The sequence below is a fragment of the Syzygium oleosum genome, unplaced genomic scaffold (assembly GCF_021117445.2).
Source record: "Syzygium oleosum isolate NSW1041296 unplaced genomic scaffold, Sole_v2.1 Sole_v2.09, whole genome shotgun sequence".
Classification (NCBI taxonomy): domain Eukaryota; kingdom Viridiplantae; phylum Streptophyta; class Magnoliopsida; order Myrtales; family Myrtaceae; genus Syzygium; species Syzygium oleosum.
In genome coordinates this window covers 10,095,906-10,236,166 of record NW_026607493.1, presented here as the reverse complement: position 1 = coordinate 10,236,166, position 140,261 = coordinate 10,095,906, and the positions used below count along the sequence as shown (strand labels likewise).

Here is a 140,261-nt window from a genome sequence, read left to right as displayed (position 1 = left end):
TGATCCTCAACTTTTTACTGTCTTGAAAGTCTAACTCCAAATTGCTGGAGCTCCTTAGGTAGCAAATTTTGTTGTTGTTACCTTGCACTATCAAATAGTGTATAGGGTTCAAAACCATGCCATAAACCTTTCTCTTCCGACATCAGAAGAAGCCTTAATGATCTCTATGGACAACAATCATGCAACATCTTATGTTCACGTTCCTAGACAAATTTTCAGAGATGAGTTAGTTAAACTCCTTCCAGAAACCTGGGTAACCAACTATGAAAAACTCCACAAGGATGTTCATCCAGTCCAATCCACCAAACCAAAGTTTACCAAGAGAAAGGATGGCTGTATGGTCATTAAAATTGACTGCATGGAATAGAAGACAAAAGCATTTAGCTCTATCTTCTCTACTCTTCTTATGGTCCAACCTGGTCAGGACGACCAAGAAGATGGGGAAGATAGACCTAGCCACAAACTCCAGACAGGTCTTCCGGTGCACTCATTTAATCCCCCATGCAACCGTTAATTATTTTTTGTGCGGGCAGAATTTGTTAGAAAATGTATTGACTTTCAACAAAAATTTGTGAGGACTCATATATCTTTGTTGACTGTGGCATCAGAATTGCTGCCATGACTCAGATAACTTTATGAGATGATTGTGAATGCAAATGGTGTTGTCAAGTAATAGTGCTTGTATATGCAAAACAAAGTTATTCGACAAACCTGAAATCACGTTCTGACGAGTAATCCGAATGTCGACGAATGATCCGAGCCCAACGAATTCACGTTGTGTCCTTAAGACAATTTGTCCCCTCTACCGGTACTCAAGGTTGTTGAACAATTGTCTCCCAGGATAGAACGGATCGCCTTTCCAAAGAAGCGGTACTTTTTCAAAGGAAATGTCCGAACGCAACTTCGCAGAATAATCACACAAATGACAATGATGAAGAAACGGAAAAAAAAATGAAAAAATGTCTAGAGTGCGTCGGGAAAAAATGCCACGAAGAGTCACACTACTGAACAGAAGAGTTCGGTTATATATAGCGAAAATGAAGAGTTGCTTGAACCGAAGCAGTTTTCGTTTGGGCCGTGAACAGTCGCGACTTGAACCGATGCGGTTTTTTGTTCGGGCGAACCAAACTTCATGAACAGACATGTTTGTTTGTCCAAAATAAATAAAAATAAAAACCGATGGAATGGACCCGGGCTCGGCCGGACGGCGGTGTGCGTGCGGGGGGGAACCGACCTAGCTTGGCGTAGGTCCTCTCCCTTCCACAAAAGTGGGGTACCCCTTGGGGCCCAAACCTATTTGAGAGGCTCATCTAAATAAATCATCTCCCATTACAACTTCTATCCAATGTGGGACTATTTCCATCCACACTTCTCATTCACAATTTATGGATTTTGGATACTAAAATCCCAACAAGTGGAAGGTACATTTCTTTCTCCCTTCTAATCTTCAATTTGGCTTCTTTTCTGGTTTTCTTCTCTTTGGTTCAAGCCATTTTGCTGCTTGTATTTTCAGTCCAACATTTGTTCGCAACCTCGGCCGTGGTCTCTTGCGTGACTTAGCACATTGAAGCAATTGTTGTTTTAAGGTGACAGCATAGGCACTCACTAGTCACTACCAGCGATTCGGGCGTATTGAGAATTAATTTCGCGAGTATTTATTATTTTTCATTTACAGAAGCCGTTATGAAGTCTCTGAGGTGAGGATCAAATGGCGTTTGTGTCAGGTTTTGGCGTTGGAAGGCTAGTTTAGATAGCTCTTCCTATTCCCACAATGAATACTCATATTAGATTAAGTGCAAGTAATAATAACACAAATCATCCTTGACATTTGGCCTAATGTGCAATTTTTGGATCCATAAAACTTTAATATATTTAATGTGGTTTCTGAAATTTAGCGCAATGTGCAATGTGGTCTCTTAAATTTTAATTTATTCAATATGGTCCATGGATTTTTCTTTCCTAAAAGGGCCATAAAAACTTTATTTTTCAGTACATTATATTCACACCTTTGACAAAATTTTATTTTGATTTTGGGGTTGTTTACGTTAGTCTTATAGTTTAACGATTTTGGGGTGATTTTATGGGACTCCCTTTGGATCCAAAAAATCTAGCTACACAATTTACTCCAAAATGATAAGATTTTGAGAGAAAATCATTTATAAAATCAAACAATTAGCAGCATATGATCACCAGAACCTGGATCCAAAGTAAGTTAGACTTCTGTGTCTTTACAGTGAGGGTGGAAAAATGATTATTTGCCGACTAACATTGTTGTTCCGACAGAAGCCAACTTCACCAGTAAAAATTGCAGATGCAAAACCTTGATTCACAGAATACTTCATAAAGAAAATAAGTATCAAGAGATCAACTAAAGAAGAGCTATTGATTAAGTCCATTCTCAATCCTTGAAAACAAGATCAGAAAATAAAGAAAATAAGATTGAAAAGCTTGTATACTGACAATCACTAAGATGAGCTTCAGCGCCAATGAAGCAAAGCAAGAGACTTCAACATCTAAAAGGAAGAACATTTGAGATTAATAAACAAGGCCTGAAGCTTATGACTTGCGCTTCAGTCCGTCTTTTTTTTTTTCTTTTTTGTTAGCATCTACTGCCTATCTCAATAACAGTCCTAGAAGCTGTCGCAGAAATAAAAAATGACACAACATCTTTGGAGAAAGAAGAGTGTATACAGAGAAGTGGACGAATATGCACAATATATGAAGTTCCGTGCATGCAAGCAGGTGCAGAAGTTCATGTGGCTTAAATTCTCAAAAGCTTCATGTATATGCTCAATCAACATAGCAAGAAGAGGTGAAGCTTTGACCAACCGTAGGAATCAGCGAGTGAGCACCAATCAACATTATCACATTGTGACTAGATTAGGAGGCCTGACTCTTTAGAAGAAACATAAATACAAACTACCCTTGAATTGATTTTTCTAATGTGAAGTTCGAATTCTGTAGAGATACTATCAAATTTGAAGTTCCCTTTTAAATTGGCAAAAAGCAAAAAGAAAATAAAAATGTATATGAAGTGTGAGTTCAGTCAAGATCCATTTGAGCTAGTGGACAATAACAAACCTTCTTTTCTCCCTCAGAAAGCCTTATAAGAATGCCATAATCAGATACGCTTGACATTGATTCCAAGTATGTTAAAGCTTTAACACGATATGGCTAGAGTTTTGAAGGAACATCTTGCATTAAAGAACGGAACTGATGAAGGAAATATGGCCAAGAAAGTATTCAAGCACTTCAATTTTCCAATGACGTCTATTTCTATTCGATAGAGAAGCAGGGACCCTTGAACGTTCATTCCCATGAATTGACTATAACTTGGGACAAGTTCTCGGGTCAGAATACGTATGTTGTATGGAAATAACTGAAGCCCAATCCGATAGAACCATACTCTTGAGTACTACAAATATAGCAGCGACTTCAGCTCACAAGACAAGGAAGCACGTAATTCTTTTCCTCCTTTCCGCTTATCAAGTTTGACTTCGAAAGAACATGAGATTGCACTCGGATAAGACCATAATATAGGACAAACATGCAGCCGGCGACACAACGACTATCCAGTGAAACATGCGAAACTGTTAGAAATTAAACCAAATTTGCTGGTACTTGTTTTTTTTTTTTGAGTATGTTCGTATTTCTATATTTTGATTTTTCGTGTTTTTAGGTGAAATAATTGTTTTTTCAGATATATTGTGAGCTATTAAGAGATATGGTTAGATATTAAGAGATAAGATGAGATATTGTGAGATATTCTTTCTAGTTATATTTTAGGAAAGATAAGGGTCACGTAACTTTTCTTTAAATAGGGGAGTCTTGTAATTTTTTATAAGAGGGAAATCTGAGTGAAATATATTGAGTCAGAGCATTCTATCTATCCTCTTCTTTTCTTTGCGCGAGTTGCGATTATTTCACCTTCAAAAATTTCTTCCATCAAATCAAGTTGTTGCAGCGTCTCTGACGCTCAACAAATTGGTATCAGAGCTTACGGTTCATGATCATGGCCTCAACGAACAATCAGCTTCCTCTTCAATACCCTCGTCTTACCAAAGAAAATTATGGTAACTGGGCTGTTAGAATGAAAGCTCTACTCGGCGCCTACAGTGTGTGGGAACTTATTAACACTGGCTATGATGAGCCAGAAGATGAAGCCACGTTGAACCAGAACCAGAGGAATGCCTTGGAGAAGGTTCAAACGAAAGATCAATATGCCCTGTCGATCATCTATCAAGGGTTAGATGATTCCATAGTTCGAAAAAGTTTCGAACGCCACTACCACTAAAGAGGCATGGGAGATTCTTCAAAACACACATCAAGGAGTTCAGAAAGTTCGGAAGATTCGCTTTTAAACCCTGAGAGGCGAATTCGAGGTAATTCATATGAAAGAATCTGAATCGATTGCTGATTATTTCACGAGAATTTTGGCAATTGTTAATTAGATGAAAAGAAACGGAGAAGACGTTTCCGATGTTCGTGTTGTTGAGAAAATACTTCGGTCCTTAGACAAGAAGTATGATCATATTGTGGCTGCAATTGAAGAATCCAAAGACTTGGATGCCATGATGGTCGATGAACTTATGGGTTCTTGACAAGCCCATGAAGAAAGGTTAGAAAGAAAAAGATTGAACCGGTAGAGGAAGTTCTCTAAACGCAATTGACCATTCGAGATGAGAAAGAGCAAAGAAGAGATCCCGTACAAAATCGTGGGACAAATCAAGATCGTGATCGAGGTCATGGTCAAGGTCACTTTCGAGGAAGAGGTCGTGGACGAAGTAGAGGAGATCCTACTCGAAGTGATGGAGGATACCAGTACCAAAGAGGTGTTCGTGGAAGAGGAAAGAACTCGACAAGCCAATGATATGATAAATCTAAAATCCGATGTTATCATTGCAATAAACTTGGCCATTATGCTTCTAACTGCTGGAACAAAGAAAGTAGCAGAGCAGACGAAAAGGCGAACTTGGTGAATGATGTTGATCAAGTTCTCTTATTGGCATTCAAAGAATATGAAGAAGGTCAAAGTGATACGTGGTATTTGGATACCGGCGCGAGCAATCACATGTGCGGGAGAAAGGAGATGTTTGCCAAGTTAGATGAGACAATTAAAGGGACTGTCTCGTTCAGTGATAAACTCTAAAATTATTGTTGAAGGGAAAGGTACAATTTTGATTCGCTTAAAGAATGGTGTACGTCAGTTTATTACCAATGTTTATTATGTTCCAAAAATGTCAAGCAATATCTTGAGTTTGGGATAACTTCTAGAGAAAGGATGTACTGTTCATATGAGAGATTTTAATCTTTTGTTGAGAGATCGAAATAATAAACTGATTGCAAATGTGAAGATGTCGAAGAACAGGATGTTTATTCTTAATATAAAGAGTGAGATGTCTCGATGTCTAAAGGCGTGCGTAGATGATCCTTCATGGTTGTGGCATTTGAGGTTCGGCCATCTCAATTTTGGCGGACTCAATTTGCTTTCTCGCAAGAAGATGGTTTATGGCTTACCACATATTATGACATTCTGAAATTTGACCCACTTGGAATTTATGAAATGAATGATTTTATAGACGTGCTTGTAGTTAGATCTCGCCCGGAACTGATCATTCCTGGGATGCTAACCGTTAGGGAATGGCTAATTAGGGATTTAAATTCGCGCGACCAAATAAACTCGATCGTGAACCGACTTTCGACCATAAAAATTATCGAGGTGACATTTTGAGCCAATGTAGGCCGATCCAAGGATAGTTAGGGATGAATTCGCCGCTGTCATACGAGTGGATCGCAGGTGATTCTGCTTGACCACGAGATGAGCTGACGAATGACTCTAAACCTATACCAAACGATCGCGCCCGTCGGAACTAGCGATCGATCCTCGCGATTACGTGACCACCGAGATCGTCACGATCCGAGTGAACTTAAACTTGGCTTGATTCAGTATCAACTACGGGTCGAATATGCGAATTTCCCGAAAGCCACCCGTTAGTTAGAGATACGCTCAAGTTACGTTATTTAAATTTAATCATTAATTAGAGACCAAGTTTGGGCATTGGAAATTTCGAAAGTCACGACAGGATAATTGGACGATGTTGTTATTAGCTTAGCCAGCCTCAAATTTGTTTGGATTCTTCAGAAAATTCGAATTTTGGCAAGAAATGAAAAATGACCATTTTACCCCTGGGACTTTGTTAAGGCCAAGTATAATGTGAGAAGGGCATTTTGGTCATTTCACACCAACATTAGAGATAAAAAATTTTGGACAATTTTGCCTTTGGACTTTTTGTGAAATTTCAATTTTACCCTTAGATATTTTTGGTAAGAGTCGATCTTGACCGTTGATCTCAAAATAAGATTGAATCATGGCCGTTGATTTGAAAGTAGAGAGGAGGGTAGGATAGTCATTTTGCAAGGGGGTTAGACACCAACTATTGGTGTAAATAGCCTTATTTCTTCTCATTTTCTCTCTCTCACCCTCTCATTCTCTCTCTCTCGCCAATCTCTCTCCCCCTCACTCCCTTTCGGCCGAGCCTCCCCCTCCCACCATGACCGTGGCTGACCGGCCAAGCTAGCCGTCGCCGCCGTTCCGTCGAGCCACCGTTCGCCCCTCCGTCTCGCCACATCACCGCCACCACTGTCCCTCTCTCTCTCTCCTGTTTTTTCTCTTCACCGAAACACCACCACCAGCCTTCAATTGGTCTAGCCCAGCCGAGGAAGACCAGCCGCTCGTCCGGCCACCGTTCGCCGTCCAGCCGCTGCCGCCGCCGCCCGTTCACCGTGTCGCCGCCGGCTTGCCGTCCTCTCTTTCTGCCCGAGCTAGCCTAGGACTTCAAGTAAGTGGCATCCTAAACTTTACTTAGGATATCGGGTACTAACGGACTTGATTAGGGGCTAAATCGGGTTGATTAGTAGTTGTTTAAGGGTTAATTAGTGGCTGTTTAGGGATTATTTTGGTAGGCTGAGTTGGGGGTTGATCTTGGCTGAATTGTAGGTGAAATTGTGATGGTTTCCGGGCTGATTTGTTGCTGAATTGATTGCTGGAAATCGTGGTTTGAAATGATGAGTGTATGGTTCGATTTGGGGACTAAACGTGTCAGTTTGATACGTGATACCATGGCTGGTTTGTGTGGTTATTGTAACTTGAAATCGACATGAATATATCGATTTGATGCTCATAATAGTGGCTGTGATTGTGGGTCTAATGGCGACCTTGCATGCTCGTCGAATTGTGGAATAATTGGTTGAAATGTGAACCCATTTATGTGCGTGCATGGGTTGAATTGGATTGGCTGGAAATTGGCATGTTTGTGTGTCAATTCAACATGTGAAATGCGTGGGGTTCGATGCGTGCATGGGCTGAATTGGATTGGCTGGAAATTGGCATGTTTGTGTGTCAATTAAGCATGTTCGTATGATGTTCGAGCGTGTGAATGAGTGAAAAATTTATGTGATATGTTGTGCGTGTGGTCACGAAAGTCCCCGAGGCGTGTAATGTAACGCGGGGAATTGAGCCGTCCTGAAGCGTGTACTTTAACACGGGACGATGCCCGGTATTACCAAAAGACCGCCAACCTGAGACGTGATCGTTTACGCGGGTTGTGCCGTAGGTGGAGGATGTTGAGCCTGAGGCGTGTACTGTAACGCAGGCAAGAGACATAGCCTGAGGTGTGTATTGTAATGCGGGCAAAGGAGTGTTGTGAATTTGAGACGGTCGTATGTGAACCGTGGATTTAAAATGGACCTGAGGCGTAATTACGCGGATTGTAGGCAAGTTTAATGAAAATAGTGTGGTGATGCATGAACAAGTGTGTGAAATGCGGAATTGGAAATGCCATATGTTCGACTTGTGTTTTGGGCATGAAATTAATTTAGAATGTGCATGTGGATGGAAGTTGTGTAATTGAGACTAACGTACTTATTGTACGCATTAAAAGCCCAGGTAAGTGCAATTGTGTGCCTGTTATGTGGTTGTTGAGTGTTATTGTGTTTGGACTTGTCTGGAGGTACGTGTTAGCTTAGGTGGGGTTTATGGTGTTTACTTGCTGAGACGTGTCTCATGATTGTTTAACCAAACCATTTCAGAACCCCGGCCTGGACCATGAATCTTCCACCGCTACCGCCTCAGCATTTTGGCATACCGATGCACACCGACTATGCAGTGGTAGAGTATCCCGTAGGTGATGATATGGCTTGGATCAAGCACACCACCGTAGTTTGGGTAGATATAGGACAACCCCTTTGGCAAGCCCACACTTATACCGCATGGTGTTTTCGGGATGGTATGGACGAGTTCGGTCCCGTTCGAGGTTTTGATGTTGCTTTTGACGGAGTGGGAGATTGGGACCCATCGGCTATATTCCCTCCTGATGGTGAGATGACTAGCCTGGACACTAGCCTCGCACAGTCAGGACATCAGCCTGTACCTGCAGCACCCGAACCCACAGTGGCTGAGCCTGATTCGGAACCGGAGGAGTCACAAGCAGGGTTCGACCCGATTGATGTGGATTTAAGTGTAGTGCTAGAGGAAGAACCCGAAGAAGAGCCTGAGGAGGAACCAGAGGCCGAACTAGAAGAAGAGCAAGAGGAAGAACCAGATGAGGAGTCTGAAAAAGAGGAGCGAATTGAGATTCCGTTAGAGTCGGGGGATGAAGACAACCCGATTGAGATCGAGGCAGATTCGGGGTCATTAGAGGAGCAGGTGGCTCAGGGGGAATCGGATTCGGGTTCTGGGGAAACCGACTCGGAGTTGACACCGTCTAGAGGGCGTAGGGGTTAGTTTAGGGGTAGGGTAAACCCTTTTTCAAGTGTCCCATTTTTGGAGTAAAGCATACCCAGACTACTAGTCCTTTTTGTTATCGGTGGTGTAAACTTTAGAAGCCGGTGTGCATGTATATTATGTGTATTGTAAATGGTGTGTATTGTATAAGTTTGACTTGATAATGAAGGTATATTCTCCCTATTATTCCTTTCTAAATATTATCTGGGTATTTGTTGCTGCCGCTAGTGCTTCATCTCTGAATGTATGGGGTCGGCGATATCCTGGGACGTCGCGATATTCGACCATAGAAGTATGTCGCGAGCTCGATGGGGTTCGGGGCGTGACACATATTGATCATCCTGATCAATTATGTGAAGGGTGTATTATCGGCAAGCATTCCAGAACTAGCTTTCCGAAAGAGGTGACTTATTGAGCGAAGAAGCCGCTTGAGTTGATTCATTCTAATTTGTGTGGCCCGATCAATCCTCACTCATATGGTAATCATCGATATTTTGTTACTTTTATTGATGATTTTACTCGGAAAATTTAGGTGTATTTTTTGAAAGAAAAGATAGAAGTGTTTGATACTTTCAAACAATTCAAGAACTTGGCTGAAAAGGAAAGCGGCTATTTTATCATGGCTTTGAGGACTGATCGTGGTGGAGAATTCACCTCAGCCATATTCAACAAATTCTGTGAAAATCATGGTATTTGGCGTTTCTTGACGGCCCCGTATTCTCCTCAACAAAACGGTGTGGCTGAATGGAAAAATAGAACCATTCTTGATATGGTTCGAAGCATGTTGAAGAGCAAAAATTTGTCCAAGGAACTTTGAGTTGAAGCTGTTTCGTGTGCCGTCTATCTTCAAAATAGATGTCCCACATATGGACTTGAAGGCGTAACTCCACAAGAGGCATGGATCGGGAGAACACCAAGTATTTCGCACTTGAGAATTTTCGGGAGCATTGCCTATGCTCATGTCCCGGACAAAAAAAGATCGAAACTTGAAGACAAGAACAAAAATCTCATCTTTATTGGGTATGACTCATCATCCAAAGCTTATCGATTATTTGACCATAACACTTTGAAAGTGTATGTAAGTAGAGATGTCAAGTTCGATGAAGATGGAATGTGGGAAGAAAATCTAAAAGAAGAAGCGAATGTTCGTGATGATTCCGATCAAACGGAGTTGAATGATCAACCTTCACCTTCTTTTCCAACATCTTCTTCAAGTTCATCAACACCATCCTCTTCAAATAGTGTCGATGAACCGCTAGTGCCAAGATCGAGAAGATTGTCTGAAATTTACGAAACTACCGAAGAGCTTCATCTTATATGTCTTCTTGCAGATTATGAACCACTTGCTTATGATGATGCGGCCAAAGAAGAAAAATGGAAAAAAGCCTTGAACAAAGAAATTGAAGCCATCGAGAAAAATCAAACATGGGAGCTTGCTAATCTTCCGAAGGACAAGAAATCGATTGGTGTTAAATGGGTGTATAAGGCCAAGAAGAATGAGAAAGGTGAAGTGACAAGGTACAAAGCTAGATTAGTCGAGAAGGGGTACAAGCAAAAAGCCGGAATCGACTATGATGAAGTTTTTGCCCTTGTCATTCGCACGGAAATGATTAGATTGATTATTTCTATTGCTGCTCAAAATAATTGGCGGATTTATCAAATGAATGTCAAATCAACATTCTTGAATGGCATCCTTGAAGAAGAAATTTATGTCGAACAACCCAAGGGGTTTGTTGTAAAAGGTCATGAAGACAAAGTGCTGAGGTTGAAGAAAGCTCTATATGGGCTTAAACAAGCACCGAGAGCATGGAATCCCAAAATTGATGCATATTTCAAGGCGAATGAATTCTCTCAATGTCCATACGAGCATGCACTCTATTTGAAGCAAGAAAAAGGTGATATTCTACTCGCCTGTTTATATATTGATGGTCTTGTTTTTACAGGAAATAATTCGGTGATGATTGATGCTTTTAAGGCATCGATGGTGAAAGAATTTGAGATAATCGATAATGGTCTCACGAATTATTTCCTTGGTATCGAAGTGAAGCAAAGTGCCGATGGGATTTTTATTTCTCAAAAAGGATATGCAGAAAATATCCTTGAAAAATTCAACATGAAGAACTGTATGCCGGTCAATACACCAATGGAGTGCGAAACCAAGCTTTCGAAGTTTGATGATGGTGCCGATGTTGATTCGACATATTATAGAAACTTGATTGGGAGTTTGAGATATTTGATATGCACGAGACCGAATATTATGTATAGTGTTGGAATTGTGAGTCGATACATGGAGAAGCCAAAATCATCTCATCTTAAAGCTGCAAAGAGAATACTTAGGTACATCAAAGGTACTATTTCTCATGGCTTACACTATTATTGCTCTGAATCTTTCGAACTTAGAGCTTTTTCGGATAGTGATTATGGTGGAGATATCGACGATCGAAAAAGCACCACGGGATTTGTATTTTTCTTGTGCGACACTGCTTTCACGTGGTCATCAAAGAAGCAACCAAGTGTTACTCTGTCAACATGTGAAGCTGAATATGTAGATGCATCTTCATGTGTTTGTCATGCAATATGGTTGAGAAGGCTACTCACACATATTCTTATGGAGCAGAAGAAAGCAACGGAGATTTTTGTTGATAATGTTTCTGCTATTGCTTTGGCGAAAAATCCAGTTTTTCATAAACGAAGTAAACATATCGATGTTCAATACCACTTCATTCGAGAATAGGTCAAAGAGAATGAAGTTGAAGTATTGCATGTGAAGACCGGAGATCAAGTAGCAGATATTTTTACTAAACCTCTTAAGATCGATGCTTTTCGAAAGTTGAAGAGCTTACTTGGAATGATCAATGGAAGAGAATTTGGTTTAAGGGGGAGTGTTAGAAATTAAACTAAATTTGTTGGTACTAGAAATTAAACTAAATTTGTTGGTACTTGTTTTTTTTTTTTGAGTCTGTTCATATTTTCATATTTTGATTTTTTGTGTTTTTAGGTGAAATAATTGTTTTTTCAGATATATGGTGAGATATTAAGAGATATGGTTAGATATTAAGAGATAAGATGAGATATTATGAGATATTATTTCTAGTTATATTTTAGGAAAGATAAGGGTCAAGTAACTTTTCTTTAAATAGGGGAGTCTTGTAATTTTTTATAAGAGTGAAATCTGAGTGAAATATATTGAGTCAGAAAATTCTGTCTATCCTTTTCTTTTCTTTGCGCGAGTTGCGATTATTTCATCTTCAAAAATTTCTTTCATCAAATCAAGTTGTTACCGCGTCTCTGACGCTCAACAGAAACCACAGGCGAATGTATTTGAGTTCATTCAAAATAGGCCACTGCTTGATGCTTCTTCCCTAGCCTTGCATTTTCTCAGCGAGCCAACAGAGCCCCTAGTTATTAAAACCCAACCAAAACCCTCACATTGGCCTGTGACTCGTGAATTTTAAACAGCATTGGACCTTCGAACGTCAGACAAAGTCCGCGGGTCTGACCTCATTCACTCACGGGACAGAGACGTGATCTAACAAAAGAATAAATCAACCACTAGTTATGAGAGAGCGAGGCAGGGATGAAAGCGAACTACCGATGACGATGATGCACTTGTCGAGCTTAGTGCAGCACTTCATACGACGGAGAAGCTCATTCATGAGATCGACGGAAGGCACACCTTCCAGATTCACCGCACTCGTGCTCGCCATTCTCGCAATAGTTTCTCGCACGCGGGATTCGGTTACTCCACTTCTCGAAGAAGAAACCACGAGTAGAGAAAGAGAGAGAGAGAGAATGAACATATACTCTTTTCCTGTTAAGGAGAGTCGTAGAAAAGCTAGAAACGAAAACGACAGGAATCTTCGATCCTCTCCCAAAAGCCATCGACCATACCGAACAACCTATCCATGGAAGTCCACTTCCCGCTTCTGCCCTTGATTTAGAACTGACCATGCAAGTACGGGAAAAGGAGATAACTGCACTATTGTTTTACGAACAAACTCATGAAGATAATAACAATAAGTCTCTCCGTTGGGAGTTCCTGAAACACTCAAAATCAGCAAATGGCTTATGAATTTACTCAAATTCATATCGGGGCTTGGCATTCGGGGGGAGTCTGAGGATGTCTAGTCTTATCCGTACAATAGTCGTAATCCAAGTACTCCCGCTTCGCATTTTGGTGTTGCGCTATTTGAGCTGTGTTTAGGGTCTGATTTTGCGCCCATGCATCTCCGTGAGTGTAGTTGCATTTCCCTGGATTCGAAGGGTCGGACACGACGCACCCATCAATGTCAAAGCCTTGGTATTGGGCTTTGAACGGGCCCTTGGACCAATCGATCTTCCCGGCCCACCCCTCGGCGTGCCATATCGTCGCTTCCACTAGCATCCCTTGTGTTGGGTAGTTCGCTTCGTTCCCCAAGTTCTTGAACACTCTGAGCGGTATGTCGTCCACAAAAAACCTACCATAATAACAAATATCAAAATGGATTTGCGACGCCGCATTTCGACAAAAGAATCACATATCGGGAGCTTAAGATCTTTAGTTCGTACTCGGACGACATAATGATAACACCTTCGTAGCATCGCATTTTCATTGTTTTCGGTTTATGTCCTCATCTAGTTATATCTTCATCAACTTATGTTTAGCCATTACCAAATAGATGGTTTCTCATTTCAAACAGACACGTAGAGAAAGAGAGAGACTTACACTACTTGATATTGGTTCCAAAGAATCGTATAGGAATGGAAATCGGTAGACGGATCAAACCAAAGACGAAATTTTTGCTCCCGGTTCCCAACTCCTTTTGTGAATACGTTGGTACTCAATTCATAAGGTGGTCCGTTGGAACCAATGAACTCAAAGTCAATCTCATCGTGTTGGGCTTCCTTTGAAGTTAGCTACGAGCCAAATTTCAAAAGCGTCACACATCGAAATCCCCGAAAGAAAATATGATGGTAATAATAAACAAGTGTAGCTAAACTCTTATGGGCATGTTATGGCAAGAGTGCATAGTAGATGTATTCAAGAAGGCCCAGATGAAAAGAAAAAGCTCACTCACATAGAAGGAGGTAACAACTCCTGGTGATTTACTATTTGCACTTTTGATCCTCATGTTGAATAATCCAGATAGAAGACGTGATTTAGATTGAAAGCCAGCCCCTGAAAATTTGAGTTTGAATGACAAAAATACAACTTAAAGACATTGCCGTAAAAACGAAATAAAAAAGAAATATAGATAAGTAAGATCTACCATAAAATGATGAGACATAACTAAAATGAAACAAATCACGAAACATCTTGATCACCTGAACTTTGATCCAATGTAAGTTGGACTTCAGTATCGCCGTTGAGGCTGGAAAAATGATCATTTCCCCAAATGATATTGTAGTTCTGAGAGAAGGTAACTTGTCCTCTTCCACATGCAAATAACATAGTCACCATCACAAAGCCGAGGAAGCCCGAAAGCAGATAAGATTCCATGGATCCTCTTTCAAACTCTTGAGTTTCACTGAGTCCTGTGTTAATTTTCACCAACTCATCAATCCGACACTTTATATAGAAATATATTCAAAGCCTCGCCGCTTGCGGTGTGTAGAAGTACAAACGTCACATACGAGAACGTGGAATGCAATTTGAGAAGCATTATGAAGATGATATACTTTATGTTGCTTTAAACAAATGCCTTGTGAATGGCGTTATTCTCCAGGGGACCGTAGAATCTTGCATTTCAGTTTACTCTCCCGTGGCATGTAAACCTACTTTGCATTCATTTGGTCAATTCTACTTGCCATAAACTCAACACAATTTGCACGAATCAATCATAACCACGAAAGAGCAGCAGGAAACTGCTTTTTTGCAATAGTCACGAGATCTAAGGAAAACGTCATGCAAATAGTCTTGCTAATCGAAATGACAAGAAGAAACTTAGTTGGAAACGGAGCCAATACAGATGAATAAACTCACAGTGATAAAATAAACCCTCAAATGAAGGATATCGCAAGATTTGAGGTAACTACAATCGTTTTACACGTGATTTACTCGCAATATATAGGCGACCCAAGATGAGTAATTGATTAAGTCCATTCTCACTCTTTGAAGAAAGATTGGATCTGTCCCAGAATACTATGAAATCCACAATAAAAGAGTTCTACGTTGGCATATCTCATCTAGCTATTGGACTTCTTTTTGTTTCCTAAGAAAAGAGGGCAAAATTCTACTGTTACGTCATTACTTTCCTAACAAAACTTGATCCGATTTGATCTCTCCGTGGTATATTTAATGCCAGAGTGTCATTTACATCACATGATTTAAATACCCATTTTGCTAACTTACACGAGTTTCCTTTTAAAAAATTTTGTGCAATTTTGACCTATTGGAAATACTCTAATAGTTTTCTGATCTGAGAAAGCATAATATCAAGAGTGTCATTTACATTAAAGGATTGAAATACCTGATTTAAGGCAAAAGAACACTACAAGTGCCATAACTTGTGTACGGCGCTCACTTTAGTGCCATAACTTTTTTTTGGATCACTTTAGTGCTAAAATTTTTGAAAAACGATCACTTAAGTGTTAAAATTTTTGAAAAACGATCACTTAAGTGCCAACTCCGGTGCTGTACACAATTTTTCGTCGGAAATCTGACGTGGCATTTTTTTTATTAATTTCTGAAGCTGACGTGGCTCGCCGGAGTCTCGCCGGAGATTGGCACTTAAGTGATCGTTTTTAAAAAATTTTAGCACTTAAATTATCGTTTTTCAAAAAATTTAGCACTTAAGTGATCATTTTTCAAAAATTTTAGCACTGAAGTGATCCAAAAAAAAGTTATGACACTTAAGTGATCGTTTTTCCTCCGACTTGGCACCAAAGTGATCCGAAAAAAAGTTATGGCACTAAAGTGAGCGCCGTACACAAGTTATGGCACTTATAGCGTCCTTTTGCCCCTGATTTACTAATCAATATGCACACGAGTTTCCTTTTCTAACAATATGTCCAATTTTGACCTATGGAAAATACTCTCTCTCTCTCTCTCTCTCTCTCTCTCTCTCTCTCTCTCTCTCTCTCTCTCTCTCTCTCTCTCTCTCTCTCTCCGAATTCTTGTCCGGTATTAGGGATCTTAGAATAGTGAGATAACGCCTTATCCTAGTAATGAGGCCAAAAGACCTTATGCTCATAATAAGAACTAAGAGTCGGTCCCGACATGTAAGAATTTAGCTAGATGCTAAAGTCGGTCCCCAATAAGAATTTATTTGGATGCTAAAAGTCGGTCCCAACAGGGTAAGACCTATAAAGGCACTACAAGGGACTGAATACTTGCATCTGCTCACTTCTGTTCTACGCATAGACAACTTTTTGATATCAGAGCCCCGGATTATGTGACGTAGTATCATTCTAAGATTCATAATGCCACATAGTTTGAAGGGAAGGTATCAATAACAATGAGTGAAACCACCCCATCCGAAACAATTTCACAAGATGTTTCAGACCTTAACTCCATCAAACTCTTTTCGTAGATCCGAAACCTCTAAGATCGATTGGCTTTATGAAGTTTCCTACCTCAATGAAGTTGAGAAGATCTCATCTACTACTCTTCCTCTTGTAAATCACTATGCTGCTTTTGCGAAACACACATCCTCCTTTTCTCCCATCCGCTTTATAAGGTAGTTAATCCGTCACACTCCAAAAGAGGTGAAGGAATATATACAATCTACCCGATTTGATCAACATCCTATTCCCATTATCCAGCAGTAATGGTTTGTTACTCTTCAAATTCCTTTTGAATTCTTTTGACAGTGGATCTAGCAAGGGTACACTCATTTGCACTATGGTGCAATTTCTCTTGCTTTATCATTCCATGGTCGAAAATGTCTTCCTGTTGCTGCTCGTACGGCTCTTCTCAATACAAGGTTTCTTGACTACCAACATGCCTGTATTGGGACATTCGAGACTACCCTGAATGTTGGAACAATGTTTGTCACCCTTTTCCAAATCTCAATATGGCACTTTACGATCCTCAACTTTTTACTGTCTTGAAAGTCTAACTCCAAATTGCTGGAGCTCCTTAGGTAGCAAATTTTGTTGTTGTTACCTTGCAATATCAAATAGTGTATAGGGTTCAAAACCATGCCATAAACCTTTCTCTTCCGACATCAGAAGAAGCCTTAATGATCTCTATGGACAACAATCATGCAACATCTTATGTTCACGTTCCCAGACAAATTTTCAGAGATGAGTTGGTTAAACTCCTTCCAGAAACCTGGGTAACCAACTATGAAAAACTCCACAAGGATGTTCATCCAGTCCAATTCACCAAACCAAAGTTTACCAAGGAAAAGGATGGCTGTATGGTTATTAAAATTGACTGCATGGAATAGAAGACAAAAGCATTTAGCTCTATCTTCTCTACTCTTCTTATGGTCCAACCTGGTCAGGACGACCAAGAAGATGGGGAAGATAGACCTAGCCACAAACTCCAGACAGGTCTTCCGGTGCACTCATTTAATCCCCCATGCAACCGTTAATTATTTTTTGTGTGGGCAGAATTTGTTAGAAAATGTATTGACTTTCAACAAAAATTTGTGAGGACTCATATATCTTTGTTGACTGCGGCATCAGAATTGCTGCCATGACTCAGATAACTTTATGAGATGATTGTGAATGCAAGTGGTGTTGTCAAGTAATAGTGCTTGTATATGCAAAACAAAGTTATTCGACTAACCTGAAATCACGTTCTGACGAGTAATCCAAATGTCAACGAATGATCCGAGCCCAACGAATTCACGTTGTGTCCTTAAGACAATTTGTCTCATCTACCGGTACCCAAGGTTGTTGAACAATTGTCTCCCAGGATAGAACGGATTGCCTTTCCAAAGAAGTGGTTCTTCTTCAAAGGAAATGTTCGAACGCAACTTCGCAGAATAATCGCACAAGTGACAATGATGAAGAAACGGAAAAAAAATGAAAAAATATCTAGAGTGCGTCGGGAAAAAGTCTCGCGGGAAAAAAATGCCACGAAGAGTCACACTACCGAACACAACAGTTCGGTTATATATAGCGAAAATGAAGAGTAGCTTGAATCGAAGCGGTTTTCGTTCGGGCCATGAACAGTCGCGACTTGAACCGATGCGGTTTTTCGTTCGGGCGAACCAAACCTCATGAACAGACATGTTTATTTGTCCAAAATAAATAAAAATAAAAACCGATGGAATGGACCCGAGCTCAGCCCGGCCAGACGGCGGCGGTGCACGCGTGGGGGGGAACCGACCTAGCTTGGCGTAGGTCCTCTCCCTTCCAACAAAGTGGGGTACTCCTTCGGGCCCAAACCCATTTGAGAGGTTCATCTAAATAAACCATCTCCCATTACAACTTCTATCCAATGTGGGACTATTTCCATCCACACTTCTCATTCACAATTTATGGATTTTGGATACTAAAATCCCAACAAGTGGAAGGTACATTTCTTTCTCCCTTCTAATCTTCAATTTGGCTTCTTTTCTGGTTTTCTTCTCTTTGGTTCAAGCCATTTTGCTGCTTGTATTTTCGGTCCAACATTTGTTCGCAACCTTGGCCGTGGTCTCTTGCGTGACTTAGCGCATTGAAGCAATTGTTGTTTTAAGGAGACAGCATAGGCACTCACTAGTCACTACCAGCGATTCGGGCGTATTGAGAATTAATTTCGCGAGTATTTATTATTTTTCATTTACAAAAGCCTTGATGAAGTCTCTAAGGTGAGGATCAAATGGCGTTTGTGTTAGGTTTTGGTGTTGGAAGGCTAGTTTAGATAGCTCTTCCTATTCCCACAATGAATACTCATATTAGATTAAGTGCAAGTAATAATAACACAAATCGTCCTTGACATTTGGCCTAATATGCAATTTTTGGATCCATAAAACTTTAATATATTTAATGTGGTTTCTAAAATTTAGCCCAATGTGCAATATGGTCTCTTAAATTTTAATTTATTCAATATGGTCAATGGATTTTTCTTTCCTAAACGGGCCATAAAAACTTTATCTTTCAGTATATTATATTCACACCTTTGACAAAATTATATTTTGATTTTGGGGTTGTTTTTTTTTTAATCGAAATTTCGGGATTGTTTACGTTAGTCTTATAGTTGTTGAGGAAAACTCCTATTGATTTTGAAGTTGACAAAATATTCCATGTTATTATAAATCTGATACTTATTCTAAACTATTTTATTCCAGGTATGTATATATATTATGGAAGCTCAGAATGAAGTTTTTCAGACTTTACAAGCTGGCAAAATAAGAAGTTTATATCTTATTGAAGACCCACATAATCTTAGTTCTGAGAAACAGACGCAGAAGTTATTCAGATGCAGACACAGACGCAGAAATTATTCAGACGCTGACACAGGTACAGAAATTATTCAGACGCAGATGCAGACACAGAATTTCTTCAGACGCAGAATTTAGAACGAATCATAACAGCTAGTGATCTGGCATGGATTTCACAGAAGGAAAGTTCTGATTGTCTCAATCTCAATCAAATTGATTGACAATCAAACATTACGACAAGAATGCATTACAACGGATAAAGCTCTACTTATGGAAACCAAGATTCTGATTGTATGGGCGACCAGAATCAGCGGGATTCAGAATCTGTCATCCAACGGCTACTCAATCTTTTTTTATACAAATCTGTCCAAGGTGAAGATTGGAAGATGATCCTCTAAAAGCTGTCGAACGGCTAGTTTGGAAGTAGAGGAGTATTTAAGGAGATCAACGAGCAGCAGAAGGAAGTACAGAATCAAGAATCAACAATTCCAAAGTCTAAGCATACTCCGATCATTTGTCTTGTCTTTCTGAGCCAAAAATTAAGATCTTGAGGGATACTTTGTAAGAGTGATTGTGTGAGATAGAGAGTCTTATCATACACAAAAGTACTGTCACTCAGAATCTGTAAATTCCTCTTGATTACATAGTGAAATCCAGCCGGTAGGTTGTTAGCGTGGGAGAGTAGACGTATGCTTACTATAAACCGAACCACTATAAACTTATTTGCAGTTTTTCTATCCCTTATCTCTTAATTTACATACTGCACATCAAGAGCACCGTCTATATAATTTATCTTGAATCTGAAGTTTATTCAGACTTAACTGTATTTTTTCATTTCCGCATAATTTGACAAAAATTGTGTAAGATCACCTATTCACCCCCCTCTAGGTGATCCTTGCCAGCTATATCAATTGGTATCAGAGCAGGTTGCTCATTTATTGAAGTGTTTTACTTCTGAGTTAACGATCTATATGGCTAGCTTGAGTGCTCCAGGGCTCATTGAAGGACAAAGCAACAACAAACCACCATATTTCGATGGCAAGGAATATAGTGTCTGGAAGAATAAGATGAAGGCATTCATAAAGTCAATTGATCACATGCAATGGGATGTCATCATCAGAGGAGTCAATCCAAAATCTTCTGATTCAAAAGAAAAGGCAGATGCAAGCAAAGCAGCAGATCCTCCATTATCTCAAACTGAGATATCCAAAAGAGAATCCTTAGATTCCAAAGCAATTTATTCTTTCTATTGTGCCTTATCACCTATTGAATATAAAAAAATTGCTGCTTATGAATCAGTTAAAGAAATCGGGGATACTCTCCACATTACTTATGAAGGAACAGATCGAGCCAAGGAAATTCAAATCAATCTTTTGCTTGGTCAATATGAATCCTTCAAAATGAAGCCTGGAGAATCAATTGCTGATTTGTATGACAGGTTTACTGACATAGTAAACGGTCTTGCATATCAAGGATAACCAGTCCCAGATGCAATGAAAGTCAACAAACTACTGAGAGGACTGACAAAGCAATGGGATAATATCAAAACATCTCTTCGAGAGATACAAAGGATCAAGCCTCTATCAGTGAATGAGTTAATTGGAACTCTTCAATCATATGAGACTGAGCAACGGAATGAGGAGAATGAATCCAGAGGTAATAAGTCAATTGCATTAAAAACTAACATTGATTCTGATGCAGATTCTAAAGATGAAGATGTTGACGATGAAGAACTAGCTCTCTTTATAAAGAAGTATAAGAAGATGAAGATTAAAGGAAGAAACCTCAAAGGGAAGAAGCCTTTTGAGAAGAAGAAGTCTTTCGATGAAATAGAGAGATCAAAGGATGTTATATGCTTTCACCGTAAGAAACGTGGACATATCAAGCCAAATTGTCCACTTTTGAAAAAGAAGACCAAGTTTGAGAAAGCAAAGAAAGCCTTAAAAGCAGAAACCTGGAGTGATACAGAGTGCGAAGACAGTGATGAAGATATCTCAAATTTCTGTCTAATGGCTAAGTCAGACTCAGACTCAGATTCAGATTCTGATCCCAAAGTGGAAATTGAGGTAAAGCATTGTGATATACCTATTGAAGTATCAAATTACATTGATGAATTATGCTTTGAATTTAAGACTGCTCTTAAAAGAATCTCTTCTTTGAAAAAGGAAAATTCATCACTGAGGCAATAGGATGTTTCACAAAAAGAAAAAATCGATTTCCTTCAAAAAGAATTTCATCAAGTCAAGGAAAGTCGAGATTTTCTTTCCAAAGAAAATGCTGTTTTGAAAAAGGAAGTTTCAGAAATTACTTCCAAGTTTTCAAAAGGTTCAGAAACCTTGAAGCATATCCTTTCTATCCAAATTCCTTACTACAACAAATCCGGTCTCAGATTTGTGAAGGAAAGTGATAGCTTAATTGATTTTCCAAAGGTCAAGGAGAGATTAAGACAAAGACCTCATCGACAAGCTTATAAAAATCATTTCAAAAGGAATTTTGTCAAACCTGTTGGCCGAAGTGCTCTTAAGTGCTCAAAATGTGGAGATTCACACCATTTTTAGAATGAATGTCCTAAGGTCTGGAGACCTGTTCGAAGAGACTTTGGTAAGACAGCCTATATTAATCCTCAAGGACCCAAACAAATTTGGGTACCAAAGAAAACTTGAGATGTTGTAATTTTTGTAGGTTACCACGTAGAGAAAAAGAAAGTGGTACCTAGACAGTGGATGTTCTAGACACATGACAGGAGATCCAAGCATATTCGTTGAACTACAAAACCTGAATGGTGGAAAAGTTTCCTTTGAAGGAAATAACAAAGGAAAAATAGTTGGCAAAGGAACGGTTGAAATTGGAGGAATCACAATCAATGATGTTTCATTGGTAAAGGGACTCAACTACAACTTGATAAGCATAAGCCAACTATGTGATACAGGTTTTAGAATCAACTTTCAAGAAGATACATGCTCAGGAACAAGTAAAGATTCTTCTCAAACATTCACAGGAAGAAGACATGACAATATTTATCTTCTAGATGTTAATCCAAACTCCACTCATTACTTGATCTCAATCAAAGAGGATGAAGACCTATGGCGTAGAAGATTGGGGCATATCAATATGAAACAAATCTCAAAGATCTCAAACAAAAAATTGGTTCGAGGTATGCCAGATTTGAAATACAAGAAAACAGAGTTATGCAATGCCTGCACTCTAGGAAAACAAGTAAGAAGCTCTTTTAAATCTATACATCATGTTTCCACTAATCGTGCTTTGCAGCTTCTTCATATGGATTTATTTGGACCAACCAGAACACAAAGTATTGGTGGTAAGAAGTATTATTTAGTTATTATTGATGACTTCACAAGATTTACTTGGGTGTTCTTCCTTGCTCATAAAAATGAAGCATTTTCATATTTTTCAAAATTTGCAAAAAGAGTTCAGAATGAAAAGGGCTATACCATTTCCTGATCATGGGGGAGAATTTGAAAATTAAAGTTTTTCAGATTTCTATGAGGAAAATGGCTTTCAACACAATTTTTCTACTCCTTATACACCAGAACAAAATGGTGTTGTGGAGAGAAAAAATCGTTCTTTGCAAGAAATGGCAAGAACTCTATTGATTGAAAGCAGGATTCCTTTTCATTTCTGGGCAGATGTAGTTTTTACAGCATGTTATATCATTAACAGAGTTTTTCTTAGATCCATTCTTGAGAAAACCCCCTATGAGCTTTACAAAGGTAGAAAGCCCAGGAGCTCATATTTTCGTGTGTTTGGTTGTAAATGGTTTATTCTCAAAAATCCAAATGATCTCCCTAATAAGTTTGATGAGAAAACAGATGAAGGATTTTTCCTTGGATATTCTACTACAAGTAAGGCATACAGAGTCTTCAACAAGAACTCTCAGACTGTGGAAGAAACAATAAATGTAAGGTTTGAAGAAAATATTCAGACTCACAAAGATGAATCTGAATTATCTCCCAACATTCAAGAGTTATGAGAAGTTCAACAAAAATCTCCAAAAATCGTAGAATCTGTAGAAGAAGGAAAAAAAGATACAATACAGACTCAACCAGAACCTTCAGAGTCTGAAGATATTCAGAAGGAAAGATATGATAGAAGCTGGAAACATAAATCCAGTCATCCGAAGAACCTCATCATTGGAGAAATAGAAGATGGCATCAAGACAAGATCTAAACACAAAGAGAACATTAGCAACTTGGCATTAATATCATAAATAGAACCAAAAGAAGTTGGTGAAGCATTATCAGATGAAAGCTGGATCGAAGCTATGCAGGAGGAACTTCAGCAGTTCATAATCAATAAAGTATGGGAGCTTGTGCCAAGACCCAAAAATCATCCAGTAATTGGAACAAAATGGGTATTCAGAAACAAACTGGATGACAAAGGGAAAGTCACAAGAAACAAAGCAAGACTGGTAGCAAAATGCTATTCTAAAAAAGAAGGCATAGATTATGATGAAACATATGCACCGGTTGCAAAGTTAGAAGCCATTAGGCTACTATTAGCCTATGCTTGTTTCCATAACTTTAAATTGTTTTAGATGGACGTGAAAAGTGCCTTCCTGAATGGATATATCAAAGAAGAAGTATATGTGGAACAACCACCTGGCTTCGAAGAACCAAGGAAGACTGATTATGTCTATAAACTCAAAAAGGCTCTTTATGGTCTGAAACAAGCACCCCGTGCTAGGTATGAGAGGTTAAGTAACTTCCTTTTGCAAAATGACTTCACAAAAGGTAAGGTTGATATAACTTTATTTATTAAGAGAAAAGGTAAGGATTTTTTACTTGTTCAAATTTATGTTGATGACATTATCTTTAGATCCTCTAACAAACTACTTTGCAAAGAATTTTCAAAGAATATGCAGCATGGGTTCGAGATGAGTATGATGGGCGAGTTAACATTCTTTCTTGGCCTACAAGTGAAACAAACCAAAGATGGTATATTCATTTACCAAGAGAAGTATGCAAAGGAGATTGTCAAGAAGTTTGGATTGCAGAATTGCAAGAAAACAGACATTCCCATGTCTCATTCATCCAAACTCGACAAAGATGAAAATGGTAAAAAGGTTGATCAGAAGGTATGTAGAAGCATGATAGGTTTATTATTGTATCTTACTGCATCTAGACCCGACATACTATTTAGTGTCTGTACGTGTGCAAGATTTCAATCAGACCCAAAGGAATCACATTTTTCTGCAGTATATAGGATAATCAAATACATTAGAACTTATCCAATGTTAGGTCTTTGGTATTCCAAAGATTCAGATTTTACTCTTACTGGTTATTCTGATGCTGATCTAGCTGGATGTAAAGTGGACAGGAAAAGTACTACAGGAACATGTCAACTACTTGGAAACATGTTGGTATCCTGGTACTCAAAGAAGCAAAACACAGTTGTACTTTCTACGGCAGAAGCAGAATATGTAGCTTTGGGAAGTTGCTGTGCACAGATTCTGTGGATGAAGCAGCAGTTGCGAGACTTTGCTATTGAAGAATCAAGTATTGCAATCAAATGTGACAACACAAGTGCTATTAATCTGACCAAGAATCCAATTCTTCATTCTCATGCTAAGCATATTGAAATCAAGCATCATTTCATTCGAGATCATGTTCAAAATAGTGATGTGAATATTCAATTCATTGATTCTAAGAATCAATTAGCTGATATATTCACAAAACCTCTTGATAAGTCTTCATTTGAGTATATTAGAAACAAACTGTGCATTACTTATCCATTTTCTTGAAGTGTTTGATAGACAGGAATTTTTCAGACTCAAATGTTCTCAGTCTGAATATCCTTTTCAGACTCACAAAGAAAGGTACGTCCTTAATTCAAATTTTGGCGAGTATATTTTTGGCATCTCTGGCAGGATATTTTCATATTTGTTACTTTCGGAAGGAAATCGGGTACGTATTTTAATTTATCTGATTAATTGTGCTGAATATATTGTTATGATATTATCGTGATTGTTTGTGCTTCAAAAAGTATATTTCTTTCCTATATATTTGGATTCACTTATCATATTTTCTAAAAGTGATTTTTCCTTCCAAAATCGGTCTTCCTCTTTTATAAACCTGTCCTTCACTTTTCCGAAACCGTATTAGTACGAACTTTTTCTGTCCCGACCTTTTAGATATTCAGAGACTACTCCTCTTTCTTCTCCAAGATCGAATCTTTCTGCTCCAGAAGTGATCAAAATGCCTTCCAAGAGAAGATCTTCGCGTATTCTCAACCAAGATTGCAAGTCTACAGCACCAGCAGAGTTCGTGGAAATTTTTGAAACAGAATCGGACCAATATCAAGACCCTTCAGAAGCGACACCACCACAACGATCGTCACAACGATCGTCACCACCTAAAACCACCGGTAAAACTGATTTTCGCTTTAGTAGCATCAAACTTGTGTGGAATGCTTATCAAAGGTTGAAAAGAAGTAATGCTTCTGCTTCGGTCCTTCGTGAATGTCTGAAAGACAACGGTTTTATTTCTCAAGCAAGTCTTATAAAGAGCTATTCTCAGTTTTGCACTAAAACTTATCACGATCAGGCCAGCACTACCCCAAAAGAGCCTTCTTCCAGAAAGGGCAAGGAGAAAGTCGGAGAATCATCCACTCCTTCTGAAAAGAAATTCGTTCAAATATTCCTTAAGTCCACAAGTGCCTCCAAATTTGTTATTCCTAATGATGATGCTCGATTCTTTAATATTTTTGAAATGAAGGTGGGAATTGCATCTGGTGTGCAAAGAACAGGAGGATTATTCAGAAGCACTGAGCACGGCATCTATTATAAGTTGTTACTTGCTCGAGGGGTCATGAACCATAGGACTGTTGATTTTGACTACCTTGAAAAGGTTGGCATCTTAGTGAAGCATCTGTTTGAGAAGTTGGGGATTTATGAATTTTATCTTCAATCTGCCAATGTATATGCTGAATTGACTGCCTACTTTTATTCTAATCTTTCCATTTTGTCACCCAACTGGCTTCAGTTCACTGTTGGTGACAAAAAGTTCGATTTAAAAGCGGAAGAGTTGGCGTTGATAATTGGAGCAAAACATTCCAAGTTTACTCCATTGGAAGTTAGCCTAGACGATGCTTCCAAGGTGGCTTCAGAGAATCCAAACTTTGCTCAAGGTTCTAAAAGACATCTTTCCTATTATGATTTGTCCAGAAGATCTGTGATCTTACATAAGATGATCATCAACTGCTTGAAGCCTAAAGCAGCCTCTAAAACTGACTTATCCAAGTCAGAAATCAAGCTTATTTGGGCAATTTTGAAAGGTCAATCATTCTCTCTTCCTCATATCATAATTTTCCACATGTACAGAACATTGCAGAAGGACAAGGGTCAACTTCCATATGGTGCTCTCATCTCCAGAATTTTTATGTTCTTAAAAATTTCTATTCCTGCTAAGATGAGCAAAAACCTTGTTCCTTGTATGTTTGTGGGAGAAAGAATGCTTTCCAAGATGAAATAGTTTGATGATATAAGAGAAAGAGTAAGCTCAGCAAGAGGAAAGGATGCTCAATCGTTAGTGGCACAATCTATTGGGAAGACAAGTGATAAAGAGAAAGGGCAAAGGAAAAGAACAGAACCAGCAAGCAAATAGACTGACTCTCCCACCCCACTCAAGGTGTACAGCAAGAAACGAAAAATTCTTCTGCAGGGTGAAAGTGATGAAGTAGAGCATTTTGAAACAGGACATACTGATGGTCCAGAATATGTTTTTGAACCAACTTGAAAAGTTTCAGAACCAATTCCTAAAGATCATATTTCTGCAGACCATGCACCTGTTCAGGGGGAGATTCCACCAGAAGTAGCAACTAGGTTCGATCAGTCTGAACAAGCCAATGAACAGCAACAGCCCTCAGAAAATCAGACCATTCTCTCTCTTCTGCTCGAGATCAAAGATAAGCAAGCTACACTTGAACAAGATATGAAGAATCTACATCAAATTGTTGAGGAAAACAACAAGAATCAACATCTTCAGGCCGCAAAGGATAAACCAGAACTTGAGGAAGCTATTGCTCTATGCTCAACCAACATGGACAAAGCTATTGGTCAATGGTCTTCGAAGATTGAGGAAGCTGTCTCTATATTGGAAAATTTTCAACTCATTCGTACCCCTTCCAAAAAATAGCCTGCTTTTTAACATTTTTCTCAAAACCATCTCTTACTCAATTGGTCTGTAATATTCTCCTTGTTAGACAGTTTGATTAATTTATATCAATGCTTTAATCTCTCTATCATTCTTTTTGCTGATGACAAAAAGGGGGAGAAATTATATGCAGATTTGCCATACTAACATTAATATGCAGATCATATGCAGGTTATATACAAAGGAAGAAAAAGATACAGATATCAACAGAGTTTGCTCTTTCAATTTCAATCTATGCTTCATGCGCTTAATATGCTTATTTATTTCAAATTAATTTCAAATTTGATTCAATCTGCTAGGAAGTTTTGTCACCATAAAAAATGGGGAGATTGTTGAGGAAAACTCCTATTGATTTTGAAATTGACAAAATATTCCATGTTATTGTAAATCTGATACTTATTCTGAACTATTTTATTCTAGGTATGTATATATATTCTGGAAGCTCAGAAGGAAGTTTTTCAGACTTTACAAGCTGACAAAATAAGAAGTTCATATCTTATTGAAGACCCACATAATCTTAGTTATGAGAAGCAGACGCAGAAGTTATTCAGATGCAGACACAGACGCAGAAATTATTCAGATGCAGACACAGGCGCAGAAATTATTCAGACGCAGAAATTCAGAACGAATCATAACAGCTAGTGATCTGGCATGGATTTCACAGAAGGAAAGTTTTGATTGTCTCAATCTCAATCAAATTGATTGACAATCAAACATTATGACAAGTATGCATTACAACGGATAAAGCTCTACTTATGGAAACCAAGATTCTGATTGTATGGGCGACCAGAATCAGCGGGATTCAGAATCTGTCATCCAACGGCTACTCAATCTTTTTTTATACAAATCTGTCCAAGGTGAAGATTGGAAGATGATCCTCTAAAAGCTGTCGAACGGCTAGTTTGGAAGTAGAGGAGTATTTAAAGAGATCAACGAGCAGCAGAAGGAAGTACAGAATCAAGAATCAACAAGTCCAAAGTCTGAGCATACTCCGATCATTTGTCTTGTCTTTCTGAGCCAAAAATTAAGATCTTGAGGGATACTTTGTAAGAGTGATTGTGTGAGATAGAAAGTCCTATCATACACAAGAATGCTGTCACTCAGAATCTGTAAATTCCTCTTGATTACATAGTGAAATCCAGCCGGTAGGCTGTCAGCGTGGGAGAGTGGACGTAGGCTTACTATAAGCCGAACCACTATAAACTTGTGTGCAGTTTTTCTATCACTTATCTCTTAATTTACATACTGCACATCAAGAGCACCGTCTATATAATCTGTCTTGAATCTGAAGTTTATTCAGACTCAACTGTATTTTTTCATTTCCACATAATTTAACAAAAATTGTGTAAGATCACCTATTCACCCCCCCTCTAGGTGATCCTTGCTAGCTACATCAATAGTTACCGATTTTGGGGTGATTTTATGGGACTCCCTTTGGATCCAAAAAATTCTAGCTACACAATTTACTCCAAAATGATAAGATTTTGAGAGAAAATCATTTATAAAATCAAACAATTAGCAGCATATGATCACCAGAACCTGGATCCAAAATAAGTTAGACTTCTGTGTCTTTACAGTGAGGGTAGAAAAATGATTATTTGCCGACTAACATTGTTGTTCCGACAGAAGCCAACTTCACCAGTAAAAATTGCAGATGCAAAACCTTGATTCACAGAATACTTCATAAATAAAATAAGTATCAAGAGATCAACTAAAGAAGAGCTATTGATTAAGTCCATTCTCAATCCTTGAAAACAAGATCAGAAAATAAAGAAAATAAGATTGAAAAGCTTGTATACTGACAATCACTAAGATGAGCTTCAGCGCCAATGAAGCAAAGCAAGAGACTTCAACATCTAAAAGGAAGAACATTTGAGATTAATAAACAAGGCCCGAAGCTTATGACTTGCGCTTCAGTCCGTCTTTTCTTTTTCTTTTTTGTTAGCATCTACTGCCTATCTCAATAGCAGTCCTCGAAGCTATCGCAGAAATAAAAAATGACACAACATCTTTGGAGAAAGAAGAGTGTATACAGAGAAGTGGACGAATATGCACAATATATGAAGTTCCGTGCATGCAAGCAGGTGCAGAAGTTCATGTGGCTTAAATTCTCAAAAGCTCCATGTATATGCTCAATCAACATAGCAAGAAGAGGTGAAGCTTTGACCAACCGTAGGAATCAGCGAGTGAGCACCAATCAACATTATCACATTGTGACTAGATTAGGAGGCCTGACTCTTTAGAAGAAACAGAAATACAAACTACCCTTGAATTGATTTTTCTAACGTGAAGTTCGAATTCTGTAGAGATACTATCAAATTTGAAGTTCCCTTTTAAATTGGTAAAAAGCAAAAAGAAAATAAAATGTATATGAAGTGTGAGTTCAGTCAAGATCCATTTGAGCTAGTGGACAATAACAAACCTTCTTTTCTCCCACAGAAAGCCTTATAAGAATGCCATAATCAAATACGCTTGACATTGATTCCAAGTATGTTAAAGCTTTAACACGATATGGCTAGAGTTTTGAAGGAACATCTTGCATTAAAGAACGGAACTGATGAAGGAAATATGGCCAAGAAAGTATTCAAGCACATCAATTTTCCAATGACGTCTGTTTCTATTCGATAGAGAAGCAAGGACCCTTGAACGTTCATTCCCATGAATTGACTATAACTTGGGACAAGTTCTCGGGTCAGAATATGTATGCTGTGGGGAAATAACTGAAGCTCAATCCGATAGAACCATATTCTTGAGTACTACAAATATAGCAGCGACTTCAGCTCACAAGACAAGGAAGCACGTAATTCTTTTCCTCCTTTTCGCTTATCAAGTTTGACTTCAAAAGAACATGAGATTGCACTCGGATAAGACCATAATATAGGACAAACATGCAGCCGGCGACACGATGACTATCCAGTGAAACATGCGAAACTGGTAGAAATTAAACTAAATTTGTTGGTACTTGTTTTTTTTTTATAGTCTATTCGTATTTTCATATTTTGATTTTTCATGTTTTTAGGTGAAATAATTGTTTTTTCAGATATATTGTGAGATATTAAGAGATATGGTTAGATATTAAGAGATAAGATGAAATATTGTGAGATATTCTTTCTAGTTATATTTTAGGAAAGATAAAGGTCACGTAACTTTTCTTTAAATAGGGGAGTCTTGTAATTTTTTATAAGAGTGAAATTTGAGTGAAATATATTGAGTCAGAACATTCTACCTATCCTCTTCTTTTCTTTGCGCGAGTTGCGATTGTTTCACCTTCAAAAATTTCTTCCATCAAATCAAGTTGTTGCCGCGTCTCTGACGCTCAACAAATTGGTATCAAAGCTTACGGTTCGTGATCATGGCCTCAACGAACAATCAGCTTCCTCTTCAATACCCTCATCTTACCAAAGAAAATTATGGTAATTGGGCTGTTAGAATGAAAGCTCTACTCAGCGCCTACGGTGTGTGGGAACTTGTTAACACTAGCTATGATGAGCCAGAGGATGAAGCCACGTTGAACCAGAACCAGAGGAATGCCTTGGAGAAGATTCGAACGAAAGATCAATATGCCCTGTCGATCATCTATCAAGCGTTAGATGATTCCATAGTTCGAAAAAGTTTCGAACGCCACTCTCACTAAAGAGGCATGGGAGATTCTTCAAAACACACATCAAGGAGTTCAGAAGATTCGCTTTCAAACCTTGAGAGGCGAATTTGAGGTAATTCATATGAAAGAATCTAAATCGATTGCTAATTATTTCACGAGAATTTTGGCAATTGTTAATTAGATGAAAAGAAACGAAGAAGACGTTTCCGATGTTTGTGTTGTTGAGAAAATACTTCGGTCCTTAGACAAGAAGTATGATCATATTGTGGTTGCAATTGAAGAATCCAAAGACTTGGATGCCATGAGGGTCGATGAACTTATGGGTTCATTACAAGCCCATGAAGAAAGGTTTAGAAAGAAAAAGATTGAACCGGTGGAGGAAGTTCTCTAAACGCAATTGACCATTCGAGATGAGAAGGAGCAAAGAAGAGATCCCGTACAAAATCGCGGGACAAATCAAGATCGTGATCGAGGTCATGGTCGAGGTCACTTTCGAGGAAGAGGTCATGGACGAAGCAGACGAGATCCTACTCGAAGTGATGGAGGATACCAGTACCAAAGAGGTATTCGTGGAAGAGGAAGGAACTCGACAAGCCTATGCTATGATAAATCTAAAATCCGATGTTATCATTGCAATAAACTTAGCCATTATGCTTCTAACTGCTGGAACAAAGAAAGTAGTAGAGCAGACGAAAAGGCGAACTTGGTGAATGATGCTGATCAAGTTCTATTATTGGCATTCAAAGAATATGAAGAAGGTCAAAGCGATACGTGGTATTTGGATACCGGCGCAAACAATCGCATGTGCGGGAGAAAGGAGATGTTTGCCGAGTTAGATGAGACAATTAAAGGGACTGTCTCATTCAGTAATAACTCTAAAATTCTTGTTGAAGGGAAAGGTACAATTTTGATTCGCTTAAAGAATGATGTACGTCAGTTTATTACCAATGTTTATTATGTTCCAAAAATGTCAAGCAATATCTTGAGTTTGGGACAACTTCTGGAGAAAGGTTATACTGTTCATATGAGAGATCTTAATCTTATGTTGAGAGATCGAAATAATAAACTGATTGCAAATGTGAAGATGTCGAAGAACGTGATGTTTATTCTTAATATAAAGAGTGAGATGTCTCGATGTCTAAAGGCGTGCGTACATGATCCTTCATGGTTGTGGCATTTGAGGTTCGGCCATCTCAATTTTGGCGGACTCAATTTGCTTTCTCGCAAGAAGATGGTTTATGGCTTACCACATATTCATCATACCGATCAATTATGTGAAGGGTGTGTTATCGGCAAGCATTCCAGAACTAGTTTTCCGAAGGAGGCGACTTATCGAGCGAAGAAGCCGCTTGAGTTGATTCATTCTGATTTGTGTGGCCCGATCAATCCTCACTCATATGGTAATCATCGATATTTTGTTACTTTTATTGATGATTTTACTCGGAAAACTTGGGTGTATTTTTTGAAAGAAAAGATAGAAGTGTTTGATACTTTCAAACAATTCAAGAACCTGGCTGAAAAGGAAAGTGACTATTTTATCAAGGCTTTGAGAACTAATCGTGGTGGAGAATTCACCTCAGCCATATTCAACAAATTCTGTGAAAATCATGGTATTTGGCGTTTCTTGACGGCCCCGTATTCTCCTCAACAAAACGGTGTGGCTGAATGGAAAAATAGAACCATTCTTAATATGGTTCGAAGCATGTTGAAGAGCAAAAATTTGTCCAAGGAAGTTTGGGCGGAAGCTGTTTCGTGCGCTGTCTATCTTCAAAATAGATGTCCCACATATGGACTTGAAGGCGTAACTCCACAAGAGGCATGGACAGGGAGAACACTAAGTGTTTCGCACTTGAGAATTTTCGGGAGCATTGCCTATGCTCATGTCCCGGATCAAAAAAGGTCCAAACTTGAAGACAAGAGCAAAAAGCTCATCTTTATTAGGTATGACTCATCATCCAAAGCCTATCGATTATTTGACCATAACACTTTGAAAGTGTATGTAAGTAGAGATGTCAAGTTCCATGAAGATGGAATGTGGGAAGAAAATCTAAAAGAAGAAGCGAATGTTCGTGATGATTCCGATCAAACGAAGTTGAAGGATGAACCTTCACTTTCTTTTCCAACATCTTCTTCAAGTTCATCAACACCATCCTCTTCAAATAGTGTCGATGAACCGCTAATACCAAGATCGAGAAAATTGTCTGAAATTTACGAAGCTACCGAAGAGCTTCATCTTATATGTCTTCTTGCAGATTATGAACCACTTGCTTATGATGATGCGGCCAAAGAAGAAAAGTGGAAAAAAGCCTTGAACGAAGAAATTGAAGCCATCGAGAAAAATCAAACATGGGAGCTTGCTAATCTTCCGAAGGACAAGAAATCGATTGGTGTTAAATGGGTGTACAAGGCCAAGAAGAATGAGAAAGGTGAAGTGACAAGGTACAAAGCTAGATTAGTTGAGAAGGGGTACAAGCAAAAAGCCAGAATCGACTATGATGAAGTTTTTGCCCCTGTGATCCGCACGGAAACGATTAGATTGATTATTTCTATTGCTGCTCAAAATAATTGGCGGATTTATCAAATGGATGTCAAATCAACATTCTTAAATGGCATCCTTGAAGAAGAAATTTATGTCGAACAACCCAAGGGGTTTGTTGTAAAAGGTCATGAAGACAAAGTGCTGAGGTTGAAGAAAGCTCTATATGGGCTTAAACAAGCACCGAGAGCATGGAATCCCAGAATTGATGCATATTTCAAGGCGAATGAATTCTCTCAATGTCCATACGAGCATGCACTCTATTTGAAGCAAGAAAAAGGTGATATTCTGCTCGCCTGTTTATATGTTGATGATCTTGTTTTTACAGGAAATAATTCGGCGATGATTGATACTTTTAAGGCATCGATGGTGAAAGAATTTGAGATGACCGATAATGGTCTCATGAATTATTTCTTTGGTATCGAAGTGAAGCAAAGTGCCGATGGGATTTTTATTTCTTAAAAAGGATATGCAGAAAATATCCTTGAAAAATTTAACATGAAGAACTGTATGCCGGTCAATACACCAATGGAGTGCGGAACCAAGCTTTCGAAGTTTGATGATGGTACCAATGTTGATTCGACATATTATAGAAACTTGATTGGGAGTTTGAGATACTTGATATGCACGAGACAGAATATTATGTATACTGTTGGAATTGTGAGTCGATACATGGAGAAGCCGAAATCATCTCATCTTAAAGCTGCAAAGAGAATACTTAGGTACATCAAAGGTACTATTTCTCATGGCTTACACTATTATTGCTCTGAATCTTTCAAACTTAGAGCTTTTTCGGATAGTGATTATGGTGGAGATATCGACAATCAAAAAAGCACCACGGGATTTGTATTTTTCTTGTGCGACACTGCTTTCACGTGGTCATCAAAGAAGCAACCAAGTGTTACTCTGTCAACATATGAAGCTGAATATGTAGATGCATCTTCATGTGTTTGTCATGCAATATGGTTGAGAAGGCTACTCACAGATATTCTTATGGAGCAGAAGAAAGCAAAGGAGATTTTTGTTAATAATGTTTCTGCTATTGCTTTGGCGAAAAATCCAGTTTTTAATGAACGAAGTAAACATATCGATGTTCGATCCCACTTCATCCGAGAATAGGTCAAAGAGAATGAAGTTGAAGTATTGCATGTGAAAATCGGAGATCAAGTAGCAGATATTTTTACTAAGGGTTAATACCACGAAAAATCCTAAACTAGTACACTTGTGACACATTTACCCCAAACTATTTTTTTGACCATAAAAAACCCCAAACTGGTACACCTGTGACAATTTTACCCCGAACATACCGCAAAAAATTCCAAACTGGTACACATGTGATAATTTTACCCCGAACTAATTTTTAATATTATTTTTAATTTTTTTGAATTTTTTATTCTTTTCTTTTCTTTTTTTTTTCTTCAATTTCAACCTCTGGCCGGTCGCCGGTCCGGCGACCGGCCAGAGGCGGAAGCCGGCGAGGGCCGCCCTCGGCAGCTGCTGGCGAGGGCCGCCCTCGCTCGACTCGGAAAGGGCGACCCTCGCCGGATCTAGCGAGGGCAGCCCTCGCTGGCGTCGGATGAGGGCTGTCCTCGCCCGACGCCGGCGACGGCGGCCCTCGCCCGACGCCGGCAAGGGCGACCCTCACCAGCAACAAGCGAGGGTCGCCCTCGCCTGGGCGGGCGAGGATAGCCCTCGCCCGACGCCGGCGAGGGTCGCCCTCGCCCGACGCAGGCGAGGGTCGCCCTCGCCTGAGTCGGGCGAGGGTCGCCCTTGCCCTGGGCGGGCGAGGACAGCCCTCGCCCGATGCCGGCGAGGGCGGCCCTCGCCCGACGCAGGCGAGGGAAGCCCTCGCCCGATACCGGCGAGGGTCGGCCTCGCCGGATCTGGCGAGGACGGCCCTCGCCCGACGCCGGCGAGGGCGGCCCTCGCCCGACGCAGGCGAGGGAATCCCTCGCCCGATACCGGCGAGGGTCGCCCTCGCCGAATTTGGCAAGGACGGCCCTCACCCGACGACGGCGAGGCGGCCCTCGCCCGACGCCGGCGAGGGCGGCCCTCTCTGGCTTCCGCCTCTGGCCGGTCGCCGGATCGGCGACCGGCCAGAGGTTAAAGATGAAGAAAAAAAAATAAAAGGAAAAAAATAAATAAAAAAAAAATTCGAAAAAAATAAAAAAAAATATTAAAATTTTAATTCAGGGTAAAATTATCACATATGTTCCAGTTTTGGGATTTTTTGTGGTAAGTTCAGGGTAAAATTGTCACAGGTATACCAGTTTAGGGTTTTTGATGGTCAAAAAAATAGTTCATGGTAAAATTGTCATTGGTGTACCAGTTTGAGGTTTTTTATGGTCAAAAAAATAGTTTAGGGTAAATGTGTCACAAATGTACCAGTTTAGGGTTTTTCATGATATTAACCCTTTTACTAAACCTCTCAAGATCGATGCTTTTCAAAAATTCAAGAGCTTGGAATGATCAATGGAAGAGAATTTGGTTTAAGGGGGAGTGTTAGAAATTAAATTAAATTTGTTGGTACTTGTTTTTTTTTTTTTGAGTCTGTTCATATTTCCATATTTTGATTTTTCGTGTTTTTAGGTGAAATAATTGTTTTTTCAGATATATGGTGAGATATTAAGAGATAAGATGAGATATTATTTCTAGTTATATTTTAGGAAAGATAAGGGTCAAGTAACTTTTCCTTAAATAGGGGAGTCTTGTAATTTTTTTATAAGAGTGAAATCTGAGTGAAATATATTGAGTCAGAAAATTCTATCTATCTATCCTTTTCTTTTCTTTGCGCGAGTTGCGATTGTTTCATCTTCAAAAATTTCTTCTATCAAATCAAGTTGTTGCCGCGTCTCTGACGCTCAACAGAAACCACAGGCGAATGTATTTGAGTTCATTCAAAATAGGCCACTGCTTGATGCTTCTTCCCTAGCCTTGCATTTTCTCAGCGAGCCAACAGAGCCCCTAGTTATTAAAACCCAACCAAAACCCTCACATTCGCCTGTGACTCGTGAATTTTAAACAGCATTGGACCTTCGAACGTCAGACAAAGTCCGCGGGTCTGACCTCATTCACTCACGGGACAGAGACGTGATCTAACAAAAGAATAAATCAACCACTAGTTATGAGAGAGCGAGGCAGGGATGAAAGCGAACTACCGATGACGATGATGCACTTGTCGAGCTTAGTGCAGCACTTCATACGACGGAGAAGCTCATTCATGAGATCGACGGAAGGCACACCTTCCAGATTCACCGCACTCGTGCTCGCCATTCTCGCAATAGTTTCTCGCACGCGGGATTCGGTTACTCCACTTCTCGAAGAAGAAACCACGAGTAGAGAAAGAGAGAGAGAGAGAATGAACATATACTCTTTTCCTGTTAAGGAGAGTCGTAGAAAAGCTAGAAACGAAAACGACAGGAATCTTCGATCCTCTCCCAAAAGCCATCGACCATACCGAACAACCTATCCATGGAAGTCCACTTCCCGCTTCTGCCCTTGATTTAGAACTGACCATGCAAGTACGGGAAAAGGAGATAACTGCACTATTGTTTTACGAACAAACTCATGAAGATAATAACAATAAGTCTCTCCGTTGGGAGTTCCTGAAACACTCAAAATCAGCAAATGGCTTATGAATTTACTCAAATTCATATCGGGGCTTGGCATTCGGGGGGAGTCTGAGGATGTCTAGTCTTATCCGTACAATAGTCGTAATCCAAGTACTTCCGCTTCGCATTTTGGTATTGCGCTATTTGAGCTGCGTTTAGGGTCTGATTTTGCGCCCATGCATCTCCGTGAGTGTAGTCGCATTTCCCTGGATTCGAAGGGTCGGACACGACGCACCCATCAATGTCAAAGCCTTGGTATTGGGCTTTAAACGGGCCCTTGGACCAATCGATCTTCCCGGCCCACCCCTCAGCGTGCCATATCGTCGCTTCCACTAGCATCCCTTGTGTTGGGTAGTTCGCTTCGTTCCCCAAGTTCTTGAACACTCTGAGCGGTATGTCGTCCACAAAAAACCTACCATAATAACAAATATCAAAATGGATTTGGGACGCTGCATTTCGACAAAAGAATCACATATCGGGAGCTTAAGATCTTTAGTTCGTACTCGGACGACATAATGATAACACATTCGTAGCATCGCCTTTTCCTTGTTTTCGGCTTATGTCCTCATCTAGTTATATCTTCATCAACTTATGCTTAGCCATTACCAAATAGATGGTTTCTCATTTCAAACAGACAAGTAGAGAAAGAGAGAGACTTACACTACTTGATATTGGTTCTGAAGAATCGTATAGGAATGGAAATCGGTAGACGGATCAAACCAAAGACGAAATATTTGCTCCCGGTTCCCAACTCCTTTTGTGAATACGTTGGTACTCAATTTATAAGGTGGTCCGTTGGAACCAATGAACTCAAAGTCAATCTCATCGTGTTGGGCTTCCGTTGAAGTTAGCTATGAGCCAAATTTCAAAAGCGTCACGCATCGAAATCCCCGAAAGAAAAGATGATGGTAATAATAAACAAGTGTAGCTCAACTCTTATGGGCATGTTGTGGCAAGATAATGTGCACAGTAGATGTATTCAAGAAGGCCCAGATGAAAAGAAAAAGCTCACTCACATAGAAGGAGGTAACAACTCCTGGTGATTTACTATGTGGAATTTTGATCCTCATGTTGAATAATCCAGATAGAAGACGTGATTTAGATTGAAAGCCAGCCCCTGAAAATTTGAGTTTGAATGATAAATACAACTTAAAGACATTGCTGTAAAAAAGAAATAAAAAAGAAATATAGATAAGTGACATCTACCGTAAAATGATGAGACATAACTAAAATGAAACAAATCACGAAATATCTTGATCACCTGAACTTTGATTCAATGTAAGTTCGACTTTAGTGTCGCCGTTGAGGCTGGAAAAATGATCGTTTCCCCAAATGATGTTGTAGTTCCGAGAGAAGGTAACTTGTCGTCTTCCACATGCAAATAACATATTCACCATCACAAAGCCGAGGAAGCCCGAAAGCAGATAAGATTCCATGGATCCTCTTTCAAACTTTGAGTTTCACCAAGTCCTGTGATAATTTTCACCAACTCATCAATCCGACACTTTATATAGATATATATTCAAAGCCTTGCCGCTTGCGGTGAAGTACAAACGTCACAAACGAGAACGTGGAATGCAATTTGAGAAGCATTATGAAGATGATATACTTTATGTTGCTTTTAACAAATGCCTCGTGAATGGCGTTATTCGCCAGGGGACCGTAGAATATAATCTTGCATTTGAGTTTTCTCTCCCGTGGCATGTAAACCTACTTTGCATTCATTTGGTCAATTCTACTTGCCATAAACTCAAAACACAATTTGCACGCATCAACCATAAACATGAAAGAGCAGCAGGAAACTGCTTTTTTGCAATAGTCCCGAGATCTAAGGAAAACGTCAAGCAAATAGTCTTGCCAATCGAAATGACAAGAAGAAACTTAGTTGGAAATGGAGCCAATATAGATGAGCAAACTCACAGTGATAAAATAAACCCTCAAACGAAGGATATCACAAGATTGGAGGTAACTACAATTGTGTTTACACATGACTACTCGAAATAAATAGGCAACCCAAGATGAGTAATTGAGTGAGTCCATTTTCAACCTTTAAAAACAAGATCAGATCTTTCCCAAAACACTATGAAATCCACCATAAAAGAGTTCTATGTTAATATACCCAATCTAGTTATTGACCTACTTTTGTTTCCTAATAAAAGGGGGGCAAAACCCTAGTTTTACATCGTTACTCTTTGGTCTGATCTCCTATCAACAAAGAAAGTAAATCTTTTAATGGCTTTATTAATGATAGAGTGTAATTCACATCACATGATTGAAATACCCAATTTGCTAACTGATCTGCACATGAGTTTCCTTCCCAAAAATTATGTATGATTTTGACCTGTTGGAAATTCTCTGATAGTTTCCCAATCCGAGTAATCGATTAAGTGCATTCTCAATCCTTAGAAAGCAAGATCAGATCTATCCCAAAATACTATGAAATCCACAATAAAAGAGCTCCATGTTATTCTATCTCATTTGGTTATTGGACTACTTAATGCACCTCTTCATAGACTATGTCAAGGCCGACTAGTGATGTAGCAATTGACATTTAAAGATTGGGAAAGAAAGTCTAATTGGACAATTTTCGCTTCAACTATAAGGACATCCATGTACGTAGACATTGAAACGTAGACAGGCAAGATTTTAGAATCATTGAATATCCAAATTAAAAAAAAATCATATCTTATTAGGAAAAAAAGAATTCAAAAATAAGATGCCCACATTATTATTCTTATATCATATTCTACCTGTTAAGGATAACAACACATGACTCATTCAAATTCAAAAAATTTTGAGCATAGAGATAGCAAGGAAGACATCATACGGGTGATCATCTTTCCACTCTTATAAAGCTTCCTTTTTCTCATTACAAAGACAAAAATTCTTCATATGCTCTCTCAAAAGCATAATGTGGATCACTTGATGTAGATGTCGGCAGCCAAAAAAATAAACCGCACGACTAGATTGCCTTTGCACCATTGGGTAACAAATTATTTTTTTAAATCATGAATTTCGCAATTACCATAAGGTCCAGAAATGGAATTTATCTGAATTATTAACTACGTAAAGATTAATCCAAATGTTCATTGGCTAATGTATATTTCCTGGCCAAAAGGTGTTGACTTAAATCTAAATGGGCTATACATCACATAGAATAAAATAGAAATTTCATTGCTAGATTCATGTTTAACGAATTTTAATTTGCTTGATGCCCCGTTAGTTCTTAGATTTTTAGAGGATAAATCCAAGAATTACGTTCCTTACCAAAAAAAAAATCCAAGAATTACGCATTGAAATCTTTTTAGGTACTTGGTTAACAAATGTCTCGGAGATGTAATTGGTTTTATTTCAATTTTTTGATAAATCAGAAAAGAAGAAATCATTATCACATAAATTTTCTAAGATATGTAATAATGGACTGTTCCGGATTAATTAACTAATATTATCGCTGGCATCTATAACTCTCGATAGTTTAACGGTAAACGAATATTCGAAATCGCTTGACAGATGATGCTTACCGTACCCTCGAATTGTTTCGAGACAAATGCAAGAAAGTGATTACTTTGATGATTCTGTGAGCTGCTTAGGGTTGGGTCTTGCTGGATCTATCCGAACTTATAAAGCATCCAAGCTAACTCCAACTGCACAATCATCGATAGTGGCCAATGACTTGAGCTTAGTAGCTTGTAAGTCTCTCCTCTCACTTGCCTTCCCAGTCATTCAGCCTGCATGTGCAAAGATTTGCTTTCCGTAAGGTAGTTTATTATCTTCGTCATGGTAGATCTAACCAGTTATTAGAAGATGCCGCGAGCGAGCGAAAGTAGCTTACCTGTGACTTAATCCACTTGTTCTTAGCCTGCCTTACTGGCAACACAGTGAAACCAACTACTTTCTACAGAGCAAACATCATCCGTGTTGCTTGATCTGCCAATCTACGTGACTTTCTTGGTCGAGAAGTATGGTTGCTCATGTAAAACCCCTCTAGGAGATACAAGATATATGGCAGACCGTCTACTACCAATGCATTAACTTGAGAACTGACTCTGCCGTTATTTGATATACAATTGTCACCTGTTAAGTGAGAGAGAACTTTCCTTCTGCCTTTCCAGGTCAGGTTTTGGCATTGGATGGGTGGTTTGGATACCTCTTCCTATTGCCACAATAAATAATCACACCAGGCGCAAGTACGAGAAAAAAGAAACATAACTGCATTATCTTTTTTTTATCTACAAACTCGTGAAAATGATAGCAATAAGTCTCTGATGGGAGTTCCCGAAACACTAAAAATCAGCAAATGGCTTATATGGTATTACTCAAACTCCTATCGGCGATTGGCATTCGGGAAAAGGATCGGGGTATCTAGTCCTATCCATACAATAGTCGTAATCCAAGTACTTGCGCCTCACATTTTGGTATCGCATCATTTGACGTGCGGTTAGGGTTTGATTTCTCGTCCACAATGCAGTCCCCTGATTGTAGTAGCATCCTCGATAAACCAACGGAACGTCCGGCACGACGCACGCATCAATGCCAAAGCCTTGAAAATGGGCTGTGAACGGGGCCTTCGACCAGTCGATCTTCCCGGCCCAATCCTGGGCGTTCCATATTGTCCCTATCACCTTCATCTCTTGTGTTGGGTAGGTCGCTTCGAGCCCAAAGTTCTTGAAAACTCTGATCGGTATTTTGTCCACAAAAAACCTGCCATAATCACATGTCGGAATGGATTCATGGCGATGTGTTTCGACAAAAAAATTATGTATCAAGAGCTTAAGATCTTCGTTTCTTGCTCGGACGGCGTAATGACAACACATTCATAGCATTGATATTTATCCTCAGCTTTGTCTGTATTCATTGACACATTCACATGGAGATAGGGAAATATATGTCTTCATCAACTTATGTTTTTGCCATTACCAAATAGATGTTTCTCATTTGAAACAGACACGTAGAGAAAGAGAGAGGCTTACACTACTTGATGGTGGTTCCAAAGAAACATATAAGAATGGAAATCGGCAGTTGGATCAAACCAAAGATGAAATTTTTGCTCCCGGCCACCAACTCCTTTTGTGTATACGTTTGTACTCAATGAATAAGGTGGTCCATTGCTTCCAATGAACTCAAAGTCAATCTCATCCTGTGGGCCTTCCTTCGAAGTTAGCTACAAGCGAAATTCGAATGCGTCACTCGTCGAAAACCAGTAGTATGGCTCCACTCAATATGGGGTATCTTATGGCTAGATAATGTGCATAGTAGATGAAGTCAAGAAGCACTTCATGAAAAGAAAAACTTTACTCACATAGAAGGAGGTAAGAACTCCTGGGGATTTTTGTTCTGGAATTTTGATCCTCAAGCGAAATAATCCAGCTTGAAAATATGATTTAGATTCGAATCCAGCTCCTGAAAATACGAGCTTGTACGATAAATACAAGTTCAAGAGATTTCAATAAATTTATATGGCTCTCCAAATCAAAAAAGAAAAAGAAAAGAAAAGAAAATTAGATAAGTATGATCTACCATAAAATGATGAGACATAACTAAAATCAAACAAATCACTAGGCAGCATAAACACCTGAACTTTGATCTAATGTAAGTTGGACTTCGGTGTCATTGTAGAGGCTGGAAAAATGAGAGTTTCCCCAAGTGACGTTGTAATTTTCATAGAAGCTAACTTGTTGTATTCCACTTGCAAATAACATATTCGCCATCAGAAAACCAAGGACGCCTGAAAGCAGATAAGATTCCATGGAAACTCTTACAAAACTAGATTTTTCACTAAGTCCCGCGTCTTTATTTTCACTTGCTAATCCGCCGGACACTTTATAGAGTAATACATTCAAAGCCTAGGACACGTGTGAAGTGCTTGCAGTGTGTAAATGAAGTGAAGTTACATACGAGAACATGTAAAGCAATTTAAGAGCCATTATGAAGGTCATTCAATGCAATTTAAGAAGCGTTGTAAAGGTGATATACTTAATGGTGCTATTAACAAATGCCTTGTGAATGGCGTTATTCTTCTGGAGACTATAATATCTTGCACTTCAGTTTACTCTCAAGGCATTGCATGTAAACTTACTTAGCATTCATTATTTTAAAAGAATTAATTAATTTAAAAAAAGGTTATTTTAATCCACTTGTCTCTAAATCTTGACTTTAAAGACAAAGTATCATTTTTAATGAATGATTTTGATTGTTTAATTTTGATCTATGGTATAATCAATTAATGTTATTTATAAGAAATTTCACAAAAACAAATGTTGGTTCCAAATAGCACAGGGAAAACCTTGAACCGACAAGGGCTGGCAATGTTCGACATGATCTTTTTACACGATAACAATCAAATGGGGAAAATTGTCTAAAAAGTTCCAAACCTATTGCACTTTTGCCAATTTTTGCCAATTCAGTCCTAAATCTTTTAAGTTTGTCAGTTCGGTCCTAAACCTTTTCTTTTCTTGCCAATTCAGTCCTAAACATTTTCACTTATTGCCAATTGAGTCCATCCAGCCAATTTTGGCCGCCCGGCGCTGACGTGGCTACCGATCATCCGGCCAACGTTGACATGGCAATTTTTAAATATTTTTTTTGAATTTTGTATCATTTTTTTTTTTATGCCCTTCTTCCCTCTGGCCTGTCCAGCGATTGGCCAGAGGCACAGGCCGGCAAGGTCGACCTCGCCTGCCTCTGGTGAAGCTCGCCCCCGCCGGCCACTGGCGAGGGCGAGCCTCGCCCGCCGCTGCCAAGTTGGCCTCGCCTTGGCTGGGGTGCAGGTCGGCCTCGCCTAGCCATGGCGAGGCCGACCTAGCCATAGCTGGGTTTCACCTCACTCAGCGACGACGAGGTTGGTCAGCGCCGTCGCAAGTCGACCTTGCCAAGATTCAGCGAGGTCGAGCCTCGCCGTCGCTGGGTTTTACCTCGCCCAGCGACAGCGAGGTCGGCCTCGCCTTGGCTGGGCGAGGTCGGCTTGGCAACGGCAAGCGAGGCTCGCCCTCGCCAATGGCCGGTGGGGGCGAGCTTCGCCAGAGGTCGGTGAGGTGTACCTCGCCGGCCCACGCCTCTTGCCAGTCACCGGTTGCCGGATCGGCCAGAGGGAAGAAGGCAAAAAAATATATATATATTAAAAAATTCGAAAAATAAAAATAAAAAATGCAACGTCAACGATTGCTGAACGGCCGATGTTTCCGGCGCCGGCAGGCGGTCACATCAGCATTAGCCGGCCAAAATTGGCCGGATAGACTCAATTGGCAAGAAGTGAAAATGATTAGGACTGAATTGGCAAACTTAAAAGGTTTAGGACTTTTTGGACAATTTTCCCCAATCAAATGTGTTCATATCAAGCTTAAATGGGTTCGTTTAATAAATAGGCGTACTGGTTTATACACGAACTATAGTGGGATAATACTTATGACTCAAGTCGAACCTTCGCAATCCTAGTAGATGATATTTGCAACTCAAATTGGATATTACTAATGCAAGAGATTTATGGTAATTCCCATAGATGGTACTTGCGCTAGTCCCCGTCCCCAATATTTTATTCATAAAAAAAGAAATCAAACAAGTAACTCTTATAAGGAACCTATTTTGTTTTACATTGTAAGCATAATTTATCAGGTTCAAATTAATTTAACATTCTATGCCAATTGTAAGTTATGTAAGTTTTTTTGAGATTGTACCGTTAGCACGCGTTACCATCTGTAGTTAGATTGGTCAAGTTATGTAAGTTCTGAACAAAAGAAACGAAAAAAAGATGGAAAATCAAAGTGACTACGGAGATGAATATATGTGAAGTATAAGGAAGGAACCTAGCTATAAATTTTGTTGAAGCTAATCTTTTTGCATTATTTATTGAAAAAATATTTTAAATAATGGTCTAAAGTTGAGCTATTTTCACAAAAGAGGTCAAAAGTGAACATTGTCTCAAATAAGAGTTTGAAGTAATCAACTTAGTCTCAAATAAAGGCCTGAAGTGAACAATTTAGTCTCAAATAAGGACCCGAAGTCATCGGTGAGCGAAATCTTAATTACACTCACAAATATATTTGTCAAAGGGTATTTTTTTAAATTTTCTTTTCTCTTTTTTTCTTTCTTTGTTTCTCTAAATTTTCTTTTCTTTTTTTTCTTTCTTTGTTTCTCTCTTTTTCTTTTTCTTTTTCTTTTTCTTTTTTCTTTTTTTTTCCTTTCTTCTATTTCCTTCTATATCTTCCTCACGCCTCTTCTTAGCTCTGCGTCACCTGCATCTCAATTTTCAACCGCTAAATGATTGATACATAAGAAGAAATCCAAACATAAACCCTGGATGAAAAAATTTCTCAATCTCTCTTCCATTCCCAAAAACCAGCTGCTACCACCTTCCGCCGGTCTTCAATTTACAATTTCTTAGGAATGCTTTGTTGGGTCTGGACCGGATGATTCGTGACATTCATTGATTCAGTTTTTTATATCTGTTCCGTGAGTAGAGAATGAGCATACACTACACTATTGGACCTTCTCAAGAAACCACATATTCCATGTTAATGCAAACTAAATCGATGCACACCGAACTCGTGACGTGACGGAAATCACTAAAAACCCCATAAATTGAGAATTATAAGCCCGAGCAAATGTGGTGAATGTTGATATTTAGAGGTGACTTATCGGTTAGCGATTTTACTCATAAGTTCACGTTCTCTAGTCCGAGCCCCTGAACCAGCCGCAGCCTCTGAATTAGCTGCTGCATCCTTACCAATCACGGTAATTCCACAATCTCAAAATTCATTATCTACTCCTGGCAATTCCACAATCGTCAGTGCTGGGCCACAAAATGCCAACAGATTCTCAAACATTCGGAATTCTAGGCGTGGCAATGGTGGTAACAGGTGTCAAATTTGAAACAAATTTGGCCATAGAGCCAATGTTTGTATGGAAAGATACATGCAGCAGCAACGTGAGCAATTCCGTACATCACCGCAGCTCAATTTGGCGGAAATTCCTCCTTCGCCGTCTGTTTTCTCCTCAGAGTCACGGTACCCAAATTCGGGTGCTACTCATCACATGACAAACAATATCTCTCAGTTGTCTGATGTTCAGCCCTATCATGGTAATAATCATGTCACCTTAGGTAACGGATCTAGCCTACCCATCACTCATACAGGTAGCTATATTTCCCCAAATTTTCGTATGTCTCATATCTTAATTGTTCCTTCCATTAAAAAGAGAATCTCCTATCAGTTCGTTAATTCTCTGAAGAGAACAATTGTGATTTCATATTCTCACCTACTTCTTTCCTTGTGAAGTGTCGCTATTCGGGGAGGATCATACTTCGAGGAGATCTTGATCACGGCCTCTACTCCACTTCTACGTCTTCAGCCTTGTCTTCATCGTCACCACTTGCTTTTCCAGCGTATAAGACAGATTCCATCCACAAATGGCATTTTCGTTTGGGTCACGCCTCCAACAACACGATCAGTCGAGTACTAAATAAATCTTTAGTCTCTGTTTCTTCTTGTCCTGCATGTCTCTCTAGCAAGAGTCACAGTCATATTCATCCACTCTCCAAAAATAAGTCTTCGCCCCGCTACGACTCATCCGTTTTGATGTATGGGGACCGGCTCTTGTATCGTCCTTTTTGAACAACCGTTATTATATATGCTTCACTGATGATTTCTCTCGGTTTTCCTGGATATATCTTTTTCAATCCCGTGATCAATTTCTTTCCATTTTCACAGCATTTTTAAATTTGGTAGACAATCAACTTAACACTACGGTGAAAGCCATTCAATGTGATAATGCAGGGGAGTTCCAATTTGCTCCTTTCCGCAGACTCTTGCAGGACCGAGGAATCCACCACCGTACCTCTTGTCTAACACTTCATCACCAAAATAGTAATGCTGAAAGAAAGCATCGACACGTTGTAGAGATGGGACTGTCGATGCTCCATCATGCCTCAGTTCCATCTCACTTTTGGGATCTTGCATTCGAAAGCACTGTTCATATCATTAATAGGCTACCTTCGGCAGTGCTCAACCATAAGTCACATTGGGAGGTTCTCTATAATGTTAAACCCTCAATTCATCACCTACGCATCTTTGGCTGCGCTGTCTATCCGTACCTTCGACCTTATGCAAAGAACAAGCTACAACATCGATCTCATTGCTGCATTTTTCTGGGTTATTCTCCTGGCTTTCATGGTTATCGATGCAACTCTCTCAAGGATAATCGGTTCTATATTACCACTGGTGCTATTTTTGATGAAAATTTATTTCCTTTTATTTCTGCTGCATCATCCGTTCATGCTGGCCCATCTCCTCATTTATCAACAGATTCGGAATTTTACCCCCAACCAGGTGGCATTTCCATCCCTGTCAGTCCACTCATGGCCTCTCCAAATCAAAACCATTCCACCTCAATTTCGCAGGACTCCTCTACTGAATCAACAGCACTGCGTGTTATGGCACCATCAATAGAAAATGCTTCACCTAATTCCGCATGTTCTACCGCATGCTCTAATGATCAGTCTAGTCCTTCTATTGATCAGACCATCAGCTCCTCGGCTCGGTCAGAGCCCTCTCTTGGTCCGCCCGTGGCTCCTACACACTCCATGGTTATGCGGCTTTGAGACGGTACTTTGGCCCAATGTCATCTCACTAAGGACCACACATACGCCCTTCATTATGTGGTGCAGACGATACCCACTCCAACTTGCTGCAGTCAAGCAGCTACAGATCCTGCATGGAGGGCTGCCATGGCCGAAGAATGTAAAGCCCTTATGAAGAATCAAACCTGGGTTCTAGTCCCTTGTCCGTCACAATTTAAAGCAATTGGATGCAAATGGGTGTTTCGCATCAAATATCATGCAGATGGCTCACTTGAACGGTAAAAAGCGAGATTATTGGCCAAGGGATATAATCAACAGGAAGGAGTTGATTTCCATGAGACTTTCAGTCCCGTTGTGAAGCATGTAACTGTCCGTACGGTGATTTCACTCGTCTACAGTCAGGGTTGGACACTTTGACAGCTTGATGTTAAGAACGCATTCCTTCACAGTCACCTTACCGAGGAGATTTATATGCAACAACCACCAGGTTTTGTTGATGCTAATCATCCCGACTATGTTTGCAAACTTCAACGGTCGCTTTGTGGATTAAAGCAAGCACCACGAGCTTGGCATAAAAGGCTAAGTTCTTTCCTCTTATATATTGGTTTTCATGTTTCTCGTGCTGATTCTTCCTTATTTGTCCTACATACATCAGCATACAGTGTATTTCTCCTTGTATATGTGGATGATATCATCCTTACAGGCTCTCCCCAGGCACCACTATCCCCTTTAATTTCATCTCTACAATGGGAGTTCGCTATCAAAGATCTTGGTGATCTTCACTATTTTTTGGGGATTGAATTACAACACACTGCCTCTGGCCTTCTTTTGCATCAAGGGAAATATGCTGTTGAAATTCTTAAGAAGGCCAACATGGACAAAGCACGAGCTGTAGCTACACCATGCCTGACCAGTTCGGATCCTTCTTCTCTTCATCAGGGTGCCTTGTTTCATGATCCTATACTGTATCGTAGCACGATGGGCGCACTACAGTATCTCACCATTACCCGACCAGACCTTACTTATGCTGTGAATACTGCTTATCAGTTCATGCATGCCCTACAGAAGCCCATTGGCAATATGGCAAACGCATTTTACGCTTCGTCTCTGGCACTTTTAGTCACGGCATCCTCTTCACCAAAGGATCTCAGGATTCTCCTCATGCTTTTTCCGATGCAGGATGGGCTGGTAACCATGATACTAGACGCTTTTGTGGGTGGTTATGCTATTTTTCTTTGTTCTAATTTAATCTCCTGGAGTTCTCGCAAGCAAAGAACGATTGTTCGTTCAAGTACTGAGGCAGAATTCAAATGTCTTGCTGACACCACTGCTGAGATCATATGGATTCAAGCTTTACTTTCTCATCTAAGAATCACCCTGCAGGGGTCTCCGGTACTATGGTGTGATAATATTTCAGCTATCTACCTCAGTGGCAATCCTGTTTTTCATGCTCGGACGAAACATGTGGAGATTGACTATCATTTTGTTCGTGAACAAATTCATCAGCGCCAATTACATGTTCAGTATATCTCTTCAACGGACCAACCAGCGGACATTTTCACCAAAGCCCTTTCAGGATCCCGTTTCCGCCTCCTTCAGGCCAAGCTTATTGTGATTACTGTCCCATCAGCTTGCGGGGTATCAAAGGAAAGAAATCCCAACAGCGTTGATTGTGGAACTGCTACAATTCCTCCAAGACTTGGTCATCAAGTCAGATCATTTCCTTCCAAGAATACACATACAATTCCTCCACGACTTGCTCCTCAAGACAGATAATTTTCTAGAGATTATATCCCACAGAATCACGCGTCTTGTAAACCTAGTGCTTAGCCTATCTATTCACTGTGTTGTATAGCAAACGTGCATATAAAAAAAGATATTCTCTTGAAATATATAGAAAATACAAGGCAACGTTGTGCCTGAATCTTCTTCTTCTATTCAGCCCTGTTTTACCATTTTAACAGCTTACACCTTCAAGTTTCGTCTTGCACCGTCGCACTGAGATCTAGGGTTCATATCGAGCATGAGCATCAGATCTTGGCTCTCGGGCTCAATCTAGGGTTCGGATTGACCTCCATCTAATGACATTGGTGCTTAATTTGCTGTCGAAGGCGGTGCGGACAAGGTCGAGGTGCATGAGGTTGAGGGCGTCGATGGTGACGTCCGCGTGGAGAGAGAAAGGTACTTTAGAGGAGAAGATCTACAGAAGACAAAGAAAGAAAAAAGAAAAAGAAAGGGAAATTAAAAAAAAGATAATAAAAGAAATTTTTTTTTTAAATACCCTTGGACGAAAATACCTCTCGCTATATATAAGATTTGGTCGGCAAGTAAGCTTAGACCATTATTTGAGAATAAGTTAGCCACTTCAAGCTCTTATTTGAGACAAAGTCTATTATAATCTATCTTTTGAGAACATTGCCTCACTTCATATCCTTATTTGACATTTCCCCTTATTTCTTGTTTTTATAAATCATTTTTATAGAGATCCCGATGTAGTTTCACGGTTTGTCAGTTTTCCGGGAAATTGTTTACTAACTTTTCCATGTTTAGATGACGAAGAACTAATCGATGTACGGAAAATGTTTTTCGTGAACCGAAAACAGTAAGCTTAGATTGTGGGAGAAATTTTCCTTTCTAGCAAAAAGGAAATCATATTCCCAAAACCACCAAATAAATAAAAGCTAACCATTTTCCTTGAAAATGATTTTCACGGAAAATATTTTCCTTTATGGCTCCATTTTTTGTTAGACAACATTTTTCTCATTTTCTAGCATTTGGTTCGCTTAGAAAAATAAGTCAATGGAAAACCTATGCTTAAATTAAGGGAAATGATTTCCTCTTTAAAATATTGGAAATCGTTTTCCAAAATATAACTAGGTATCATCGCTTGAACCCGAAACTCTACATTTGAGCGCGAAACCCCAACACTAGTTTTTGGGTTCCCAGTGTCCAAGACTAGGTCTCTAGCACCCAAGCCGGGGTCCATCGAGACGAGGCTCGGGACCTCGATGCCCATGCCCAATGCCGCGGCACATGGGTTTGGATCCACAAATGCCAAGCGCAAGATCTTAGTATTTGAGCTGGAATCCCCAACATGCGAGTCTAGGTAAACAATGGTTGTGCCCAAGTTCATTGAGGTTGGGTCCAGGACCCTAGTGCCTACATTAGGGTCGATCGAGGCCGAGCTCGAGACCCAGGTGCCCGTGCCCCCATTACCAATGCCTGAGTCGAGGTCCATCAAGACTAGACCTGAGACTCTAGTGCTCGTACTTGGTTTTTGGCTGCTCATGCTCAAGCTACCAGTGCTCAAATAATGTATGTTTATTTTGAAAAATCAAATTAGATTTTTCATACCAAACGATGGAAAATATCTTCTAATATATTTTTGTATTTCAGCCAAATATTGAAAAATATTATTATTTTCTTGAAAAATGACTTCTTAGAAATGTCACATTTTCCATGAAATAAAGAGAGGCTATCGTAAAGTTTTCGGTGAAACAAACGCACCCTTAAGTTTCGTTAGCATTCCAAGCCTGTTTTCCGTTCTCTTGTAGCAGAATTTGTGGCGAACATGTGATTGTCATTTTAAAACTGGTTTTACTAACATAACAGTTTTTGGGCTACTATGAGAGTAATAGCATGTTGTGAGCCACAAATTCTTGAAGAAGAGAACCCTACAATGATTTATAATTAATTATTTTTTTGTTTTTTGTAGCCAGAAAAGACTGTTATTCTCACAGTAAATTAATAAAAGTGTTTCTTTTAGAACATGACGGCCATTAGTATGCTAGCGGGCTCTTTCATTAACCTTTCAAGCTGGTTTTCTAGGGTGTGTTTGGTAACCATTTTGTTCCCAAAAATAATTTCTATTTAGAAATGATTTTTTTTATTCCGTACCCGGGAACAATTTCTAAGTATTTGAAGGCATCTGGTAAATGCCCAAAATTTCTATTATTGAAATAGAAAAAGAACATAAATGCGTTTTGTAATTGCACAAAATTTCTTTTTATTAATAATATTTTGAATTTTTAATATTTCTTTCTTTCTTTTTTTCTTCTTTTTCCCCTTCCTTGGCCATGGCCAGGTTACCGGCGCCGGCAACCGGCCACACCCCAAGGCCGGCGAGGGCAGCTCGTGGCTTGGGCGAGGGCTGGACCCTCGCCGTGCCCTCGCCCAGGCCGCTAGCCGCCCTTGCCGGATCTGGCGAGGGCGGCGGCAGCGAGGATCGCCCACTTTAGATCCAACGAGGGCGGGCCTCACCCAAGCGGTGAGGGTCCAGCCCTCACCCTCGTTGACCCTGGCCTATGACCAGTCACTAGTGGCTGGTGGTCGGCCAAATGCCAGGAAGAAGGAGGAAAACCAAGAAGAAGAAGAAAAAATAAATTTCTTTTCCATTTCTGATTCTTGTTCCCAGAATCGAGAATCAATTGTTTTTTGCTTCTTAATTCTGTTCCAAAACGGATTTTGGGAACAAATTTGTGCAAATTTGTGTCGGGAACAAAAAATTTACCAAACAAATTTCTATTCTAAAACTGATTTTGGGAACAAAAGAATAGAATCGATTACTATGGGCGCGCATGGAATCCATTCGAGCAAAATTTACGCTCCAGGAATGCATTTCGAGCAAAATTTACTGCTCAGTGCATTCCAAAAATGCGTTTGTTAAAAAATTTCGAATGCATTCCGGAGGAATTTTTGCATTCCAGGCAAAAACGCATTTGGTAAAAATACATTCTTTTTTGGTTCCAGAATGAGTTTTGCTTCGTAATGTGTTTGGGCCAAAAAAGAAGCTAGTTTTTGTAGCTTCTTGATTAGAATATATTCTCTCTATTTTCTCACAATTTTTTTTAAAATGCATAAAAATTGAAAAATTCTAGAAAAATTCATAAAATTTCCAGAAAATAAAAAAAGTCAGATTTCGGGAAAATATGAAATTTGGTGAATTTTTTTTAAAAAATAAAATCAAAAATCAAAAATTTCAAAACTTCACAATAGCTTAAAACACATGTGGCCACCCACTTTGAGTGAAATTTAAATTTTTTGAGGTGCCCAAAAAATCAAAAATTTCAAAACTTCACAAAATGGCTTAAAATACCGCGCCACCTACTTTGAGTGAAATTTTAATTTTTGAGGTGCAAAAAAATAAAATAAAATAAAAATAAAAATTTTCAAAACTTCACAAAATGACTTAAAATACCCATGACCCATTTTGAGTGAAATTCAATTTTTTGAGGTGCCCAAAAAATTAAAAATAAATAAAAATTTCAAAACTTCACGAATGGCTTAGAATATCTCAGCCACCCACTTTGAGTAAAATTTAAATTTTTGAGGTGCCCAAAAAATAAAAAAATTCAAAACTTCACAAAATGACTTAGAATACCTGGCCATCCACTTTGAGTGAAATTTAAATTTTTTAGGTGCCAAAAAACAATTAAAAAATCAAAAATTTCAAAACTTTACATAATGGCTTATAATACATGTGGCCACCCACTTTGAGTAAAATTTAAATTTTTTAGGTGCAAAAAAATCAACAAATCAAAAAGCAGTTCTGTTCAAATCAATTTCTAGAGCGAATTAGTCATGTTTACCAAACGATTTCTCCTTCGAAATCAATTTCGGCAAGAATTCCAGAAATCAATTTCAGAAAATTTGATTTCGGAGCAGAATGTTACCATTCGCACCCTATTTGACCAGGTTACCAAGTGCGGCCCTATTCTTTAGCTTTGTTGGCTCGGTGTCAGGCTTTAATACTGGTCCAAAGCATAACATTCTTGGATGGATGGGCTTGGGCCGGAAAGATCAATTGGACGGAGGCCCCATTCACGGCCCAATATCTGACTCATCGACTTCTTAAGGATTAATCCAAACGTTCTTTCATTTTCTTTTGATAAAAAATAAAACATTCCTCGACTTAAATCTAAATGATCAAGCGACCACAAATTTTCAATTATGTCAATTGTGACGCATTTACCCCGAGTTTTTTTTTGTAACCTCAAACTTGTGTGCAACAAATTTACTACAAATTTGTACCCTTGTGACACATTTACTTCAAACTTTATTTGCAACACAAAAAATCCAAAATTTATATTCATGTGACATATTTACCCTAAAATTTTTTAATGGCACAAAAAATCTCAAACTTAAACTTACGCCACATGTTTACCCTCCATCAAGAATGTTTTTTCCTTTTTCTTTTTTTCCTTCCTCTTTCGTCTTTATCGCCGCCCTCACCACCGTCATCCTTACCATGGCCATCGTCACCGTCCTCACTGTCACCAAACCAAGGAAGAAAAAGAATGATGAAGTTAAAAAAAAAAAGGAAAACGAAAACGAGAAAAAAGCATACAATGAGCTGACATATTTTTCTCACTTATGTTGTCCACGTAGGTAGCTGCGTATTTTCAGCAACGTTTGTTAATGAAATTTTAACGAAGGGTAAATGTATCGTACGAGTACAAGTTTTGAATTTTTGGCGTCACATATAATAGTTTAGGCAAATGCGTCACACGGGTACAAGTTTTGAATTTATAAAATCCCAAAAAAAGTTTATGATAAATGTATATGGTGAGCATAATTTGAGATTTTTTTTTATGACTTTTTCTCAAATCTAAATGGGCTATTCATCAAATAGAATAAATTTGCTTGATGCCCAGCTGGTTCTAAGATTTTAAGAGGATAAACTGACAAATCATGAAATCATAGATGATGCACGAAATTTTTTAAGGTATTTGGTTGTTTCATTTATTTACAATAAAGTGAAAAAGAAGAAATCAAAATTTCACTCCGTCGCAATTTTAAAAAATGTTTTTTTTTTCAAAATTTATGACACAACATTAAATATGAATGGAGTAAGACACGATTGTACTATTAAATCTTGTGATCAAATACATAGCAATATCAATACCTTGAAGGCGATACGAGTTGGCATTTTTCATCGAGATTTTGGAGAGAAAAAAAAAACTTAATATCATGCTTCGTTTATTTTTCGAAAAATAGAAAATATAAAAAATAATTTCTTAAAAATGATCATGAAAATGAAATGACGGGAAACCTAATACGTTTATATAAGCGTCCAGATATCGCGTCACGGAGGACAAAGAAAAAGTCAGAGTCCAGATCTATATATATAAGACGGATCATTCTCTCGACTCCAATCCCCGAGTTTCCTCTGTCCCTTCCGTTGCGAATCGTCTCTTCGGTTTCTAGGGTTTCGAGCGCGAGATTTGGGCGATGGATGCCATCGATTCCGCCATCGATCCCTTGAGAGAGTTCGCCAAGGACAGCGTCCGCCTCGTGAAGCGATGCCACAAGCCCGACCGCAAAGGTAAACCCCCCGAGACCGCCGCCCTCCTCGTACCTTCGTCCCGTGTCGGAATTTCTCGGGTTTCGGCCGCGCGATCTTTTGCAGATCTGGCGTGAGCGCTGGGGTTCTGGTCGCGATTTTTTGTGTCCTGTGTAATGGCGATTTCGTGGATGCAGAGTTCACGAAGGTGGCGTTCCGCACCGCGATCGGCTTCGTGGTGATGGGATTTGTGGGGTTCTTCGTCAAGCTGATCTTCATTCCGATCAACAACATCATCGTCGGTTCTAATTAGGTAGGTTTTTTGCCTGGATCTGTGGATTGGTTTTTAGTGGTCGGTGGATTTTGCCTCCTGCGGTTCGATCGTGGATTGTTTCGTGGATAATTTCTTATAAGGACCTGTAATTTGTTGGTGGGGATTTGGTTAGAAGCTCTGTAGTGAATTGAATTCGGGCCGTGTCTGCTCTCCGGTAAATCTCTCGTAGCATTGAAAATTTTGATTAGGTTCGTGGATCAGTTTATGATCCTCGTTGGTACGACTTTGTTCTGAGGTTGCATAGGCCATGAAAGGAGTTGTTGAACACTGTTTGCGTCTTAGTTTATTTATCCAAGCGGATTTTTAGCTGGACTACCATCCATGGATGAGATTTATGCAATAAGAACTGCTGATAACTACTGATTCCAAGGGAAATTGACAGTTTAGACGTTAGTTTCGTTATTTCTGATTCCATGGAAACGATTTTTCTCTTATAGATTTATTTGAGACCCAACAGGAATTAACTGCTGCAACTTGCAAGTATGGATAGTAAATCTCTTTGAGGAAAATAGATGACGATGTCAACATTTCAGTAGGAAATTCTGCTGGATGAAGATCGTTAGCGGTAGGAAGCTCTGAATAGCATCTTCATTCTTTCCTTGAGGTCTAACTGAAACCAATGTTCTGATAATTGGACCAGACATCCTGTTCAACAGGTTGAACTGGATGAGGTCCAGTCCATTGACTGTCAGTGGTTCAAAACTGAACAAAATAGGGGTTGGACCATGTCAAACTGGTCAACTGAGCAGATAGATGAGGAAAGGTGAAAAAGGCTATAGACTTGCGGTTATTTGAGGTTCAAATGAGGGTTTTTTCCCCTTTAGTTTGTAGGCACATGCCATTTACCCATGTGCGTAGTGCACATTCATTGTCAACAGTTAAATTATTTAAAGAGGAGGCACTCACTTAATGGAAAATGCTTCAGGTTCAGGCAATATATGAACCTCTAGCTTAATACTTCTGCAGCCATGAGTAACATGCAAATGGCCATTAACCCAGTGGTTGCCATGCATGGATCGGTCTGGTTTCGAAAATATGGAGTAAAGCCTCCATTGTCGTAAATTGAGTGTTAGATTTATAACCATTGTGTCATGTCATGATCCTATCACATCATCCAACTAGTGTTTTCCATCCAATTTAATCTTGATACTATTTTCTAATGCTGGTGGACTTATTTAAGGCATGCTGCTGTCAGCCAATCGTTTTTTTATCCAAAAAATGAGTACATCTCCATCACTTTATTCATGTGTTTGGCTGTCGTGTGATGGTTTTTATTGCTCTATCAATGGGGTATGACACTATCACTTGCTGATGTATAAGAGTCGCTTAGTTTGCTGAATAAGTTTTTGTGGTGTGTTCTATATGTTTAGATAGGTGTTCGATCTAATTTGGCATTTATGAGAGGATCTATATGTACTTAGTGGAATTATGAATTGCCTACTTACAAAAAGTTTCATCAGATCGCTACTAAGTTTTAAATGTTTGCAAATTATTAGCTCTGCTTTACATCTAAATGAAAAATTACATAATAAAGTGAAACTTGAGAAATATTCAGAATTCTTTAGTCATAGATGGAGAGAGCTGTTTAGCGGCATTTTGTTGTCAGATATCTTTGCCATGGAAAGTACATGGTATCTTTGAGAATGGGACAATTGAATGAAAAGATGAGATAGCTCGATTTGAATGTCTTTAAAAGTTATAGTGAATACAGTTTAGTTTTCGTTAACTTGAATCTAATTGGTCTGCCTTCCCAATTCTGCTTCCTTGATTAAGATGTCTTTGCATTTAGTAATCATTGGGTTTCTCTTTAATTCTTGGTATGTGAGGTTCTACTGCAATGTATTGTCCCTATTGATGAACCTATGGAAGATGTCTTTTATAATTCAATTAAATCTGTCTGCACCATTTGGCATATATGAAATTTCTTTTCAATTTTGTACAGTGTCTTGTGATTTTTCTAGTTCTCTTCTCGAATGAAAATTGGATCGCGTTCTTTTGCAGGCCATCAAGAAAGTGGATTCATGGGAATATGAGGCGGTTTGCCCAGAGCATTATTAGTTTGATTGGACTGGACATCAGTGTTGTTTGAGCTTAGGAGGCCCTTTGTTTTTCCCCATTATCTTTGTAGTTTATACTCAATACTGCATATTTTTGAGTGTTTTAAGTTCGTTTTCATCATAACCAACGAATTTTCGTAGTTTTGACATTGCATCCTCAATTTCTTTATAGAACTAGTCGATGGAAATTTAAGTTTGAAAGGGAGGACGGATCCTACTTAGCCTACTCAAATTTGATTTGAAGTGTCTGGATGGCGATGGGGACTGTGGTTGCTTCCCATCCTCATACCTCCCTTTGGGGGTGTTTAAAGTGTTTGGCGGAAAGAAAAGTGTTTGAATTGGAAGGCACACACATAACAGAAATAGAGTTTAATTTATTAAGATATTGATTATTATATCACAAGAAAAATGTAAAGAGTGATTTAAGAATTACTCTTTTTATAAGATCCGTATGTATATTTTGGAAATCCTCCTTGCTTTGAACTTGTTTCGGTCGCCTTGCACAAACGCCTAGTGCTTCTCCTCGGCGACTTGTGTGCCATCTCTTTTACGGAACAACAGGAGGACGAGATTATATTCATTCGAATTGATTTCTTCAAATACTTTTTTTTAATCAAATTTATTTAACTTTGATGAAATTAGACGAAGCAATTTGTTTTGAGGTATATGTTAATAATTCACGTGTCTCTATATGAAATCCACGTAAAGAATGGTTTCGATATATTGTTATTTGGTCCTCCTTTTGCCCCAAATTCATTAATTCATCTTAAAGAACGTAAATAGAGAATTAATAATAACAATGAAATCGTATTTTGTAATGAATTTCTATCGAGGGTCCACAGTGACCATTTCTCTAATTTTTGAATTTTTTTACATTTTAGCATCTGACATATGATTTTTAATTAACATTGAATCACTGGGATAGCAAAACGTCTCCATGCAAGTCACTGAAGTATTTTTCATAGTCATCTTTTAATTTAGAATATGTTTCTTATAGTTTTAGTAGGAAATCTATGTATAATTAGTTGATCAAAACAAATCAAACCGAATGAGCCACAACAACGCAAATAAGAAAACATTTAGAAATTATAAGGTTCTTCCAACTTTTTTAGCAGTGATTTATTTTCTTCGTACTAAAATGAAAACGATTACACTTCATATGAATAAATCCTTTTTCTTTCACCTTTTCAACTTTCCAGTTCCGTAATATATTTATTCAAAAATAAGGAAAAATGATTTATCTCTCAAAAATAAAGGAAAATGATATAAACAGTCCCTGAACTTTGACTCAATATACAATTTGATCCCTAAACTTTTAATTTGTTCAATGTAGTCCCTAAACTTTAACCTAATGTTCAATGTGGTCCCTAAACTTTTAATTTGTTTAATGTGGTTCATGAAATTTTGACACATGTTCAATTTAGTCCCTGAGTTTTATAAAAATGTTAAATGTAGTCCTTTCATTAATTCAAGTTCAGAGACTATGTTGTACATTTTTATATAGTTTAGGAATTAAATTGAACATGTATAAAAAATTTAAGGACCACATTGAATAAATTAAAAATCTATGAATCCAATTAAATATTAAGTTAAAGTTTGGAGACTATTTATGTCATTATCCCTAAAAAATAATTGGGAGATCCAATATCCAAAAATCACCGAAAGAGAGATTCTCTTTGACTCTTCCTCTGCCCCTTTCTTCTATTCCAATTTTCTCCCCAGTACATCCCCCCCATTTGTCGTGGAGCAAAACACGAAGGGGGACATTCTGGTAAATCCATCTCTCCACCCCCGGACGACGGGTCCTCCTCTCAGCCTCGCTCAAACTCAGCTGCACATTCCTCCGCACCTGCAACACGCCCATTTGTCCCCTCTCTCTCTCCCTCGCGCGATCTCGAGCCATGGCCGCCGCCGCCACTTCAACCCCCTCCTCCGCCGCCAGAACCTCCGCCTCCTCTTTTCCCTCCAAATCCCAGACTCCCCTGGACCGATTTACCCTCCGCGTGCCTCCCAATCCCGCCAAGCCCCCCGCCTCCCTCCTCCGCGTCTCCTCCGGCTCTCCTTCCCCATCTCGCATTCCCTGCGCCGCCGCCAAAACCCCCTCCGCGCCGCCGTCGCCGCCAACCCCGACCGTAGCGGCCCCCGAAACGTTCGTCTCCAGATTCGCCCCCGACGAGCCTCGCAAGGGCGCCGATGTCCTCGTCGAGGCCCTCGAGCGCCAGGGCGTCTCCGACGTCTTCGCCTACCCGGGCGGCGCCTCCTTGGAGATCCACCAGGCCCTCACCCGGTCTCGCGTCATCAGGAACGTGCTCCCCCGCCACGAGCAGGGGGGCGTTTTCGCCGCGGAGGGATACGCGCGCGCCTCCGGCCTCCCCGGCGTTTGCATCGCCACCTCCGGCCCCGGCGCCACCAATCTGGTCAGTGGACTCGCCGACGCCATGCTAGACAGCATCCCCCTCATCGCCATCACTGGCCAGGTATCTTTAGGAGTTTTTGCTGCTCGACCGTCCGATTCTCTTTTTTCCTTTTCTGTCTCTTCTTTTGTTCCGGAGGAATGCTAGCGGAGCGCAGGAGGTGTATGTATGGAGATATATGTCCTTCCGTAGACCAGTTATTAGGTAGCATTAGGATGATAGATGCTGTTAAATTTTTTCTGGCTTCATTTGCAGTGCATATGTATTAAATAATCAGTGTTTTGAATATGCGACTCTGTTCAGTTCCGCTCGCTTTCTCTGATGCACCGCCGCGTTATGGATGAGTGTGTATGTGAATGTGTTTGTAGGTGCCACGAAGAATGATTGGAACGGATGCATTTCAAGAGACTCCGATTGTTGAGGTGACGCGGTCTATTACGAAACACAATTACCTTGTCCTTGATGTGGAAGATATTCCTAGAGTTGTGAATGAAGCTTTCTACCTGGCGACTTCGGGGAGACCTGGTCCTATCCTGATCGATATACCTAAAGATATACAGCAACAGCTTGTTATTCCTAATTGGGATGTGCCCATAACGTTGCCCGGATACATGTCGAGATTGCCCAAGTCACCTTCGGAGGCCCATTTGGAACAGATTGTGAGGTTGGTATCGGAGTCGAAGAAACCGGTTTTGTATGTGGGAGGTGGATGTTTGAATTCAAGCGAGGAATTGAGAAAGTTTGTGGACCTCACGGGGATTCCAGTCGCTAGTACTTTGATGGGGCTCGGGGCATTCTCATGCTCACATGAACTGTCCCTTCAAATGCTGGGAATGCATGGAACTGTTTATGCTAATTATGCTATTGATAAATGTGATTTGCTGCTCGCGTTTGGAGTTAGGTTTGATGACCGTGTGACAGGGAAGCTGGAAACTTTTGCCAGCCGAGCTAAAATCATTCACATCGATATCGATTCGGCAGAGATTGGGAAAAATAAGCAGCCTCATGTGTCAATATGTGCAGATGTGAAGCTGGCATTAAAAGGGATAAATAGCATTATGGAGACTAGAAAATCGAAGCTCAAACTTGATTTTTCAGCTTGGAGAATGGAACTTGATGAGCAGAAAATGAGTAATCCATTAACTTATAAGACTTTTGGGGAAGCTATCCCTCCTCAGTATGCGATTCAAGTTCTCGATGAGCTAACTGATGGAAATGCTATTATAAGCACTGGAGTTGGGCAACACCAAATGTGGGCTGCTCAATTTTACAAGTACAAGAGGCCCCGCCAATGGTTGACGTCCGGTGGATTAGGGGCCATGGGTTTTGGATTGCCTGCTGCGGTTGGAGCTGCCGTTGCAAAACCCGATGCTGTTGTGGTGGACATTGATGGAGATGGAAGCTTCATAATGAACGTCCAGGAGTTGGCGACAGTCAGAGTGGAGAATCTGCCTATCAAGATAATGCTGTTGAACAATCAACATCTGGGCATGGTTGTCCAATGGGAGGATCGCTTTTATAAAGCCAACAGGGCTCACACATATCTAGGGAATCCATCTAGAGAGTCTGATATATTTCCAAATATGTTGAAATTTGCTGAAGCCTGTGGAATACCTGCATCTCGTGTGACGAAAAAGGCAGATCTTAGAGCAGCTGTCCAAAAGATGTTAGATACTCCTGGGCCATACTTGTTGGATGTGATTGTCCCCCATCAAGAGCATGTTTTGCCCATGATCCCTAGTGGTGGGTCTTTCAAAGATGTGATTACTGAGGGAGATGGACGATCTGCGTATTAAGTCATCCGGGCTAAATATTTTGCAGAGTTATATGTATCTACATACCTTTTTTTTGTCAAAGTATCTGCATACTTAAGATGATAGGACTTACATAAAAGTTGTGTCAGGTTTTGTTTTTCAAGTTATTTGGTAATATTGATGCTTCAGATCTTTATTTGCTTGCCTGGCTATTTTTTTTTTTTGAACTTCTTGTAAGAAATGTACTTTTTTTTTTTGGTCAAAGTAAGACATGTACTTGACTGTGGCCTTTCTGAGGAAACAATGTTGCGCAGTCACTTTTCTCTTAAGCTGCACTGTCCATTTCCCTGGTGATTTAGATAATTCAAACCTTTTAAAATGTGCCTGTGCAAGAAGCAAGAAATATATGAGAAAGATAACTAATCATGTATGTGCTGCAGCTACATTACATTCGGTCATTGTGAACTTTTGTCAAACTTGATCATTACAGAAATACCTTTCATGCAGTCAGCACAGGGTGGCGACAGTATTTTGCTCCATTAATAAATTACGGTTTAGCAAGTCATAAATCAGAGATTCTTTGCCTGCATTCTTCTGTTAAAATATGCCATTAAGAGTTCCTAGTGGAGCGTTTTTTTTTATTTAATGTTTTAAGTTCATTTCTAGGTATCACCGTACCAGATCCTGACCTCCCCTACCATCTTTTTCCATCAATTTCCATAATGTTTTCTCCTATTCCGCGACTAATTCTGAAGATTGTGCAGCAGGTTTTGACCCACTTTGTGGGGTCAAACGAGGATGTTTTTGGTTCAATAAGGTTGACATACAGACCCTAAAGACTTTTGTGGAACTCATTAAGATGTGATAATGCTGTCTGAATGAGAGCTTACCAGGGTTGACTTGGAATGTGAGATTATAGATTCATTTTTTAAAGGAGATGGTTTCGTTTGTTTCCTTAGTTTGAGATTAACTTAGCTAGTAATGCAACATGCTTGAGCAATGCAACAGCTTCTTAGTGCTGTGGAGAAAGAGAAAACGGGCAAAAGCATAGAGTCCGGTTCATCCTGAATTTTTATGAGGTAAGAAAGTAAATTTAATGTGTTAGTGCTTGTTTGGGGGTTTCAGGGGAATTTTAGCCCCCTACTTTTGCTTCTATTTTTGTTTTGCTCCTTCTAACTTGACTTGTTGATTGGCATCAAAAGCTAGTCAGAAGTTGTCTGTTAAGTTTGGAGCAGAAGTGACAAAGGTTGTTCCTCTTAACTTTTGGCTTTTTGGTGAAAATAATATTGAAATTTTGAGATTTTCATTTGAAATTCAAATATAGGATCGTAGCATGTTCTCGTTTATTTAATATTTTTTTTAGTAAAAGCTAGAAAGTAATGAGACTTCACAACTTCTAACTTTAATCAAAGTCAAGATAAAGCTAAAAATTGGAAGCCATTGCTAAATCCAATGCCATATCCAAGAGACTATGTCCTCCGACAAACTGTCATTCTCTTTCCGCATACTCTAGACCGTTCTTGTTATCTGCTGTAAGATCCACCATGGTTAATTACCGACAAACGTGCTATCATCCTACTGTCAAACCAGGTTGCATTGTTATGTTGACTCTGGAATTTTGCTTCATAAATTGGTAGAGAAGAGAGGTCCCCAGAAGGATAGCTTTCACCAGAACTCGGGGCGGGTGCTTCACAAACAGTAGCTGCACTTCGATAGAGAGAATTCTAAGCTTTTGACCCACCCCACTGCAAACTATGCTTGCACTATTTAGCTGTCTCTTTAAAATCTCACCCATCCGGTTGCAGAGAATCATGGGAGATTCTTTATAATAGATCCTGTTAACTACTATAGGCTCCATACACATAATTTATTTAGTTTTTTCTATATGTGGACATGTATATATCTTCTTTTTTAAATGCACCATCCAATTTCTGTTTTGCGGGGAGAAAGTGAAGAAACTTGCCTGGTGATTTAATAGATTGGGAAAAGCCACTCACCTAGGTGTATCAAGTTTTCACTGGTCATAGGATGATGATCCAATACAGCTTTTCAAAAATAGCACCCAACATGATACTTTTTGATCTATTAAAGTATGGTGTGAGTAAAAGGTCATATTTTTAGTTATTTTTTATCATGGAAAACTTTTCTTATGAGTTTAAACATGGAAACTTATTTATATACCGGAGCTCGTTTGTGGAGCTGTTCTTATTAATTTGAAGACATCCATCCGCATGGAACTATCTCTCTCTTTCATTTGCTTGAGTAGGAAATAATTGCTGCATCAAAATATTTTTTCCGCTCCAAAAGGCAAGTAATTCTTGGAGGATAGGCATGCCTGTTGTCTAGACTGCCCAAAACAAAGTCTGATGGGAGAAGTGAGGGTTTTGGGCAATCTTCTCCGACAATCCATGCGGTTGCAATCAAGAAGAACATGCCATGAATTTCAACGGGCTTCTGTAATCTAGTGCATGGAATATCGTGTCCTGTTGACATCTGCTGGGTGTGAGAATATCCCCCTTACGGCAATGCTTACTTTTTCGGGCGGAATATTGGATTAGCTGTGATCCCTTGATCCGCAGATCCCACCAAGTCTGGGGTGCAGAGGTTACCTTTGATTCTTCATAAGTAGCGAATTCCTTTACGTAATGCCCATCGTCTTGACGATGGTCTCGAGCAGTTTCCCCAGAGAAAGGGATAGCTCTCACCTACCAACATCATGGCATCTTTGTAGCTTGGAGTAAAGAGAACAAGATACTCTTTGCTGTACAGTCCACAGAATTTCAGAACTTTATTTTGAGCTTGAATTTCAGGGATGGAGATCAAACTCCCGGGGAACGAGGATCTCGCAGTGATGATCTCAAGCAATCTTGATGGTTCTAGCTGGGTGCCATCTGAACCGGGGTGACTGCCTCTGTAAGACGGCAGGGATGGTTCCCTGAAGTCCTCTGCAACTTCCTCTTATCATCAAGAACGAGCTCAAATGGCTCCTTGTTAATGCAAAGAGTGGATAGATCTATTTGCTCTCCTTCACCAAGTCAATATTGTGGATACTTCATCAGCAGGTACTGTTCAACATATTGCATCTTTGTTGGGTGATTGGCCCTGACCATCTAAGGCCTAGACCACGGAGTGTTGATATGGCTTCTGCTACTATGTGAGGGGGAACTGTGGTACGTGCTTTCTGTCGAAGCACCGGCTGATTTAATAATGCTATTGCATCATGGACACTTACCTTAGAAGAAAAGGCGACTGCTAAATATCTTTCCTTTATGACCATACTTCTGGGTCTGCAATCATTGCTTTATGTATATATTGGGATGGGAATTCTTCAGTCAATCTTCATTTTCATATTTTTGTCAATAAATATTATGGGCATCACTATTAGTGTAAGATCTGTATAAAGCGAAAATAAAGAATCAAAGAGATTTTAAGTTTGAGAACTCACTTTCAATCCAGCATTTGAAATGCATTGTTGTCCGTATCCATGGTCCGTTCTCTATTCACCGCTTATAAAAGTTTAGATTGTTTATTTGCAATGGATGTACAAGATTTGTGAGAATGAGAACCAAAAGGCTAGGAAATTAAAGCGAGATTATATTTAGGTAAGCCTTGCGCAGCACACAGGATCATGAGTTGGTTAGAGATGGGTATATTAGAAATAAGAGCGTTCAGACAAGTCAATGGATGGAAATGTGTCAAAGATATAAGGAAATTTTTCTGCACTTGATTAGACAGGAACAGATATTGACTGTAATACAAGATAATCCTTAAGAAGTTTAAGATATAGAGAAAGGAATAAAGTTGGGAGGGAGGGAGGAAGGTGCAAAGAGAGGACCTGGCCAAACTCATTGTAGAATTTTTGGTTGCGGATGCGTATCTGAATTCAGTTATTGAAGATATGTAATCTTAAGTGTCAAAGTATCAGGATTTGACTGAAAGATTTTTTGATCACTCGAAATGTTCAGCTCTAGCATTTGGAATCAGACAACCAAATATCCTTGCTAATAATGCCTATATTGAAACACAAATGTCTTCCAGCTGGAAGTTGAGTAACATAAGTCCTTATTCTTGAAACATAAATGTTGATCTAGCTAGATTAGAGTATTTTCAATTGTAAGTGGAGGCCGTTCTCTGAATTTTAAATCTGTGCAGAAAATGACATTAGAAGTTGCTGGGTAACAGTTGCAAATAGACCTGTTCATTACAGTTGATTCATGAGAGATATTAGTTTGGGCAGTTGATGTTTAAAAAGGATTGTAACGTTTCTGGAAGAAATCATTTCCAGAAATCTTAGTTTAGGATAAGAATTAACAATAGTAGAATTGGTGTATACTGGGATTGGTATAGAGTACAGATCTTGAGATAAGCTTATTGTTGTTTGTTCTAGTTAAGAATTATCTTTTTTATGCAAGAACTGGCATGTTACGAGTATGTACTTGGTCACATGACCAAAGACAAATTTAAATAGTAGAATATCTCAAGGGGATTTTTGCCCGATTGAGGGATCTTCCGTGTTCATTCAAGAACTACTATCGTAAAGACATTAGTCCCTCTGTTTAAGCCACTCTCGTTTGAGTATGCTGTTGTGGGAAAATTACATGTTGCGACCACTTGTATTTTCCCCAAGTGATGAAATTTAGAATGCACATGTTATTTTTCAGTACCTCCAAAATTAGATGAAAAGAAATCTAAATTAATTTGGAACTGGTTAAATATCCTACATCGCTTGCCTATGGGGTTTCAATGTGCCTTACATCTATGAAATCTCCTTCCGCTCATCAGGTTAAGCTTTTGAGTTAAACTTACTAACAAGATCACGGACCAACTTCCACAAAAAATTTATTTCGCTTGTGAGGCTCCTCATTCGTCAATTCTACGTGTTATTCTCAGTTTGGTTTGCATGTAAAAGGGGTGTTAAAGTAACCCACATCGCTTATCTATAGGGTTTCAATGTGCCTTATATGCATGTAGTCTCCCTTCATTTATTAATTTAAGCATTTGGGTTGGACTTTCTAACAGAAACTTCTATTAGAGGGGAAATATGTATGTTGCTAGTTTTACCATTAGTGAAGGTCATATTTATGTTTGTGATGTCATGACTTTAGAATCTATCAAGTCAGAGGCCAAATGTGGGATTTTGGGCCCTGTTGAAACAAGAAATACAACTGTCGGGAGTTGATTGATATTAATTGAATATAGGGGGTGACTGAGACAACCCTGGAGTATAGAAGCAGGATGTACTCCCCTTATTGTCGCATAGCCATATTCTTAAACATATCAATGCCCATAAATTTTGTAAAGGAGTTTAGATCCCTATGCTTGCATCTTTTAAATCACTATGATAAGTCATAACATGTTCCATTATGTTTTTTGCAGGTCTATCCATTGTCAAATTTAAAGATTTGGCATCCAGTTTCAATGAGCTTTGTCCCATATTGTGAGGTTGAACGAAAAACATATATTTGGTTTGATAAGGCTAAGTTTGTTTAGTATGTCTAAGAGACATTACCATGGAGGTTTAGAGTAATCAACTTAGAAACTAATGTAGCTTGGCCAATATTTCCTACTATTTATTCCAACAGAGGAAGAGGCGACACATGAGCACAGAGAATTTCAATATTTAATGTCTTTGAGGAGTATTTTTCAGCTTCTTGTGAGGTCAGAAATCGTTGTGTGTTAGAGCTTGTTTGTGTTTGGGGGATTTAAACCCCAAATTTTCCCTAATTTCTTGATTTTCTTACTTATTGATTGGCATTAAATGCTAAAAGTTGCTCCTCTAACTATTGGCTTTTGGGTGAAAATTTATTGAAAGTTCTAAGATTTCCATTTAAAGTGCGACATATGTTATTTAGCATGTTTTTGCCTATAAATTTACTATTTTTTGAATAGAAGCTTATAATTAATAGAAACTTGCAAGTTCTAATTTTAATACAAGTCAAAGCTAAAATTCAGAGACCATGCCTAAAGCCTATGCTGTTGCCTGGAGCCTATGTCAACAAACTTTTAATTTCCCTGTACATGCTCCAGACTATTCCTCGTGAGACATGGAAGTTAAGTTTCATTAAGGTCATTCTTATATGAAGATGCTCTAGTCCTTCCATGAGAAAAGGTTTCATCATGCTAATGCTGGAATGACAAAGAAATCAATAAATCCCCTCAGGCAACAATTATTATAGGCCGTTTACCCTCAATTTTGAGTTAAGTTCTAGATAGAATATTTCTTCTTGCTTGCATGCATGCATTATGAACCATCCGTTCTATGACATTGGCAAAAAGAATATGCAGAAACTTGCCTTAGCTAGTTACTGGATTAGGAAAAAACCACTTGCTTGGTGGCAACGCGTTTCCATAGATTACACGATTAGAATCTCATAACAACTTTGGCTACAAATCTGTCAATCAACGTGGTCCTTTGTGCTCCATCTAAGATATGATCTGTGCCAAGATCATTTCTTTGCTATTTTCAATCGTGTAAACTCTGAAACTTTTTCTTATGAGGTTATACATGAAAAATTATCTGAAAAATCAGGACTCACTTTTGTGGCTGTTGCTTAATTGAATGGAAGACATTCTATATTTACATGTAACTATCCTTCTCATTCATTGTCTTGAGGAGAAATTGTTGCTGCATCAAAAGATTTTTTCCTCACCAGAAGGCAAGTGATTCTTGAAGGATGGGCATGCCTGTTATCTAGACTGCACAGAACGAAGTCTGGTCGGTGAAGTGACAGGTTTAGTTGATCCTCTCCAACAACCAATGTAGTTGCATCCAGAAGAACATGCCATGAATTCCGGTGGGCCTCTGAAACCCAGTGCATTGAATATCGAGTCCCATTCACATCTGCTGGGTAGGAAAATAGCCCCTTAGGACTGTGCTTACATTTTCTGCGGAAATACTGGCTTAGCTGTGATCCCTTGATCCGCAGATCCAACCAAGTTTCAGGTGCAGAGATTATCTTTGATTCTTTGTAAGTAGCGAACTCCTTTATGTAATCCCCGTCTTCTCCAATGATGGTCATGTAGCAGTTTCCCTTGAAAAAGGGATAGCTCTCACCTACCAACATCATGGCATCTTTGTAGCTTGGAGTGAAAAGAACAAGATAATCCTCATCAGGCAGTCCACAGAACTTCAGAACTTTATTTCGAGCTTGAATTTCGGGGATGGAGATGAAACTCCCAGGGAAGGAGGCCTTCTTGGTGAGGATGTCAAGTAATCTTGATGGCTCTAGCTGGGTTCTGTCTAGATCCGGGTGACTGCTTCCATAAGATGGTGCCAAGGGTTCTCTGAAGCCAGTCCGTGGTGATTTCCTTTTATCATCAAGGATGGGTTCAACTGGCTCCTCATTAATGCAAAGTGTGGAGAGATCTATTTGTTCACCTTCAACAAGTCCAGCATATTGTGGATATTTTGCCAGCACGTATTGTTCAACATATTGCATTTCTGTTGGGGTGATTGGCCCGGACCATCTAAGGTCTAGACCACGGAGTGTCGATATGGCTTCTGCTACTATGTGAGCGGGAATCACAGTGCGTGCTTTCTGTTAATGCATCAATTGATTAAATCAACATATTATCGAATTGCTGGAACTCATCTTTCGGAAAAAAAAAAGAGAGATCAATGAATATCCTACCTTAATGACCATGCTGCTTGGTCTGCCATCATCTGTGGAGGCCTTAAGTATAGATTGGAATGGGGACTTCTTTGGTCGATCCTCTTTCATTACCTATATATTTTAGCTGAATTTTAGCGATAGCCACTGCTAGATTAAGGATTGTAGAAAGCAAGAAATACAGAATCGAAGAACTCACCTTCAAACCAGCAGTTGAAATTCTCTTTGAATTGGAGTCTCTACCGTCTCTACCCATTGTTGCTTCTCTATACGCCACTGTTTAAAGTGTAGATGCTCTTGCCACAGACTAGATTCAGGAGGGAAGAGAGGATCAAAAGGCTAGGAAATTAAAGAGAGGATGCTTAGTAGAAATGCCTTGCAAAACGCACAGAAGATAGCGCTAGAGAGTTGGACTGATATGGGAATTTTAGGACATAGGAGAGTCTTCAGAGAAGTCAATGGAAGGGAAGTAAGAAAAGCACAAGCCAAATTCTTCTGCACTTTATTTGGTGGAAAGAATATATGGACTGTCGTGCTAGATAAACTTCAAGAAGTTGCTGAGGTTGGGATGAATTGGAGGAAGTGAGGGAGGAAGGTGCATAGAGAAGACTTGGCCAAAGTACTCACAGCAATTTCGGGAGTCCAGGAATAGAGTTTGACCAAAGGATTGATGAGTCACCTGAAACGATCTGCTTTAGCTTTGGAAACAAACAACATTGATACGTTGGTTAAATCACCCATACTGCCTCTACAGAACCTTCCAGCTGGAGAATAAGGTAAAGTGGAGCTTGGTTCTTGAAAATAAATGTGAATGCAGCTAGGCTTAGAATATTTTCAATTGTGATAGGACGTCATCCTTCAATTTTAAATTTTCTGCCGAAAGTGACATTTGGGGATGCTGGTGGACAGGTGCAATTGACCTATTCTTTAGTATTTGATCTATGGGTTTTTCTTTTTCTTTTTGCTGAGCATATTTAATTTATATTGTAGTTCTTTAGAAATAGGCTTGTGATTGGTCTACAAAGTCATTTCCAGAAATTTTAATTCATACAGAGATAGAGAAATTATGGATTTCGTGACCGTTGGGTTTGGTGCATACCTTGAGAAGAGGCTTTTTTTCTCAGTTTCAGCTTAGTCCTTGTTGCAAGGACCAACTTTTTGTGTATGCAATGGGTTGCTTGACCTATGACCAAGAGAAGAACAAAGGGATTTAGACCTTGAAAAGAGGTGTTTTTCTCAGTTTCAGCTTATTCCTTGTTTTTGCGAGGACCAACTTTTTGTATAGGATATTGTTTGCTTGACCCATGACCAATAGAAGAACAATGGGATTTAAGAATTTCATGAGGGATGGGTTAGGTGCAGGACCCTTTTTTCTGATTAAATGAAGGATCTGATCTAGGTACAGAACTAGCACCATATGGACAACAAATTGTTGTTGCTGGTTTCCATCCAAGAAATAGACCAAAAGAAAATGAGGGAGAAGAGGAAGTTGTCTAGTTATCTCATCTCGGCTTGATATTGTCTACTTATCACTGTGCAACGTGATCACTGTTCTCTTTCTCCTATTAAACTGTTCAGTGCAGTTCCCTTCTTATATAAGGTTGCACATTTATACTTGATGCAGAAACTGGATCTCCATTAACTGAGAGTATCACATCCTCATATCTATCTTAACAATTGTCGTAATCTTCTGATACGATTATGCCTCTTGAGTACAAAAGCTGTTAATCGGGGTGTATGCTCATCTAGCCACATTTGATTGCTTTGGTGCGACATTAATCTTCAGGGACTTTGAGGCCCTGTTTATGCAAACGGAAACATCCATGCACTGTGAGGCCGCAGGTACTTTCTTTCGGCGAGCACATATAATGTACTGTCGATATGGAGTTAAGTAATAGCTATTCCTTTCAATTCCGGTACATACGATGTGTTTCTACAGGAGGACAGAAAGATGCCGCTTGAAGATGCCTTGCTGCGAAGCATACATACAGACAAAAGTAATTGGAAAACTGTATTATATATGTTGGTAAATTGACGTTAGAATAATGTAAACAAGGGTGCCTTTCGTACAGCTCATTCGACACTGATTAGCGTAAACGAAGTTCCCATCTGATTTCTTGGCTGCTGGAAGGTGACATCAGATTCTTTTTTTTTTTTCCCTCTTGTTCGAGGGCTAGTTGACATAGGTTATATTGGAACAGCTGCTATTGATTAGTTTTAGCAATGTCCAGAAGTTGTGGCAAATTTTTAGTAGGAAAATGTCAACAGGAGTAGCTTTCACACACTTGTTAGCATCAGTCATTTTGTAATATTTTAAACCGATTTGCTCTATTCAATTCAATTCCTTCACCATTAGGTTGTGTGATATGTGTGTATGGAGAGGGAGATATTTGTACATGTATCACAGCTTATTGACAAATGTTCCGCCGTTACAGTGAAGAAACCTTTCTAACCGGTGGACTCTTTCAATGTCCTTAGAGAATTCCAACCCCTTGATTAAAGTAATGCTGTGCCACTTTCATACGAAGCCTCCTCTTGAAAAGGACCTTTTAACTAAACATCTCTCTCTCTCTCTCTCTCTCTCTCTCTCTCTCTTTCATTTGATAATCTTATAGCGATAGTGACATCTTTTACATCAAATGCTTCTAGTGATCTTGTCGCTTTTGATTTCGGGCTCTCGCTCCAACGGTACAGGTAAGAACGTCATGCTAACCTCTGGTTGATGCAAGATCTTCATTATATCGAAGTTTCCTTCTTTTTTTTTAATCTTTTTCAACATCTGCGAATACATGGTTTCAATACTGGCTCTGGACCAAAGACATCAAAACGGAACCGGATTAACATTGCTTAATCCCGTGTGGACATATGAATGACGTAAAAAGCAAAACTAGGCTCGCTATTTCTCGCATGCTTGCGTTTTACTTTAATGTGGCGCCTTATTGGTTCGAGTATAGGCTAATGAAGGTCTGTTTCCTTGGGGCCTTGAGGCTTGCTTCTTCACTGACTAGTCATAATTAAGCCTACCTCGTAATTGAGATTATTTTTCCTTTGCTTGCCAGAACCGATCCGAGTCATCATGCAAAGGGGGAAAAAGCCATTTGATGCTTATTGCCATGCCTCACGCGTTTTCGAACCTCAAGTCAGACGCAAAACAGGGCGTTGGTTCTTATGTTAATGTCGTCCAAAATCACCAACCAATTTGCCAAAATTTATCGTTAAGGGCTCTGAGCTTTTTGCCTTTTTGTTTTTCACATTTCCAATTAAATACATAGCTACAAACATACACGTTGTAGGGTTAGCGATTAAATTTGTGTAGAATAAATGTATGACATAGTTTCGCTCCTTGATGTACCAAATACAAACAATTCCAGTTTTGTATCATCCACTCGGGCTTTGACTCACGCGACACCTAGTTCATGTAAGCCTCTCAGGATGTTTTACAGATTTAGAATTTACCTAGCTAAAATTGGCTACTTCATCACATTGGATTATTCAATATTTATTGAATTCTAATGACTATATGACGGAATTAATCTTGCAAAACTTGGCACCTAGCAATTGGTTTGGACCTTGGAGGTACCGCATAGGCCAAGGACGCGATACGGTAAGAAAATTTCTTGAAAATCGGAAGCACTAATAAGATCTTCTGGCTCTAAATCTGCTAACGGTATTTACACATTGGCTAGAAAGGGACCAAACAACCCAAACATTTAAAAGAGGAGAGGTGAAATTGGGTAAAAAAAATTGACCTCAAGATCCACTTTGAAATTTAAAATAGAAAAAGGAAAAAGAAGAAACTTAATTCAAACACAGATATTGTGGAAATTTTATTTTGCAGAGTGAAACATCATATCGATTTTTACATGACCACCACCAACTCTTGTACCTACAGGCTACTAAATCGAAAAGAAACCGAAAAAAAGCGGAAAAATCACATGGAGGACCACATCACCCAATTGCTATTCAAACCCCAGCCATCTTAATGATTGAATGATTATTTTTGGTGTCTTCAAATTACTTTTATCGCGCACATTTGCATAATCAGTCCCCTGGCAAGAACAATGACCCTTCATCCGAGAATTGGCAAAGATTGTGGCTAGATCTCATTGGGCTGAATCGAACCTCTTATGTTGACTTCAAGAGGGCACTTTCACTTTTCATTCGAACAAGATCCGTCTCCATCACAAGCTGTCCACCCATCATTTTGAGACAATGGCCTTCCAACTAATTTGCATTCTTCAACTTCAAACTATCCACAAAAGAGCAGCATTCCCAGCGACCCACATCAGAATATGTCAACCACCATCATATGCTAAATGATTGAAACACCAACCATCTGATGTTTCTCTAATGAAGATACAAACGTAGGCAAATCTGATTTTGACACAATGCAGTTAGGTGACCAGCTGACAGCTCGTAAAGATCTCTTGAAATTGAAGCAAAAACCTGTCCTTCTTCCTCACGCTAGAAGGATACTAAAGATTCCTATCAAAAGCAACTTAAAGTGTCAAAAACCTTCCCACTACAACACTATGAAGATGATGTGAAGGTGGCTGTAGATGTGGTGAGAGGAAAGAGAGGAAAATGCCCCCAGAAGTACCTCTGTCCTCCACTCTCGCAACACCCCTCATTCGCTACTCTCCTCCAGCCCCTTCTGAGGTAGAAGGCAACCAAACTTTCAAACACAAATCACTCAGAGGAACTAGGAAGATGAAATTTAGCGTAAGGAAACTCATACCAGTTTTCGTATTGATCCTTGCATCCATATCCATCCTTAGATTCGTCCGAATCGTCATCACCACTTCATCTCCGCACCCACTTCCAGCTTTGCCTCCACATGTGCAACACGCATGCACCTCTCCTTTATCATGCAGTAAGGTTCTAACGGGAATAGCAGGCAACTCAACTTTCACACCGCCTGCCTACACCACCTCACTAACAGGTAAGGAATTTAGGCTTCTATCAAACCTCGTCAAGCAGAGGAGACCTTGCAACCTTCTCATCTTTGGTCTTGAGCCACAATACCTCAGCCTCTCATCAATAAATGCAGGAGGCACTACAATCATACTGGAGGATGATCCTAATAAGTTCACGAATTATAGGACAGAGATATCTAGCAGCACTCAGATATACAAGGTACAGTACAATGTACCAGCAAAAGAGGCGTATGAACTGCTCAAGCATGCAAGGAGAAGTTCGACCTGTGCACCTGGGGCTGCACTGCTTCGGCAGTCAAAATGCCGGTTGGCTCTAACAGGTTTGCCACAAGAAGTGTACAAAACAAAGTGGGATCTTGTAGTGGTGGATGGACCAAGTGGAAGCGACCCAGAGGCTCCTGGAAGGATGGGAGCAATCTATTCAGCAAGCATACTAGCCAGAGCTGGGAACTCAACAGATGTAATGGTTCATGATGTACATCGCACCATCGAGAGGTGGTTTTCCTGGGAATTTTTATGCGAAGAGAATTTGGTTTCTTCAAAAGGGAAGTTCTGGAATTTCAGAATACTGGGTCATACAGACCCTGCAAGATTTTGCTTATCCCAACCATGACAGGTACAATTATCTCCTCAGATCTTATTGCATAGGGAAAACAAAAGTGACACATTATAAGAGAGAAGAGTAAGCAAGGGTAAAGAGACGCCATGGAAACTACATGGTTCAGCCAGTGGCACAACATGCTATGGCCACTTTTGTTTTGGAAATTGCCCACATTGGAAAACAATTGCGATTAAGGTCGAAATGCAAAGAATGAGATGGCAACCGATAAAAGTTTCATCAAATACGCATCCCTCTGGTGTAGTTTTATCGGCATATGGAGCAGGAGAGGCTTCTTTCCTTACCAGCGAGGTGCTAGCAGCTTATACACAAAACCATGTTTTTATCAGTGTGAGAAGAGAGACAACCCCAGATTCTTTTGCAAGACAGTACCTCTGGTGTAGTTTTATCAGCATATAGAGCAGGAGAGGCTTCTTTCCTTACCAGCGAGGTGCTAGCGGCTTTTACACAAAACCATGTTTTTATCAGCGTGAGAAGAGAGACAACCCCAGATTCTTTTGCAAGACAGTTCCTCTTGTAGTAACTTTGCCTTTTCTTTTTTCTTTTGTTTCTGAGCATACAATGTAAATGAATCCCATTCACCATGCACAAGAAATTGTCTTTAGACAGAACCATTTTTTTTAATGAACGAATGAAAATAAGAGAGAAGAAAGAGTGTCCAACAGTCCAACATCCAAGAGAAAGAATGTAATAGTTGCAAATGCCCAGACACGAACCAAAATTTGTCATACTACTGCAGCCATAAAAGGTTGTGTCCAACTGAAAACTTGCAAATAGTCAAAAACTATACATACCAAACACAATCTGAAGCTTCGCAGATATATTTACACTGTCAAGATCAACCAAATCTCACTTGTTTACATCTCTGCGCTGTAATAATTAGGAAAACAACCAATTAGTTCACATTGCTCAGCTAATTCAGAAAGTGTAAAAGAAATTAAGGGAGAAAAAAAGGGACCATAATGTTTTATGAGCCAGATTCACTGGTTGCAGGCTCTCATGCAGTGTCAAAGTAGACTTGAAAAATGAGACAATGATTTAATTGGACATCATGGAAAGCTGGTCCAATAGTCTAAAAGTGAGACAACTATGCGCTCCAAAGCCAAACAGAATTGAAATTCTCTGAACTTTTTTGGGAAAAAAGAAGACATGAAAATGCACTTTCCCGATCAAATCACCTTGAGCAAGAAAAGCTTTGAGTCGCAAGTGTGCACTCATGACAAAACATCCAAATATTGCAAACTAGTTAAAACCCCAAAACGCAAAACAAAAGACAACCTTGAACTAGAAGACTGCAAAAGAGAGAACCTCACGGGATATGGTATCACTATTCAACAAATATAATAACAATCTAATTTGTAACATACTTTCAAGTCAACAAAAGTCAGTCAAATGTATTAATGGTTAAAAAAATGGAAGAAAGGTAATCTAATTATTAAATTGGTCCGCTTATATGGGTAATCGAACCATATATATAGAGCTTTTCCCTAACTGCGATACGCATGACCAAGAATTTTCAAATGGCCTTGCTGAGCTGAAAAAAGTGAATAAGGTGTTTCAATAACAAAACAAACCAGAACAACAATGAGACTGTTGAGGTATCTCCGTACAAAACCCAAACAATCATGCAGTCAGTATTCATCATATCCCAACAATCAATGATCCAAACTTACCAATCGCTTGCTGACGTACGGCTGTACATCTGTTGGCATCTCAGGTTGAGTTTCAACACTAGGCAATTTTCTTTTCTCCACCTCAAATTCTTTTCTTGATTCCTTTCGACTGCCTGCCTGCCAAACACGGCCAAAATTTGGAAGCCATTCAGCATCATTGCAGCTCTTAATTATTTCTCCTCTTCTCTCCATCTCCATCTCAATCTTTCTCCTTTCAGCCCAAGCAGCGCCCACCCTTTTAGGGTTTAACTTCTTGGACTTTCCTGGCTTATTAGAAGGAGAAATTACGCTAACTGATGGTAGCTGTCTGTGGTTGTCTGTCTGCCTTCGTTCAGAAGCATCCAACCAAGGAGGTGGTGCTCCAGAGTGCACATTTCCTTGAACATCCATTTGAGATGAGGAAGAAATCTGAGTGAGCAGCTGCAGACCTAAAGCAAGCGTCACAAGAATTCCGGTATCAACTAAAACTGCCAATAACCTCCTCCAGTACACAGACACAGACACAGACACACGCACGCACGCACACACAGAGACGGATGCCTTCACGATAACTCTGGTCGAGACGCCCTACTTTGATGAACATAAGGTTTATGTAAAAAGCAAAGACAAATACCTTGATAGCTGCTGTCTCCTTTCATCGTCCCTCCAACCTGATTCACATGATTTTACAACATGAAAGAGGTCACAAGTATGCAAAGGATGAAAGCTACAATTACAGACACATAAATCGTTTTGTGCATGTCCATAAAGTAGATCAATGCCACCTGCGAGGCATGCAAGTTATAAAAAAAAAAGGCAGGGGGGGGATGGATGCAATGCAAGAACTGCGTGCATCAGACTCAATTAGGACAGGCATTTCAGAAACAGTTACAGTCATTTAAATAAAGCTGTTTCTTCTTCAGCAACACGGCCAAACAGAAGTGGGAAATTAACTAGAAAGGTTCATGCTATAAAGAAACCGATAAAATCATCTCTCATGATGACGAAATTCTGGTAGACTTCAAGTTTAACATTATGTACCTATTGGGTAGGAAAAAGAACAACTTATCCAAATTGTAAAGCACATCATATGTCGATTGAAAAACATTGTCTAGTGACAAACAACAAAGACTTGAGAACAGGAACGCTACATCGCACAAAAATCAGCATTGTTGCTATAGATGAGTACTTCTTTCAGATGTCAAACTGTTACAAAAAAGAGTGAAAACCAAAAATGCAGCAAACAAAAGGATACCAAGTGGAACATCCTGTATCCCAAAAGCAACAAGGAGAAAGGAACAACAGTCATTTTCTGAGCTTCATAGTCTAAACATTTAAACAGGAAATGAGTGGTGCTAAATTAGCTCCCTGAAAACCTGCATTGCTAATGTGTATACGCAGAGCAACCACAAAAAGACTGTTGAGTTATAAAGAAACTGAAGCAACAATTTCAAAAAAGAAGCTGGAGGAGAACCAGAACTCACACTATCGCCAATGAAACCATTGGAAACAAAGTTCTTGTTCCTATCTCGATGGAGACTGGGGCACTGCATACTTCCATTCCCTGAATCATTCGCATAAAAATAGTTACTACCGTTACCAATGTATTTAGAGGAAAAGAGTCACACATTACATTTACTTCATACCTGTTGAACCACTAGAGCTCTGGAGTAATACTTCAGGATATTTCTCCGCAGGCAATGAAAAGGTGGAAGTGTGAGATGCACCACAAGTGCTCGGAACCCCATTAGGTCCAGTATGGGATATCTGATACTCATTCGTATAATATTGTAAAGGCATAACAGCATTCAAAAAGTTTTCATGAGGATGATATACAGAATTATTCCTAAAATTCTCGACAATCCCATAGTTTTGTTCAATTTGGATATCATTTGACGGTCCACATATTGGTCCATGTGATCCTTCTCCAGATAACACGGCTTCTTTCTTCAATGTTTCGCATTTCTTCTCCCACTGCACAAGCAGCATTTCTTTTCTTGTTATCCATGTCAATCAATGAAAACTAACAAAGCACCAAGAAGGTGCCAACCAGAGAACAATGTTCAAACAAAAAAGAGGACAACATAGTACTCAAAGCTTTAAAACTCGAGGACAACAAAATCACTCTAAGAGCACTTCTTAGACCGTACCTTAGCTACATCGTCATCCAAAATCCTGAAATCATCCAGGCGGTCCATTGCACCACCATTTTTCCAAATAAAATGCTTCAGATTCTTGAGGTGATCTGCACCCGCTAGGTGATTAATTGCATTCCCGCTGTCGCCGCGACACCAACAATTAAACCCAACTCAATGAATAGGGATATAGAATGAACGAATGAAATAACTAAGAATGAACCGCGGCCGATGAGAATTCAGTACGATTATCCCCCCAGGCAGACATAAGCCGGAAATAGTGAAACAACTATACGACATGGGAAGCAAGTTGAAGATACAACCAGTCCTAAATTCGACTAATCTATTGGAGGCGATGCCTCTGTCTCGCTCTAATTTGATTGTGGAAAAACAACGGCGAGAATTAACCGAAATGCCCTCACCAGGCGAACGGACTATCGAGCTCCTCGATGTCGATATCGCAGAAGACGCACCAGAACCGATTGCGAGAAACGTGCTCGGGGCGGAGCGGGCTAGGGTTGTCGAGAAAGAACCGGACGTCGGCCAATTTGGAGCGGAACCGATTGAGGTACTCGGAGAGTGATCTCTTGTGGTTCGGAAAGTACTTGTGACGCTGTCCTTGATCGTGATTGTGCCTGCAGACTTTGCAGAACTCAAATTCGCTCTTCCTCTTCGCGGTCGCCGTCGCCGCCGCCGCCGCCCTCTTCTTGGCGTCGTTGCTCGGGACGGCGAGATCGGAGTTAGGGTTCGGTTTCCGGCGCGGCGAAGAGTCTCCCACCATGACCCCGATCGGCGTCGGCGATGCGGGGCGGCGGAGACTCGTGCGACGCGACTCGACTCGACTCGGGAAACTCTCGGTCTCTGCAAATTTCGCGGCGGGAGCGATGGATGCTTAAGGAAAACGCGCCGATTTGAGTCGTTCGTCGTTTTAGTCCTCCACGGCGGGAACAAGCCCCGGTAGAAGAAACTATCAATTAATTTGGGATAATGATGTAAACAGTCTTTAAATTTTAATTTAATATATAATTTAATTCTAAAATTTTAATTAATTTAATATAATCCATAAACTTTTGGCATATCTTCAATTAAGTCCATAATATTCAATATAGTCCTTCTATTAATTCGAGCTCAGGAAATACATTGAACATTTTCATATAATTCAATGACTATATTGAACATGTACCAAAAATTTAGAGACCACATTGAACAAATTAAAAGTTCATGGACCATATTGCATATTGGGTTAAAGTTCCGGGATCAAATTGCACATTGAGCCAAATTTTAGGAACTGTTTATGTCGTTTTCGCACTCAATTTCGCGAAAAAAGGTTACATTAAAACTCGAATTTATGAGAATTCATTTATAATTTGGAAATTTGATGTGATGGATTAAGATGCCTTGAAGCGGTCCAATTGCTTAAATATTCAATTTTTTTGCCACACTGTCTTGTTTGTCAATCTTTATGTCCCGAATAACCCTAATTTTATTTAAAGATGTGATTTTTTTGCTAATATGTCACACTTTTGCCTTCTCTTAAGAGGCTGCTAAGAGTAGACTTATCAAAATGGAACATAAACCCTTTGACCAAAAAAAAAAAAAATGGAACATAAACCCATTTCTTAACTCATATAACTCATATTTAATAGGTTGAGTTGTTATATGGTTCGATTACATTCACTAAATGAGTCGTAAATAGATTTAGAATGGTAAAACTCAAAATAGTATAGGTATTAATGGGTTAACAATTTATTTATACCCTTTTAGCAAAAATAATAATAATTTATTTATATCCAACCCAGATTTATGACTCTTTCTTCATACTCTCTCATCCTTGCTCGCCCCTCGCACTCACCTCAATTTGGGTATGAATTTTCCTAAATTTGATTTGTTATAGAAACATTTTAACAATATAGGTCGGGGTCGAGCATGGATCGGGTCGTTAGATTTGCATTGTATGGAAACGGGTCAATTTGAATCGGACCATTTTCGATCCGACCCACTTATTTGACGAGTACAACTAAGAGTTAATGGAAAATTACAATTGAATGAAAAAAGACGATTAAAAATTACACATCATTTTTACCATTTCCGACCCTATCTACCTGTTTGAATCGGATCATTTTCAATCCAGACTGGTTCCAAGGGGAACCGGTCCAATCCTGGAACCAACAGTATGTTTTGTTTTTTTCTATTCATCATTATATTCTCTCGTCAAATCAGTGTTTGATGCATGTTTTCAAATGAAACATCTACCGCAGGTTTTAGCTCTCAAGGGTTCATATCATGGAGACACTCTAGGTGCTATGGAAGCCCCAGTCACCATCATCTTATACCGGCTTTATTCAGCAACCATAATTTCTAAACTTATCCGTTCAAATTTTTTGAAATTGGAAATCGGAAATCGGATCGGTATTTTTAGGAATTGCCCAAAATCAACTGATTCAATCCGGACGATTCTTTTTGCACTCTACTAATTCACCGTCCATTCGCACGATCTTTTCATTTCCGCAGGCGACGGAGGGGGTTCAAGTCCAATCATTTAGAATCGATGTCACATCGCGAGAAGAAAAATTGAGTTGTGGTCCAAAATTGGGGACACGCAACAAATGGTTGACCGGTCATAAGGAAGATGTGCTTTGAATTTGGATGAATGTGGCCCAAGCCCACCATTTGCATGGATCTTCTTCACGAGGCCCGTACTGTTTGGCAGACTTGCCTAACTACTACCATCCCTTTTACCGGTTTCATGTTAATCCAAATTCGTTAATCAACAAACTAAACTAACTAACAAGAACATCAACCAAATGAAAAGACCCGGAATTGATCGATCGCCCGGCAAAACAAGCAAGACCGACACACAACCGGGTTCCTTTTCAAGTTCACGAAAAACTACGGCACTTATTTCGCTGCGGTTCAGAGAATCCTATATTTCTCAATTCTCATGGATTGAGAATATCATTCGGCATATTGCCGGTATTCAACAATTACGCAACTAGCAACTCTTTCTTGCAGTGATGCAATGTTTCTCTCGAGCATCTTTTCGCGCTCGCCTTCTTCTTCTTTTTTCCCCTCTTTTGCAAATAATGGCTGGTACTGTGGATGTGGTGCAGTTGATTACATCACACTGTTGATGCCAAATTTAAAAGTTTTGTAAGTACTACGATTTTCTGAAGTGATGGAAGCTTGGACTTGCCGCCTTGCATCATGAAAGAGTAGTTGAGTTGCCGAAAGGACATTTGGCTCTCTGGTCTTTTTTTAAGGTTCCTTTTCTGAGACACGAACATCATCATGCTTCTCACGAGAATGCATGTTGCTTACTGCCTGAAATCACATGATTCACGTATCTGAAACTAGTCTAATTAATGGTGCGAATGATTGCACCAAATAGCAAGCATGGCTTCTAACATTCCTTTCAATTGCAAAGCTATTCTCTCCGTTCACGCCCAGGGCAATGATTGACAGAGATGTTTTGGTTTTGGATTCGTATTTGACAACCAGAGCACAGTGATTGTTACCCCTACTTCTTTTCGGCGACGCCATGTTTTAATTGGTAACTTAACCAACTTGGTCACAGGTGCATCTTTCGCCGCCTCATAAGTCATAATTCGGCTTTCGTGCTTTGTCGCTATTCATTCCGGCTAATGATAGTAGCAGCGCAAGAATTCGAATCCCACAAGTCTTTCAGCTCAAAACTTCTCTTCCGATCCAAGGAGTAAAAGTTGCTGCTGTTTTTGGTTGGTTTCGGAACGACTATGGCCGAAAGGTATGGCATCTTTTATCCTGCCTGTTCTTCTAATCCTAGAAAGCAATGAGAGGTACTTTAGGTGGGCATGTATGGCATATTCATCTTCCTCTCTCATCTGTTCATGCCCCAATTATCAAAGTCAAGACAGTGAAGTAGTCCTCACATGACTTTTATCAGCTCCACAATCTTTTGTCCCCCTCTCTCTGTCAAAGTCCTCTTGTGCCTAACTGGTCCCTGTCCAAATTTTCATTCGACTCTGAACTGTGAAATACAGGTACAGGAACACAGTTTCTCCCGAAGGAAGCGTCGCCCCAAACCTCCTCGATATCTTACTTGTAAGTCATGCCCAAAATCATGCCGAAGTGAACGGTATCCAAACGGTGTAGCATCAGGTATTACCATTAGCTGTGAGTCGAAACTGCCATGTGATAATCTGAAGTGGACAATCGAATCGGTTCGGTCGGTCATCCCAAGAAGAACTTTTGAGGGAGCCTGATATATGTTGACACCTTCCTAGACGATCATGTGTATGACGAAAGAGTGCACAAGTGCAGCTTCCACTTGGTATTACGGCTTGTGTTTCAGCAAATCTAATAATAAGATTTTGCATCTACGCACAGTTTCGCTCTGACAACAACGTGAAGACGATGTGAAAAGACAAATTTAAGGTATTGTCATGATGACTAGCTTGATTATACTGTTGAAAACATGTCCTACATCTTTATTATCCCACTCCCCAACTTTCTGTAATTGATTGTTCCCTGCATATCTATGACGGTATCCAGATAAAAACACGAAAGACAAGGAATCCATTTCGTTAGCACTTATCGACCATATTGTGGAGTGGAGTACGGCTTTCATGCGAGTGGTAGCGCTAGTGCTATTTAACTGGTATGCAATCAGTGCGAATTTTAGGTTGCGCATATCGGTTTGAAGCCGCGGAGTGTGAACTCGCAACACTGGGTCCCAAAAGTTTTATGCGGACTGCCGAGAGCATCCTTGTGATACCACACATTAGCCAAACTTATCTACTTCAACCGGATCAGTTCGGACGAAAAAAAAAGAGAGAAAGAAATCTTAAAGTGGTCTGGTCTCTACTTTATAATCAGCTACCGCTTCCGATTGAATTGGCTCATGCGCCCCCAAAACTCCATCTAATGATAATTACCCATTAGGCATTACCATATTTCCCAGGATTATTAACTTATTACTGGAACAGCTTAACTTTGTGGTTACTTTATGCATTCTAGTACATAATCTTTTGATTAAAGGACATCAGAATGTACTGTTGATGGTATGCTAGCAAGCAACAGCAGGTGGACCACAGAGAACACACTAGTGCTTATAAATTGGAAAAAGATTTGTCCTCAAGAGTCCTCATTAGGTTTGGCAGCCAAGAAGTTTCTGGCAGCAAAAAGAGGAAAGGAAAAAGAAAAGGTCTCTCAATGATAGTTATTGTTATTAGGACTACCTTTTTCTAACTTGATTCTCAGTTCTCACAAACATGCTTTTCAAAATAGGACCTAGTTTTGAAAACTTTACAAATTCTTTGCCCCACTCGATTATGTCGTGACCTCGTGAAAGAACCGGGCGGAGTGTATTATTGCAGACAGATTAACTGTATTTGAGTAATACGTCGCGAGGTTGCTGACAAATCAAGCTAGTTCGATTGTCACGACATCTTTGCGAGGGCACAGTGCATTGCAATGTGACCGGTGCTTTTGGTAAAACCCATACCATATGATCTTATCTGGATTCCCTTTTTCCCTGGTGTTAGATCCCAGACATGGATAGTGGGTGTTTGGTCTTCTGATGTGCAAAAGTTAAGGAGTTGAATACAAAGTGGATACAGCTATCCTGTCACATTGCGTAGATGAAGTGGTTGCTTTTTGTTCTGATTCGTTTGCCTTTTCTATGGACATCAAGGTTCGGAAGTTGACTCTGATTTTTATCAGTTTGACTACTTTAATCTGCAATTATTCGTGAGCCTTGGTTCCCCAATATTATTTGGCAAACTTGGAGTAATCAAAACTTGCAACTAAAATAGAGAACACAATTGTAATGGAAACTAGAAAGTCATCAAAACTTGAACTTAAAATCTAAGACCCGATTGAGTTAGACTAGATCATCAGAAGTCCGCGACACCAGAATGTTTTGTCATGGTCATTTCAACCAGAGATGCCTCGTGTCTATAGATTTTAGCAACTAATGGTTTTCATGATTAGGATAATATGATTCAGTTCGATTATAGATTGATTTTAAGTGAACTACAAAGCTTAGCTTTCTTATATAGCAGTTTTCGTAATCCATTAGAATGGTTGTACTGCATAAATTCCTTAGTTCTTAAAAAGCTTAGGGAACTTAAACAACTATGCTCTCATCTGTGCTTAAGATGTTAGGGGGATTAGAGAAAAAAACCTCGGAGTTACAATTTAGGTTGATGCAGACGTTCAAAAAAGCTGCGTCTCAGCAGTCACAAGCACCGGTATCGAAACCGTACCATCAGAAGTTGTGACAAATCGCCGAGATAGTCGCCATCAGAACGATGCAAAATAACAAGTGGAGGAATCAGAAAAACCATCTACAACTTAGATGATGCCATGCCATAAAACAACAGATGCTTAGGTAGTATATATCTGGTCTGCTGTTCAGCATCCTCACTCTAAAGGCGAATGCTATTCCGACCCGCCTAGAAAATCGATTCACAAAGACGACTGCAAAAGTTGAGAATCGTCGAAACTGCCGGTTATCGCAAACATACCGGTAGTCTCTTCGGGACAACAGGTACGGCATTCCGAGTTCGCAAGTGATTTTTGAGATTTAGAAATCACCCTCCTTTTTTATATTCATACCATACAATTGAAGCGATCAATGGTTAAATGCCTTTTGACCCAGATCAAGGTGTGTAGACGGTAATGCTTTCAACATGCCACCTATTATTTATTTGTCCTCCACAGTCTTTTGCTTCCACTTTCACGAGGGAATTGCAAGAATCCAATACCAAAAGACCTGCAAAAGAAGTGCGAAAAAAAACATAGCAACTTGACTGAATCCGAAAAAGTTCAGCTGGCATCATCATGGTCATCGCTCGTCACCAGCGTCGATGATATCGTTTCCATGGCCGGGAAGCGCGCGTCCGGAACGTCGTCAAGCCGGTCGAAACCTTTGTCTACAAGACTGGCAAGTGATCTCCATGCACGTCGAGTCGATCTGCCTCGTCGCCCGCTCCTTCATCCTCTCCGCCCTATCCACCTCCTCCCTCGCCCTCTCCCACATGTGCCTCGCCCGCGCGAACTCCGACTGCGCCAGCTCCATCTCCCGCCTCGTCAGCTCCCTCACCCGCTCCGCGTACGCCTTCTCCATCGCGGCGAGCCGGATTTGCTCCGCCGCCTCCCACTTCAAGGCCTTGACATTACTCGTCTCGAGCTTCGCGTCCCCGTACCCGCGCGCGGAGCCCCCCGGGACCGCGCTGTTGGGGGGCGGGCGGATCGGGCGGAGGCTGATGGACAGCTGCAAGTCGAGGGAGGGGGCTAGCTCGTACGGATCGGACGCGGAGGCCAACCGGCGCCTCGACGAGGAGCCCGACGGCGTGGAAGGCATGTTGGACGAGGAAGCTGCGGAATGCGGGGCAGGGAGGAGCTGGAGTTCCTTTTGGTCATCGTCTTCCATTTGAAGAAGGAAAGGAAGAGGTTGTGGGAGTCACGAAAGAAGAGAGATCGTGGGTGTGCAGAACTCGGTGTGTATATATAAGCAAAAAGCTCGCACATGCCATCTCTTTACTATTTTGTCCATGGTCACCATGCAAAATGGCTTAATCAAACTTTAGAAGTTCCCATGTCGCCAGCTAAAGGTGTGTAACAGTGAAAATTAAAAGAGCTATCCAATTTAAGTCGGCACTAACCTACGCGCGAACGCGGGATCCGAAGATACCTACGGTCGGAGAACAAGGGTCCCCGAGTAAAGCACGGTACACATCACGTATCAGCAAGTCATCGTCCGATTTTCTCGATCGAATGATGGGACATACGACAATAAAAACTGAAAATCAGCTGCTTTAGTTTACTATTGGATTAGAATTTGGTAATTCTAGGAGAGGAAATGACATAAATGGTCCCGAAACTTTGGCTAAATGTGCAATATGATTCTTGAACTTTTAAATTATTCGATGCAGTCCCTGAACTTTAGCCCAATGAGCATTATGGTTCCTGGAATTTTAAATTACTCAATGTGGTCCGTGGACTTTTGGTACATGCTCAATTTGATCCATGTACTATTTAAAAATAGGAAAAAACCACCAAAACCCCAAACTTTGATCTGACACATTTACCCGAATTTTTTTGTGACACCAAAACCCCGAACTTTACTTTTTGTGACACATTTACCCAATGTATTTAGTCCATGGGCATTTTCGTCTTTTACCTTTTTTTTTTTTTTTTTTTTTTTTTCCTTTACGGCGAGGGGGCCTCGCCGGCGTCGGCCTCGCCGGATCCGGAGGGCCCTCGCGGCGTCCCGCCGGCGGTCCTCGCCGGCGTCGGGCGGGTTCGCGGCCTCGCGCGCCGATGGGGTTTTTGGTGGTTTTTTCCCTTAAAAATATTCATTATTGTCTATGAACATGAATTAATGGAATGACAGCATTAAACATTTCCATATAGTTCATAGACTAAATTAAACATGTACAAAAAGTTCAGAAATCATATTGCACAAATTAAAACTTCATGGACCACGTTGCGCGTTAAGCCAAAATTTAGGAACCATTTGCGCTGCTACTTCTTCTAGAGGAATGCGCGAGGGTGTTTTTGGGGGTGAAAGAGAGGTTGGAGATGAGGGGTGGGAGGAAGGAGAATTCCGTTATATTTGAAGGAGGGACGAAGGGATGGCGCATGTAACGGATCGCGTTATAGGGCTATTGAGTAGAAGACTTTTGGATCCTCGCAAAGCGTTTGCATCTTCCCCCTTTTTCGCCCTTTTCCTTTGTGATAATTCATTAATTATTGAGTTGTTTTTCGCTTTTTTACATGGAGGAGAGTGGAGATGAGGAAGGATTTGAGTGGGGGATGAGTGAGGAGGAGCTTCGTGGGCGTGTAATAATTACGCTCGCACGTGCGTAGGGAGAGAAAGAGGGGGGATGGCAAGATTTTATGTAAGAAATATCGGCACAAACAATGGTTTTACTTTTAACTCGATATGCAATTCGGTCTCTGAACTTTAACCTAATGGTAAATGCTATCCCTAAACTTTTAACGTGGTCCCTCGACTTTGGTACGTATTCAATATAATCCCTGAACATTATGAACATGTTCGATGCAATCCCCGAGCTTGAATTAATGGAATGACTGTATTGTCGGGGATGATATCGAACAGATTAAAAGTTCAAGGGCTACATCGCACGTTGGGTTAAAGTTCCGGGACTACATTGAACAAGTTAAAGGTCCGGGGACCGTACTGTATATCGGGCCGAGATTCGGGGACCGTCGGTGTCATTCTCCCTTCATATAATGACTCGAGGAATTTCAATTTTCAATTTTTTGTTATTGTTTCGGTATTTCTGGGCCTTTTTTTCTCTTTTTTCTTTTTCATTCTTTTGTAAGCAAATGAAAATGACTTTATGGTGGTAGGGCTGATGCTGTTGGCCCTGGGTAGTGGGTACCCATAAAACAAAAAAACGAGAGAGAGAGAGAAGGAGAGCGCTCCCGACTTTTGGATGCGAGAGCAGGCCACGCCCCTCGGGAGGGGCAGATCGGCACGTGGGAGGGGCACACTGCGAAGGGAGGGAGGGGGGGTGTGGCTGAGTATGATCGTGGGTACTTGACTCTCTCCACTTGGACCGTTCATTCCCTTGCGGCCCCCCTCCCCCTCCCCTATCGTGAATTAGCCCATTTGCCCTTTAGTTTCCATTAGGAGCACCATGCTTCCTCGGCCGGGCCGATTACCTAATCGGTCTCGAACCTATTGTATAGATGCTGATTTCATCCTAAACTTTTTAATTTTGATGATCTCGCGAAATTCTGATGTAATTCTTTCGGGCCAACTGCCGCCGGGAGTCACTAGCCCGGGGATTCGCGAGTTGTCCGCGTCAGCATGCCATGCAAGACGGCCGGCCGGCCGACAATGACTGGATGCCTCGTGGAAGGATTGCATTGGATTTTCTGCGCGAAGGTTTTGGGGCTACATTGGCGAAATTGAATTCGCATCGATCTCAATGAGTGACTGGCTTGTTGAGTGTTCAAGAGCTTGGCTCGGCGACACTGAATCGAGAGTCCAGGGAGGCGATCGAGGTCCGATCTCTATAGATGCGGAATCTATCTTTGTTTTTCTCTCTTCTAACTCTCCAACAGCCAGTCACGTAAGAAGATATGCCTTGTTCATTGGGAATATATAGTGTAGTTTATCAATTTATGACGTACACACTTTTTTACTTTAGGGATAATTACACAAATGATCCATGAACTTTGGCTCAATGTGCAATGTGATCTCCAAACTTTGAATTTGTTAAATGTGGTCCCTGAACTTTAGCCCAACTTGTAATGTTGTCCATAAACTTTTAATTTCTTCAATATGGTCCATCGACTTTTAGAATATGTTCAAATTAGTCCTTGAACTATATGAAAATGTTCAATGTTATATTTTCATTAATTCAAGATGAGGGACAACATTAAATATTTTCATATAATCCAGGGACTAAATTGAACATGTATCAAAAGTTCAGGAACTACATTGAATAAATTAAAAGCTCATGGACGATATTGCACATTGGGCTAAAGTTCATGAACCACATTGAACAAATTAAAAGTTCGGGGACTACATTATCCATTGAACTAAAGTTTATGAATCATTTATGTCATTTTCCCTTCAACTTTAATCAAACGTGATGCACCTTCAAACATTTGAAAATGGACAGATTTCTCCATTGCGTTTTTAGGGGCGCAAAAGATGTGTTTCTCTATAAGTGCAAAGTTCATCTTTGTTTTTCTATTTTCAAGTCTACAACAGCCAGTCACGTAAGAAGATATGCCTTGTTCGTTGGGGATATATAGTCTAGTTTACCATTTCTTTGAATTTTTTTTTTGCTTATCTTTTAAATTTATGCCGTACACTTTAACTTTAATCGAAGGTGATGCACCTTAAACATTTAGAAGATGGAGAAATTTCTCCATTGCGCTTTTAGGGTTGGAAAAAAATGTGTTTTTGCGGCTTCTTGGCCCCCACCAGAGACGGTCCTTTGATAATCCACTTGATCGTCCACTTTAATCCTGGGGAGCATGCTCTGCAGCTAGCTCATTTTTCACATTGCTTTCTCCCAATTGGTCGGTAGCTCCACGCACCAGTTTCACAGCGATTCGCGTCATTCTTTACAATTCCTCGATGAAGATGTACTTGACAGCCTCCACCCATGATTCATAGCACGTTAAACTGTCTCCTTAAGATAATCAAGTTGGTACGACGTATTAAACTATATTAAACGACGAAATGAACCGGGCAGATCCAGCCCGAGAAGGGAAAGGAATAGGTGATCTCTTGCGTTTCCCTCAGACACTAACGGTTTGAGAATCACGATCCCTGGCGCTCTCGAGCTTAACTGGGCATGCTCGAAAATGGCAGCAGCAATCTGTTGAATGCTTGGCAATTACAGTTCTTGGCGTCATACTGAGCGAAAAGGCTTTTGCACATATCAGCCAAATCACATGATAGAACACGAGTCTTAATCATCATGTCCACATGCCCAAACCCCTTTTCTGGTTAAGCATGATCTGTCGAATAAAAGAGGAAAAAAGTGGAAATGGAGAGGGCGAAAGGGAAAAAGCTCGCCAGGCCACCCCCAAAAAGAGAAAAGAAGAAAGCCTCAATGAATAGCCCACCCGAGTCCCCAAATCCGTAGTGTTATGCGCGTGTCAGGCACTTAGCTTTTTACTGTACCTTCAGCCCTTTGAAGATTTTCCCATTCTTTCGTCTCAGCTCGCAGACCCTTCCCCAGATCCGAGATGTCAATGGACAGAGCGAGGACGCAAAGGTTGATGATAAAGACGAATCCCTGATTCCCATGCATAACGCCAGCGATCCCATTACGAGATCATGCTACTTAATGGGCATATTCCCGTTTGAATTAGCTGAAGCATCCAACTTGCTTCGAACTATCTAACCGTCGTCATTGCACGGAATTTCTTTAGCCATAAGACGGGAATGAAACCATCACAGGGCCAGACGCTCATTTCCATCATTTCCCGTGGTCGAATTTGCAGCAACCACAAATTTCAGCCGAATCACAACCCTCGCATTCAATAGAATTGCTACCATTGCTATCCTCTCTACAATTTGAGCTAACTATTATCCAAAACGGTTGGACAAAAACATGAAAAAGACAAGGGAAAAAAAGAAGCCAGCAAAACAAGATAGTTTAGTTCCCTTAACCTTTCGTTAATCTTAACTGAACCCATGTAAACTTGTAATTTCTAAACCTACAAATCATGCTACATGTGAAGCCTTCAAGAGTTTATGCAAAAGAAAAAGGCAAAGGAAAAAGGAAAAAAAATTGATGCTACGTAAAGGTAAGACTGCAATTCTGATTTTCTTCTTCTACATGTGTGTGAAGGCTGTGTCGCAAGTCGAACGCTCCTCGAAATAGGTCAAAAGTTTTCTGAGAAAGTCACTTGAGGTGAAATACATGGTTTGCACCTTAAATAGAATTAAGCGCTTCAAGTTGCTTCCTTAGATCTTCGAGGTCATCAATATATGCATCTGCTGATCCAGAAGCGGGAGCATGCTGAAACTCATCAGCACTAGGAAGTTCTCGAGTGAGCCCTTCAGGAAGAGTGTCTGCATGGAACATAAAGTCAGATGATAATGGCTGAACCAAAGTTGCAAGTGAGCACACCGAGACCTGAAAGGAAAAGCAGGGGAAGAACACGAAATCTGGAATTCTAACAGCTATTCAGAATTATACTACACAGCCAATAACTGATTATACACCAAAGCGAGAATTCCAGAAGATGCCAACTTCTATGGAGCCCTACAGGACCTTCTATAAAGTATAATCCACAGTGAATGACAAAACTACATCACAAACATGGAACCTCAAACAAATTGGAGTAACAAGAGGGAGTTAAACACTAAAAGATAAATTAACTAACAGTTTGAATGCTCGGCTCAGTTACATGTCATTCAGGGAAGTAGTGTAATTGAGCAAAGTGGTATTTCCTTGTTTATATCTGTCATCATTGAAATATAAACTTCTTGGTAGATGGAAACTTGAAACGTGCAGTAAATCAGCCATGAGAACTAAACCAAAATAATGAGAACCATCCCATGAAAAGAGAACTGCATCATTACCAGTAACGAGAACCTGTACAAGTTTATATTAAATGACAAGTTTCCTACAGTGAAACACTTCCTTTAAATAAGAGAGAAGAATGCGACCAAAAAAACAAAAGAAGGAGAAAGTCACCTGAACTTGCAGCACCCGTCATCTTCGTATCACTATCATCAACAACACTGAAGAGGAGAAAAGATTACAGAAAAATCATCAGATCATCAACGACAATGAAGAGAAGAAAAGATTACAGAAGAAAACATCAGAATAAAAGAACCTCGAGACACCATAACTAAGTCTTAGAAAGAGAATAGCCAAATGCATTAGATTGGTAATGACAATTATAGAAGGGCGAGTCATTCTGACATGTCATGACAACCATTTTTCACACACAATGCTTAGTTCAAAGGAGGGGTAATGACTCCACTTCCAATGCATTCCATTGTTTGGGACAACATCAATAAGTAGAAAACGAGAAAAAAAATTATGCTGTTATCGCGAGGAACCTCTAGGAGTTCCCCCAAAGTAGTTGGATTTTGCAAGAAAGGACTTCCATCTTATATGGTCTTTCCCATAAAAAATGACAAAATAAAGGGAAAAGATCGTCTCCGTCCTTTCTGTCCTCTTCATTATTTTCTCAAACTGAAAAGGTTCAAGAGTTGTCAGTAACACAGAGCTATCTTTATAAATGATTTGGTCGAACACAATGAATACCTTATGTTCCACTCATTATCAGCATGAAGAGGACATTCAGCAGCAGACGGTGCCTCAGCCTCCATCTTGGCTTTAGCAGCAGCATCCCTAGCTGGCTTCGCAAGCATGTAATCTTTCTGCATGGTAAATAAAAAGAGAACCGCATAAATAAATCACGTATCAGTGGACAGATTAAGCAGTCGCTAAACAAAGGCCGGTCAAATTAGTTGCCTGTCGTTCTAGACATGCTGCATTTGAACATTGAGGATTTGGCCTCATTTCCATGGTTGGGAAATAGTCTTTAAGGGAATTGTATCCCTGCAATCATGCAATAAAAACTTTCAGAATTTCAGAGGCAAAGGAGCATAACCCCAGCTTCTATGCACACATGCAGGTAGAGAGAGAGAGGGAGAGAGTACCAGGTATGGTGAGACATGTCCAAATTTAAGCAAGAACTTTAGTGTATTTTGAACAAGAAGACCTGCAACAACTCCCTGGAAATTTGGAGACGTTATAATTCAGTGGACACCACAAACAAATAAAAAGGAGGAACCTGTTTACCATAGTAGTTGGTAACGATGCAGCACAAACCCCTTCACGTTTAAGTGTACGTTCATCTACTCCAGATGCTACAACCTAAATTAGTCCATGAGATATTACCACCAGGAAATAGAGACAACCAGATTCTTATGCAAAAGTTGATTGAGAAGCAGTTCATTTTCTTACAAGTCAGCATGAAAACTATTTATTTCCCATAAATGAAGGGACAAATCCACATTTCTAACGGGTCAATGAGAGGGAAAAGGGATGCATATAAAAGTACATATAGATCTACATGAATATTCATCCTCCAGTTTTCCACGTTAAACTTTGAATGCTAACTTACAAGAGGAGGAGCACAGGCAAAACAAGCCGTTTCCCCAGGAATCAGCAATTGGATATGACCAGACACGGCATCTTCAGAGACACCTGCATACATTTCCTCATGAATGAATCTTCTCGCAATTGAGGAACATAAAGATCCCAGTAACATTCACTGCATCAGCACAGTTCTCATAAAGAACTACAGCTACAACCAGATTCTTCACACATCAGCAATGACTTAGAACAATTAGGCATGTCTTCCTTTTAATTGATTCAGCGGTCAATTCTACAATTAAAATGATGGTGATCATAGCATTCTACAACCATCTGGAATCTGAAATGCTATCAGTATCTCATTCATTTTAGCAAAGCCATTTACTTAAAAATCAACCACACAGGACTGCATGAAACTGCCTTAGACCTCCAGAAAAGAGAAATGGAAGCACAATTTAGGGTTTTTCTCAGCTTCTCAAGGACTTTGTTCCGGACCAGTAGTACTCTGAACAACTAAACCAGTTGACCAAATTGTACTTATGAATGTAGTCTGTAGAGAGAGAGAGAGAGAGAGAGAGAGAAAGATGGAAAGTATGTATCATACCAGATTCCATCCATGTCTGACTCAACTCATTGCAAGCCTGCATGACCACAAGAATTTCGATGTCATTTAGCTATTGAAAACATTCCATAAAACCATACCAAGATATGTATAATTCGTTCCTATATAAATGAAACGAAATTACTCATCAGTTCTAGCCCACCTAAGGTAACAACTCTACCTGGTTAACAACCATTCTTGCTTCATAATTATCAACACAGCTTAACACAAGATCCACGCCGCTACCTTCTTTGTCCTGACGAAAGGACTTATTCTTCAAACTTGACATGAAGGTTCCAAAGCCTTGCAGTGTCGTTATATTCAATGTATAGCTCTGAAAAAATTAGAAAAAGTTGACAATGGAATGATAAACCGGAACAGATAAAATCAATACTCACATCAGACCCCACAAATTCAACCAGTTTTGCGTGACTAGAATATTCCTAGCAGATAGTTTGAAACATCTAGTCACCAATGCCTAAGCTAGAACTATACATTAGCATAGGCCAGTAATAGGAAATCGAAGGTCAGTGATATTTGTGAACGATAGAAAATCCATATCAGCACATCAATGTTCATAGATGTGGCAACTCTATACCATCATCACAAGCTGCGATGAAGACTTTCATGATGCTGGATCAATTTTGCCATTTTGGGAAAAACTTGGTTCAGAATTCAGAAATGCGTATCTGCCAAGAGATGTGGGTTGACCTCCAACAAGGACAGGACAAAGTACATACCTCAAGGACAACATCTGGATTTATGTCTGACAGAGTCTGAACAGCAGCATCGGTCTTTGTCATCCCAACCTAAGAAGGTAAAAGAAAGACATTTGACTGACCATTGACCAAGCAATACCATTTCAGATCAACATGCATGCTATATATTGTACAAGCAACTCTGGCCAGGATTCCTCTTCTAACAGTTATATTTCAATCTCATTCTTATAGTTAATTGTGAGGGATTCCTGATTTTATTACATTGATCATAAAGGATGAAAAACTCAAGCGCTGTCAGCTACCTGCTCTGGACGGAAAAATAGCCTGTTCATGTTAGCTAACTCGACTTTGTCATAATCATACAGCAAGAGGCGACCTACACCACACCGCGTGAGCATCTCAGCAGCAACACTTCCCACGCCACCAATTCCCTGCAGATTGAAATGACGTCAAAAGAAAGGCATAAGCCAGTAAATTCAAAACCTTGTTCTTTTTTTGCTGAGTGAATTTTGCAAATGCACAATGAATAACTTGTTTATTGCATATAAAACAATATTTTCATAGAGGTACAGATTGAAGGAAGAAATAAGTACAGACAACTATAGCAACTGAGTGCTCCCGTATCCTTTCATAATTCTCCACAATTCCCATCCTTTGTAGTGCCATGAGCCTACTATAAGGGTTACTGTCTACAACCTCAGCACTCATATCCTGCCAATGGAACAAAAACAGATATCTCCATATCATAATCTCAAAGCTTAACAACCAGGCAACGTAGAGACAATAGGAATAGAGAACCAACAGAATATCACCTTGACTTTCGAGCGACGAACTGGGGCACATTTTGCAAGCTCAGATAGATGCTTCACCCGCGACCTCAGCTACAAAACCACACCAGATGAAGGCAAACATTATTCAGCGTCTCACTCATTCTTTACGAAAAAAAACAGCTTCAATTGAAGGACCCAAGCTTCTTTGAACTAAGGTTTTCCTCTTTGATCCTCCTCGTCTTCGGAATTATTAAACGTCATGAGGCAATGGAAAGCAGAAACAATCAAGTACTCTCTTTTATGTCCAAGCATAGTTTTTCAGGCAATTCAAATATACCCTCCAACGTTCCAATTCACACTACCGGGATCGAACACGTCCCAGCGCGTTTCTAATGTTCGGAGAACGTTTTCAAGAGAACAATTGGCGATGGGTGCTTGTCGGCAATCTCATCCCGTCGTTTCTCTCGAAATCTGACGCCACGGATCGCAAGAAAGATCACGAGCAACATTAGACAGGACGAAAGCGACGGGAAAACACGCCCGGCTCATACAATGCAGGCGCGGTCGCGCGCGATGAAAGCGGGGAGATCGCGGACCGCTCGCGCGGAGACGATGCGAAGCCGGAAGTACCTTGTCGATGGAGGCGTGGTGAGAAGGATCGGGTAAGGATCGCTCGAGCGACTCGAGATCGTCGAGAACCTCTTTCAATTCGGCCTCCATTTCCTCGCTCTGAAAATTTGGGGAATTGTAAATTGACGGAGGGTGGACTCTCGCGGCGCTAGAACGATCCCTTCCTTGCCTGCTCTTTATATGCGCGGCACCGGCATGCAAGCCCCTTTTCGTTTCCGGCGGTGCAGAGCTGGACCGAAAGAAAGAAGAAAAGAAAAACAGCAGATCTTCTTACAGTGATGGATGAAAGTGAAGAAGATGACTACGGTCTTCGGCTTGGGTAACGGTTCCATCCCATTCGGACACAGTTCGGGTGCATGAATCCATTACGTGCCCGGAGATATTTCGAACGTAAATAATTTTTTTTATTCTCGCGCTTCGGAAATAATTTCAAAGATTCGAAGCGTTTGATAAACCGTCCAAAATTTCTATTCTTAGAGTAGAAAAAGCAAATGCGCTTTAGAACGACACAAAATTTCGTTCTCAAATAATATTTTAAATTGTTTAATTTTTTTCTTTTTACCCATTTTTTTCTTTGGCCATGGCAGCCGGCCACGCCCCGGGGCGGCGAGGGCGTCACGGCCCTCGCCGGCCGCCGGCGGAGGCGAGGTCGCCTCGCGCTCGGGCGAGGCGACCTCGCCCAGACGGCGAGGCTCGGCCTCGCTCGATGCGGCGAGGCCGCCTCGCCCAGCGGCGAGGGTCCACCCTCGCCTCGCGGCAGAAGGGCGACCCTCGCCCCGCGGCGGCCGGGCCACAGGGAAGAACAACACCACAAAATAAGAAAAGAAAAAAGAAAAAAAAAAAAAACTGATTCTCAAAATACTTGAAACAAAGAAGAACTTTTTTTACTTCTTTCTTCTTCCAAAACTGTTTCTCAGCACAAATTTTTGCAAAAATGTGCCAGAACAAAAAGTTTACCAAACGCATTTCTATTCCCAAACTATTTCGGAACAAAAACGAAATTTTCACTATTTAGACGTTACCAAACGCCCCTTCGCATGGGCTCGCAATCTGTCGGCCTTCCAAGGTTTTGGAAACCCAAATGGATCTGGGCCATGGCATCGGTAATCCAAGGCTATTTCCGTCAAAACGGGTGGGTCGGATCGGGTCGGATAAAAAATGATCCTACCCAAATAGATCATTTAATCTGTTTTGACCGATCTCCATCCAAAGTAAATTTACTGACTCATATCGATCAGACCCATATTGCTAAAACACTTTTATATTTAATCCAATCTAAGAAAATCCGTACCCAAATTAACGTGGGATTGCGGAATGAGTGAACGCAAGATTGAATGAATGCTAGAGCGAATGAAGAGAGAGTCATGAGATGGATTGGGTTTAAGTAATTTGTAAACCCATTTATGACCTAGTTGTAACTCATTTATGATCCATTTAATACTCATATTATATTTAAACCCAATTATGACACATTTACCGAATATAAAACCTATATAACAACTCAGCTCATCATATATGGGTTAAGAAATGAGTTTATGATCCATTTTAATAGGTTTATCCAAGACCTTGCTTGTGGAAATTCACAAGAGAAAAATGGGAGAAAGCTGGAAATGGGTTTGGAAAACGGAAATGACCCCTAGAATTCATTTTGGCTGGCTCTAAAGAAAAATAGCATTACTTCTAGAACAAAGCTCGCAGATAGAGAAATGAACATCAACGCCATCTGCTCTCTGGTGTAACTAGAAAGAAGAGACGCAATGTTCATGTTTCGACAAGCTGCCCTCTTGCCCAGAAAATTCTAACATGATTTGGGGATGCCTAGCTCTCTATGAAGCTATTTTTTGGATAATCTGAAAGATTATATGGACGGTGATGTTACTGCCAAATGCTTGTGCCGAAATCCTAGTATTCCGTGGAAATTCTTGTTCCCAATGGTGATTTGGACACTTTTTGGCTAAATAGAAATAGGAAAAATCTTTGATGAGACAGAAAAGTTGGGAAGTGGATTAGAGGGTCGGGCAGCAATTTTGCTGCTGTAAACCCAGCCGAGGCGCGAGGCGGGACTGGTTCTTGAAAGCCACACTGGAAATCTTGAAATCGAATCTAATGATCAGGTGCTGATAACTGTTGCCATGCGAGATTCGAGTGAAAATTATATGCCGACTCCCATTATATTCCAATGTAGGGCATTGTCACGATGGTTGACACCAATAGTAAGGAATGGGGGACTTTTGATGAAGTTCCTATTGAAATTATGGACTTTTTATGTAGCCAATTTTAAAGGAGTTTGGGTCTCCTCGTAATGTAGCAGTGGATAGGAGCGGAGACAGTGGCTACTCTATTGCTGTACTATTTCTTCTTTGTTCTATCATGGCCGAATCTGAAGTGACTACAGCATTTTGCTAATTCGTTTTCGGCGTATGTTTAATGTTGCACGCCAGAGTTACAATACTTAAACGGTTAAGGTTTTATAAATAGGAAAAATTCTACTTTTCATTCCTATGCTTTTTGATATTTTCTAATCAAGTCATTATACTTTTAAGTTGTATAATCTAGTTCTTTTACTTTTACAACTTTTCTAACCATTTCAGTTGGTACGACCATCAAAGTACGCTGCAAACAAAATATGTGCACACCTACGTAAACATGTATGGAAAAATTTAGCCAATGTAGACATTCGCATTAGAAAAATTTTATCCACCTTGCACTACAACATAGTTCAACTGCCAAGTCAGCTAGATTTGATCAGATTTGGTATAAAAGGAAAGTCACATGGAAAATTTGTGAAATGAGAAGAACTTGATCATATAAATTAAAAGTACACTAATCTGATGTTTTTTTTTTTTTGAAAAAAAGCATAAAAATATGGTGGCGAAAAGGGGACTTTTTCGTTATAAATAAGATTTGGATGCATTAAGGTGAGTTGGTAAGCTCCACGTGAATTTCTCGAAGGACTTCAATTAGACGTGCGGACATTATAAGCGATGCTTACGATATCCGCCGTCCATTGTTGCATGAGCTATACGTGAGAATTTGGGACACATCACTTAGGGGTGAGCGGTTCCCGGTTCGGTCCGATCCAACCAAAAAATCGGGAACCGGACTGGGAGGACCGATTCTCTGTTTCTAGGATCGGGGACCGAACCGGCTAATCTTGGGACCGTAGACCGGTTCCAATAGGATCAATCACTTATTGGTAAAGATAAAAGAGAATTGGAGAAATTAGATTAGGCTTTCTATTTTTTCAAAAAATTTAAAAAGTAAATAAATATATATGAAAAAAATAGAAAAATATATATATATATATATATATTTATCGGTCCGATCCGGTTCCCACCCTAGAACCGGGAACCGGACAACCCGGAAACCGGTTCCACTTTTAGGAACCGGAAACTAGACCGATATTCCCGAGAACCGGACCAAACCGGTCGGTCCAGTCCGGTCACAATTTGGGCGGTCCATTTTGCTCACCCCTAACATCACCAACTCTTGAGTCTTGAGCATGCATGTCCCGTTACTATAACATGGTAAAAGAGTTTCAAATCAATTAAGATGGGTTTATTTCGTGAAAATGAATAATTTAAATTTAAAAAAAAATCGTTTATAAAAATGAACAAATTATTCAAAAATCATTGTTCATAGAAATATTTAGACATAATTTTTTGTTCGATAGTGAAACATTTTGCATTAACTAATTATTTCAAGCGATACAAGCGACTATTTTTAAGAAATTTTGTTTCGCGGAAAATATTCTTCTCAATTTTTGACGTTTGGTTCGCTTACGAAAATGAATCAACAGAAAATGTTTTATGAGTCGGAGAACTCATATTTAAATTCAAGAAAATGATTTTCTTTTTGAAAAATTGAAAAACATTTTCCAAATATATGATTAGATATAAGCGCTTGGACGCGAAACTTTATCTTGAGCATGAAAGCCCTAACATTGGTTCTCGGGTCTCCATGTTCAGACCAGGTCTCTGGCATCCAAGCTTGGGCCCAAAGCCCTGGTGCTTGTGAGTTGTGAGTCGTGACCAATGCTCGACACCCATCCGGGGTGCATAAAAGCCGTGATCGGCCCCCGATGCTCGAGCTCTGGTTCTTGGCACGGGTCCACAAATGCCATGCTTGGGTCCTTGGTGCTCAAGTCCTTAGTTAATGAAAAGTCCATTCTAAACAAATTTTTTGTTGAATTTTGAATTATTATTCTTTTATTTCCTTTTCTTTTTCCTTATTTCTCGACCGATCGCCAGCCACGACAACGGTCACAGGCGAGGTCAAGCCTCATTGCCGCCGACTACCGCCATGGTGAGGAAGAAGGAAAAAGAAAAAGAAAGAAAAGGAAAAAACTTACAAACTAAAAAAACCAAAATATTTTTTTAATTCATTTTCAGGTCCGTCCAAATACCAGAAAAATATTATCATTTTTCTAAATAATGAAAAACGTCACATTTTCTGCAAAAATGTTCATAGAATGGTCAAGTAAGAAGAAGATGATGAATACGGCCTTCGGATTTGGTAACGGGAATTAATTCGGACAATTTTGTACATCCCCTGGAGTATGCCCCAGCACAACCAGCACCCAGACTCAGAATTTCGTGTATCCGCGCCTGTATCATACGAGGTACATGTCCGCATAACATCCCGATACTCGCTTACCTCGTATTCCAATCCTAATGCAACCTGTCCCGTCTCGCCTCGTCCCGGTCGCCCTGCACCTCAGCTTGAGCTCAGCCGGTCGAAGATGCCGAACCCGGCACCGCCGGCGGGAGCCCTAGGCGAGGACGAACGCGATCCCGTCCCCAGCCAGGCGACCGACCAGACCCAAGAATGGGAGGTCATGGCGGGAGCTTGGCTGCGGGCCTTCCCGGAGGCGAAAGAAGTGACGGCCACCGAGGTCGAGGCTTGGATCGACGTGAACCACGTCTCCCTCCCGTCGGAGCTCAAGTCCATGGAGAGGTCCGAGCTCATCGAGCGCCTCCTCTCCATCCAGAACATCCTCCGATTGCCCGCCCAGATCCATGGCGAGGTAAGCTCCCCTTTTTGAGCTCGAGCTGTTTCGCCCGATGTTGTCGTGCTCTTGGTTGGAACTTGTTCCGCGCGGCGGGAAAAGGTCTCGCCTTTCCCTTTTGTACGCGAGAGAATCGGCTCGGGATTGACGGGTGCTTGCTTGCTGGCTGGTCGGATTGCGTTCGCGATTTCAGGGATTCGATTTCGAATGCGTATCGGTTATTACTTATAGGAGGAGAAAATAAATGAGGGGATGGAAACGAGAGGATGTTCGATTAAGTGCTAATTAAGTGCCTCTTTATTGTGTTTGAAACGGAAGGCATATGCCAAAGTGTTTGCCAGCAACGCCTGTCAGCTGCAAGTGCAGGCTGAGGTACAGAGCAGTTGAAATGTTTTTGGAGTTTTGAGTTTATCAGGCCATTGTCAGAAGGAAGTTTAGTTCATGGAGAACTGTGAGATGAGTGCGTGCACACGAAAAGAAGAAAAGGAAGAAAAGCCGGAAGAGAGTTTATGCGGGGTTATCGGAGTTGAGTAGAGGTTAGATTTGTTGCTCAGGTTGAATTGTGTAGAAGCGTGTTATAATGATTGGAGTATAGGGGACCTGTTGTGGGGAGTAGTCCCCAAACTTCTTTGCAGTTTCGGGATACAAATTTTAATTTGAAAAAAGAGGGGGTTTCAATGGGTTAAAGCATCACATGTTTCTTTCAAAAAATAAAAACAAGCACCATGAAATGTTGTCAGTAGATGGTTCCATTCTACTATACTTTCCAAAATTTGTTGCCGGGAGCCTTGAAATGACTGGAAAGTATGTCCTTAATTATCCAGAGGAGTGCGCCCACTCAGTGTATGTATGGTTGAAAAGCATAGATTTGAATTGTAATCAATTGATTTAGAGCATGTAAACAAGCTGCCGAAACGTTTCAATTCACGCTATGTTTACTTGATTGACTCTATGGCTTATTCTTAATTGCCTTTAATCATCCGATATGCTCATTCGGATGATGCGTGTAGCTAGAGATGGGAACTGTGTTCTTTCTGTATGCTGACTATTACGGATGCTCCAGCTTAAAATGCTTTCAATAAAATGATCACATTGGATCTGCCAAAAGATATCTTTATTGGGCTTACGGGTTTTAAAATCGTGATTGAGATTAAAAAAGAAAAGATGGAGTGATGTTATATTTCCGCACAAATTCTGTTTGCTAGACTTTAATGAAATTAGTAGCATGACAAAATCACTTGCGGTGCTAGCTCATTTCATAATCGCGACACTAAATGCTGGGATCTCGTCAGATATCAAGATTTGGATTTCGTTTTGGCGATGTTGTGGAGTTGTCCTTATAGTGAGTGATTGATTGTGGAGGAGATGTTATTATTAAATGTTCCGGATTCTCTATTAATGAAGGATCCCTTTTGGATTCAGTAGCATATATCACGTCTGATAATGAACTTATATAGCCACACGAGTGCATGAATCATAGGTTAGGTATCATTCTCCTATCAACTAGTACTGAAAGGAGTAAAAGAGTAATGGCAAAGCTGGTGCAGGTCTTTCAATCGTGCTATGATCAATTTCTTTTCAGGAAGTCCAGGAAACTTACTCTTTTGATTGACTTTATATTGCATGGATTTTGGTTTTTACTTCTGAAGATTGCCATGTCTATTTACTGGGCACTGAGTGGTAATTCATGCGAATTCACGGTATTTTTTCTTATAGCAGGAAAAGGAAACAACTCATATGAATTATCCACCAGCTCGGTTTCAACGTACCGATCAATGGATACCGGTTTATTCCTGGTTGGAATCACTGGACCAGGATGACGTAGTTAAATCCAAGGATATATCTGACTGGCTAACTGACAACCCAGAGATCAGAGAACAGCTTTGCTCCAGACATTCTCGATATCATTTGACGCACTACATCAAAAAATGCCATATGAAGATACTAAAGAGACGGGACAAACAGAAGGTATTGCTTCTAAGTATCTTACAATTCACCGATAATATCACTGTGGGCATCCTCTCTCCATATTTCTTTGTAGTTTCTGTTTTTTTTCCATCTCCTTCACACGATTCCGCAAATTTTACCAAAAGTTTATCTTTTGGCATTCATAGACCCGATGATTGTGTTCGTTTTTAACTCTATTGCATAATGGCTTTGCTTTTACAGCTGCTTCCTCAAGCTCCTTCTATTAATGCTAGCAAAAACGCAGTTCAGAAGCAAGCAATGCAACTTCCATGTATGATTTTCTGTTCTCATCTCCGGCTTTTTGAGCACGAAGGCATAGTTTCCGGCAATAGAAAACTTTCAGTACCATGGGCTGGTGGTGAACCCAACCCCCCAAACGTGAAATTCTCCGTCCGCCGTATCACTTTGCACTTTTACACAGAATCCTATTTTTGAGAATGAATTAACACGAGAGGAAGACAAGTGGGCAGTTAGATTTTTCTTCAAAATCGAAAGGATTTACTAAGTTCTGGATGATTGAGTCTGATTTTATTTGTGAAGAATTGTCAAAGATGCAAAATTACCGTCTTTCCTTGCATATTTACTGCTTTTTGCATGATGCAGTTGCTAATCAACCTAGGAAAGTGCATCTAGATGATGCTCGCTTTCTTTATAATGCTAGCGAGCAACCAATAAAGTTTTTTTTATTGATCAACGGGTGAAGGCTTTTTTCTGTTGGTGGTGCAATTTTTTTCCCGCATGCTGCTTATTTTACTGCTTCGCTTGTTTTAGCTTCCAATTAATGATCTCTCGCTTCTTTTCCCCTGTTCTCATTGATTGACAGCCAATCCTTTGAACAACATACCAAGAGATAGTGATCTTTACATGGCAAAACGAAATGAAGCATTTCAGAAGTACGAAATGTGAGTGACTCAAGTTTGTTCTACCGTATTTCAGTTTGACTGTTTAATGTCGTTTGGTGATCTGTTTTCTGAATGATGCTTCAGTTTGGTTGCACTGGAAAAGCAATTGTCAACCCTCTTTCCGAAGCCTCAAGTCGTAAACAAGTGAACCGCGTGGAGCTCAAGTCAGTTTGTATATGCACTTAGCAAGGGTGAATTGTTGTGTTTCCTGCTGGTTTTAGGTGCATGCACAGGAGTGGAACAACAGGAGTTTTATCTCTGGGCACGGTGCCTTTGTGAATAATCTCTCTCCTTTAGTTTGTTGCGTGATGAATGATTTTGTTTTTGCAAAGCTTTGCTGCCTGCACAGAAGAATGGTTAGCTGCTGATATTCATCTGGTGTAAAAATTGTAATAGAGATTTCGATGATGGCCGTGGAATAGAGTAGGAATGGCCAAGTAAGACTTCTAGAGAAGCTGGCATGTAGCATTTCTTTGCTGTTTTTCATATCAAAATTTCAGAAAATGATGTACTGGTCCATGATTAAGATTATGCTTTGCTAAGCCAATTGATCATGGCAGGGTATTTCGAGGAACAATTAGGAGGTCACTATAAGTCCCTGTTGAAGCTTGAAGAGTGTTGAATTTTTCTTTTCCCTTCCGTTTGTTGGGATGAATGCGTGCGTTGTGCCATTGTATTTGTAATGGCTTTGGTCATCATCAAACAACTTCAATCCTACCTAATACAATAGGTTGACAGTAAAACAGTAATATATTTCACGGCGGCGATAAGAGTCTTCCCTAGTCGCGATACTTTGGCAATCAGGAGTTAACAATTACGGGAAGGACGACAAAAATTTGCATAGGTTGAATCTATGTTACTTGAAGAGCGGCGTAAGATTCTGCAACTTTTATATGCGAAATGAATTGCTCACTGTCCATGTTAAATAGAAGAAAGAAAGATCAATGTTGCTTCTACTTGTACGGTTTCTTCTCTCCTCTCTTTTGGCTTCAAAAATGATTCTCGTGGACAGATGATTCTTTGGCTCCTTTCGCTGCGCATCAGGTTTTCTTTTATGATCCATACGATGTAAATAAAGGGTTTGCTCCTCGGTGCAGCAAATTGGATGTATTTTGTTGTTAATAAGATGTTCGAGTCGAGCATAGGAGGATTTTAGTAAACGTACATGTGAAATTTTGTAGGATCACAAATCACCGTTTTAAAAATCTAAGTCATTAGTAAACTGCTGATTTATAAGATTCAGTATACTTATTCATATGACAGATTTTAATTGGACAAACTTTAACCCGCTTATTGAAATATTAAGAGAAAGTTGCGATTGACAGTTTGACTTGCATGTGGCCAGGTAAGCTGAGATCTCTTATTGGATGCTCCTGCTCCGCTGCATGCGAATCCAACTCACCTATGGCGCTAAACCAGAAGAGTTCTAGGACGGATCATCTTGGGACTCACATGCCCCGGATGCACTTCACCATCTTCCACCAGACCGAAGGGTGAAGGACAACGGTCATCTGTCATTTTCGTCACAGCTACTGCGGGCTCAGCGGGAAAACAGGGTCAACCATGGCCGGCAAATTCCCCCCCAAGAATCCTCATGACGTTGGACAAATTTCATCACAGACAATCATCTTCCTCCTGCCGCTTCATGCGATACAGAGATGGCTAAGTCACCGCTGCTTCTCGGTGGCTCCTCGTTATCGCTGGCGGCGGTCTTACTTGTGCTTAGCGTTCGGATCGCGAGCGTTGTGGGTGGAAAGCAGCCGCTCTCCAAGATAGCGATCCACAACGCCGTTCATGCGCTTCATGAGAATGCTTCCATCAGAGCTCACGCTCTTGTTCTTGGACTCGAGGTACTTGGTTTTCTTTGTTCCCTTCTTTCTCTCCCACTCCATGTTCCATCGTTCTTAGTTTCATCTTCTTCTTCTTCCCTGCTTTTGACTTCTCTTCTCTATGCGTTTCAACTTCTTCTCTTCGTTTGTGGCTAATAATATCCAAACTGCAAGTGGGTCACGTTCTGGTCCGCTCACAGCCAAACAAGAAAGATTTGGGTGCTTGCACTTGTCTTAAATATATGAGTAGAGAATGGTAGATTTGTAAATTGTATCCGGCCTTGAAGGGAACCGTTGTTACTCGCTTCGCAGAACACGTTTTAAGTCCATTTTAATGGTAATTCTGTAGGGCAACATGGAGTATAGGTGTTTTGATTGTAAGAGAGAAAGCTCTTTTGTAAATAACTACAATCACTGGTTCTCAGAAAAAAAAAAACATATAAAGAAGGTGCAGATTTCGGATCAGAAGAAAGGATAAATTAATACTCGTTTGATTAACTTGAGATCATCAATTCAAAGTCGCGTTATTTTATCTTAATTTGACTGGTGCTGATAATGCATATCGACCACATCCAGAAACCTCTTTATAATAGGCTGATGACTGATCCAGGCAAAGTCCAACTTGTCAGATCAGTCTGATTCACAACCTGTATATGGTGGCTAGATTGAATAAATACAATTCATCTAATATGACTTCGTCACCAGTCGCAGTCCTTGTTCAATTGCTTGGTCGTGCTTTAATTTCCGGGTAAAATAGTGAGCAAAACCTTACATCATAATGTTTATATCTGCGCGGGTGCATGTGTAGGGGGAAGATACTGAGCTGGTTGTCGTGGACTTTGAAAGCCCCGGACCTGCAGAAGATGACTGGGTTGCGGTTTTTTCTCCTGCAAACTTCAAGTAACCTCCAGCCTCCTACACCCTTCTTATTCTGTATATCTACATTATCTCTAGCCGTATGCATCGTAGAAGTCTCCAGAAATCTAATTTATTCAATCAAATATCAGTTTAGCTTGATGAGAAAATTGGGAAACTGTACATAGATGAGTAAGCATTGCGACTGGTTGCTTCCCTCCACTATTCATTGCTTGGCCAATAAGATTCTGCTCTAATGTTTCAGCTCCTCTACCTGTCGTCCTAATGATCCAAGGCAGCGAGGACCTTTTATATGCTCAGCTCCCATTAAGGTAAAGATCGATCCACCCATGCAAGTTCTGAATTTTTCATTACTGAAATACTGTCAACCAATTCTGACCTTGGTTATGCTTATTCGTGTTGCATTTGACGCCCATTTCAGTATAAGTTTGCCAATGAATCCAGCTCTGACTATACAAAGACGGGGAATGCTTCTTTGGAGTTTCAACTGATAAATCAGAGATCAGACTTCTCATTCGCGCTCTTCTCGGGCGGGCTGTCAAATGTACTTTCTACCTGCTTCTCAGTTTCTTGATAGTCGATCTCGTCCAAAATAAGGATTTAGTATATTTTTGGAGCACTTAGATTTTGACGTCTCAATTGTTATTTTACACCTTTTACATGGAAACTTGGGCTTTGATCAACCGTGCATAATTCTTGCAGCCGAAACTTGTGGCAGTTTCAAATATCATTAACTTTGCAAATCCAAAGGCACCCCTTTATCCACGTCTTTCTCAAGGGAAGTCTTGGGATGAAGTAAGTTCTCTCAGTGCATCGTTTTCTTTTTCTCTTCAGGTTTTCTCTACAATCACTCGGTGCAAGCTAAAATCTTTCCATATGCTTATCCAAATTAAAGTGCACCAATCTGAAGGTTTTAGAATGATTCAGAATTTCGTGTTAGCATTCCCAGTTATTAAGCCTTGTCATATCTCTCAGTTATAATGGTTGTGATAATTTTCTTGACGATATGTTCTCTGGTCTGAGATGCTTATCTAGATGGCAATATAGTGCAATAGTACAGAAGTAATTGTCTATTCTACATGCCGAAAATATGACAATGGTGATATAAATTGCTTTGACGTGAAACACAGATGACAGTTACCTGGACTAGTGGCTATAACATTGATGAAGCGACTCCTTTTGTTGAGTGGGGTGTTGAGGAAGAAACCCAGACTAGATCGCCAGCTGGAACATTGACATTTCAACAAAATAGCATGTGTGGTATGATCTTTTTGTACGCCAAGGTGTATACTCTTTGACAGCTAGTTGTGCTTTGGCATTACTTCTTTCGAATTCCCATCGTTGTCACCAGGACATTTAACGATATTTTGCTGTGAAGTGCTTAAACAGTTGTTGCCAAATATATGCCCTTGCTGTGAGTCTACAATCTTTAGGTCTAGAACTGCAGGTTCCAGGCCAAATGGTGCATGGCAATGGCTGAATATAAATCCCAAACTATAGGACCATCATCTCCGATCTTAAACTAACACATCATGGTGCTCGGGAAATCTTGTTGTTTGCAGGTCCACCTGCACGAACGATAGGGTGGCGAGATCCAGGTTTCATACATACAAGTTTCCTAAAGGATCTGTGGCCTAATGCAGAGTATTGCTATGGACTAATACATACATGTCATGAGTTTTGCCACATAAGCAGGTTTACCATAGACGTTTTCTTGATTTGATGTTCCAGGTACACATATAGGCTTGGCCACAGATTAGCTAACAATTCATATGTTTGGAGCAAGGTATACTCCTTCAAATCATCTCCATATCCAGGACAAGATTCATTGCAGCGGGCCGTAATATTTGGTGACATGGGAAAGGTAAAAGCAGCATAACTCAGGAAGGACAATGTCATGCGTTAGTCTTTTCTTGATTATTAAAGAGCTTCAAGATTCACTTCATGCTGATGTTCAACTTCTTTTTTAGGAAACAGTGTTGGACAAAGTTTTCGATTTGGTTGTCATATATGATGAAGTGTCTCTCTTTCTTCATATAGTGTAAAGTCTCATAGTTTGATTGAATAAGATTTGACAAGAAAATCACATGCCATATAGCCCAGCATAAGCAAGTTTCACAGATGCATTATGCTTTTCACAAACTTTAAGGTTTTGCCTTCTGTTCATGTGCAAGCGCCAGCACTTTATACAATCAGCCCAATCTGGTTCAATTTGCGTGCTTTTGACATTATCTACTTATCTGAACATGGTTGAATGTTTCCCTTTTCTATTTTGGAACTTCACGTGGATGGATTGCAGGCAGAGCGTGACGGGTCAAACAAGTACAATAACTATCAGCCAGGCTCGTTAAACACGACAGATCAGCTCATCAAGGATTTAGACAACATAGATATAGTGTTTCACATAGGAGTTATAACATATGCAAATGGATATATTTCATAGTGGGATCAGTTCACATCTATGATCGAGCCCATTGCATCGACTGTCCCTTACATGATTGCAAGGTATACATTAGATGTGTAAATTAGCAAACGACTTCCTAACCTATATATAATACTGGAGTTTGGATGCAGTGGGAATCATGAGCGTGACACTCTAGGCACGGGATCATTTTACGATACCAATGATTCAGGCGGTGAATGTGGTGTCCTAGCAGAGACCATGTTCTATGTCCCTGCGGAAAATAGAGCAAAATTTTGGTAAGTGGTTGGTGCTACTGTAATTTATGAGGAAACACATGCTGTGTAGTCCTTAAGAGGACAGTCAACTAAGTAAAAGAGTCAAGAAGTTTTTAGGAATCAATTAAATTATTAGGAATACCTGTAGAATTCCCATTCTCAAAACAAATTCACATGAAAGAATCAGCGAAATGCCTCTTCAAATCTATTCCTGCAATGGTTGAAAGGGACAATTCTGAATGATAATTAGAGAAGTCTTTCACTCTCATTGAAGGTAAGTTGTCACTAATCTCGGATTAGTTGATGAGTAATCGCCCATGCACTATGTGCGTTCGCATGACATGTTTCGTCTCATATCTTCTCCAAACTCTGACTCTTCATAATCAATTTCTAGCATTTGCAGTTTGCATCATTCATGGAGCGGAAGTACAAGTAATGGCACAACACAAAACTTACCCCCCTCCCTGCATATGTGCAGGTATTCAACGGATTATGGCATGTTCCGCTTCTGCATAGCCGACAGTGAACACGACTGGAGGGAGGGTTCTGAACAATATAGGTTCATTGAGAACTGTTTTGCGACAGCAGATAGACAAAAGCAACCTTGGCTGATATTTGCCGCGCATCGTGTTCTAGGCTATTCTTCTTCGGCTTACTACAGTTTGATGGGCTCTTTTGAGGAGCCTATGGGAAGAGATAGCTTGCAGAAGCTGTGGCAGAAGTACAAAGTCGACATGGCATTCTACGGTCATGTCCATAACTATGAAAGAACATGCCCGATTTACCAGGTATCGTTGAGATTTTGGAGGCTAATTAATTGTTCTTCGAGCATAAGACAGGCATTGTTTTCTCTTGAAACAAGCCAACGCATTTGTTACCGAGGCTAACTTGATTATTCAAAACTCGAAGTTGACAATGCTAGTCTCATCCTTCTCATGTCCTTATGTACCGCCATCGATACTTATGATGACAGTCAATCTGTTGATTGGATGATGCAGAATCAATGTGTGAACACAGAGAAGTCTCATTACTCAGGCACTGTGAATGGGACGATCCACGTCGTGGTCAGCGGTGGAGGGAGCGAACTATCATACTTCAGTGAATCACAGACGATTTGGAGCTTGTATAGAGACTACGACTACGGATTTGTCAAGCTCGCCGCGTTCAACCACTCGTCCCTTCTGTTCGAGTACAAGAAGAGCAGAGACGGGAAGGTCTACGATTCATTCACCATCTCTAGGGAATACAGGGACGTCCTGGCGTGTGTGCATGATGGTTGTGAACCGACCACTTTGGCCACGTAGTAATCCAATCCGAGTAAACTTGTAGCTGCCTTCAGGAACAGCAGATTTTAAGATTCAGACGGTATCCGGATGAGGGACATCTCGGGGTTTTTTTTTATGAGTTACATTAAAAGGAGAACGTGTCATGGATCATGGCACGAGAAGTCATGGATATGAATTTCCTGAACAAGATTGGTGGACCCAGAAAGAAAATCACTCGTCCTTGCCGTGTGCACGATACAGACAGCACATGGTTTTCGTGGTGTGGCGGCCGGTCAAGAGAATCTGCAATCAAAACAAAATGGGTTTCTTTCTCTTGATCTACCTACCATTCAAGTTACTAATTTTATTCTGACCAAAAAAAAAAAGTTCCTGATTTTATTGATAAAATCATTAGTTCATTAGCAGTATTTTTCTCATCATGGGGCCTGCAAGACGTACAGGGAACAAGATTTGCTATTTTCACGAAATCCCATATGATTGCTGCAAAATTACGGTATTGTTAAGAACAAAATAAAAAAGTTAGTCTCATGATTTTCGGACAATAACGTAAATAATTTAAAGACTATATTGAACATATACTAAAAAGTTCAGAAATTTACATTAAATAAATTTAAAAAATATTAAACTAAAGTTTAGGGATATCAAATTTCTTATTAGATCAAAGTTCCGAAGCGTTTGTGTCGTTGTCCAGTTATAAAATGGTGATTCAAATGTTTTGGTCCCACACCACACCCTTATCGACACGTGTAGCCGCAAAATATCCGGTCTCTGTTTTCGCCTAATACAATCCAAAATGATCAAGTTTTGAATGTCTTTCACTTTCGCTTCTTTATCGCGAGAGCCGAGAGATCGGTGGTTCCTCGGAACGGAAGCCCGACCGATTCCTTCCCTCTGCGTCTCTCGTTTCTCGCGTGCACTGAAAGAAATCGCAGAAAGAAACGAGCAATCTTTCAAAGTCAAACACGGAATTATTTGTTCTACCGTATTTCAGTTTGACTGTTTTATGTGGTTTGGTGATCTATATTCTGAATGATGCTTCAGTTTGGTTGCACTGGAAAAGCAAATTGTCAACCCTCTTTCCGAAAAGCCTCAAGTCGTAAACAAGTGAGCCGCGCGGAGCTTGAGTCAGTTTGTATATGCACTTAGCAAGGGTGAATTGTCGTGTTTCCTGCTGGTTTTAGGTGCATGCACACGAGTGGAACAACAGGAGTTTTATCTCTGGGCACGGTGCCTTTGTGAATAATCTCTCCCCTTTTAGTTTGTTGCGTGACGAATAATTCTGTTTTCGCAAAGCTTTGCTGCCTGCACCGAAGAATGGTTAGCTGCTGATGTTATCTGGTGTAAAAATTGTAAAAGAGGTTTCGATGATGGCCGTGGAATCGAGTGGGAATGGTCAAGTAAGACTTCTAGAGAAGGTGGCGTGTAGCATTTCTTTGCTGTTTTTCATATCAAAATTTCAGAAAATGATGTACTAGTCCGTGATTAAGATTATGCTTTGCTAAGCGAATTGATCATGACAGGTACCTAATACAATGGGTTGATAGTAAAACAGTAATATATTTTACGGCATCGATAAGTGTTTTCCTTAGTCGCAATACTTTGGCAATCACGAGTTAACAATTACGAGAAGGACAAGAAAAATTTGCGTCTGTTGAATCTATATTGCTCTAAGAGTGGCGTAAGATTCTGCGACTTTTGAATGCGAAATGAAATGCACGCTGTCCATGTTACAAAGAAAAACGAGAGATCGATGTTGCTTCTACTTGTATGGTTTTTTCTCTCCTCTCTTTTGGCTAGAAAATGATTCTCGGGGACATATGATTCTTTGACTCCTTTTGCTGTGCATCAGATTTTCTTTTACTGTCCAAACGATATAAATAAAGGGTTTACTCCTCGGTGCAGCAAAATGGATGTATCTTGTTGTTAATAAGATGTTCGAGTCGAGAATTGGAGGATTCAAGTAAACGAGATTGTAAAATTTTGTGGGATCACAAACGATTGTTTTGAAAATTTAAGTCATTAGAAAACGAGTGATTTATAAGATTCAGTATACTTACCCATATGACAGATTTTAAGTGGACATTGAATTTGACCCGCTTATTGAAAGATTGGCGGAAAATGACGATTGACAGTTCGACTTACATGTGGCCAAGTAAGCCGAGAGCTCTTATTGGATGCACCTGCTCCGTGTGAATCCAACTCGCATATGGCGGTAGACCATTGGAGTTCTAGGACGGCTCACTTTACCATCATTTCCCAAACCGACCGGTGAAGGACAACGATAATCTGTCATTTTCGTCACGGCTACCGCGGGCTCGGCTGGTCAAACAGAGTCAACCATGGCCGGCAAATCCCCCCCATGAATCCTCATGAGTCATGACGACCAACGTTGGACAAATTTCATCCCAGACAATCCTCTTCCTCCTCTCCTGCCGAGAAAACAGAGATGGCTGAGTCACCGCTGCTTCTCGGTGGCTTCTCGTTATCGCTGGCGGCGGTCTTACTAGTGCTCAGCGTTCGGGTCGCGAGCGGTGTGGGTGGAGAGCAGCCGCTCTCCAAGATAGCGATCCACAACGCTGTTCATGCGCTTCATGAGAATGCTTCCATCAGAGCTCACCCTCTTGTTCTTGGACTCAAGGTACTTGTGTTTCTTTGTTCCCTTCTTTCTCTCCCACTCCATGTTCCATCGTTCTTAGTTTCATCTTCTTCTTCCCTGCTTTTGACTTCTCTTCTCTATGCGTTTCAAGTTCTTCGTTTGTAGCTAATAATATCCAAACTGCAAGTGGGTCAAGTTCTGGTCCGCTCACAGCCAAACAAAGAAAGACTTGGGTGCTTGCACTTTTCTTAGATATATGAGTAGAGAATGGTAGATTTGTAAATCGTATCCGGCCTTGAAGGGAACTGTTGAGACTCGCTTCACAGAACGAGTTTTAAGTCCATTTTAATGGTAATTCTGTAGAGCAACATGGAGGATAGGTGTTTTGATTGTAAGAGAGAAAGCTATTTTGTCAATAACTACAATCACTGGTTCTCAGAGGTAAAAAACCATATGGAGAAGGTGCAGAATTCGGATCAGAAGAAAGGTTAAATTAATACGAGTTTGATTAACTTGAGATCATCAATTCAAAGTCGTGTTATTTTGTCTTAATTTGACTGGTGCTGATAATGCATGTCGACCACATCCAGGAACCTCTTTTTTAATAGGCTGATGACTGATCCAGGCGAAGTCCGACTTGTCAGATCAGTCTGATTCAGAACAACCTGTATATGGTGGCTAGATTGAATAAATAAAATTCATCTTATATGACTTTGTCACCAGTCACAGTCCTTGTTCACTTGCTTGGTCATGCTTTAATTTCCGGTTAAAATAGTGAGCAAAAACTTACATCATAATGTTTATATCTGCGCGCGTGTGTGTAGGGGGAAGATACTGAGTGGGTTGTCGTGGACTTTGAAAGCCCCGGACCTGCAGAAGATGACTGGATTGCGGTTTTTTCTCCTGCAAACTTCAAGTAACCTCCATCCTCCTACACCCTTCTTATTCTGTATATCTACATTATCTCTAGCCGTATGCATCGTGGAAGTCTCCAGAAATCTAATTTATTCAATGAAATATCAGTTTAGCTTGATGAGAAAGTTGGGAAACTAGTGGACATAGATGTGTAAGTATTGCGAGTTGTCACTGGTCGCTTCCCTCCACTATTCATTGCTTGGCCAATAAGATTCTTCTCTGATGTTTCAGCTCCTCTACCTGTCGTCCTAATGATCCAAGGCAGAGAGCACCTTTTATATGCTCAGCTCCCATTAAGGTAAAGATTGATCCACCCATGCAAGTTCTGATTTTTTCATAACTGAAATATTGTCAACCAATTCTGACCTTGGTTATGCTTATTCGCGCTGCATTTGACGCCCATTTCAGTATAAGTTTGCCAATGAGTCCAGCTCTGACTATACAAAGACGGGGAATGCTTCTTTGGAGTTTCAACTGATAAATCAGAGATCAGACTTCTCATTTGCACTCTTCTCGGGCGGGCTGTCAAATGTACTTTCTACCTGCTTCTCAGTTTCTTTGATATTTGATCTCGTCTAGATTGTAATGGCATCGCATCGGGCCAAAACAAGGATTTAATATATTTTTAGTAGCACTTAGTATTTGAAGTCTCAATTGTTATTTTGCACTTGTTATGCGGAAACTTTGGCTTTGATCAATTGTTCATAATTCTTGCAGCCGAAACTTGTGGCAGTTTCCAATATCATTAATTTTGCATATCCAAAGGCACCCCTTTATCCACGTCTTTCTCAAGGGAAGTCTTGGGATGAAGTAAGTTCTCTCAGTGCATTCTTTTCTGTTTCTCTTCCGGTTTCTCTACAATCATTCAGTGCAAGCTAAAATCTTTCCGTATGCTTGTCCAAATTAAAGTGCACCAATCTGAAGGTTTTAGAATGATTCATCATTTCATATCAGCTGTCCCAGTTATTAAGCCTAGTCATTCCTCTCAGTTATAATGGTTGTGATAATTTTGTTGACGATATGTTCTCTGGTCTGAGATGCTTATCTAGACGGTAATATAGTGCAATAGTACAGAAGTAATTGTATATTCTATATGCTGAAAATATGATAATGGTGATATAAATTGCTTCTATGTATAACACAGATGACAGTTACCTGGACTAGTGGCTATAACATTGATGAAGCGACTCCTTTTGTTGAGTGGGGTGTTGAGGAAGAAACCCAGACTAGATCGCCAGCTGGAACATTGACATTTCGACAAAATAGCATGTGTGGTATGATCTTTTTGTACGCTAAGGAGTATACTCTTTGACAGCTAGCTGTGGTACAGGGTTACTACTTTCGAATCCTTTGTCATCACTGTCACCATGACATTCAATGATCATTTTGCTGTGAAGCGCTTAAACAGTTGTCGCCAAATATATGCCCTTGCTGTGAGTCTACAATCTTTAGGTCTAGACCTGCGGGTTCCACGGCTGAATATAAATCCGAAACTATAGGACCATCATCTCCGATCTTAAACTAACACATCACGGTTCTCAGGAAATCTTGTTGTTTGCAGGTCCACCTGCACGAACGGTAGGGTGGCGAGATCCAGGTTTCATACATACAAGTTTCCTAAAGGATCTGTGGCCTAATGCAGAGTAATGCTCTGGACTAATACACACATGACACATGTCATGAGTTTTGCGACATAAGCAGGTTTACCATAGACGTTTTTCTTGATTTGATGTTCCAGGTACACATATAGGCTTGGCCACAGATTAGCTAACAATTCGTATGTTTGGAGCAAGGTATACTCTTTCAAATCATCTCCATATCCGGGACAAGACTCATTGCAGCGGGCCGTAATATTTGGTGACATGGGAAAGGTAAAAGCAGCATACCTCAGGAAGGACAATGTCACGCTTTTCTCGATTATTAAATAGCTTCAAGATTCACTTCATGCTGATGTTTGACTTCTTTTTTGGGAAACAGTATTGGATGAAGTTTTCGATTTGGTTGTCATATATGATGAAGTGTCTCTCTTTCTTCATATAGTGTAAAATCTCATAGTTTGATTGAATAAGATTTGACAAGAAAATCACATGCCATATAGCCCAGCATAAGCAAGTTTCACAGATGCATTATGCTTTTCACAAACTTTAAAGTTTTGCTTTCTGTTCATGTGCAAGCGCCAGCACTTTATACAATCAGCCCAATCTGGTTCAATTTGTGTGCTTTCACATTATCTACTTATCTGAACATGGCTGAATGTTTTCCCTTTTCTATTTTGGAACTTCACGTGGATGGATTTCAGGCAGAGCGTGACGGGTCAAATGAGTACAATAACTATCAGCCAGGCTCGTTAAACACGACAGATCAGCTCATCAAGGATTTAGACAACATAGATATAGTGTTTCACATAGGAGATATAACATATGCAAATGGATATATTTCACAGTGGGATCAGTTCACATCTATGATCGAGCCCATTGCATCGACTGTCCCTTACATGATTGCAAGGTATACATTAGATGTGTGGATTAGCAAACGACTTCCTAACCTATATATAATACTGGAGTTTGGATGCAGTGGGAATCATGAGCGTGACACTCCAGGCACGGGATCATTTTACGACACCAATGATTCAGGTGGTGAATGCGGTGTCCTAGCAGAGACCATGTTCTATGTCCCCGCGGAAAATAGAGCGAAATTTTGGTAAGTGGTTGTTGCTATTGTAATTTAGGAGGAAACACGTGCGTTGTAGTCATTAAGAGGACAGTCAACTAAGTAAAAGAGCCAAGAGGTATCTAGGAATCAATGAAATTTGTAGGAATACCTGTAGAATTCCGATTCTCAGAACAAATCCACATGAAAGAACCAGCGAAATGCCTCTTCAAATCTATTCCTGCAATGGTTGAAAGGGACAAATCTGAATGATAACTTAGAGAAAAGTTTCACTCTCATTGAAGGTAAGGTCATTACTGATCTTGGATTAATTGACGAGTAATTGCCCATGCACTATGTGTGTTCGCATGACATGTTTCGTCTCGATCTTCTCCAAACTCTGACTCTTCATAATCAATTTCTAGCATTTGCAGTTTGCATCATTTCATGGAGCTGAAGTACAAGTAATGGCATAACACAAAACTTACCCCCCTCCCCGCATATGTGCAGGTATTCAACGGATTATGGCATGTTCCACTTCTGCATAGCCGACAGTGAACACGACTGGAGGGAGGGTTCTGAACAATATAGGTTCATTGAGAACTGTTTCGCGACAGCAGACAGACAAAAGCAACCTTGGCTGATATTTGCTGCTCATCGTGTTCTTGGCTATTCTTCGTCGGCTTACTACAGTTTGATGGGCTCTTTCGAGGAACCTATGGGAAGGGATAGCTTGCAGAAGCTGTGGCAGAAGTACAAAGTCGACATGGCATTCTATGGTCATGTCCATAACTATGAAAGAACATGCCCGATTTACCAGGTAAAACGAAGACATTGAGATTTTGGAGGCTAATTAATTGTACTTTGAGCATAAGGCAGGCATTGTTTTCACTCGTAACAAGCCAAAACATTTGTAACCAAGGCTAACTTGATTATTCAAAACTATTAGTGACAATGCTACTCTCATCCTTCTCATGTCCTTGCATGCGACGGTTGATACTTACAAGCATAATGACTCTTAATTTTTGGTTGGATGATGCAGAATCAATGTGTGAACACAGAAAAGTCTCATTACTCCGGCACCGTGAATGGGACGATCCACGTCGTGGTCGGCTGTGGAGGGAGCGAACGATCATACTTCAGCGAATCGCAGACAATTTGGAGCGTGTACAGAGACTACGACTACGGATTTGTCAAGCTCACCGCGTTCAACCACTCATCCCTTCTGTTCGAGTACAAGAAGAGCAGAGACGGGAAGGTCTACGATTCATTCACCATCTCTAGGGAATACAGGGACGTCCTGGCGTGTGTGCATGATGGTTGTGAACCGACCACTTTGGCCACGTAGTAATCCAATCCGAGTAAACTTGTAGCTGCCTTCAGGAACAGCAGATTTTAAGATTCAGACGGTATACGGATGAGGGACATCTCGAGGTTTTTTTTTATGAGTTACATTAAAAGGAGAACGTGTCATGGATCATGGCACGAGAAGTCATGGATATGAATTTCCTGAACAAGATTGGAGGGACCCAGAAGGAAAATCACTCGTCTTTGCCGTGTGCGCGATACAGACAGCACATGGTTTTGGTGGTGTGGCGGCCGGTCAAGAGAATCTGCAATAAAAACAAAACGGGTTTCTTTCTCTTGATCTACCCACCATTCAAGTTACTAATTTTATTGATAAAATCATTAGTTCGTTAGCAGTATTTTTCTCATCATGGGAACTGCAGGACGTACAGGGAACAAGATTTGCAATTTTCACGAAATGCCATAGGATTGCTGCATAATTACGGTATTGTCAAGAACAAAAAAAGATTAGTCTCGTGATTTTGGGATAATGACGCATATCTACACTGAACATAATATTAGACTAAAGTTTAAGAATTAAATTAAACAAAGTGGAAGTTCATATACCAGATTTCTCGTTCTGGTCCCGCACCACACCCTTATCGCGACAGGTGCAGCCGCAAAATATCCGGTCTCTGTTTTCGCCTAGTACAATCCAAAATGATCAAGTTTTAAAAGTCCTTCACTTTCGCTTCTTTATCGCGAGAGCCGAGAGATCGGTGGTTCCTCGGAACGGAAGCCCGACCGATTCCTTCCCTCTGCGTCTCTCGTTTCTCGCGTGCACGGAGAGAAATCCGAGAAAGAAACGAACAATCTTTCAAAGTCAAAACACAGAATCATTCCGGGTATCAAACTCGCATCTCGGAGCGTCCCAGGTTGTCGTTAAATACCCCAAGTCTCTCCACGTCTCCGCTTCGCCATCGCCAGTTGGATTGAGTTGAAACCTGCCCGCCATCAGGGAACATGGGACAACGCTTCCTCTGCGCCAAAGTTTCGATTTTTCTCGCTTTACTGTGTTTCGCAAGCTTGAGCTTCACCTGGGGACATATCGATGGTATCGGAGAACAGCCGCTCGCCAAGATTGCGATCCATAAAGCCACACGAGCCCTCCACGAGTCGGCTTCTGTCACGGCGTATCCCGTCGTTCTTGGCGTAAAGGTAAAATTTTTACTCTGTACTTAATGTTTGGAACCACTTTATGCTGTGATTTTGCACCAGATTTTTATACGCTCGACTTGTCTAGTCTTCAAAATCGGTCATTTCTACTTTCTAGCGCTTGGGTTGTTGTGTGACGACTCATAGACGCAGGTGATTATTTATGTTCCTTTTGAAAACAGAGTTAAGTAACATCTTTAATCAATTTTAATATTCAGATGTAAAGTTCAGTGTGTATGACCATCTGGTATAAAGTCGAATGTTTTAGAGCAACTCTTTCTTTGAGTTAACTTCACAAATTTGGGAGTCCTTTTTCTTGTTTGCGGGGGACAATGTAGATTGTTTTTCCTGTGATTCTTCAATGGGGATGTTTATTGAGCGTTTAAGTAACTTTGATGGGTACCGGTAATGTGATTTATGATTATGCAGGGTGAGGATACGGAGTGGGTGACTGTGGATCTCCAATACCCCAATCCGTCCGTGGATGACTGGGTTGGCGTTTTCTCTCCTGCAAAATTCGAGTAATGTAGCTCTTGTTCATATATGCATATGCTTGTGTTGTGTTTTTCCTGCTCGAAATTTCGTCAGTAACTCAATCATCAGGCAGTTCTTCAATTGAAATAAGTCAATTTTTTTCGATGCATCGAGCTGGAATGTCTACATTTCTGGTCTTTAGCGCTAAAGGTGCTTTATTCATTGTGGCAGCGGATCAACATGTCCTCCAGTTAACGACCCAAAAGAGCAGTCTCCGTACATATGCTCGGCACCAATCAAGGTTAGATTCGTGTGGATTTTGACATCATCATGTTAAGCTCTTGCCAAAAATATGTGATTGAGCTTCACTGACCCGTATATATTACTTTGCCAGTACAAATATGCGAACCATTCTAATCCAGGGTATACAAAGACAGGCAAGGCTTCTTTGAAGTTCCAGTTGATCAATCAGCGAGCAGATTTCTCATTTGCACTATTTTCTGGAGGAGTGTCAAATGTGCGCGGTTTTCTTAGCATCTCCTTCTTAGTCTGTCTTAATAAATATTGCATCGTGCCTCTCTTGTTCCATACGGCTACTTCTCTCCATTGTCCTTTTATCAAACTTTCCGGCCTTTTGATTACCCCAACAATTGATTGTTGTTCCCATGCTTGATTGTTTATGCAGCCAAAGCTGGTGGCAGTTTCGAACTCTATAGTATTTGCCAATCCTAAAGCACCTCTTTATCCACGCCTTGCTCAAGGGAAGTCCTGGGATGAGGTGAGTTGCCTTGACTTTCATTTCCCAATTGGCATTTTGGAGGACTTTGTTTGATATTCTCCTTTGATTTTTTTCCAGATGACAGTGACATGGACTAGTGGTTATGATATAAAGGAAGCCATCCCTTTTGTCGAGTGGGCCTTAAAAGGAGAAAATCAAGTGCGATCTCCAGCAGGAACCCTGACTATTGATAGGAACAGCATGTGTGGTATGTTGGCTTTGCATATTTTATGAGATGTGCTTTTCAAGTTGCATGTCTTAATCTATACCTCTACATTCTTGGCCTACTAAACTTACCATAATACAGCAAATCCTTGAATTTGGGATTTTACATCCGCTTATCATTTGATGAACTGTTCAATGTCATTACCATCAGCTGACTGCATAGCTAATTACCTTCTATGGCCATTTTCTCATTATCATGAGCGCCACTCAATAGGCTATGATGATGCTTTAACTCTCACAGCTTCTATTTTCAGGTTCACCTGCACGGACAGTAGGATGGCGCGATGCAGGTTTTATTCACACAAGTTTTTTGAAGGATTTGTGGCCAAACTCTGTGTATGTATCTTACCATTTGTTTCTAGCAAGAGTATTGGGATGAGGTATCAGCATCATCTATTCCGATATGTTCCAATGGGTTTCAGGTATACCTACAAGATGGGTCATCTGTTGTCAAATGGTACCTATATCTGGAGCAAGAGCTATTCATTTAAATCATCTCCATATCCTGGACAAGATTCGTTGCAACGTGTTATAATATTCGGTGACATGGGAAAGGTGCATATACGATCCTTTCGTTTTTCCCGCTGTTGCTTTTATGGGTTGAGTGAGAGCTGGGGATATGATTTACTCTTTGTGGTCATATGATATGCATCGGATTATGTTAGCACAATGCAGTAGAAGTGTATGGCACGTGTCCTGGGAAATATGATAGTATTCAGTGCAGAGCCTGTTCTTTCCTGAACTCTAATTAGTAATGTTGCACGAATTGATCTTTCTATAATAAGTGGTTGACTGCGTTTTTTCCTATATATTTTCAGGCTGAGAGAGATGGTTCGAATGAATACAGTGACTACCAGCCTGGTTCACTTAATACCACAGACCAACTAATCAAAGATTTGAAGAACATAGACATAGTTTTCCACATCGGAGACATTTGTTATGCAAACGGGTACATCTCACAGTGGGATCAATTCACAGCACAGGTGGAGCCTATTGCATCAACCGTCCCATATATGATTGGAAGGTTGTGTGTTATCACTCATTCTGTTTGTCCCTGTTGTTGATACCATCACTCATGTTGAGTAACTCCATTTCCTTGGTTTAATTATCCTCTTGTTTATTTCATCTGCAGTGGTAATCATGAACGTGATTGGCCAGACTCGGGATCCTTCTACGACACTACCGATTCAGGTGGGGAATGCGGCGTGCTTGCTGAGACCATGTTCTATGTTCCTGCTGAGAACAGAGCTAAGTTCTGGTAAATAGCTTAAATCCTTGTTTAAGAAAAGACAAGACATTAACTCTTATGCATGAAGAGTTGGGAGATAACTCAGTCGGTAGCAGATGTGCTAAAGGGGGTCATTCATCTTTTGAAGCTTGTTTCCTCCTCCCTTTGTTCATAACATTGGGATTCAGTCATCACATAGAAGGGAGCTGTGTTTGATGCTTGCTCTTGTTTATCATTGCCTTTCCTTGCTTGAGTGCTTTCAAATCAGAGAAAAACAAGATAGGGCTGTTCCTCGATAAATTTTACACTGTTATCTTTGCATAGAAACTAAGAGAGCCATGAGGTAGCTTGGAATGATCTCTAAAGACAGTGATTGTGGTGGATTTACATGTAATTTACGGATGTGTATTTTAGAAATCCACTATCTTTGAACCTAAAAAAGATATGAGCTAAGTCACATCCTCGCTAGGTATTATCAATATATTGTTGACATATGAATTTTGCAGGTACTCAACAGACTATGGCATGTTTCACTTTTGTATAGCCGATAGTGAGCACGACTGGAGAGAGGGATCCGAACAGTACAGGTTCATTGAGAACTGTCTTGCATCTGTGGACAGGCGAAAGCAGCCCTGGTTGATTTTTGTGGCCCATCGGGTCCTTGGTTATTCCTCCGACAGTTGGTATGGCATGGAGGGCTCTTTTGAGGAACCCATGGGAAGGCAAAGTCTACAGAGGCTGTGGCAGAAATACAGAGTGGACATTGCCTTCTACGGCCATGTACATAACTATGAAAGAACTTGCCCTATCTATCAGGTACGCACAGATGGATTGTTATGTGGTGCTGCAAAACAGTTGCATGCTTTATGCTAGTGCTCATAGCGAGTACAAAGGTCTCTCTTCTTTTTATGCACATTCACAACTTACAACCATGATTTAAAGGCCTTTGCATGGTTAATTATTAAGTACGGTTTCTCTTACTCATGCTACTTCTGCACTGCCCCTGTAGCCATCAGTGCCCCTTGAGCAACATGGTTCCTTTCCTGGAAAATCGAGAACTGAGTTTCTTTCCTTGTAGTAATAGTGTTGAAGCTTCAATGGTGACATATTATGAATTTATGCCCTGAATCATCATTTCCTAGCCATACATCATCATTTTCTAGCTAAGGGCAAAGTTCCAGTCCTATACTGGGGGTCAAGTGTTCTTGAGGTTTATCCAGCATCAGAAAGTAGGTTCCAGTTAGTTTTGGTTTATACCAGTGTGATACCTGCACTCTCATGTAACAGTCTGTCATATCAGCTTTTCAACTCGATCTCTTCAAGTTGACAATTAGAATTTGTCGATTGAGTTTCCAGAGAAATTATCTACATAACAACATATTTGATTCACTATCTCCCCTTTGTGGAACAGAACCAGTGTGTTAATTCAGGAAAGAATCATTTTTCGGGCACCGTCAATGGAACTATCCATATAGTCGCTGGTGGGGGAGGAAGCCATTTGTCGACGTTCAGCCAACTCACACCTAGCTGGAGCCTGTACCGAGATTTTGACTTTGGATTTGTGAAGCTGACAGCCTTCAATCACTCGTCTCTTCTCTTTGAGTACAAGAAAAGCCGCGATGGCCGGGTATACGATTCCTTCACGATATTGAGAGAGTACAGAGATGTATTAGCCTGTGTACATGACAGTTGTGGCGCAACCACCTTGGCTTCCTGATTATAACAACTTGCGGTTTTCTTCAGATGACTCTGCTAGCAATGTTTTATCTTATTCAATTGTCATTAGAGTACATAAATAATCTCTATGTAAAAAAGGTGCCACGTCTACTGGTCAGTTTTAGGAACTGTACTTTTGCTGCTTTCTCAGCCAGGACACTCTCTTCCCTCGTCTTTTTCTTAAGCAAATTCCTTTCTAGCAATTTAACCATTAAATTTGATACTTGACGCGCCATATATACATGTTTGGACTAGGGTAGCTTCAAGGTCACAGCACACACACACTTTTGGATGTGTATTAATCGTCCAAAAGTATATTATTGCAGCGAGAGCATGTCTAGCTGTTGGTTCGTGGCATCAAGAAGATACTGAATTTGCATTCACGAATCAAAACCTTCTAATGGGAGTCCTTGCGACTTTTGGGTCCAGCTGACAATTTCGTAGATGCAATAGTATTTTATTCTCTTCTGGGTATAAGACAAGATGCAATAGACGAGGACAGGCGAATGGTACTAGATAAGAACCTTGATTACTATGCTTTATATATTTGAGGTGACGATTAGCCATGAGTACACAGGGAAGCAGCTCATTTAGCTGAGGCATTTTTGCTATTTCATGCCCTGTTGCATCTCGCTTTTCATTTCTACGCGGACGAATGTTGTCATTTCAAAACTTAGTTTTGTTTCATGATGTTCTATATCCTGGATATCGACTTGCTGCAACTTCCAAAAACCTGAAAAAGGTTGCATCGGTTAGGATCCTATCCTCAAGAATCAGAAATAGGTCGCCTCTCCATTGTAACGTGCACGGCAACTGTATGCCAGGCGTTCAACATTGTAATTCACAAGAATATTCAGCAACAAGAAAGCATGGTGAATGGCATGGCCAAAAAGAAGAACAATTAACTGCACAGAAGGGCACAAAGTATAGCACATGGGACTAAGCCTACATTTACATGCTCGTCTGAGGGCAATTTTACAAATCATGGGCCAGAAAAAGGATGAAACACATGATCTAGACTGTTGGCCATAGCATAAGTTCAGTTCAATAGAAAAGTTCCAGCACTTGGGTAAAAATTATATGCTGCATATTGCGACAGAAAGCAACTAACAGACATGGAAAATTACTTGCTAACCGGCAGAATAAGTTAGTCTTTTTATTTGGTCTAATCTGATCCAAGCATGTATGTTGTTTCATTGAAAGCGGATGGTGCACGATGGCAACAGATGGATTTCCTTTTGGGACCAATTTGTAGTGCCGCAATGACCCCATACATGTAAAAACATAGAAGATTGTCATCGTCTGCTTGAAACCGAAATTGCTCAAATTCATTTACATGCCCGCCGGATTCCACCACAGAGGCATCCTGGCTTTTTGATCCATCTTGTGCCAGAAACTGCTAATTGTCATTCATTTTTACCGTGGAGAACCTCAAACAGCACATGCTGAAATCTACACGGGAACTGATTACCACAGCCTATCAAGGAAAGCCCAATCTAACCCGCCATATAAAGGACACATCTAGAACAACAATTTCTTAGAAATAATTGTTTGTATCATTTTGAAAATTTAGTTAATGGAAGATATTATCAATATCGATAATAATTAATGCCTAAACATTTTCATTAATTCATTGTCGTATGCAATACAAATGATCGTTTATAGAAAATGTTTTCTAAATAGTAGATTTTCTATGAAACAAACGCATCCTTAATTTATCATTTCAATATCAGGATGCTCATTCTCTCGATCATCCCTTGAGCTGATTGCAGATAGCAAGTCATCTATCCTTAGAGGTGAATGCCGGACAGCATATTGAAATACGACCTTCAAAGGAAGAGAGAAGATGATCAGCAACCACTGAGCACAATAATACCTGTGCTTCACAGGGAATTGATAAAAAGCCAAAGCGACATCAACAATGTTTCTTACCAAATAGGAAAACAGCAGAATGCATGAGAGAAGGAAAAAAGAAATGCCAATAAATATTGCACAAGACAAAATCCAGATCCACAACCTTATAAACCAAAATACCCCTTCAAAAGCAGCAGAAAAGCACAATCACGCCACACCTAGAGCTCCAAAACTCCAACTCGTACTCAAGCATCAGCAGATGTGAGAAGTTTATATCACAGAGATAGCACCTTAAAATCTCGTAATATATTGTCAATGTCATTCCTTTTTGCTTTAGCCATAAGCAAACCATTTGTATGCTTGCAGGAAAACTACCAGAGTAATTCTCTATAATTAGCAGAATTCGCTATAACTCAATGGAAGGCATTTATAAAAACAATAACTGTGAATAAATATTACTTAAGTTATATATGCGCGTGCATGTGCGTGTGAATGTGTGTTTATATAAACACATTATCAGTATCTAATATTGTTTACAAGTGCGATAGATTACAAAACACAGAGCCAACTCAATTACCAACCTTAGAGTAACTATCTGCGAAAGCACGTGCTCTATTTGACTTGCCAAGGTACTGAAGATCAGCTCTATCAAGCCTCCCATCTGCAAAACTCAATCCTCCATCACTAATAGCAAACTTCAAGAGATATCCTGAGCATATGCCTGACTGGAAGTGGATGAAAACAGAAGTTCAATTTCAAATTTAATATAAAACCATAGGTATGCATTAAATTCAATAATAGAATAGCTAGATATATGTACATGTATGTATGTGTATGTATGTATGCATCATGCATATCATGTACACGCGTATGTCTGGATGCATGCATGCATGCGTGTAACAAAGACACTAGGAAAGATATATTTGTTGAACTGTAAGCAAAACTGAACCTTTTGTACTAGGTCGTTATCCAAGCATCCAAATACCACAGGAGGATCATCTGATGTAATTAATTTCAAATCATCCTGTAGCTCCAAAACTACCTGATTATGAAGGGAAGAGAAGCAAGAGACTTTCAAGTGATCAGAAAGCTGAAAGCATAAGCTCATTTTCATTCTAAAGAACTGTCATGTTGCTCTCTGTGGTAGCGTGCGCTTGTGACAGCGTGAGAGAGCGGCATTTGTCAAGTACCTGTTGCAATCTTGGGACATTTCCTTGACTGTCTGTATCAATGACGTACTGACTACACTTCTCATCCTTCCAAACTAATGCCAGGGGTGTGTTACCAGTTTGATAGTGTGCTTGTCTACAGACAAGGTTCGGAAAGGAATATAAAATCTAGTGAGAACAACTTTGGCATAAAGTGAACACATACTACATAAGAGACCGCGAACAGGTTACCAAAACCAAGTTGAACCTTATTAAACAACAAGAACAATGATCAGTGACCAGCTATGAGGTGTGGTGACAAAACAAGCATATGCCGCACCCAGAAGCATAACCTTACACTCACCTGCCCCCTTATACAACTAGATTGATAGATTGAAGCAATCAAATTATTACCTATCAAAAACAAGGATGAACTCGGTAAACAGAAACCAAAAGAGATGTTTCCGATTCATGAAAATAAAAATAAAAAATTCTCGATGTGTTCCTACTTAACGAGGAGGGATTGAATGGACACAACCATTCCTTACTTGTAAGGATATGACCAAATGAACAATTTCAACATTTCCTCTATCAAATTTTGTTCGTAATTGTTATTCGAATGCTTCTTTTAATCTCAAAATTGATAGTCTATTTCCTCGGCATTATCTCCAAACTTCAATTCGAGGTCAATCATATCATACTTTGTGCAGATCCCTAATCCAGACTGAAACCGCATGGATGCTCACCGTCAAATATACTATATGCATTTCATAGCATGATCATGCTGTATCACATATGCCATAATCCACATCCTTTGAACCTGCAATCTATAAGATGCGATTCTTTACCGATTAAACTGAATTTAGTTCCTATTACTGCATACAGATATTAAACAGAAAGATGAAACATAACACCCCAAACGAGATACACCAAAAAAATGGATAATGAAAGACCCACATCCGTTGAATATGTAATTATGTATGCCCTTAATTCCAGGATAAAAGAGCTTACTTGTTATAGAACAGAAGCCCATCCTTTATGTAAGTTACAGCTCCTGTATATGCCGCATGTAGGCCATTTTCGTCACAGTTGTATATGGGCACCGGGCTACATCTGTATCGGTGGTTCTGTGAGGGTGGATCACAAGCTCCACTCTCAATGAGCTTGGAGTTCGACCAAAAGAACCTGAACTCTGCGGTGCAGTCATAAAGAGAGTATCCTCGCCAGCAAAGCATGTCAATTACATAGTACGTTTGGTCGAGCTGCAAAAATAGGAATGCCTATATCAAATACAACTACTAGTCAATGACATGCCTTTCATTTGTAGGCAAACTTACCTCATGAAATATGCAATCCAGTATGGAGTATGACTGAGCTGACCCGGAAACATCTCTTGTTCGTGCCCCACCAGGTAGAGCGGATGGGAAACGGTGCAAGACGGAGCCATTGCGTAACCGACTAACCGTGATCCCATTGGAAGAAACAACAAAGCACCGCTTACCAGCAGGTCTTGCAAACACATACCTGTGAAATCAGGAATGTACTTAATCAATTCCGTGGCTGAAACAAAAATGAATGCGCAGAGTGCAAGACCCAGTACACTGATGGAACACGCCATCGCACGAGAAACTGACAAGAGGTGTAATATTGCCAATTGGTTAAGCAATGCAGGGGTTAGCATGAGGAAGTTTGCTGAATATGAATAAGAGCTTAAGAACATCTCCTGAACTTGACAAGTATAAAGGTCACCAAGTGATCACCATCCACAACTATCGTCCAAATGAACGCACATGTACTAATTCAATCCTTAAAATCACCATCCACAACCAACCCTTTGCTGAATACTCTTCAGAACGGCTTCTAATCCTATGTCCCTGGAAATCTATGCTGTAGAATTTTACCGACAGGGGGAGAGAGAGAGAAAGAGAGAGAGAGAGGGAGAGAGAGTGAAAACCAGTCTTGAGGAAGACGATCCGGGACGTCGATCATCCACTCGGGAAGCATCAGCTGCCTCGCGAACCACTTGCGAGCCTCCGCGCCTCGGAGCTTCGACGCCTGACGGACGTCGAATTCCTTCGACGGCGACCTCGATTCCCCTTCTTCTTCTTCTTCGACATGGTGGTACTCCGACTCGGATGCGAGCTCGAGCTCGGGCACGGGCACGGGTTCGGGTTCGGGTCCGGGTTCGGGTCCGGGGGCTTCGAGGGAGAGCACGGTGGAGGCTAAGCAGCGAGCGCGGTGCTGGGCGTCGAGGCGGTTCTGGGCTTGACGGAGGAGGGAGAGTTCCCGCCGCCTCTGCTGATCGGAGATCGTCGGCCGCTTGAACGGACGGCGGTGATCGGGCGGTGCCATTCGCTTAACCTGCGCGCTTGCGAGGAGATTGTGGATTTGAAAATCCTCAGGCGTTGTCCGTAGCAGAGGGAGACTCGGGGGGATCGGTGGAACCCTGAACCAGCCCGGCAAGGGTCGGTTCTCAATTTGTGGAAGTGGCTTATTCTCTTTAGGGAAAATGATACGAGTAGTTTATGAAATTTTGTATTTATTTAATATAATTATTGAACTTTTAATTTATTCAATATGATCCCCAGACTTTTGATGCATATTCAATTTAGTCATTAAATTATATGAAAATGTTGAATATAGTCCTTATATTAATTCAAGATTTGAGACTACATCGAATATTTTTATATAATTCACGGACTACAGTGAATATATACCAAAAATCCACAGACCACATTAAATAAATTAAAATTTCATGGATCATATTCCATATTGAGTTAAAATTTAGGAACTATTTGTGTTATTATCTTTTCTCTTTAAGTGGGACTTTCCCAATATTAAAAAAAATTACTAATTAGGGATTACTTCAAAATAAAAATAAAAATTAAAAATATTGGCCGATCTATCGATCCAATTCCTTATGTGAAATCGAAAATTGGACCAATTATTCTCGGTTCCAATTTTTGAAACCAAGTATCGGACTAGTCTCCTCGAGCATCATCGAGAGTAGATTGGTTCGGTCTCGTTCTTGTTCTCGTTCTTGAATTGAACTCGGAACTGTTTTACATCCTTAGTAGACACTCTTAACATTCAATTTAGATGAATTGATTAAAAAGGAATTTCATTACTTATAAGAGAAAAAAAGAGAAATGATTCGGACAATTGAGTTTTCTAGATGAATCGACTTAGATCGAGGGAGATACATTTTATGAAGTTAAATTTCAACTCGAAAATAGAGTTCAGCGTAGATTTCTTTACGTGGTTTTATATTTAGTTTGATCTTAGAAATACTTTTTATTCTAGTTGAAGATAGGTTCATCTTTAGTTTTCCCAGTAAGTCGACTTGATCGAGAAAATACGTTTCATGTGTTGGAGAGATTTCGACTTGAAGATAGGGTTCGACTTAGATTTCGATCGAGAAAATACGTTTCATGTCTACCTTTGAGCGTTGTTACTCAAATATAGGTTCATCTTACTTTTCTCGGTAATTCGACTCGATCGAGGAAACACGTACATGTCTACCTTAGGTTTCGACTCGAAGATGGGATTTAGCTTAGATTTCAACAGTGGTTTATGTCTAGCTTGATCGCAGAAATACCTTATTACTTTACTCGAAAGTAGGCTTTATCTTAACTTTCTTGGTAAATCACCTTGATCGAGGAAGTACGTTTTATGCCTAGCTTAGATATCAACTCGAAGATGAGGTTTAACTTAGATTTCGAGTAAGACGCCCACTCATCCATAAAAATAGTTGAGCGGCGATGGACTCAACGATAATCTTTCAACAAATGACTTTCATTAAGTTTGCCGTCGATGTATAAGATAGTTTACATATATATGACGCTTTTTCCACTCAATTTATGGCTAAACACTCTTTAACATAGTATTATGACAATATTGCCACTTACGGGTCTTACTTTTTAGCATTCATTTGTCCTTTTTTTATTGATTTCCTCTTTTTTTTCTTGTGGATTCCACGTCTACTTTCCTTAATCTTCTTTCTTCTCTTTGTTCTCTCCTTTTTTGGTTGCACTCTATTCTCTCTCAAGAAGCATAGAAATGGAGAATCGTGAAGATCACGTCCTTGGGCTCACATATATGAGGCAAGGCCACATCAACCCGTCTCAATGAAGTCCTCCTCCTTGACCACCTTCATCTCCGCATCTATCGATCTGACTCACTCAACCTCAATGTAATTGACACTATTTACGAGAAAATTTAGTAAATTGATTAGTGGATATTTTCTACAACTAGATGGGGAGAAGGCGAGGAAATTGATTGTCAAGTTTTAAGAGGTAATGAAATGCCAAGAGGATTTGCTTATGAGCAACGATGCATTTGCGAATTTCATTTATTCCTTGTGCAATGAAGGGTTTTTCGATGAAGTGTATTAGATTGCGGAGAGTATGCCTTAAGGCCGCTGCCCACAGCCTCCCCATCACATTTCCCAGCTCCTACTCTCATTGGCGTGAACTACTCCACCTTCGTCGGACTCATCAAATGCAGAGTGCACAATCTCCTCATGCTCACCAGTATCCGTCACTCTCCGCAAACACCATCCCTTCAATGCTGTAAGATATGTGGCGCAGAGCCTTCACTCAAGCGGCTCAAGAAGGTGCTGTCTTAGGTCACGTGGACCAGTTTAGTTATCTCTGCCTACACAAATGTAGAAGTCTCCATTTCTCTACCTCTCTGTTGGTGTGAGTAGTTACATAAGAGAGAACATAGGGAAGGAAGAAGACAAGAAAAGTGAATGTGGGACTCACAAGAAAAGAAACAGATAATTAAGAAAAGAAAAGGGAAAATATGTGTTTTAGCTAAAAAGAGAGTGGAAAAAGCACGACTCTTTTACATATTTATTGTTGGATAATTTTTTTTTGTCAAAAATTATTGGATGATTGACACTCGCAACATTTTAGATACAAAATCAACTCCTTAGTCCTTACGCTCATATCGCTTATTTTTCGGATGGATACACCTCGCGTGTGCCTGTTTCTTAGTAAAAAATAAAAAAAAATTTCACCCTGCTTCATAGTGTTTCAAATAGGAAACCATTCGTGTCGGCTATCTTTCAAACTTAAAATAGTCCAAGTTCGCCATTGAATTAAATAAGCTAATAGAAACTAAATTGTTTCGGCCGACTAGGTAGTAATTTTCTGATATGTTTAGTAACCTTACCTTAAAATATCACTTGTTACTAACAAACTGAGAATATATCTTACTTCCTTTTATCAATGATATTGATCGTTTTAGGTCCTAAGAAATTCGTAACAATACATGAGGACTTTAACCCGATTCTTTTCTAAATTTATACACACCATTTAAATGGTCGGGTCGGGTCGAAAAATGCCCCGATGCATATTGACTCAATTAACCCATTTTAACCCATATACATGCAATTTAAATGTTATGACTCATATTTGACCCAACCTGTACCTGTATCAAACTCGAACCATATTATGAAAACGCATTAATATCTAATCCAATCTAGGAAAATCCATACCCACCATTTAATCCACTTTAAGCTCTTCATGTATATATATTACTTGGATAAAAATTTCACATCAAATTAAAAAAAAGTAAATTAACAGAATAAAAAAATTAGTAAATTAAGTAAAAAAAAGTAAAAAACTTATAGATCGAAATACTTATAAGAAACTCTTAATAATAAAATATTCCGATCAACTAACCATTGAAATGAAAATAACATTTGCTTATAAGAAATCTTCGAACATGCAACAATGTGTTCTCGAAACATTTAGGCTCATTGGAGTCTGTATTACATCGAAATAGCATTGGCATCTAAGATTCGTGAAATAAAAAACTTTCGAAGTTCCGATAAATTTTAAGGCTCATTTTATATCCAATGCCTTTTCTTAGAGAACATCAATCCTTGGGGATTTATAATTGCATCTTAAGGTAATAGTCATTGCCAATAACTGTCAATCAACCAGACTTCCTCAAGCAAAGTTACCAGTCCAATACCATCATTTGCCATACTGCTTACTGGTATTTCCTGTGTCTTAGCTCAAGCTTCATGTACATATTACATATAGCCAAAAGTAACATCTCGGGGCTATCATTGTTTCAACAAATTTTAGTATTTTAACTCCTGTAGAGGCAAGCGGCACATTAATTTCAACGAATCATACACGGAATTTAGCTTATTCTCTGAAACTCTCTAACGAAATCCATGCGGTACTATCGTACTGAAACTCTTTCGCTTGCCCTTATTGTCTAAAACCCGGTTTTTCCCCATACATCGCCCAACATCTTGAATAGTTTTAGCACGAGTTCTTAGCATCCTTAGCATTGCTTATGAAGGGACTAATCTATGTTAAAGTTCACTCACTGTCAGGGAGATGATGCCGGTGATGAGTGCAGTCTTGATGAAAAGACCCAGATGGCCGCCATGGAAATGCAACATGTTCCAGGAGGAAGGGTTTGAGGCCTTCCCGTAATCTCCCGATCTAAAAACTGACCAGAGCACTGATGTCAGCTTCAGGGCCAAACAGAGGAACCGAACTCCAATGCGACAACCAGAACATCGTCACCAATACAAGTACAAGACAACATTAGCACAATTCACATGAATCAAGACGGACATAATCAGCTAGAGGCAGAGACTAGAAACTTTTTAAATTTTAATGGTACTATCAACCCATATTAATCTCATTTATCATCCATAATGTTGGGTCTATATAAATTGTGAACCTATTTAATACCCATGTTAAATCCTATTAGGACTAAACCTATTTATGACTCATTTACAGAATTTAAGTATATCATATAACAATTCGGCCCATCAAATATGGGTTAAGAAATATATTCATGATCAAATTTGACACGTCTAAATTTGCCGGCCCTAATTTTTCTGAACATAATTGGCTGGAAAAACGCACCGTTTTGGTGGTCTAAGCAGCTCCCTAGGACTGATTGCTTCATTCAACTGCCCCCAACTGCTGAGGCGGATTCTCCGATGCGAATTCGTCTGAAGAAATCCAAACGGTACAACAGCTTCTCTAGGATATGAGCATGAGAACTGAATCCGAAGCTCACGGCTCTCGATCGCCAAGGTGCAGCTTCTCTCGCCCCATCTCAGTGCACCATCATTCTCATTGAATTTCACTGTTTCGAAGACGATGGAAGTCCCCCTTGGGCGGTACCAGAACGTATCGCTCGATCAAATTCAGTGCGCATGTAGCTTCCCCTTCTCGTTCGCAGATCCCAAGGTATCTGGGTTTTCTTTCTCGTTCGGTCGGAGAAAGTGGAGGCACCCATTTTCTCGGGTCAAGTGTTCTTCGGTAGAGCAGGAGTTGCGTCCCCGCCCGAAGCCGAGGCCATCGAAATTCGACGTCGATTGGCCCGAGCAAACGGCTATGGACGAAGAGGCAGGGACCGGAAAACGTAATCCGGGGATTTGTAGTCAGATAGAGAAGCTGGCATTGCACAAGAGATACCGAGAGGCGCTGGAGTTGTTCGAGATTTTGGAGTACGAGGGTCGATTTGAGGTAGGTTGTAGCACGTACGATGCGCTGGTGAGCGCGTGCATCGGGTTGAGATCTGTTAGAGCAGTCAAGAGGGTGTCCAGTTACATGGTCAGTACTGGGTTTGAGCCGGATTCGTATATGAGGAACAGGGTGCTGTTCATGCACGTAAAATGCGGGATGATGATCGATGCGCGTAAGATGTTTGATGAAATGCCTGACAGGAACTTGGTCTCCTGGAACACGATGATTGCGGGACTGGTTGATTCGGGGGACTACGTGGAGGCTTTGCAGCTGTTCTTAGCGATGTGGGAGGAGTTTTCTGAGGGGGAGTCGCGATTGTTTGCTACGATTATTCGTGCATCTGCTGGACTGGGGCTTGTTTCTGTAGGAAGGCAGTTGCATTCCTGTGCTCTGAAGATGGGTCTTGGCGAGGATATTTTTGTTTCTTGCACATTAATCGATATGTACAGTAAATGTGGGAGCATTGAAGATGCTCAATTTGTTTTTGATGAGATGCCGGAGAAGACAACAGTAGGATGGAATTCGATCATTGCAGGTTATGCACTGCATGGTTACAGCGAAGAAGCCTTGTGTATGTACTATGAGATGCGTGATGCTGGTGTCAAAATGGACCATTTTACCTTTTCTATTGTTTTGAGGATCTGTACTAGGTTAGCCTCCGTTGAGCATGCTAAGCAAGCTCATGCGGCCTTAATTCGTCATGGATTCGGGCTGGATATAGTTGCAAGCACGACACTCGTGGACTTCTATAGCAAATGGGGAAGAGTGGAAGATGCTAGGCAGGTCTTTGACAGGATGCCTGAAAAGAATGTGATATCTTGGAATGCTTTGATTGCTGGGTATCGCAATCACGGCCGTGGGGAGGAGGCCGTCGAGGTGTTTAAGCAGATGGTTTGTGAAGGAATGAAGCCTAATCACGTCACTTTTCTCCTTGTTCTGTCTGCTTGTAGTTACTCGGGACTATCAGAGCTAGGTTGGGAGATTTTTGAGTCAATGACTGGGGAATATAAAACAAAACCCCGTCCTATGCATTACGCATGCATGATTGAGTTGCTAGGTCGGGAGGGGAGTCTAGACGAAGCCTTTGCATTGATAAGAAGGGCTCCTTTCAAGCCAACGGTGAACATGTGGGCTGCTTTGCTCACAGCTTGTAGAGTTCACCAAAATTTCGAGCTTGGGAGATTTGCCGCTGAAAAGCTCTACGGGATGGAGCCCGAGAAGCTGAGTAATTACGTTGTGCTTCTGAATATATACAACAGCTGTGGCAAGATGAAAGAAGCAGCCGAAGTTGTGCATACCTTGAAAAGGAAGGGCTTGAGAATGCTTGTGGCGTGCACTTGGATTGAGAGTAATAAGCAGTCGCATGCTTTTCTTTCTGGAGATAAATCCCATGCCCAAACTGAGGAGATTTACCAAAAACTCGATAACTTGATGCTCGAGATCTCAAAGCGTGGTTATATACCTGAGGACAAACACATGCTTCCGGATGTCGACGAACAAGAAGCGCAGTTGCCATTCTATCACAGCGAGAAACTGGCAATAGCATTTGGTCTGATCAATACCCCGGAGTGGATGCCTCTGCAAATGGTCCAGTCTCATCGGATTTGCAACGACTGCCATAATGCGATTAAGCTCATAACCTTGGCCACACGGCGAGAGATCGTTTTCAGGGATGCCAGCAGATTTCACCATTTTAAAGATGGCAGCTGCTCATGTGGGGACTACTGGTGATGGTAAACATTTCAAAGCCGCAGTGGATTTTGCCATTTTCGGGATGAAGCAAACATGGTCATCAACTTCTACCTGAATTTTCAAGTGGATGAGATCGGTCAAGTGATCTCACTTGGTGATGGGATTGCACGTGTTTATGGGTTGAAGGAGATTCAAGCTGGCTGATTGTTTTCTGACTTTCCCAATTTTTTCTTCCTTGATAATAAATATTTACATACAGGTTCATCCGCGAATTGTAAATATACATATGCACAAGACCAGGTAGCTCTGTTCTTGCGACCTTTCGCGACTTATAACTTGATCCGAACATGAAAGGAAGTGCGTATCTCAAGCGATCTCTCTAGTGTGCATCTTTTCAGAGTCTTGAGGAGATGTCTCGTATTTATTTTACTTCAAAGCAAATATTGCTTTGAGGTAATTGTTAACTAACCTTAAGATAATTGTAGTTATCGAGTTAAATGATTCTTTTTAAGTATCGATTAGAGTTGAACTTGATTTTCTATGAAGACTTTTGTGTCGAGTCAACGTTCATATATTGCCGTAAGTTCTAAGAAGAGGCCAAGTAGAGTTGGTTTTCTACTCGAACTGAATTTAAACTCGAGACAGGTTGATTGATCCGAGCTCAATTGAGCTAAATTTTCTCAAGCTTGGCACTTGGTCGATAATTTGTTTTACAAGTTCTAGCTTAGCTCAATAATTAAAACTTAATTTCACGTGAAATGCAAAGTCCGATGGCTGATTGACGACTACTAGCGATTCCAACTTCGTGCAGGCGAGTTGTTGCAGGCAATTCTTCTAAAAAATCTGTCAAAACTACTGTTCAACTACTTGATTGGATTCCTCCCTACTGGAAAAATTTCGACGCTAATCAAATCAAATATCCTTCATATTTGAGCTCGACTTGACTAAATGCTCGAGCTTTTAGAGCTCGTCTCCAATTCGTAAAGAATGAAACCCGACTTTGAGTAAAATACTGAGGTGTTTATGGCCGAGCAGACCGCTTAGAATTAACACAAGAGAATCAAAAAGTTTTATTATTTACTCAAAAATTAATAGTGAGGTATTTATGGCCCATAAACCCGGCTTTAAGTAGATATTGAGGTATTTTCGGTTTACAAGTCATTTTTGGTGAACCAAATAGGTGAAACTTTGGAAAACTAATTTCCGAAAATTCTTTCACTCAAACAAATGCATAATGAAAATCAATTCCCAGTTCAATTCCAAAATCAAAGCCTTTCTAGTGTTCCCGAGGTGAATCGTTCCTTTGGAACCAAAATCGGTAGAAGCTGGCCCTCGAGTTTAGGGACAAAAGTTTGAAGCCTAGGGATCATATCACAAAATGGAATGAAGTTCATGGAGCACACTGAATAAATTAAAAATTCAGTGATCACATTACATATTGGGTCAAAGTTCATGAACCATTTGTGTGATTTTTCCTTTTCTTTTATCAAGAGTTGAACCGGTTCTCCAGAACCGGCCCAACGGTTCGAAGCTGAACCGGTCACCGGTTCGAAGCCTGTAGCAAGCGATCTTCTTGTTCGTCGAGACTAGGGCACCCAACAGAGAGGCCTTTTCCCATGCCTGAACCTTGAAGTTAGGGCTCCATGGAGAACCATCACGCCTTCTGGGACCACTTGCCCTTGCTGGTGAGGGCGAACTCCAAGGATTCGATCGAGCACATCCTCCAAGCCCTCTGGCGAACTCGCGCCACCGGTCTCGACGCCGCCGATCGCGGCATCATCCGCGACATGCTTCACCTCCAAAACGACTCCGAACTCGACCCCGTACTGCCCTCTCTCTCTCTCTCTCTAACCTTCTCTTGTAGACGGTCGACAGAGCATTTTTCATGAATCCAATGTTGCCGGGGATGCAATTCGTGGAATTTGATCGAGACGAGAGTGTTTCCATGTCGTGTTTGGGTGGTTATATCGAGCGTAGTTATGTCATTGCCCGTCGCTTGCCATAGGATAGATCGTTCGTTCATGGGAAGCTAGCTACCCGTGTGTCGGGGACTGATGTGTGCCGATTTTCTGGTTGTCAGCTTCTGGTGTGTCTGCGCATGTTGATCCGGAAGTGTGTGTACGAGAATACCAGCAAGGAGGATATCCATAAGCTTTTCCCTGGCGAGGTTTTGCCCGAGCTGCAGAGGCTGCTGACGCTTCTGCTGCGGAAGTTTCAAAGGGAGTGGCGGGAAGACGTGCTCAAGGATCAGGTGAGGAATTCGAACTTGCAGGAACGCACTGATCGGAACTGCCGTTCTTTGACCACGCATTGCCCAATTGATTTGTTTATCCAGGCGACGTTGCCTCGGTTGAAAGCGATGACATGGAATATGTCCGCATCCAGTATAGAGACTCCGGAGCCAGTTGCTGTTATTAATTTGCGGGTATTCACGAAATTTCGCGATATTTCAGGAAGCATGCTTGTCTTGCCATTGAACTTATGCATTTGACAATATCTGCCTGACTGTCTTTGAAAATATCTGTGCATTGATCGCATCTGCTTCATTGCTTTCATCATCAGCTTCAAAATGACGTAAAGTTTCGCTACGATGATTCAGAAGTGAAGTTCCAGCTGGATAGAGATACTTTAGATAGCATGCTGAGGTCTATGCGTTCTATAGCAGAGCAATTGACTGAAATGGTGAGTGGCAAAGTTCTTCGCCACAGCTCTGATTTTTGTTTTGACCAGTGTTTTGTGGTTAATTAACGTCTCTTTATACTTCACCAGGACGATCCATCAAATGGGCAAATACCCCCGGAAAATCCTGTGTAGTTCAGCAAATGCCTCCCCGAGGAAGGTATGAGTGTGTTTGTTTGTAGGTTGCTTACAATTTCTGTCTCTTTAGCTGGGACTTTTGACGTAGAATCGTAGGGTTCTGAGGAGCATCTTCTATGGTGGTTAGCTTTTTCAAGAATCGCTGTCCCTCCATCCCATTGATGCATTACTTTGCATGAACAGTTTGGATATGACGTCTGCTTTAGAGAAGAACTCCATGTTCGCCTGTAGGCATTCTATAGAAAGGATTTCAGGGACCCCTGAGTGGAGGATTGCTCATCTTTTAGTCATAGAGACTTAGAGAGGCAATCCAATGGTGACATTTATTTTTTGCAAATCTCTACCTACACACCACTCCCCATATTCTTTACTTACACGAATTCTATTTTATGTCTGAACACCTTATGTTGAAGTGCCTTAAGAGCTAGGATGACAACGGTGTCTCAATTCCATCAGAGGGTCCTGTTGCAGAGGTCCTTCTTTTGGCCCTTCATGATTCTGCTTCTTCCCTCTTTTGACGCTAATATATTTGCTATTGTAAAACCAATGTTAATATGCATTTCTGAGTTACCCTGAGGCCTTGACACACCATTTAACAAACGGAACCTCAGATGAAGCACCTTGTCGTAAGTTACTTTCTGATGATCCGAGAGACATCTCCCTGATGATTATAAGTAAAATATCTTTTCCAGCGCACTCTGGAAGGATCTTAACATGTAAAGAAAAATGAACTTTGAGGTTAACATTAAACTTCCTTTTCCAGCTCATTCTGGAAGGGATCTTAACATGCAAGGAATAGCAGAACATGATATTTGGCTTGTTCATTTTGATGTTTCAGCAACATCTCTGTCTCTCTTACATTGACAATCTTTGAACTTTCGCAGCTGTTCCGATGGAGAGGGATACCAAAGAATGTAAACAGTTGTTAGGGGATACTTTTAAAGCTTTAATTGGATCGGTTATCTGCTGGACCCCACGACAGGAGAATGTGCTGCAATTTTTTTATGGTGATCGTCAAAAATGTCAAAGATCTGGACTGCAGAAGAGAGCGATTGCATCCCACTTCTTTGTGCGATTTTGCCGCTGCTTAGTGCTTGCTGGACCAAACCGCAGGATTTGGTGCTGGATTCTTGGATGATGAGCATTAGAAATGCAAAGAGTGGGAATTAGGATGGTCATTGCGTATTGTGGGCAGCTATGCTGCATCCCTTGTCGATGAAACTAAACTATCATTTCTCCTAAGAGTCAAAATTCTTGATGCAAGTTGGCCTGTGACAGTGCTTTATTCATGGATCATCCAAGTGGTTTTTGAATAAGCATTTAGACTTTGGTGGGTATTGCTTCATCCTCACTCTCTTGTGGTGGGTTCTGATGCTTTCTTGGGTGGTTTAGACAACGAACAACTCTTTTGGGTGGTTTCCTAATCTTAAATCGAAGACAAATCTCTTTTGTCGTCTGCTAATTGTCCGTGAGAAGAGAGAATGCAGTTTCAGTCAGGGAACTATCAGTTACAATCAATGAAATGCTAGCCCTGCGATGGTATCTCTTCGGACACCTGATGCGATATCATCTTTTTGAAATTGCTCTTTTCGGTGTCCCATAACCTGGCAAGTGTTGTGATGATCGATCAGTATCGTAGGCAGAAGCATGCGCCATGCTTCAAGTTTATCAAATCCGAGTTAAGGAGTTAAATAACTGTGGATCGTGGCTATTGGTGATGAAAGAAATACCTTCTCGACAACTTAAATCTCATGAAGAAAGACTATGCTCTCTCAATCTCGAAAGAGAGCATTTTAGGTTGCTTGATGCTAGATGAAGAGTACATAATATTCTAGACTGACGATTGTCTTGTTGTCTCCTGTTCCTTTGGGTCAGTTAAGCTTGGAAATCTGCATTGTTATGAACCGCGAATCAGGATTGCGGTT

At 40.3% G+C, this 140,261-nt stretch overlaps 15 protein-coding genes and 2 pseudogenes across 17 annotated transcripts; 9 read left to right on the top strand and 8 right to left on the bottom strand.

Annotated features, from left to right (window-relative positions):
- Window positions 1–12,866: 12,866 nt before the first annotated feature.
- LOC130138963 (xyloglucan endotransglucosylase/hydrolase protein 2-like) lies at window positions 12,867–36,661 on the bottom strand. The gene is made up of 5 exons (XM_056314745.1): window positions 36,547–36,661; window positions 14,087–14,296; window positions 13,840–13,940; window positions 13,488–13,678; window positions 12,867–13,239 (listed from the first exon to the last, which is right to left on the bottom strand). Exons 1-5 carry the CDS (start codon window positions 36,659–36,661, stop codon window positions 12,867–12,869), a joined length of 990 nt encoding a protein of 329 aa, XP_056170720.1.
- Window positions 36,662–36,827: 166 nt separating this feature from the next.
- On the bottom strand, window positions 36,828–38,435 carry LOC115662624 (xyloglucan endotransglucosylase/hydrolase protein 2-like). Its single transcript, XM_056314744.1, has 4 exons — window positions 38,261–38,435; window positions 38,016–38,116; window positions 37,660–37,850; window positions 36,828–37,411 (listed from the first exon to the last, which is right to left on the bottom strand). The coding sequence occupies exons 1-4, from the start codon at window positions 38,433–38,435 to the stop codon at window positions 37,039–37,041; spliced, it is 840 nt and encodes a 279-aa protein (XP_056170719.1). The 3' UTR covers window positions 36,828–37,038.
- Window positions 38,436–54,693: 16,258 nt separating this feature from the next.
- On the top strand, window positions 54,694–57,468 carry LOC115662082 (protein transport protein Sec61 subunit gamma-like). Its single transcript, XM_030584266.2, has 3 exons — window positions 54,694–54,893; window positions 55,049–55,164; window positions 57,187–57,468. Exons 1-2 carry the CDS (start codon window positions 54,800–54,802, stop codon window positions 55,162–55,164), a joined length of 210 nt encoding a protein of 69 aa, XP_030440126.1. The 5' UTR covers window positions 54,694–54,799; the 3' UTR covers window positions 57,187–57,468.
- Window positions 57,469–59,094: 1,626 nt separating this feature from the next.
- On the top strand, window positions 59,095–61,573 carry LOC115693754 (acetolactate synthase 2, chloroplastic-like). Its single transcript, XM_030620816.2, has 2 exons — window positions 59,095–59,719; window positions 60,025–61,573. The coding sequence occupies exons 1-2, from the start codon at window positions 59,144–59,146 to the stop codon at window positions 61,450–61,452; spliced, it is 2,004 nt and encodes a 667-aa protein (XP_030476676.2). The 5' UTR covers window positions 59,095–59,143; the 3' UTR covers window positions 61,453–61,573.
- A 2,087-nt stretch (window positions 61,574–63,660) lies between these two features.
- Window positions 63,661–64,687, bottom strand: LOC115692136 (uncharacterized; annotated as a pseudogene).
- A 3,033-nt stretch (window positions 64,688–67,720) lies between these two features.
- LOC115662374 (uncharacterized) lies at window positions 67,721–69,733 on the bottom strand. The gene is made up of 3 exons (XM_030584524.2): window positions 69,220–69,733; window positions 69,042–69,134; window positions 67,721–68,948 (listed from the first exon to the last, which is right to left on the bottom strand). Exons 1-3 carry the CDS (start codon window positions 69,274–69,276, stop codon window positions 68,007–68,009), a joined length of 1,092 nt encoding a protein of 363 aa, XP_030440384.1. The 5' UTR covers window positions 69,277–69,733; the 3' UTR covers window positions 67,721–68,006.
- Window positions 69,734–72,976: 3,243 nt separating this feature from the next.
- Window positions 72,977–79,293, bottom strand: LOC115693467 (TITAN-like protein). 2 transcript variants are annotated; one of them, XR_008817207.1, is made up of 8 exons: window positions 78,786–79,293; window positions 78,379–78,505; window positions 77,875–78,202; window positions 77,713–77,792; window positions 76,863–76,899; window positions 76,250–76,677; window positions 75,371–75,446; window positions 72,977–74,355 (listed from the first exon to the last, which is right to left on the bottom strand). XR_008817207.1 is itself a non-coding variant. In XM_030620482.2 (7 exons), exons 1-7 carry the CDS (start codon window positions 79,142–79,144, stop codon window positions 75,426–75,428), a joined length of 1,380 nt encoding a protein of 459 aa, XP_030476342.1. In that variant the 5' UTR covers window positions 79,145–79,293; the 3' UTR covers window positions 75,284–75,425. The 2 variants fall into 2 exon arrangements, 1 of the variants encoding a protein (XP_030476342.1); XM_030620482.2 differs by lacking the exon at window positions 72,977–74,355 and having other exon boundaries at window positions 75,284–75,446.
- Window positions 73,731–74,570, top strand: LOC115693485 (glucuronoxylan 4-O-methyltransferase 1). Its single transcript, XM_030620510.2, has one exon. The coding sequence runs from the start codon at window positions 73,731–73,733 to the stop codon at window positions 74,568–74,570; it is 840 nt and encodes a 279-aa protein (XP_030476370.2).
- A 5,375-nt stretch (window positions 79,294–84,668) lies between the features above and the next one.
- Window positions 84,669–85,843, bottom strand: LOC115693023 (protein indeterminate-domain 16). The gene has a single exon (XM_030620004.2). It carries the CDS (start codon window positions 85,775–85,777, stop codon window positions 85,256–85,258), a length of 522 nt encoding a protein of 173 aa, XP_030475864.1. The 5' UTR covers window positions 85,778–85,843; the 3' UTR covers window positions 84,669–85,255.
- Window positions 85,844–90,480: 4,637 nt separating this feature from the next.
- Window positions 90,481–95,983, bottom strand: LOC115693002 (ubiquitin-like modifier-activating enzyme 5). Its single transcript, XM_030619989.2, has 14 exons — window positions 95,684–95,983; window positions 95,096–95,164; window positions 94,881–94,994; window positions 94,586–94,714; window positions 94,305–94,373; window positions 93,746–93,898; window positions 93,568–93,604; window positions 92,992–93,074; window positions 92,667–92,741; window positions 92,525–92,599; window positions 92,337–92,423; window positions 92,127–92,242; window positions 91,548–91,594; window positions 90,481–90,919 (listed from the first exon to the last, which is right to left on the bottom strand). The coding sequence occupies exons 1-14, from the start codon at window positions 95,771–95,773 to the stop codon at window positions 90,780–90,782; spliced, it is 1,284 nt and encodes a 427-aa protein (XP_030475849.1). The 5' UTR covers window positions 95,774–95,983; the 3' UTR covers window positions 90,481–90,779.
- A 4,375-nt stretch (window positions 95,984–100,358) lies between these two features.
- On the top strand, window positions 100,359–104,167 carry LOC115693014 (uncharacterized). Of its 2 annotated transcripts, none has more exons than XM_056314282.1 (5): window positions 100,359–100,709; window positions 102,408–102,659; window positions 102,861–102,930; window positions 103,483–103,561; window positions 103,646–104,167. In XM_056314282.1, the coding sequence occupies exons 1-5, from the start codon at window positions 100,425–100,427 to the stop codon at window positions 103,707–103,709; spliced, it is 750 nt and encodes a 249-aa protein (XP_056170257.1). In that variant the 5' UTR covers window positions 100,359–100,424; the 3' UTR covers window positions 103,710–104,167. The 2 variants fall into 2 exon arrangements, with proteins under 2 accessions (XP_056170257.1, XP_030475859.1); XM_030619999.2 differs by having other exon boundaries at window positions 100,360–100,709; window positions 102,411–102,659.
- Window positions 104,168–104,999: 832 nt separating this feature from the next.
- Window positions 105,000–110,542, top strand: LOC115694318 (probable inactive purple acid phosphatase 27; annotated as a pseudogene).
- A 1,916-nt stretch (window positions 110,543–112,458) lies between these two features.
- Window positions 112,459–118,097, top strand: LOC115694326 (probable inactive purple acid phosphatase 27). The gene is made up of 12 exons (XM_030621461.2): window positions 112,459–112,869; window positions 113,652–113,743; window positions 113,974–114,040; window positions 114,151–114,273; window positions 114,460–114,552; window positions 114,887–115,016; window positions 115,304–115,385; window positions 115,481–115,613; window positions 116,042–116,247; window positions 116,317–116,442; window positions 116,902–117,211; window positions 117,434–118,097. Exons 1-12 carry the CDS (start codon window positions 112,678–112,680, stop codon window positions 117,737–117,739), a joined length of 1,860 nt encoding a protein of 619 aa, XP_030477321.2. The 5' UTR covers window positions 112,459–112,677; the 3' UTR covers window positions 117,740–118,097.
- Window positions 118,098–118,393: 296 nt separating this feature from the next.
- On the top strand, window positions 118,394–123,537 carry LOC115694308 (probable inactive purple acid phosphatase 27). The gene is made up of 12 exons (XM_030621432.2): window positions 118,394–118,896; window positions 119,323–119,414; window positions 119,599–119,668; window positions 119,762–119,884; window positions 120,053–120,145; window positions 120,224–120,353; window positions 120,625–120,706; window positions 120,793–120,925; window positions 121,189–121,394; window positions 121,503–121,628; window positions 122,105–122,414; window positions 123,010–123,537. Exons 1-12 carry the CDS (start codon window positions 118,702–118,704, stop codon window positions 123,313–123,315), a joined length of 1,866 nt encoding a protein of 621 aa, XP_030477292.2. The 5' UTR covers window positions 118,394–118,701; the 3' UTR covers window positions 123,316–123,537.
- Window positions 123,538–124,907: 1,370 nt separating this feature from the next.
- LOC115694343 (uncharacterized) lies at window positions 124,908–128,783 on the bottom strand. The gene is made up of 7 exons (XM_030621475.2): window positions 128,271–128,783; window positions 127,654–127,840; window positions 127,328–127,578; window positions 126,359–126,473; window positions 126,118–126,210; window positions 125,750–125,893; window positions 124,908–125,141 (listed from the first exon to the last, which is right to left on the bottom strand). The coding sequence occupies exons 1-7, from the start codon at window positions 128,666–128,668 to the stop codon at window positions 125,025–125,027; spliced, it is 1,305 nt and encodes a 434-aa protein (XP_030477335.2). The 5' UTR covers window positions 128,669–128,783; the 3' UTR covers window positions 124,908–125,024.
- Window positions 128,784–133,241: 4,458 nt separating this feature from the next.
- Window positions 133,242–135,710, top strand: LOC115694297 (pentatricopeptide repeat-containing protein At5g50390, chloroplastic). Its single transcript, XM_030621425.2, has one exon. It carries the CDS (start codon window positions 133,459–133,461, stop codon window positions 135,556–135,558), a length of 2,100 nt encoding a protein of 699 aa, XP_030477285.2. The 5' UTR covers window positions 133,242–133,458; the 3' UTR covers window positions 135,559–135,710.
- Window positions 135,711–137,049: 1,339 nt separating this feature from the next.
- On the top strand, window positions 137,050–139,888 carry LOC115694353 (uncharacterized). Its single transcript, XM_030621484.2, has 6 exons — window positions 137,050–137,342; window positions 137,600–137,770; window positions 137,855–137,944; window positions 138,082–138,201; window positions 138,289–138,358; window positions 139,221–139,888. Exons 1-5 carry the CDS (start codon window positions 137,163–137,165, stop codon window positions 138,331–138,333), a joined length of 606 nt encoding a protein of 201 aa, XP_030477344.2. The 5' UTR covers window positions 137,050–137,162; the 3' UTR covers window positions 138,334–138,358; window positions 139,221–139,888.
- The last annotated feature ends 373 nt before the right edge of the window (window positions 139,889–140,261 follow it).

Coding starts and splice junctions, on each gene's coding strand:
- LOC130138963 (XM_056314745.1), bottom strand. CDS start 36,661: ATGGCGAGCACGAGTGCGGTGAATCTGGAAGGTGTGCCTTCCGTCGAT. Junction 14,297..36,546: donor CAAGTGCATCATCGTCATCG/GTAGTTCGCTTT, acceptor AAATTAACACAG/GACTCAGTGAAACTCAAGAG. Junction 13,679..13,839: donor GAGTTGTTACCTCCTTCTAT/GTGAGTGAGCTT, acceptor TTTGGCTCGTAG/CTAACTTCAAAGGAAGCCCA.
- LOC115662624 (XM_056314744.1), bottom strand. CDS start 38,435: ATGGAATCTTATCTGCTTTCGGGCTTCCTCGGCTTTGTGATGGTGAAT. Junction 38,117..38,260: donor TACATTGAATCAAAGTTCAG/GTGATCAAGATA, acceptor TCAAATTTTCAG/GGGCTGGCTTTCAATCTAAA. Junction 37,412..37,659: donor CAGAACCAATATCAAGTAGT/GTAAGTCTCTCT, acceptor TTATTATGGTAG/GTTTTTTGTGGACGACATAC.
- LOC115662082 (XM_030584266.2), top strand. CDS start 54,800: ATGGATGCCATCGATTCCGCCATCGATCCCTTGAGAGAGTTCGCCAAG. Junction 54,894..55,048: donor CCACAAGCCCGACCGCAAAG/GTAAACCCCCCG, acceptor TCGTGGATGCAG/AGTTCACGAAGGTGGCGTTC.
- LOC115693754 (XM_030620816.2), top strand. CDS start 59,144: ATGGCCGCCGCCGCCACTTCAACCCCCTCCTCCGCCGCCAGAACCTCC. Junction 59,720..60,024: donor TCATCGCCATCACTGGCCAG/GTATCTTTAGGA, acceptor ATGTGTTTGTAG/GTGCCACGAAGAATGATTGG.
- LOC115662374 (XM_030584524.2), bottom strand. CDS start 69,276: ATGGGTAGAGACGGTAGAGACTCCAATTCAAAGAGAATTTCAACTGCT. Junction 69,135..69,219: donor TTTCAACTGCTGGTTTGAAG/GTGAGTTCTTCG, acceptor TAAAATATATAG/GTAATGAAAGAGGATCGACC. Junction 68,949..69,041: donor CAAGCAGCATGGTCATTAAG/GTAGGATATTCA, acceptor ATGCATTAACAG/AAAGCACGCACTGTGATTCC.
- LOC115693485 (XM_030620510.2), top strand. CDS start 73,731: ATGAAATTTAGCGTAAGGAAACTCATACCAGTTTTCGTATTGATCCTT.
- LOC115693467 (XM_030620482.2), bottom strand. CDS start 79,144: ATGGTGGGAGACTCTTCGCCGCGCCGGAAACCGAACCCTAACTCCGAT. Junction 78,506..78,785: donor CTCGATAGTCCGTTCGCCTG/GTGAGGGCATTT, acceptor TCGCGGCGACAG/CGGGAATGCAATTAATCACC. Junction 76,900..77,712: donor ATGGTTTCATTGGCGATAGT/GTGAGTTCTGGT, acceptor CATGTGAATCAG/GTTGGAGGGACGATGAAAGG.
- LOC115693023 (XM_030620004.2), bottom strand. CDS start 85,777: ATGGAAGACGATGACCAAAAGGAACTCCAGCTCCTCCCTGCCCCGCAT.
- LOC115693002 (XM_030619989.2), bottom strand. CDS start 95,773: ATGGAGGCCGAATTGAAAGAGGTTCTCGACGATCTCGAGTCGCTCGAG. Junction 93,899..94,304: donor ATCCAGATGTTGTCCTTGAG/GTATGTACTTTG, acceptor TAATTTTTTCAG/AGCTATACATTGAATATAAC. Junction 93,075..93,567: donor TCAGACATGGATGGAATCTG/GTATGATACATA, acceptor AAATGTATGCAG/GTGTCTCTGAAGATGCCGTG.
- LOC115693014 (XM_056314282.1), top strand. CDS start 100,425: ATGCCGAACCCGGCACCGCCGGCGGGAGCCCTAGGCGAGGACGAACGC. Junction 100,710..102,407: donor CCGCCCAGATCCATGGCGAG/GTAAGCTCCCCT, acceptor TTTTTCTTATAG/CAGGAAAAGGAAACAACTCA. Junction 102,660..102,860: donor AGAGACGGGACAAACAGAAG/GTATTGCTTCTA, acceptor TTGCTTTTACAG/CTGCTTCCTCAAGCTCCTTC.
- LOC115694326 (XM_030621461.2), top strand. CDS start 112,678: ATGGCTGAGTCACCGCTGCTTCTCGGTGGCTTCTCGTTATCGCTGGCG. Junction 114,041..114,150: donor TATGCTCAGCTCCCATTAAG/GTAAAGATTGAT, acceptor CGCCCATTTCAG/TATAAGTTTGCCAATGAGTC. Junction 116,443..116,901: donor GAAAATAGAGCGAAATTTTG/GTAAGTGGTTGT, acceptor GCATATGTGCAG/GTATTCAACGGATTATGGCA.
- LOC115694308 (XM_030621432.2), top strand. CDS start 118,702: ATGGGACAACGCTTCCTCTGCGCCAAAGTTTCGATTTTTCTCGCTTTA. Junction 118,897..119,322: donor CCGTCGTTCTTGGCGTAAAG/GTAAAATTTTTA, acceptor ATGATTATGCAG/GGTGAGGATACGGAGTGGGT. Junction 122,415..123,009: donor GAACTTGCCCTATCTATCAG/GTACGCACAGAT, acceptor TTTGTGGAACAG/AACCAGTGTGTTAATTCAGG.
- LOC115694343 (XM_030621475.2), bottom strand. CDS start 128,668: ATGGCACCGCCCGATCACCGCCGTCCGTTCAAGCGGCCGACGATCTCC. Junction 127,841..128,270: donor GATCGTCTTCCTCAAGACTG/GTTTTCACTCTC, acceptor CTGATTTCACAG/GTATGTGTTTGCAAGACCTG. Junction 125,142..125,749: donor TCGCAGATAGTTACTCTAAG/GTTGGTAATTGA, acceptor CTTCCTTTGAAG/GTCGTATTTCAATATGCTGT.
- LOC115694297 (XM_030621425.2), top strand. CDS start 133,459: ATGGAAGTCCCCCTTGGGCGGTACCAGAACGTATCGCTCGATCAAATT.
- LOC115694353 (XM_030621484.2), top strand. CDS start 137,163: ATGGAGAACCATCACGCCTTCTGGGACCACTTGCCCTTGCTGGTGAGG. Junction 137,771..137,854: donor AAGACGTGCTCAAGGATCAG/GTGAGGAATTCG, acceptor TTGTTTATCCAG/GCGACGTTGCCTCGGTTGAA. Junction 137,945..138,081: donor TTGCTGTTATTAATTTGCGG/GTATTCACGAAA, acceptor TTTCATCATCAG/CTTCAAAATGACGTAAAGTT.